The 144,179-nt window shown below is 37.8% G+C and overlaps 1 protein-coding gene, 1 long non-coding RNA gene and 1 other non-coding gene across 16 annotated transcripts, besides 6 other annotated features; 2 read left to right on the forward strand and 1 right to left on the reverse strand.

The window, feature by feature from the left end:
* Positions 1-16,105: 16,105 nt before the first annotated feature.
* Positions 16,106-19,567, reverse strand: ITGB8-AS1 (ITGB8 antisense RNA 1). 2 transcript variants are annotated; one of them, NR_110119.1, is made up of 4 exons: positions 19,455-19,567; positions 17,495-17,587; positions 17,172-17,318; positions 16,106-16,661 (listed from the first exon to the last, which is right to left on the reverse strand). It is a non-coding gene; the product is annotated as an ITGB8 antisense RNA 1 (long non-coding RNA). The 2 variants fall into 2 exon arrangements; NR_110120.1 differs by lacking the exon at positions 17,495-17,587.
* Positions 17,326-17,938: an enhancer, noted in NCBI's record as "OCT4-NANOG-H3K27ac hESC enhancer chr7:20369144-20369756 (GRCh37/hg19 assembly coordinates)". NCBI's record gives its function as "activates a minimal SCP1, AML or CMV promoter by ChIP-STARR-seq in primed H9 embryonic stem cells {active_cell/tissue: H9 hESC(primed)}" and the evidence as "EXISTENCE:reporter gene assay evidence [ECO:0000049][PMID:30033119]".
* ITGB8 (integrin subunit beta 8) lies at positions 17,571-103,559 on the forward strand. 13 transcript variants are annotated; one of them, XM_047420345.1, is made up of 16 exons: positions 17,571-18,174; positions 19,782-19,828; positions 43,779-43,827; positions 51,442-51,527; positions 54,817-54,991; positions 66,856-67,102; positions 68,471-68,636; positions 69,532-69,690; positions 79,208-79,303; positions 82,701-82,790; positions 86,665-86,799; positions 89,526-89,931; positions 92,433-92,658; positions 93,867-93,976; positions 97,420-97,583; positions 97,680-103,559. In XM_047420345.1, the coding sequence occupies exons 6-16, from the start codon at positions 66,873-66,875 to the stop codon at positions 97,800-97,802; spliced, it is 1,905 nt and encodes a 634-aa protein (XP_047276301.1). In that variant the 5' UTR covers positions 17,571-18,174; positions 19,782-19,828; positions 43,779-43,827; positions 51,442-51,527; positions 54,817-54,991; positions 66,856-66,872; the 3' UTR covers positions 97,803-103,559. The 13 variants fall into 13 exon arrangements, with proteins under 13 accessions (XP_047276301.1, XP_011513695.1, XP_016867668.1 ...); XM_047420342.1 differs by lacking the exons at positions 17,571-18,174; positions 43,779-43,827 and adding exons at positions 18,497-18,613; positions 28,078-28,273; XM_047420343.1 differs by lacking the exon at positions 17,571-18,174 and adding an exon at positions 18,497-18,613.
* Positions 18,026-18,095: an enhancer, noted in NCBI's record as "active region_25693". NCBI's record gives its function as "activates an Ori minimal core promoter by ATAC-STARR-seq in GM12878 lymphoblastoid cells {active_cell/tissue: GM12878}" and the evidence as "EXISTENCE:reporter gene assay evidence [ECO:0000049][PMID:35858748]".
* Positions 18,196-18,485: an enhancer, noted in NCBI's record as "active region_25694". NCBI's record gives its function as "activates an Ori minimal core promoter by ATAC-STARR-seq in GM12878 lymphoblastoid cells {active_cell/tissue: GM12878}" and the evidence as "EXISTENCE:reporter gene assay evidence [ECO:0000049][PMID:35858748]".
* Positions 18,566-18,955: a silencer, noted in NCBI's record as "silent region_17990". NCBI's record gives its function as "represses an Ori minimal core promoter by ATAC-STARR-seq in GM12878 lymphoblastoid cells {active_cell/tissue: GM12878}" and the evidence as "EXISTENCE:reporter gene assay evidence [ECO:0000049][PMID:35858748]".
* Positions 19,426-19,665: a silencer, noted in NCBI's record as "silent region_17991". NCBI's record gives its function as "represses an Ori minimal core promoter by ATAC-STARR-seq in GM12878 lymphoblastoid cells {active_cell/tissue: GM12878}" and the evidence as "EXISTENCE:reporter gene assay evidence [ECO:0000049][PMID:35858748]".
* Positions 65,136-65,206, forward strand: LOC124900239 (small nucleolar RNA SNORD56). The gene has a single exon (XR_007060654.1). It is a non-coding gene; the product is annotated as a small nucleolar RNA SNORD56 (small nucleolar RNA).
* Positions 82,782-83,981: an enhancer, noted in NCBI's record as "MED14-independent group 3 enhancer chr7:20434600-20435799 (GRCh37/hg19 assembly coordinates)". NCBI's record gives its function as "activates an origin of replication core promoter dependent on BRD2, BRD4, P300/CBP and CDK7 cofactors, and independent of MED14, by STARR-seq in HCT116 cells {active_cell/tissue: HCT116}" and the evidence as "EXISTENCE:reporter gene assay evidence [ECO:0000049][PMID:35650434]".
* Positions 103,560-144,179: the final 40,620 nt, after the last annotated feature.

Genomic DNA, 144,179 nt, shown 5'->3' on the forward strand with positions numbered 1-144,179 from the left:
CAACCTTGGAGAATGGATTTATGATATCATAGGGAAAATTAGTTATGAACTCTACAAACTTCTCATTTCAAAGCTCATATGGATAGAGCATCTATGAATCACTCAAATTCTTGTTAAACATATAGACAAGTTGCATTAGCACATGCACTTTCCAATATATAGTCCATGTACTTATCCTTGATTTATCTATAGAACGCCATTCATGATTTTATTAATTCAAAAAATATTTACTAGGCACCTACTATGTGCCAGGCACCCATCATTATCAGTGTTCAGTAAAGCAGACTGGTCTTTCCCTTCATCGATCTTGTGAAGGCAACAGAAAATGAACAAAAAAATAGGTAAAACATATAAAGATACTGGCTACAAAGGAACTGAATACCATACCATTATAGGGAATAATTCTGGGGAGACACAGACCAACAATAGGTAGGTAAGTCAAGAAAGGCCTCTCCTAGGAGACAGTTTTTAAACTGGGACCTGAAGAATAAACAGCCGGCTCTGCCAAGAATAGAGAGGAAGAGGTGGAGGAAATTGTGTACGCAAAGGACAAATACTAACAGAGGGCCAAGGGAACTAAAGCAGAGTGAGCCAAGGGGAGTGTCATGGATGGGATTAGAGAAGTAAGCAGAAACCAAATCATGCAAGGCCTTGAAAGCTATGGTAAGGATTTGGGGTTTTATTTGAAAGAGAATGGAAAGCCATGATAGCAGGTTAAAAAAGGAAGTAAATTGATCTGTTGGCTGCATGAAGAAGGAATTAGAGGCAGCCAAGAGAAAAGGGAGATAGAAGTCTATCACAGAAATACAGATGGGAGAGATGATGGTGATGGTGACATGGACAAGGTGGTAGCAGTGGAGGCAAAAACAAGTGATCACATTTGTGATGCATTTTGGAGTGAGGCCTTGGTGGATCAGATGACCCTGTGGTTCTGCTGTTCCTTCCCAGCTTGTTAGCATCTGCTGACATAACTTTGAAAAGCTGACATAGTTTTCCAAATAAGATTTTAAATCACACCCAAGCTTTTAATTCAGTTTTTTTAAGTTTTAAAGAAAATATCTTAATAGAATGACCAATTTGTACATCGAGAAACACTTATTATATAGTATCTTCTGCAAATGAAATAGTCCACAAAACTAATTTTATAAATAATGGAAGTGTATCTATTAAAAGCAAAAGAGCTTATTTTACTTTAACCACTTTGAAATAATTATTTTCTAAAATTGTTCAATATTTCCTTGATCTTTCAAACAGAATATATTCAAAATAGTTAAGCTTCTCAAAAACTCAAACATATTGTGAAGAAACGTATATGAAACATACCTCTGTAGTATGTAGTATGGCTAAAAATAGTGAGAGGCAAAAATGAGTTTCCCCTACTCTGAAAAACTGAAAACTACCTTGCTGTGAAATCATTACATTTTTATTTTGTTGCCTCAGTTTCCCATAGTCCTTATGGTGCCTGACTGTCGTTATCAACTTCTGACTCATTCTAACACACTGCTTTACCTTGGCTGTAAGCTGGGAACCCTGCTATCAGAAATTCATGTAAGTTTATAGAAAAAGACTCTAAGTAAAGGGTATGAATTTTTGCATTCTATTTGGATTGCACAGAGGCCTTTTTACACTCTGCTTTCTCAAGTATAGTTTAGGCCATTGAAGCTGCTTAATCAGCAACATGTAAGTCAAGGAAATCTCCCTACATTAGCATGTTATTTCCTACAGTTTCATAATGCCCCTTGAAAACTGAATCCACATTAATATATACATTATCATTTTTAAGTTTCTATAAAGAATCCTTCCTTGTGATACAACTTCAACTACATAATTATAAATGTTGACTTTTCATTTGATGCCTAAAGTATAGTTTTCAAATGTAACATAAAAGCATTTTATGGTAAAATTTGACCCAAAAAGTAGAATTTATGTGTCTCATAAAAGCATATAAAATTTGACCCAAGAAATAATTTCAAATTTCTTGACTCAGACTATAATATTATCTCTTTTCTTTTTTCATTTTGACATGGCATGGAAACAAAAACAGATCAAATGTCCACAGAAACCCAATCAGCAACACTACTTTCAAAGTGTCTTTTGACAAGTAATATGTGCATTTTACAAATCCAAAGGCAATATTTGAAGTAGCTCTTCAAAACAGCTGCATTACTCAAAGCTATCTCTGTATCATCGCCTTGTTTCCTGGAAGAAAATGTGGAAATGTGTACTGAAAATGTGTAAATGATTAAAGCATCAGTATAAAGAAAAAACATTCTGAAGATGAATAAAAATTATTTTGAGGGCTTGTTGAAAAACCAAACACCAGATGTCCACGGCTGACTTGCCAAATGAAAATCCTTGAAAGAAAGGTCCAGAAATTGGCATTTCAAATGAATATACCCCAGCTGATTGACACAGGTGTTCCTTTGAGCAATCCTGGATAGCACTGTTGTAGACCCTAGGTAAGCAATTGTGTGATCTGCTTTTTCAACTTTGTGGTAGATTGTATTTTCCAAAGATGACAGCACCAGTACATACCATCCTATATGCTCTTCCTATAAGGTGACATTGACATGTCTCCACCAAATGATGGGATTTACGTTACCTCTTCTTGGACCCGGGTGAACTTTTGACTACAGTAGAAGTGACACTATGTGACTTCTAAGGCCAATTCATAAAATGCAATACAGCTTCCTCCTGGCTCCCTTGGGATGCTGGCCCTAGGAAACCAGCCACTATGCTGTGAGAAAGCCAAGCAGCCACATGAAAAGGCCACATGTAGGTCTTTCAGTCATAGATCCAGTTGAAATCTCCATTGACAGCCAGCCTTTAACCACTATGTTAGTGAGACTTTAGATAATTCTAGCCCCCAGCTTTTGGGCCACCCCAGTAGACAAAAGACAAGCTCTTTCACCCAACCCTGGCCAAATTTCAGATTTGTGAATACAATTTATGTTGTCACTGTTCTAAGCCACTAAATTTTAAAGTGGTTCGTTACATAGCAATAAATAACAGAACAAATTCCAAATGCTTCCACATCTTCTTCAGATAAAATGTAAAGCCCCACGTAAACCTTCATGCATTCCAGTTTGCATTTAAGGATTTCATATTCTATCCAGCCAGATCCACCCCCAGCCCAGACTGACTTACTGGGTCCTGCTTTAGTTAATTGGCTAAGTCTGCAGTTCTCAATCAGGAGAGATTTTGCTTCCCACAGAACATTTGGCAATGTCTGGAGACATTTAATGGTTGTCACAACTGGGGGGAAGGGTACAACTGGTATCTAAATGGTTAGAAGCTAGAGGTGTGGCTAAACATCCCACCGTCCACAGCACGACCCCTCCCCTGCAACAAAGAACCATCAAAGCCTAAATGGGGGCCAAGGTTGAGAGACTCTGACCTAGCTCTGGTCCCCAGCAATGAGGTACTCGGTTTTCACGAATGTCTTCATCATCATGAAGGTTGAAGGTTCTCAACCAGGAATTAAAGAAATAGTGTGTGCTGGGGGAAGGGGAGGTTAGAATATCAGGATTTTCAACCTACACTACTGCTACAGCCTAGATGTTTGTGTCCCTCCAGAATTCATATGTTGAAATCTAATCCACAATGTGATGATATTAAGAGGTGGGGCCTTTAGGATGAGATTAGGTTATGAGGCCTCCCACGAATGGGATTAGTGCTCTTTTAAAAGAGGCTTGAAGGAAACTTTTTTTCCCCTTCCATCATGCAAGGACAGAGTGAAAGGGCACCATCTCTGAGAAGCAGGCTGTCATCAGACTTTGAATCAGCTGACATGTTCATCTTGCATTTTTCAGGCTTCAGAACTATGGGAAATAAATTCCCGTTGTTTATAAAGTATCCAGGCTAAGGATTTTTGTTATAGCAGACTAAATGGACTAAAACAAGTAAGCGTGTGGTGTTCAACCATGGCTACAAATTAGAATAAGTTGGCAAGGGTTTTTTTTGTTAGTTTGCTTGTTTTTTTTGTTTGTTTGTTTTTTTGTTTGTTTTTTTTTTTTTTTCAAATATCACTGCTCAACCCCCAACTCTGGAGATTCTGATTTTAGAGATACTGGATGCTAGTATTTTTTAAAAGCTTCTTAGTTTATTTTAATGAGTAGCTAAGCATGAGAACTGAGGCATTGGCCACTTCTCACCTGGAGACTGTGACTCCTAACCCGTTTCAGGTTAGGTCACAAAGGGGAGATTGGGGAAATCTAGAAAACAAAATTGAAAAATCCCAGTGGGTAATTCTGTTGGCTCCATTCCCCTACTGAAAACCTCTGCCTTACATAGTCCTCTGCTCTTAGTCTGCCATATTCTGGCAAGAAAAAGACCTGAGCTGGACTCTTCCTTCATTCTAGCACACTTATTTGGGATGGAAGCAAACCTTAAGAATTAATTGTTTCTTGTCAAGCCACTAAGTAGTACCATTTTTTAGTAAATGCTAAACAATTCTGTCATAATAAGCTCAGTCTGCCGTGCACCTCTTCACCAATAAAATAAGCTCTGTTTACTAGATTTTCCATTAATTACCTAAGATGGATATAAAAAACATTACTCAATATTCTTAGAATTTTACTACTGGAGTGTCAAGCTAAAGCAAATAATTTATATATTTACATAGTTCAAGATGATGACAATAGTTTACTGATAGTCGGTTATTCTGCTGAGGTTTATCTCCCTCTCTGCATAGGACTTAACCTCGCTCCCCAACCAAAAAAAAAAAACGGCAGTTAGGCAACTGTCCTGCCATCTGCCTCAGATGCTAAGCAGATAAAAGTCGGCTCATTAAAAACAAAATGACTTGGGTGGAGAGGAAAAAATGTGAAATAGCCTGTTATTATAATAATTACCTCAGTAAAATGTGTTATTTTATCATGACAATGAGATTTTCTGAACATGTTATTACATTTGTGGTAAAAAGAAAAAAATCAAAACTATGTTTTTGTTTTCAAAATCCAGTCATCGAAGGAAAACACCAATTTAATAAATTTCTCAATAATTATCAAATTGTAACTTTTTAACTCTTTCCCATTAAAGCCAAAGCCGGAAAGAATTCTTAATGTCATATTAATGCTCATTATCTACAACAGAGAAAGCTGAATATCTATAATAGTTTTGAGTGCTAAGTATACAGAGTAAGTGCCCATGTGTGCTGGAAAGCAGTCATAATTGTGAGCATAGGTTGTTGAATCGCATTGCCTGGCTTTAAATCCTAAGCCCACCATTTACAATGTGATCTTGTGCATATAATTTTACCCTTGTAACTCAGTTTCCTCCTCTAAAGAACAGTGATAATAATAGTACTGGGATCATAATTACCTTTGAGGACTAAAAGATACAATGAATAGAAAATGCTTTGCCTAGGCCTTGGCACATAAGATGTACTTAAAGCATGAGCATATTTTCACTCTCAAATCTATAATGACAGCTCATACTTCCCTTTTTAAGTTTCAGAACTATATTTCCAATTGCCTTCTGGATGTCTCCATCTGAATTTCCTCAGGCCACTTCTAAATTATCTTTTCCAGTATATAATAGTTTTTCTCCAATACTCCTTAACTTACCACTAAAACTATTTTACCAAGACAGAGTAAGGTGTTTGGAATGGTGTTTTGAGCTCTGGTATCCTTCCAAAGGATGGCTATATGGTAATTATGCTTCCAGTTGTTATTTATCTCCCTTTTCTAGAGATACATTGTTTGCTGTCAAACAGAATATCTAAAATAATTTTAACTGACCCCTTAAGCGCTTCAAAATATTGTTATCTTATAATCTTTCTAATATTCTAAACAGCACTTTTAATAGTTTCTTAAAGGTACTAAGCCTAATGTCTTACTGAACACTTTCTATAAACAACAGAACTTGATTTTGCCCAGTTGTAAATACATCATTTCTTGAGCACCTCTCTCATACTGCCCTCAGTGTCCATGATGAAAAGTCATATTCTTACTTAGTTTTGAGACCAAAAACCAACTGGGCAAGATCTAGGACTGTCGGACTTTTCTTGATAAAAGTTGAGGCAATAGGCCCAGCGCGGTGGCTCATGCCTGTAATCCCATCACTTTGGGAGGCCGAGGCAGGTGGATCACCTGAGGTCAGGAATTCTAGACCAGCCTGGCCAACATGGTGAAACCCCATCTCTGCTAAAAGTACAAAATTAGCCGGGTGTGGTGGTGCGTGCCTGTATTCCCAGCTACTCAGGAGGCTGAGGCAGGAGAATCGCTTGAACCCGGGAGGCAGAGGTTGCAGTGAGCCAAGATTGTGCCATTGCATTCCAGCCTGGGCAACAAGAGCAAAACTCCATCTCAAAAAAAAAAAAAAAAGAAAAAAAGAAAAAAAAAAGTTGAGGCAATAATGAGCATCAGGAAGATATTGCTAGGCTCGGCCCAAGTGGGTAAGTTAAAAACAGGTGTCATAACAGGATTCAGTGAAATTTATTAACTAGAAGAAATGCAAGTTTTTCTCTCAAGAGAACCAGTAATTCAATAAATAACACCTGAAAATCAGAAAATGTCAGTCTCATAGAGCTACAGCAGAGTATATTTGGAAGATTCAAAATCAATTGAACATCAAGAAAAAGAGAGTTCTCAAAAGATAGGAAAATTTCAGTTTTATAAAAGCCAATCTAATGTAACAGGAGAGAAGCTATTATAACTTGAAACTTCTTCCTGTAGGCTGAATAAAATACAGAGTTAAGAGGTACGATGGAAACTGATAAGAGCTAGAACACAGATCAGATAACAGGCAATCACTATTTGGCTAAAGGAAATACAGAGAGGTTGTTAGAAATTTTCGTTATGCCACATTTCATTGACAATAGTATAATTCCTGCTGAATCGATGCTAAATGTTGAGTTGATCTAAGGAAATAAAGAATCAGAGGCTGGGCACTGCTCCCTTTGTCCGTGAGCCACTAGTGCAGGGATCACAGACTTAAATGACTGTAGGACTTGGGCGTGTAACATACACCAGTGAACTCAGCCTGGGTACATGAAAAGCAGTAACATGATCACAAAAAAAATGGTTACTGACTCTTGAGAAGACAACAGAGAGTGGTGAGGGTTGTAGCAAACCGGAGAGCTCGGACCCCTTCTTAAGTGGGTGGAAGATAAACAGCTCCAGCTCATTGCCTTGAAGAAATGCAGGCCCAGTTGTGCTCAATATCCTGATTAAGAGATGCTGAAACTAGGACTTTATGAAACATCCTGATATTTAAGTTTTACACAAAATTTATCAATTTTTAAACCGCTCTGTGGAATGATGCTATGAGAGCCAAATAAAGATCTACTGGGCACATTTGGTCCGTGGACTGTCAGTTTGCTAGTCTCCACAACAGGGTTTTAGAACTACGCAATGGCCTTTGTTTCTCTTTCTTCACTTTCATTCTTTGTATTTGATTCTGGGACTTGCGTTTTCTAGTCAATCAAGAAGATCCAAAGAGTCCAGGTGAAAAATTAGGAGTATATTTGGGAGCAAACAGACCTTAGTTAGCAAAAAATACAAACACTTAATGATGAATTGAATATGTAAAATTTAGACTAGCAATTTTTGTATTTCTTTTGCTAACCTTGCCAAGATAGATTATGGGTACCTTAATAAAGCTAATTTCTTTTCCCTTGGCCATCTGATATCCTTTAAACCTAAATCTGTTGGATAGTTTCCATTTGCCCATCCAGTTTCCTTCTCTACCCACTCTGTGCCCCCAGGAAGCTGGCTGGTATAGAATGCGTTAAAGGACTACTTTACCTCTAGCTTCCATTGAGTTTGGCCCATCTGGGAGCACTGGCAGGAGTTTGGAGGGTGGAGAGAAATGCAAGTCAGGGCATTTATTTGCCCCACTTTCCCCCTGCTGGTCCATTGATTTAATCCCTTCTTCCTATTTGGAGTTCCTCCTTACACAGCCCCCCATCCCCCATGTGTGAGTGTATGTGTGTGTCCCTTGAAATATTGTCTTTTACTGTTCCTCCAAGCCAGGGATGTTAAGGTTCTCCACTATTACAAGTCCCAGAGGAATATACCACCGGTTGTTCCTTTTCTTAAAACCTTCCCTACAGTCCTCAACTACTCAGTTTGTCTGCTTTCTGTTTCCTGCTGGAAGGCTAACTTAAAAAGCCATTTCAAAGTACACAATCCATCCCCAGCATTGGGATCTTAACTGGACAAAGCGTCTCATCAAGTCCTTTAATTCTTATTTCTTTGGGTCTTTTGGCTGGCCCTATCTTCTTCTAACTCCAGACTAGCAACTGTCCTCCCAACCACACCCACCCTTTCTTTCTTACTCGTTGTCAGAAAGCTTTTCCTGAGGGTTACATTCCCCAGGGTTTAAAATATAATTAAAAAGTGCTTTCGTGGTTTTCTGGTTGGAGGATGAATTTGTACAATCTCTTGGAAAAGCAAAGCTATTTGGCAGTAAGTGTTAGGAGCCTTCAGAATGTATCTAACCTTTGACCCAGTAATTTTACCTTGGGAACTTTTCCTAAGAAAAGAATCCTAAATATTAAAAAATTTGGATAAAGATGCATGCAAATATGTTTATTAATAAAATGGCCAAAAACTATAAACAGAACACACTCCAACATTGAGGTATGTCAAGTGTCTTCTGTTTGCCCCACCAGCTTCTCTCTCCAATTGCCCTCCGCTATAAGAGACCAGCCTTCCTAAGACTCTGACTGTGGCTCCACTACCTTCTGGCTTTGGTATGAACTTTACTAATGGTACGTCTTGATAAAATTGAAGATGAGAAGAAGAATGAAGTAGGAGTAGTTATTTTCCCTGTCCCCTTTCCGCAGATAGCCTCAGGCTGGCCACCATTCTTGAACAAAGGTAAAACGGTAAAACAGCCTTTCACGTGGCCCTCTTCACATAACTCAATCTCCCTAAGGTTCAGTAATATATGCTTCTCTCGTCTTTTGAAGCCTAAGGATAGTGATGCATTCTGTTCTGCGCCCTGCCCCCATGCACACTGTTTCTAACTCAGGGATACTGTGCTATCACTAACACCCTATCCCACGGTTATCAGAAAATTCTCCTCAAATTGCCCAATTTGAGTACACTAAATATATTTCACTGCCAAGAATCTGGTGCAATCACACAGCATATTTAAGTATACTAGGCGCCACAGCCACTATGGAATAATATGTAACATAGAAAGATAATCACAAAAAGTACAACAAAAAAAGATAAATCTAGTATGAACACAGGTACATAAAAATAAAGCAAATAAGATTCATCACGAAAATGTAATGTTTTCTATAATAAAAACATATTACTTTTTTAATGAGAAAATGTTTAATGACTTAAAAGGAAAGACATTGTAAATCATGCCCAGAGGAATTTGAAAAGACCTTGCAGAAGTGGCAATAGAAATGATGCTTGACAATCAAGTAGGACAAATGAGGAAAAAAAAAAAGTGGAGGAAAAAACATGTCTGGCCAAGAATGAAGCCTATGAAAAGGTAAGTGAAAGTGCTTATAGAAAACCAGGATTCTCTTCTGAAGAGCCTAGGGTAAACACAGTTGAGAAAGGGCAGAGGATTTCATAGAAAAGGGTACTGGGAATGTGATTTGGGGCCAGAATGTCCAAGGTTTCATAGCTGATGCTAAAGGTCTCTTCATGGCCTAGGAGAAAGGTTGGAGAGTGGCATTAAACGAACCATAGAAGGGTTTAAGAAGAGGACAAAAAGCTTAGATTTCTGTCTCCAAAGGAAAACTCTCCTACTACTGTGGAGAAAGGAGGGCTAAGAGTTCCCGAAAAAAAAAAAAAAAAAAAAAAAAAAAAAAGCCTGAACTATGAAGTTTTACTAAGGAGTAAAGAGGGTAAAGGGAATAGAAAAGATTTCAGATGCTTCACTAAGACACGATTAATATAATTTGTAAACTAATGAAAGACAGGGGTTGTCTAGCATACATCTGTAAAAGGGAACAATGATACCTGTGGTACACTTAAAATCTTGATAGACTTCCCTGCTACTTTAGGTTGAAAAGGGTTCGAATGGCCAAAAATATTGTTTTCATTTTATGTTGCAATTGTATATCATGCTGAAAAGCAGATCTTTATAAATAAATTTCTTATATTTCTGAACCTTCAGAGGACTAAATTCCCAGATATGGGAATTGTATTTCAAATATTTTAAAGATTTTATTACATAATGCCAACTGATTACAAAAAAAGTTAGGGCCAATTTACAATTTCACTATAAATGAGTTCCTATTTTAACCTAGCTACCACTAAATACTGTCATTTTTTTAAGTCTTTTTTTTTTTTTTTTTTTTTTGAGACGGAGTCTCTCACTCTTGCCCAGGCTGGAGTGCAGTGGCGCCATCTCGGCTCGCTGCAAGCTCCGCCTCCCGGGTTCACTCCATTCTCCTACCTCAGCCTCCTGAGTAGCTGGGACTAGAGGCGCCCGCCACCACGCCCGGCTACTTTTTTGTATTTTTAGTAGAGACGGGGTTTCATCGTGTTAGCCAGGATGGTCTCAATCTCCTGACCTCGTGATCTGCCCACCTCGGCCTCCCAAAGTGCTGGGATTACAGGCGTGAGCCACCGTGCTTTTTAAAGTCTTTGAGTATTTGATGGGTACCAATAGTATCTCATTTCTTAAATTAGTATTTTTTTGGTAACTAGTAAAGCTGGGCTTTTTCCATTTCTTTAAGCATCTGTATTCCCTATCCTCTTTACACATTTATCTATTGTAATGTTTTCTTATACGTTTGTATGAGCATATTCTATGGTATGTGTTTTCACCCATTTCTGCAATAGTTATAAATACCTAAGGTTTAAAAAAAGTATCATCAAATGTGTCCATTTGTTTTCTTTAAATTGGATAAATTATTTTTACATGTAGAAAGAACTTTCATTGCCAACGCCAGAAAATACTGACCTATATTGTGTCCTAGTTTTACACTAAGTTCTTTAGTTTATCATGAATATATTTTGATATAAAGGAAGTTTCTAGATTAAGTTTTTGTCCAAGTAGCTAATAATTGTCCCAACACCATGTATTATTTATCCCGTCTTCATTGATTTTTGAAGCATGACTTACGTTATATTAAATTGCTATTAATATTGGGTTCTATTTCTGAGCTATCTTACTTTTAACAATTTACCAAATGAGTCATCTTTTTTATTATTATTACATATTGTTTCCAAATCAGATTATAGTATCTTTCAAAAAAGGGATTGGGTTCTATTGATGCTTGTGTTTTCCATAGGGCCCATCACTTTACACATAGTAAATGTTCAATAAATATTTACATATTTATTAAATGAATGTTTAAATTGAATATCCTGTGCCTAAAATGCAAAGAATTTCCTCACTATGTTAAAAGGTCACATTCTTCAAGGTGAAACATGAAGTAATTTTGAAATTGGAGAAGGGGGCTGAGAATGGCAGTATTCCAAGTATAAAAATTCCATGTGAATTTGATTAGAATAATTTAAATTTTGTAGTGACTTCACTCTCCAGAGGCTATGCGATCATGAGAAAATGCTGAAAGGGAGAATTTTAGTTGTGAGCTCCCTCTGAGTTATTGAAGTTCAGAAAGGCCTTTAGCTGTGTAATGATGTGCAAATCAGTCCACATTCCACGGTGGCTCAACAGATGAACTATGTCAATGGTGAAATGTTGTCTTTATAATGTCTGCTGATACCTCTATTTGAGAGAACCAGCTGTTGGTCCTTTATACTGCTGTCCATTTAGAAATCTGAGCAATAAAGCAATACTTAATACTTATTGCATATTCATTTACCCCCCTAGCTACATATTAGTGTAAACATGTTAAATTTTAAATAAAAGGCAGTATTAAGCGTATGTGTCTCTGGCACATACAAGTAAGTGAAGCTTTCATGCAGTTGTATATCAAACTGTACAGAGATGACTTCAGACTAAAAAGATTGTGGAACAATTTTGTTTGATTAAGGAGACATAAAACTAGATTGTCATAAAGAATGCTAGGATTACAGACTTCTATAAAAAGACATGCTCACTACATCTATTCATGTGAGTAAAGAATAGTATAGTTACCAGAAAAGGAAAAGTTATGTATTCAGCAAAACCAAAGATATTTGATGTTATTTTTATGACAATATGCAAGTCTTGAAATAAGTATTCATGTATTTTCAAGGTTGTTTATATTATGAAATTAAAATAGTCCTAATTACCATTGCAAAAATCCTTGGGATAATATATGATGAATTCTAACATGTTTCGCTCATGACCTCTTTTGATTTTTTACAATTATTTTACAGGGTAGTTTTGTGTGGTGTGTGTTTGTATTTTACAGACTTTAATTTTTAGAGCACTTTTAGGTTCACAGCAAAATTAAGGGGTAAGTACAGAGTTCCGATATACTCCCTGCCGCCACATGGGCTCAGCCACTATCAACATCACACATCTGTTACAATCGATCAATCAACATTGGCATATGATTATCACCCAGAGTCCATAGTTTACATTAGGGTTCACTCAGTATTGTGCATTACATGGGTTTTGACAAATGCATAATGCCATGATTCCACCACTGCAGTACCATACAGAGTAGTTTCATTGCCCTGCAAATCTTCTACGCTCCACCTATTCATCTCTCCTTCTCCAAGTCCCAGGTAAACACTATCTTTTTACTGTCTCCATCAGATTGCCTTTCCAAAATGTCTCAGGGTTGGAATCAAACAGCATTTAGACTTTTTGGTTGGTGTCCTTCACTTAGTAATATGCATTTAAGCTTCCTTCAAGTCATCCCATGGCTTGATAATTCATTTATTTTTAGTCCTGAGTAATATTCTATTGTCTGGATGTACCACAATTTATTTATCTACTCACTTACTGAGGACATCTTGGTTACTTCCAAGTTTGGGCAATTATGAATAAAATTGGTACAATATTCATGTGCAGGCTTTGGGGTAGACATAGCTTTCAACTCCTTTGGGTAAATACCAAGGAGCACAATTGCTGGATCATTTAGTTTTGTGAGAAACTGCCAAACCATCTTCCAAAGTGGCATTCCCACCAGCAGTGATGATGGTTCGGATTGCCCTATGTCCTTGTCAGCATTTGATATTACCAGTGTTTGGGATTTTGGCTGTTCTAATAGGAGTGTAGTGATACTTCATTTTAATTGGTAATTTTGATAGTTGTTTTAATATAGTCATTACATAAATGAGTTGAGGCTGCAGAAAATTAAATAAGTTACCTATGATTCTATAGCTAGTGGGTAGCAGATTCAAATTTACTTCATAAGACTCTAAAGCCCATGTGCTTTTTTGCACTGTGGTTGTCTTATAGCCAGACAAGAAAAGAATTTAAATTCATACAGGCAGGACACCAGCGGTTAGTTTCCAGTCACATTTATTGCTTGTCTTAATGTAGTTTTCTCCAGAAGAGGACCCTGACACCAGGAAATATTGGGGGTCACAGGGAAATGAAGGAAGGAAAGACAACCAACGAAGGATCTATTTGAATGCAATTATCACTGTGACCAAGTATAGCTTACTCCTACAGGGGAACTTTGGAAAATGGTGCTAAATATTACTCAAAATGTAACGTGTGGCAGTACCAGTCCTTCTACTGTTTGAGACTGGCCCAGGACAAAGAATGTATAAAAATTAAAAGTACTAAGAAACTTTTATAGCAATTTGACATTTTAGTGATACCCATTTTTCCAATAATTCATTTTTACTTTATGTTATTTAAGTATCAATCCATGATAGATTGAAAATTAAAAACTAGCTCAAAAATAGTGTAGAACACAAGGCCTAAAGTGACTTCATACAAGAAACAGGGGAGCTGGGGTATTTATACCTCACTTCCCATCTGGTTGGTGCACAGTTAAGACAGCACCCAGGAATGTTGTTCATTCCCTAGCACTTCTAGCACACAGACTTCCAGTTGTATGTGATGAAGTGGTGAGCCAGGGACATCATCTTTCTGACGATGAGTTAAAGACTAAACAAGTATTATTTTACTGCATGCTATAAAAGGATAACACTATGCACAGGGTCTGTGCACAGGATTAGACTATGCACGGATAAAATGTTTCATTCAAAAGTACCCATATTTTCTACCAAGAAAGCTGAAGATGAGAGCCCCTTCTCTCCTTTTCCCACACCCAGAAAGCCAGTGTACTAACATATGATGAAAATTCTGAAAACTAGATATTCCCAACAAGGATTTTGAATCTTGAGCAAGTGATCCAAAGCAAAGGGAGGATTCAAAGTTGTTCTTAAGAGTTAGACACTTCCTGCTACTGCTTATGCCTCCGTGTTTTCTGGCCTTGGTTAGTCGTAGTCTCCCAGCTTCCTGCTGATTCTGTGATTCTGTGGGCTCCCAATTTTCTTTCAAGAATTTCCTTTTTTTTTTTTTTTTTGAGACTGTGTGTCATTCTGTTACCCAGGCTGGAGTACAGTGATGTAATTTCAGCTCATCGCAACCTCCACCTCCAGGGTTTAAGCAATTCTCATGCCTCAGCCTCTCACATAGCTGGGGCTACATGTGTGTGCCACCATGCCAGGCTAATTTTACATTTTTAGTAGAGACGGGTTTTGCCATGTTGGCCAGGCTGGTCTCGAACTCCTGACCTCAGGTGATTCTCCTGCCTTGGCCTCCCAAAGTGCTGGGATTACAGGTGTGAGCCACCACACCCAGCCAATAGTTTCCTTTTTTACTTAGAACAGCCATAATCTGACTCTTTACTTGAAACTAGAAGTCATCACAATATGAGATAATTGAGGAGAATCAGAGCTCTGATTTCTGCCTGCTCATGAATTCCCTTGAAAAAGTGAGGTTGGTTTCTTTGCCAGTCTTTGTCTCAGTTTCCACATTTGTAAAATGGGGCTAGCTCTGTAGCATGCTTCGAGGAAAATTAATCTGTGAGATGTTCTCTCATACAGGTTTCTTCCTTTGGAGAATCTAATGGCATGCTGCTCTATTGAGTTTCCGGAAATTCCTCTAGTAAGGGATTTAATTTGACTTTAATTCAGCATTTCCCAAGCTTAATCATGGAAGTCTTGTTTCAGAAAACATTAATATCTCACAGATTGAGTCATCCATAAACTATCTTGGCAAGAGACACTGGCTCCAGCAGTTCATTTTTCTTTGAATTTGCACCTGACACTGATCTCTGTTATTAAACACTCATGAGGCCTTTAAGGAGTCTCTGTATTAACCCATTAAAGTAGGAAGTTCTTAAACTTCAGAGCATATAAAAACCATTTGAGGACCTTGGTATAATGCAGATTGCTGAGCACCATACAAGATCTACTAATTCAGAATCTCCTGGAATAGAGACAAGGAATTAGAACTCAGAATTACTCTATGGGGGATTGTGTTGTATGCAGTCTTCAGTCTACAGTATGAGAAACACTGTCTTATGTAACAATTCAGTGAAAAATACCTTCAAGCAATTTATGTACTTTATCATTAGAAGAAGCTAGAGGTCATAGTCACAATAATATATCTCACTGGTCTGACCATTAATCATCTTCTGAGATGTCTCAGGCAAGCTTATAGATAACTTGTGAATACCCACCCAAAACGTACTGAATGGCTCTGATCCCAACTTCAAAAAGATGTAACATTAAAATTCAAATGTGTCTGTAGGTGCCACTATGAGATCAATAATTTGGGCACATCTAGTTAAAGTGTGAATAGCCACAGCTGTATGTGGTGTCTTACACCTATAATCCCAGCTACACAGAAGGCTGAGGTGGGAGGATAGCTTGAGTTCAAACTTGAACCAGGAGTTCAAGGCCAGTTTGGGCAACATAGTGAGATAGCAAGATTCCATTTCTTAAAAAACAGTCTGAGTGTCTCCCTCACTCCTGCTACCTATCTATAGCTTATTCATTCTCACCATAAACTCACTTAGTGAGAAATCAAGGTTAAAGGAGTAGGGAAGAAATTTAAGTAATTTAATTTTATGACTTTTTAGTAACTCAGCTCAAAGACTCTAATGATAGGAAGCCTGGAATGAATAACTAAAATGTTATTTTTAGACTATCTGTGAATTTCATTTCCTCTCATTACCACAAATGATGAAAAATTAGCTGTCAGAAATTTCAAAGCAATATAGCAGAACATGATGGAAAAACAAATTAATCAAGTCACCATCTTCCGAAACATTTTTCCTTTATTAGAATTCTTCAGGTAATATGACGAAGATAACAATACTGCATTTCTTTAAAATATGCTGTACATTTCCTCATAGGAAAAAGGGTGAGTTATGGTGACCAGTGACATTAACTGGAAACAAGCAAACTTTTGGTTCCTGGGCCACTAGTTGTATTTACTTTAAGAAAACCCTAAAGATGATTTGCAGTCTTTCAGAGAGTTTACTTTTATGTTTACAGCCCAAAATGTGCAGATAACTTGTTTGTAAATAACTGGCAGGGGTCACAGTGTCACATCTAGGAGATTTCATTTTATTTTATTTCGACAACCAGAGTTACAGCCTCTTTACAACTGAGAAGTGGTAATAAATGGTATTGTGCTTATTCTTCAACAACTCCATAGCACTGGCACCTGACATATATTTGCATGAATTTCATGTAACAAAATGTAGAAATCTTTCTTTCTAAAGGGCTTCAAAATTTCCCGAAACAGACTTCTGAACTTCATTTTATTCCTCTTGCTACATGGTTGTTCTGGATTAGTATATATATCAACACCTAAAAACAGAGTTACAAAAATTAGTGCATACCTCATCAATTTCATAAAGTTACATCCTTTCTTGTTTGCATACATTTATATTTTATTTATTACTGTAACTGCCACTTACAACCCAGCAACAAAGAGTTGTATTTTAGAATATTATGGAATGGTGATATGATAGACACTTTAAAGTGTATTGACATGTCCTTATGGGAATTAGGGATTTAATTTTTTTTTTTTTTGATTGAAGCACTGCATGTCTCAAGGGTGGCTGCATTCAGTAGGTCTGTGACATAACCCCTGGAAAATACCCAGGCTGCCCAATGGAAGAGTCACTAATCAGATATTGAATATGATATTTTTGTGTTCAAATTTTCAAGTCCTCACACCCATCCTAACTAATTTTTAGGCCTTTCCTTTAAGACAACCAAAAAACAAAACTATAACTGTTCAAACTTGGAACTAAGGAAAGGAAATAAATATTAAAGCGGAGCTGGATTTATTTCTATTTATTTAGAGTACATCACCTCCAGTAGAATTATGTTGCTAAGGTTGGGATCACGGCTTTGGTCTCGCGAAGGGACCTGCTTTGCAGATCCAGGGCTCGTTTAATTTTCCAGCTGGGTTCCTGCTTTGCTTAACTAATCCTGTGCACCCCGTTGTGCGGTCCACACCTGAAAGGGGGAGTTTCGATGTTGTGGTTTATTAACCAGGTACTTTCCATTCACTCAGTCAACAGAAAGAAAGAGAGAGACCGCGCCTCCTACTTTTTTTTTTTTTTTTTTTTTAACTACAAATAAGGAGACGGAAACTATTAAATAAGAAGGGGGGAAACTCCCGCATATTTCACCTTGACCTGGCTGGACTGGTCTGCTGCCTCTAAGAGGCGGGTGTTGTATTAAAATGAGAGGTCAAACTCCTCGAATGGGAATCGCTCCTGCCCCTAGAGGGAAAAGAGAACCATCACCGTGTTAAACTGGAAACACTGCCTTGTTTCCAATGCGGGGGACTGAGTTCCCTCCCTCGACTTAGCGTGGTAATGACAGGACCCGAGGAGGCGCGCTGCTTCCGGGCAGTTGCCCAGCATAACACCCGCACCCTACTTGCACCTAAATTTCTGAGCTGCAAGCAGGCAGAAGTGCCTTCCACTTTCTCTCCTTAGCTCCCCTCTCCCCGCTTTGCTGCTGTCTGTAACTTTTTGTTCCGTTTACTGGGAAGGTGACGCTTAAGATCAAAAGACCCACTGTAACTTGCAAAAGCCCAGAGCCACCACCAGACGCTGGGGAAAAACAGGGCTGTCCAGTCCAGGGTTAAGGTTTTGAGCAGAGAAGGAGCAGCGAGAAATCTCGGCCAGTCGCTCCGGGAACAGCCCCTGCAGACTGGTCCAACTCTCCAAAGGCTAGGGACACCGGGGCAGCCTTGTGGTGGGGTAGAGGACGAGCTCCTAACTGCAAGCAAAGTGCTGAGTAGAGGGCGTTGGGGGCAGGGGAGGTCCCTTGACTCCACTTTGTATGCAGCAGCTGCGGGGCAGTGAGTATCTCCGAACAAAGCGGCGAGCAGCGCGGGGGTGAGAGATTGGGGTTTGCTCGCAGCTGCCGCTGGCGCTGAGCGAGTCTCCCACCACCCCCGCGAGCGTTGGGGTGCAAGGATTCGGGGGAGGAGGGAGAAGGGAACGAGGCGTGCCATTCCTGTTGCGCGGCTACGCTTCAGGAGTTCTTGTGAACGATGGGAATGGCAACTATCAGAGCCAAGGGGGAAAAGAAAGAGCTGGAGTGAGCAAAACAAAGAGCGAGTGTGGGCCGCGGTGACTTCATGCCTCACCAATGTCCCGCCCACGCTGCTCCGAGCTGTTACTGCTGCTCCTGCCCGGGCTGCAGCCGCGCCTGCGGGCAGCCGAGGCGAGGCGCTCCGGTAGCGTGGGGAGGTTTCCTAGCAACTCTCTGCCCTGAGTGCACCCGGCTACCCGCAGGTCTGGAGCCCCCCGGGGGGCCAGAGCAGGACCACCCCTCTCCCGCCCATCGCCGGCCTCGCCTCTCTCGCATCCTAGCCGTGTGCACCCCAGAGCGCGCCAGCAACTCGGGCTCTGGACTGCGGGACGCCTGAGCCGCGCACTGAGGCGAAAAGGACAAGGGCACGCAGCCCCCGCCCCGCGAAGCCGGGCTCCGGCACCTCGCGGAACCTCCCCTCCTGCGCTCGCAGCCGCAGGCCCCACTCCCCGCCAGGGAGGGAGCGGCGATGCCTCGCTCTGTGCCTGCGGGTGTCGGCGGGTGCTTCTAGGGCGCTCCCAGAGCCGCCTCCCCCTGTTGCTGGCATCCCGAGCTTCCTCCCTTGCCAGCCAGGACGCTGCCGACTTGTCTTTGCCCGCTGCTCCGCAGACGGGGCTGCAAAGCTGCAACTAATGGTGTTGGCCTCCCTGCCCACCTGTGGAAGCAACTGCGCTGATTGATGCGCCACAGACTTTTTTCCCCTCGACCTCGCCGGCGTCCCCTCCCACAGATCCAGCATCACCCAGTGAATGTACATTAGGGTGGTTTCCCCCCCAGCTTCGGGCTTTGTTTGGGTTTGATTGTGTTTGGCTCTTCGCTAAGCTGATTTATGCAGCAGAAGCCCCACCGGCTGGAGAGAAACAAAAGCTCTTTTCTTTGTCCCGGAGCAGGCTGCGGAGCCCTTGCAGAGCCCTCTCTCCAGTCGCCGCCGGGGCCCTTGGCCGTCGAAGGAGGTGCTTCTCGCGGAGACCGCGGGACCCGCCGTGCCGAGCCGGGAGGGCCGCAGGGGCCCTGAGATGCCGAGCGGTGCCCGGGCCCGCTTACCTGCACCGCTTGCTCCGAGCCGCGGGGTCCGCCTGCTAGGCCTGCGGAAAACGTCCTAGCGACACTCGGCCCGCGGGCCCCGAGGTGCGCCCGGGAGGCGCGAGCCCGCGTCCGGAAGGCAGTCAGGCGGCGGGCGCGGGGCGGGCTGTTTTGCATTATGTGCGGCTCGGCCCTGGCTTTTTTTACCGCTGCATTTGTCTGCCTGCAAAACGACCGGCGAGGTCCCGCCTCGTTCCTCTGGGCAGCCTGGGTGTTTTCACTTGTTCTTGGACTGGGCCAAGGTGGTAAGTTGTTTTGTTTTGTTTTGTTTTCTTCTCTTCCCCAAAGGTCTTGGGCTGGCACGAAGAGCTGCCCGGCCAGAGCATCCCGGCCAGGTAAGTTGCGGTCATCAGAGAACTTCAAGGGGGCGGGTGCGGGGCAGCGTCCTCCAGCACAGATGGCCTAGAGGCCAGGTGTCAAGCATTTCTGCCCTGGAGCGACAGCAAGGACTAATTATCAGAGGAGACACTCTGTGTTACTCCTAGGTGTTGAGGAAGCCCTAATAGAAAGGAATTTTGGAAAAGAGGGTGTCCTGTTTACAGAAGTCATTTAGGGGCCCTGGTCCATTCTTAAGGGCATCGTCTGTACACAATGTTCTCCCTATCTTTCTAACATTTGGGTCCACTAAGGACTAACTTGCCTTTAACTCGAGGCTGTAGATAAGTTGGTTATAATGGGAGTAGTCTTCAATTTTTGAGTCCAGAAAAAGACAGCATACAAGTTTCTGCTATCATTAGTGCTCAATCTGAATGAATTACCCACACTGGAGGGATATTAATGCTTTAAGTCATCATCCTTTCGGCTTAAAAAAAAAAAATACTATCTAATTGATCCCTCACTGAGATCAATCTCTGAGACAGAGAAGCAGAAAGAACTCTGAACCAGGATTAACAGCTTTCTGTCCAGGCAAACCATTTGTGTAAGAGCTACCTTAATGTGGAGAGGTTAACTCTTTACGAAATGCATTGTCCTCATCTGTAAAACGAGGTTTATTAATAATACCTGCCTTCTCTAAATCACAAAGGAAAGTTCAAGTCAAATAGCATATGAGAAGGTGTTTTAGGACTTTTGATTTATGAAACAAAATCAAATGTAAGGTGGTATACCAGATTGGATTGTTGGAAAATTACACAACTAAGTAATAGGACGAATCATGAGTTTAGGATGAGTTCTTAATGGTTTTCAATATAGGCCCAACATTTATTTTTGCTAATGCAGTGACTCTTGTCATACTTTCTTTTTTTTTTTTTTTAATTTCACTTTTTCTCTGTTTGGTCACCAAGTCCTTAAATTATATTAGAGCCTTTCTCTGACCTCTTGGGCTCAAGGAGAGTTTAATTAATAGTTGTAATTGTTTTGTAGGTTAAAATTTACTCCTATACTTTAAAGTGTCAAGGTTTTGCCTGAAGCTAATTAAAACAGTCAAATCATAACCTTATAAGTAGGTTTTATATATATAGATATAGAGATATATGGAAACATCCAGCTATCTTTAGGAAATTGTTGCATATACAGTTTTCTAATATTTGTTTCAGGGAGATTTGCTCAGTTATCTGAAATGGAGAAATTAGAGTAAATCTCTTTATCTTGTGGTTATTTTTTGGCTTGTTTGTTGATTTCAAAATAGTGAAAAGGCAAAGGAAAAAGTAACATTCATTATCAGTTATCTCTTAAATGGAAGAAACATGCATTTGTTGCAGCAAATTTTCCGCTAAGCATAATTTCATCCTGTTTCAATAAGTAATAAAGTGCTTTTCTAGATTTAGTAAACACACATACACACTAGTAAAATGACCAAAATTTGTGTTAACACAGTATATTTTGTTCCCAACGTACAGGCAAAGGAAAAAGTCCTACTTGCCTCTAAAATTTACTATTTAAAGTACATTTTTAAAAACCATTAACTGTGCTTATAAACATTAGTCAGGCTCTTGTGAAAAAGCATTGCATTTCTACCCAGTGTCTAAAACTGATTTGAAGGAAATATTATGAATGGGCCTACTTGCACCTGCAGACCTGAAAAGGGAATGCTTATCTGAAATCAGAACAAGGCATCCTTTTCCCAGTCTCTGTCAATATACAAAGGTTTCTGATGTATACTGATTTGCATGGCAGTTAAAAACATGCAAAAAATGTAAATTATAGCCAGTATAACTCAGAAAATTAGAGATCAGCATAAACTGCTGTACTTTTGTGATATAGCTACAAGTCTCAAATTATATGTCTTTACAGTGCAAATTAGATGCTTAAAGCAGAATAGAAATTTAGGTATCAGTTACAATGGAAATCTTGTTTCCTTGCTCAGTAGTTTACACCAGGAGAATGTTGAGGGCAATAAAGCCATACAAAAGAGACCAGAAGCTGCATAAGACCAGCATAACTTTGGGTTTAATTTTTAAAGCAGAATTTATAGGTCTCGAACATATAGTGGACTTTTAATAACAAATATATAGTGAGCAGTGGGGGATGTTATTAATCAAATCCAAAGATTTCTGATGTAGCAAAAATTATAGCAGTTTGTTTTTTAACTGTCTCTGGTGAAGATTACCCACAGCTAGAGAAATAATAGCACTGTAAAATGGTCAATAAATAACCAGAAAAACATAAAGTATATCTAGTGGTTAATATTTGAAGAGTTAATGTAGCAACATTGTTTCCACATTTACTTATTTTAAAAGATTAAGAACTTTCATTACCTAAATTTTTATATAGCAATATAAGTGTAACAAATTTCAGATATCACAGTTTCTTTTAAAAAAGCGGTAACTATTATTGCAATCAAATTTCACCTTCTGTGTATTGCAATGAAATTTCACCTTCTGTTTATTCAAGTATCAATTATTTATTATTTTCAACAACAATCAACTAGATTAACATTATTTTGTGACCATATCATTACTTCCCCTCAAAGCGTTGCATAGCATAAGTGTTCCCAGAATTATTTATGCTTACCTAAAGTGATCGGATATTTAAAAGAACCAAGGTATCATTAACAAAAAATTCAGCCTTCTAAATTATTTGCATAATAAGCTCCCAAATTAATTCTATCTTGAAGCAATGGAGACACTTTCTGATCAATTAAAAATCATACATGTTTGCCCTCTAAACTGACAGCAAAGTAGCTGATATGCTTTGGAAAATTCCTGTGCCCCAAAATAACTTCTTCTCTTGTTACCAAATTATCTGAAATCTCACTACTTAATGGATTCTTTTTGGTTAACCATGGTATTAACCCTATGATTTTTTAAAGTTTTTAACATGGTATAATGGAAATTTTCAAATGCATACAGAATTAGAGAGAATGGTATAAGGGACCACTATATACTCATCACCCAGCTTCATTAACCATCAACTCAAAGCCAACTTCTTTCATCTGTGCTCCTGCTGGTACCCAATTCACCCCCTTCTCCCAACTAAATATTTTGAAAGAAATTTTTCATATCATTTTATTTTAAAATATTTCAGTAAATAAAAATACTACTGGAGGAGGAACACACTGTAACTAATCTTAAAGCATGAATTTTTTTAAAAACTGAAACTTAGGGCAACAAGAATGTTCACAATTTTTAAGGGAAGCAATTGCAAAAGAGAAGGACACGAGGAATGGGAAAGACACAGTTTCAACCATTTACTTTTCAATAGTTCTATTATAGTTCCATTAAAAATATTTTTATTTTGAAAGTATGGATATGTAATAGCTTTTTGATACGCATGTATATGAACAGAGAAAAACAACATGAGTAAATCTGCTTCCCGTGACAAATGTTAATTGTTTTATTCCAATGGAATCACAGCAGGTATACCTTGTAAAGTTTCAGTTTCAAGGATCTGCCTGCCCTTGCATGATTAGTTTTTCTCCTATCTACTGTATCATTTAAAGCAATATCCATATATGTGGCAAAACCTTTTTATCTCCTATTTTTTCTCTCCTTTTGCTATAAGTCCTTGAAAGAGTTGTCCGTAACTCCTCTCTCCGATTCTTCTCCTCACCTTCTCTTTGAATCCATTGTGAGCAGGCTTTCTTTATCACCTCTGCAGTCCACTCTCTTAAGATCAGGGTAACCTCCACATTGCCAGATCTGATGGCTAATTCTTAATCTCCATCCTGCTTGATGTATCATCTGTTGGTGACTTGACACTGTTGACCTTGCCCTCCTTGGAAACAGTTTTGTTGGCTTCTTGGACCCACACTCTCTTGGTTTAAGCTCCTTCTCCATCTCTGATGTTGATTCTTCCTCATTTCTTAACCTCTAAATGTAGTAGTGGCTCAGGACCCACTCCTAAGGACTTCTCTGATCCAGTCTTGGTTTTCTTTTTTTTTTTTTTTTTTTTTTTGAGACGGAGTCTTGCTCTGTCGCCCAGGCTGGAGTGCAGTGGTGCGATCTCGGCCCACTGCAAGCTTCGCCTCCTGGGTTCACACCATTCTCCTGCCTCAGCCTACTGAGTAGCTGAGACTACAGGCACCCGCCACCACGCCCGGCTAATTTTTTGTATTTTTAGTAGAGAGGGCGTTTCACTGTGTTAGCCAGGATCGTCTTGATCTCCTGACCTCGTGATCTGCTCGCCTCGGCCTCCCAAAGTGCTGGGCTTACAGGCGTGAGCCACCACACCCGGCCCAGTCTTGTGTCTTAAATACCATTTCCACATTGACACCTCCAGAATATTTATCTCTAAACCTGACCTCCAGAAGGTGCAGCAAATTGTGTAAACCATGTCTCCACTACACGCCTAAAGGCAAAGACCCTAACGCATTCAAAACCAAACTCCATTTTCTTGTCCAGTCTTCATAATCACACTGTGAGAGAGGTCCCTGTTTTTGAAACAAATAAACAGGAGCAGAGGAGATAAGTAACTTGCCCAATGTCACCTATCTAGTAAGTAGGAGAGATGGGATTTGAACATCGTAGAGAAAGCTTGAATTATGCTTCATAATATGAACTTCCTAATCAGTCTTCATCATTTCAAACCTTTGTCCACATGTTCCTTTCTACTCAGAACTTTCCCCTAGCTCCCCATTGTCTTCAGGCTCCTCATACAACTTCCTCCCAGCTTTGCTATGGACACACCCACCTGTGACCTCCTTGAGGGAAGAAGCTGCCTGTATTTTTGTGTGTCCAATGCTTGGTACACAGTAGGTCTTCACAAAGTATCTGGAGTAAATGACCCCATAGATAACTTGAGGATAATAGTGAGCAATCTAAAATTGGGCAGCTAAGCAAATTCTCCCTAATCATTTCTAAGCCTCACTAGAATTTGAACTTAGAGAAATAAAATTTTCTTTTAAAAGTGGGTTACACCATAAAGGACACTTGTTTCTGTTTTCCCAGACCATACCAGAAAGCAGTCTCTTGACCTTCTGGACAAATCATTAGCAAAGATTAAAAGCTGAGACTTAGTACTCTTTAATCTTATTTTTCAAAGTCTGTCTTGTTTTCAAACTTTCTGTGACAATGATTTCTATTGTTGATAATAAAATATAAAAAGTAATCCTAATTCTTTACCCTTGGTATCAACTTTAAAATTGATTTTACAATTTTACAAAATTGTAATTAGATTACAAAAACTGGAATTTGTAGTCATTTTCAACTAAATACTTCAAAAATTACAAAAACTGGAATTTATAGTCATTTTCAACTAAATACTTAAAAAATTAATAAAAAATCCAAGCTATTCTAACTCCTTTAATGACTATTCATTCAGACTTTCTTAAAGCACATACAGCTTTATGACAGGCACTATACTGAGTTCTGGAGTTAAAAAATAACAACGATTAAGTTTTGTGTATTATTTACTGTAGGCCAGGCACCCTCCTGGACACATTATTTGAAAATATAATATATCCTTTAATGCTTACAACCCTGTTAGTTATATACTGTTATTCCCATTGTATAGGTAAGCAAACTAATTCAAGAGGCATTGTATAACTTCTTCCAGATCTCTTAACTAATAAATAATGGTCCCAGAATTCCGATCTGTGTGGTTTGAGTCAGCATTCTGAATCATAATTATAGACATATAGATTGCTTTTCAAAGGTGAGAGGAGTCCCTACCTTGAACCTTGGAAGGTTCAGCTCTAGCTGTCCTCAGGCCATTGACCTCAACCATGGGCAGGGAGTCCATGGGGCTTGCTCAAGTAAAGTCTGTCACCCCCTCTAGATCATCTCCAGAATTCTTAGCCTAAACAGCCTCAGACTACTTTTATGGCCTGCCTTCTGGGGGTAAACTGAGTCACCCCTGTGCCAAATCCTAGGTGAAGATGGCCAAGGACACTGATGCAGGAGAGGTAAACAGAGCTTGGACATGCAAGCTGAAGTGTCCATGCAGGTAAACAACAGGCTACCTGTGCTGCAGAATAAATTTAGAGGTGGGAGAGAAGAGGGGAAGATAATGGCTGGAGAGGCAACGCTTCACACACTGCCCAGTTCCTAACTAGAAATCTGGAGGTGAATATTCCAAATTCAGACCTAGCCTTCCAGGTCATTATGCATATATATTTATCAAGGAAGGAAGATAGAACTTATTTTACCTATGGGTTTCTTTGCCTGGTTTGTAGCTGTTAAATATGTAGTCTGTTATGCTCACTGCTATTTGTGTTCTTGCTGTTGGCCCTGAAACAGTTAGGGGCAGACTTGTCTACTAGTTTAAATATTACTGGGGGCCGGTTGCAGTGGCTAACAACTGTAATCCCATCACTTTGGGAGGCTGAGGTGGGAGGAACACTTGATGTCAGGAGTTCGAGACCAGCCTGGCCAACATGGAGTAAAGACCAGCCCGTCTTTACTAAAAATACAAAAATTAGCGGGGCATGGCAGTGCGCACCTGTAGTCCCAGCTACTTGACAGGCTGAGGCACAAGAATTGCTAGATCTCAGGAGGTTGCAGTGAGCCAAGATCATGCCACAGCACTCCAGGCCTGGGCAACAGAGCAAGATTGCATCTCAAAAATAGATAAATAAATAATAAACAAATAAATATTATTGAGCCGGGGAGACAAAGAAAGCACCAGAGACCATTGCATAAGGTAGTCTGGTAGTCTTGACTACCTCATGTCAAAGTGTTTTTATATTTTAATAACTAAATCCCTTTTGGTAATCTTTGAGATGTGTACAGATTATACAAAATTTTACTCTCTTGCAAATCATGTTACAATGAGAGTCAAATGTATGCATAGTCTTAATTTAGTTTTACTTATTTCCCTCTATTATTTTAAAAAATATCTTAGAAGGCTGGCCACAGTGGCTCACACCTGTAATCCCAGCACTTTTGGAGGCAGAGGTGGGTGGATCACGAGGTCAGGAGTTCGAGACCAGCCTGGTGAACAGGGTGAAACCCTGTCTCTACTAAAAATACAAAAATTAGCTGGATGTGGTTGCACACACCTACAGTCCCAGCTACTCAGGAGGCTGGGGCAAGAGAATCATTTGAACCCATGAGATGGAGGTTGCAGTGAGCCGAGATCGTGCCATTGCTCTCCAGCCTGGCGACAGAGCGAGACTCCATCTCGAAAAAAAAAAAAAAAAACAACTTAGGAAAGAACATTTTACTGACATGAATGACCTAATTTGGTCAAATTATTCAGTTGGCATATATTTGATATTTAATATCTATAAGTGAATGACTATATAGAAAAAGCAGTGCCATACTATATTCATGGAGTAAAAGGACTATTTTTCGACTTAAAGTGAATCTTAATGTGACCTTATTTCCTCTTTCGCAGTAAGTAAATTATTTGATTTACACACCAAAAAAGTGTATTGAAAGTCAGAATGATTTCCATTGGGATTTTATAATTTAATTAAAACAGACCCACCTTTTAACAAAAGTGCTAAGATCAATTCTTGCTAGGAAACTACTAATATTAAACAGATATATTTAAATTATCTTCCTGCAGTTATTGAAAAAAGTCCTTAACTAATATTAGTTTAGGAAACAAAAATAAGATTATTAACTTAAAATTGCATTGTTAAAGTGTTCTTATCAGATATATACTTTTAAGATGATTTTTAAAGATGCTTCTATTTTGAGTGCTATTATCCAAAGTACTAAAAGTTCATTTTAGGCCAGGCGCGGTGGCTCACATCTGTAATCTCAGCACTTTGGGAGGCCAAGGTGGGTGGATCACCTGAAGTCAGGAGTTCAAGACCAGCCTGGCCAATATGGTGAAACCCTGTCTCTACTAAAAATACAAAAATTAGCCGGGCATGGTGGCAGACACCTGTAATCCCAGCTACTTGGGAGGCTGAGGCAGGAGAATCGCCTGAACCCGGGAGGCGGAGGTTGCAGTGAGCCGAGATTGTGCCACTGCACTCCAGTCTGGGAGAGAAAAAGCGAGACTTTGTCTAAAATAAAATAAAATATAAAAGTTTGTTTTATAAACAGCATATAGGGTCTTATAAAGTGGCCTTTCATGCTGACCTCATCAATGAGCCAACCATCACTGCTATAATGGTTTTAGACGTGCGCTATCTCTGCCTGGTGTTTTATTGATGTTTTGCTTTGTTGTAATCAAATAATACTGTTACATTTGTTAAGGACAGAATCTGTTGCTATTCCAGATAAATATTGGTATCGTTTGTTTATTCTAGAGGATTGCCAAAAAATTCACAGTCTCGTGATAGTACAGGGTAAGAAAGCAGAGTAGCTGTCAAGGGCTAGTTCAAGTCAAAGCCTATGGAAGAGACCGAGTTTGGAAGTGGAGAGAAGGGCTGGTGATGAAGACAGGAGGATGAAAAACTAGAAATATTCCAGCTCTGAAGAACTGTACCAAATATGTCATATTAGGTATGTGAGATGTGTGGTGGATTTGGGCCAGGAATGTTTTGGTGTTTTCCATGGTTTTGGACTCAACTTCCTTTTAGGATAAAGCGGGTTGAAATTTCAAGATCTGCCGATAGTAAATGAAGCCACAGTTAAAAGTACTGCTGTTTCATGTGTACATGTGGTATCAGGGATCTTTCCTTGGAATTGAACCACAAACAGCTTCCCAGGTAAAGGCATTTTTTTTTCCTGATTTTAGTAAGGACCATATATTTAGGATTATTTCTTAGTAACTGTTACAGGTACTAGGTAGGGAAGGGGGCTGGGTGAAAAGCTTCATCCTTATGGAATGAGGGATTACCACTATGCTGTAAAGGATCATTAGAATATTATGAGGTCAAACAAAGAAAATAATTAAAAGGAAAATTCAAAATTCTACAAGGACTGGATTGACAGGATTTATATTAAGGAGTACCAAATAGGGAATGTCTTTTCTAATTGCCTGCTGGAGAGGTGCAAAGAGGCCAGGCTGGATAGGCTTAGTCATGCAAGGTATTCATTGACTGCAATAGAACAAAGGATGCAAAGAAGTTTTGGGGTGGCAAGGACTTGCTGTAGAACTGGCTGTTCTAGTTGGAAACAAAGACACTATTGTAGCAGAACTGCATTGTTGGCAGCAAAATGACTGGCTGGTCTCTTTCTTAGTACAAATCATACCTCCCAAGGTATTGCTCCATTGTGTTTTTGTGCATTTGGTTTGGATTTTTATGGGGAATTGAAGACAAGTGGATCATAAAGTGCAAAATAAAATGCTCTAGAAATGACAGATGGGGCACAATTTCCAAGAAAATTCATCTAGACAGTGGCAACACTGAGAAAAAAAAGAAACATTCAAGAAGGGAGTTACAGTTTCAGACATCCTCAGTTTTGGTTAAAAAGGTCCCTTTTGATGAGTGTGTCAGTCACTACCAGCTAGAACAAGGGCCCTAAAGTGAGGGCCAACGTATATAATCAGAGAGCCTGACGTCAGGTTGATACTGAAAATATGAGAACTAAATGGCATTACTACCAGTCTTTAGTTTAGAAGATATAGCATGTTTGATGCCTTGTAAAGAAGGTATCCAAGGCCACATGATACTTTGTAACATCTGATGGGACTGTGGTCACATGGGAGAAGGGAAGGGGGCTCTTGAGCACGTGCCTGTGGCCCACTGAAGACAGCATAGCCAGCTGGAGATTGGGCCCACCCACCCTTTTAGGGCTGTCCGGGGCTGACAGTTGGCTACTTGGGGGTCAGCATAGCACTGATGCCAGAACTCACTTGCCTGAGGTTGGATTATCTGGTTATAGACTTGTCTGGGCAGAGATTGACTTTTGGGCATTATGAAAAGTCAGACATCAGGGCTTTTTGGACAAATTCTGCCTCTTAGGTATATGTTTGAGTTAAAAAAAAAAAAAAAGATGTGTTACTTCTGACTGCTTTCTACTGGTGGGGTAGAAAAGTTGGGTCAGCCAGAACGATCATTGGATGTTACACTCCTCCTTCTCACAGGGCAAACTTCTCAGATACTGCCCAGGTGGTATGTGATATTTTCTCCTATACTGCGTAATTATCAATTCCTTTGGGATTAATCTTAATGAAAAAAAGCCCACATGCAGAACCAGAGTATTCTTGGCCCTTTGAACAAACTAGATGCTTCTAGCATGATATGAAAGAACATCAAGCTCCAGAGGACGTAAGAATTGGCCTCCAAGTTGTATAATATAAAGCTGCCCTAGTGACAGAGGACCCACTAACTGGTCAGTCCACTTGAGGATCTTTGTTAGGGCTCTGTATTGACAATCTAGGAACTAAATACCCTGAAAGTCCCAAGAAATATAGAATTACCTCAACGTTTTGGAGCTTACCTCTCCAGCCTAAGTGGCACTTTTACACATGAATTTCCTAAGGAGGAATTTGGATTCCCAAAAACATTATCCTTAAAAGTGCAAACTCACCTTTCTAGGCCTCTAAGGATGCTGTACAGTAAGTGGCCCAGGATGGTCTAAATGAGTTGGTTACACAAGACCAGGTTGTTGGATGTTGCCTAGATATACAGTAAACTCTTCCATCCAAAAGATCTCAAGAGGTGCCACATAAACACTGGGAGACTGGCTGGAAATTACAGAATCTGAGAGGGTTTTGCCAGTAACTTCTATACCCATGGCACATTTGGCAAAAGATTTTTCATTCATTTTTTTTTTTTTGGAATTATTGGTGTGCAAAAGTGAAAGGTGGTGGGAATCTGGGCACTTTAGGTTGTTCAAGACCAAAGGAATCAATGGTCACAGATATTCACACTGCATTTGAGAGCACAGAAACCTAGAAACACAAAGTTTGGAGTTTGGTTGTCATTTGTTCGCAAGTACGGCAGAGCCTTCCAGGCCAGAAGAAACAGATTAACTTAGCTGTCTCTGCATAATCAATGGATATGCAGTGTGGGTCTGACAAGGTGAAGAGACATCCTATTGCCTCAGTCATGGTGAGGGTGTAATTCCTGTTTTTCCCATTCAAATATAAATTGGTTGTATATTTTGAAAGGCAGCTTGCAGATCTTCAGTAGACACGGCAGAGTTGAACCTGAAAGGGGTTAAATGTTAGAAGACAAAAGAGATCTGAGGTCCCAGGAAAAGCTAAGTAGGAAACAGAGGGGCTCAGATTTCAAAGTTTAGAAATGGGATGTTGGATATTGGCAGACAATTTCATGTCTCTGAACAGCTTTGCTGCCGTTTGGCCAGTTTTTATTGATCCGGCTGCCTGGGCTGACTCTCAGTAGTAACCTAACAATACTGTGTGGTTTTTAACAGATAATGTATATTTGGGAACCAGACAGAATAAAGATGCAATCATGTAATAAAATGGCCCAGGAAATTCCTTAAGGAAGTTTTCTCTGGCCCTCCCACTCCCCCTTGAGGTGACATCGTCCTGTTATCTGCTGCCTGCTGTACCCTGCCTGTTCCATTTCATAGCACTCTTGTTAAGTTCTGTCTTATGTCAGGTTTTGCTGTTATTCTACAACAGGAATACAAGCAGGTGCCCTATCCCTAAAACCCTGCACAATGCCATGGCTTAATTGCAAGTATTAAGTAATTACAAAAAAAAATTCAGGATGGAGAAGCCATCAAAATTATTACAATCTCAAAATTCCTTAAGAAGCGGAGTTTTCTGCTCTCCACTCCCAGATGATAATGTCCTGTCTCTTTTGACTAAATATTCACCCATTCTCTTCCTCTAATCAAGTAGCTTTTGATAATACTAACAGAGCTACCTATGAGCAGGTAAAAAATAGTTATAGGAGAATCCTGGTCACCTAGAGTGCCTATGAAAAGTGATGTTTTAATTAATTAAATTCTATGGCCATTTATATTCTGACTCTTGCTTTTGAACATCTTTTTAATATGTGTGTGTACACTTTCCTTGCTTGGTGAGTACATCATTTAAACTTTCTTTGGTATTTGAAAAAGGCCTTGCAGTTATCCTTTGATCACATTTGCAAATTTTCACCATTACTATTTAATCAATAAATGAATTCATTGCTTGAGCACCTGCTCAGTGCATTTCACATTGGACTAGTTGCTATGGGGACAGAGAGGAAGTAAGGTATCAAGGAGATGGGGTGGCTGAGCCTGAGGAACTGTGTGGGCATACAATACGAGATAGTGCTGTGGGGCAGAGATGGGTGGTTTGGGCCATTAGTGCTGTAGAGCTTTAGGCTTCTGATTCAGACAGGAAATATGTCAAATGTGTTCTGATGCAAGACAGAACATTGCCGTCTTTTCTAAAGATTGATACTTAGTTTTAATTTTTCTCATTTTTTTAGGAGGGAATTAAAATTTAGAGCCCTGATTAACTGAAGGTTCCAGCTATTTAGATTTTCAATACATATGGTCCACCTTTTCTAGGCATAGTGTATTTTGCGAGATGGTCTTAAAATGCATCAGCATAAAGCAAAATCCAGGCTGTGTCTCCAATAGTACATATAATTAGTTGCATTGTTCTTAGCTATTAGAAGAAACTTTTAAATGTGTGCGTAAAGACTGGAAGAACAGAAGTGTCAGTATTAATTTACTAAATGAGTAGAGTGAGGACATCACAATGGTGAAATTCAGGGACAACCTGTAGGAAACAATAGTGCTTTGTGTGTGTGCAGGGAGCAGTGCAGAATGGCCAGAGGAGCAAGTGCAGTAGCAGGACAAAGCTTCCCCAGGGAGACGCACCCTGAGCTGAGTTCGAGAGTTGACCAAGAGAAGGGACAGCATTGGGAGAAAGTTACCTGAATGTCACAGAAGTAAACAGAAAGAGAGAGAGCACATACGATGTTTTGGGCAATGCAGGGGAGACACCCATTCATCCTCTCCTTCAGTGAATACATACTGAACTCTTACACTGTGCCTGGTATTGCTGTAAGCCTCGGGGATATGGCAGGGAACCAAACAAAAAGATCTGCTCTCATGGAGCTTTCGTTCTAATGGAGAGAGACAAGACATTTGACAAATTAAAGAAACAGAATGTATAGCACACCAGACAGCACTAAGTATCTAGCACCTTCTGTAGAGAGAAAGAAACCCAGATGGGTAGTCAAGAATACTGGAGAAGGAGGTATGATCTTAAGTAGGATAATTAGGAAGGTCTCACTGAGAAGGTGCTGAGCCAATTCCCAGGGCCTCAGGGAGGGAAATATGAACAATATATCATCTGCCTCAATGATATATAACTTTCTAGGAGGATATTGACATTGTAATCCAATAAATTCTATAATTTTAAAATCTAAGATGTGCTAATTATTTAATAAATATTTTTCAACAAGTGTGTGGAAAGTACCATTCAAAGTATGAAAACATTAGGAAACTAAAGGACAAAAGTTCTTGTCCTCATAAGTCTTATATTTTGGAGGAGGACAGACAAAATAAAAAAAAACATGGTTATACATAATTATCTAGTGTGTTCAAAGGTGGTAAGTGCTATGGGGAAAAGTGGAGCAGGGTTGGGGGAAGACAGAGTTGCCATTTCAAGTAGATTAGATGGGGTAAGCCTCATGAAAAAAGACCAGTGTTTGAGCCAAGCCCTCAAGACAGTAAGAGAGTTAGCCTTGTGGATAACTGGAGAAAGGGTAGAGAGATGAGAGGCTATGAAGCAATGTGAGAAATTTTTAATGCATAGCAGGATCGAAGGACTGGTAGTGGCAGATTGTTGGTATCTGGAGCCCAGGCAGAGTGAATCAGCTTGTAAGACAAGAGGTGGTGGTCAGACAGGGTGATATGTGAAACTGGAATTGTAGAGAAGTTGCAGTTACTGGTAATTACAAGGTCTAAATTTCTTAACATGGAAGCAAAGTAGCTAAATCAAGGTGGAGGACAAAATAATTAGAGGAGAAGAGAATAAGGAGCTGATGCATCTTGTATTGCAAAGATGATGTGTGTATATACAAAAATTGTCAGGAATTGACATAGGAGTATTGTTGGAGAAAATTATATCAAGCAAGGAGGCAACATTTTCTAAAAACGAGAAAGCATCTCCCTGTGGTTGGTAAATGTCAGTGAATGCCTGCAACAATTCAGGATGGTGGGTGACATAATGTAAGTTACAAGTGTCAAAGCTGGGGGTGGGATGATTAGGGGATGAGAGAGGGAGAAGTGCCTGTGAGTAGCAGTGAGGACTCAGGAAGACACTTATACATCTCCAAGCTCAAGGCTGTTAGGATTCTGGGAGAAACATCAGCGATTACTCATGAGGTCAGGGGAAGACAAGTTCTCAGGGGAGAGCCAGGTTTCTGTTCAAGCAAGACAAGAGAACATTCAGATAAGGGACTGGGATATGGGCAGTCCTTCTGGAAATGGACTATGAATTTCAGAGGGCACAGGGGATGGGTTTCTGGAGTTGTAAAGGAATAGGAGATAAGGAGAAAAGAGGGCTGTGCAGAGCCTTCTAGGGATTAGAATGTGTTGGGGGAATAAGGGTGCATCTGGGAGTCTTGGGCTTCTTGTAGAAACTGGTGCAATAAACAGGGATAAGTGAGATTAGTCTTTGGGATCTCAAGGTAGATAGTGGTGATGATACTGTCAGTGGCTGAGGGGCAAGGGGAGGTTCTGAGACTTGCTCTTAATTCTTAGGGAAGGAAGAGACAAGGTCTGAGGAAGCCTGACTTAGTTCTGAAGTGAGGCGTTGACTCTACCCCGTTTCCTGCCAAAAGCAACGTGGACTTTCTCTGGGTGTCTTAAGACACTCTTGACTCCAGATGATTAAAGTGATTGCCTGAGAAGTATATAACACCTGACGATTATACCTGAAGGGGGCTCCACAGGCAGAGAGGAGGCATGTACATTGACCATGACATAGGACTTTAGGAGAAAAGCAAAGGAGAGCACCTTGGAGTTAATGGCAGGTAGATTTGTTAGAACTTTATGCTATGGTCTAAATGTTTTTGCTTCTCCAAAATTCATGTGTTGAAATCTAATCATCAATGTAATGGCATTAAAGGTGGGGCCTTTGGAAAATGACTAGGTCATGAAGATAGGACCCTGGTGAATTGTATTAGTGCACTTATGAAAAAGGCCTGTGGGAACTCGTCTGTCCCTTCTGCCATATGAAGACACAGCAAGAAGGTGCCACCTATGAGGAAGGCTCCCTCGCCATACCACCACATCTGTTGCTGCCTTTGTCTTGGACTTGCCGGATTCCAAAACTGCGAGAAATAAATTCTGTTATTTGTAAATTACCCAATCTAAGGTATTTTGTTATGGCAGCCTGAATGGACTGAGATACTTTACTACTCAGGTGGTGGAAATAATTCCAGGCGTTTTGTTTTGTTTTGACTTGATTGTTTAGTAGGGTAGTAATGTGATCACTGTATCAGCAAAAGAAACTGGCAACAATGTATGTGGTGATTTTTAGTGGTAAATGGTGTTTGTAAGAGATTCTGAGAACGTTGTTACATTAAAGCAAATGATCGATAAGGAAGGCCTCAACTAGGATGGATCCATGGGAATGGAAATAGGGAGTGAGAAATACTAAAGACAGTAAATTAAAAGCAAAAAGTCTTGGTGACTGACAGGTTGTTGAGGCTGTGGTAGAGAGAGGAGTCAAGGTTGACCACAAAGATTTAAATCAGAATAGATGGGAAAATAATGTAATTAATGGAATACATCATTCAAGTCAGGAAGAGGAACATAATGTTTGAGACTCGAAGATTTTGAAGTTGTGGCAGGAATCTGAGTGGGTTGCCAAGCAGATTGTTGAAAGTTCAAGACAGAAGCTTGGGTGAGAGTTTGGAACTGAAGGTACCAATTTGGTGGTCATGTTCAAGGAAGTGAGGCTTGGAATCTTGTTAGTTCATAGTCATCAAGCTGTAGAGTTGAGAGAGCAATGTGAAAATAGCCAAAGACATAACAAGGGGAGTTGCTTGAGAATGAGAGAAGTGATAGAGTGCCCACTCAGTGTTGAAAGACAGGACATTTAAACATTGCTAAGTGCTAGTTGCTAAATGTAATTAAGAAATATTATTTGCCTTTGAGTGAGCAATTAACTAGAAAGCTAGAGGAAATTATCTTGATAATGAGGAGAGGCATTTTTCTAATAAGAGAACAAAGACAATTTTGACTTGAAAAGAAGGAATATTATTTAGATCTTCTCTATAATATAATGGTAAAGTTAGGGTCATATCTTAAGTGAGAGGACTTGGTATGAGTTCTTATGGATTTGATAAGAAAGAATTAAAACAGTGAAAGTGAAAACATATGATGGAAAGTCAACAAGAAATTAATGAAAGCAGGGTCTAGGAACTAGATGAGGTGAGAAAGAAATTTGGAGGGAACCCAATTCTTAATAGGTTTCTGGCAGTGCCCCATAAGGCAGCCTCAGATAATCAGATGTTGCTTAGGATGCATCACCCCATTTGTGCCTGACCTCCTGTTTACTTTCAACTCCATGTTTTAGAGTTCTTGAATCAGTAGCCTGCCTTCTGTCTCAGCCTCTGGCTCCTCTTGAATTTGTTATTTATTCTGCTTCTCTTTGGTTTTTCATATCTAAGAACTGTTTTATTGTTCCGTTATCCAGTGACTCCTCTATAGCTCATGAGAATTTCCTGCTGCAGCTCCTGGCCCCAGAGATTCCTAATGGCTCTGTCCATGGTGGAGGTAGTGAGGTGTTGGGGGTGACTTGGGTAAGGCAGAATAACCTTGAGCAAGGTGATGAATACATTGCAAATTTAGCCGTTTCTGGTGCTGATAACAAAGATGGGGGAGCATATAAATAAGAGCTGTGACCTTTGAAAGAATAGAGATTGATAAGTGTTGCAAGATGGAAGCTGGGGAGAATCTCATAAGTAGCCAGTGGGAACAAGGAGAATATGTTTGCAAAGCACTGTTGGAACATTTCCCCAAGGAATGATGAACTCTGCATAAAACTAACTTTTGATGAAGGAGAAACAGTAGCTGGACCATTTGGGGAAATATGGAGAAGATGGAATAAGAATTTTATAGGGCAATATGGACTATAGTTCATAACACAGTACCAATATAAAATTTTCTGAATTTACCACTTCTACTGTGATATATTTTTTCAAATTTCTACCGATGATATTAAACTGAACGAATGTTAATTGAAAATTATAAGATATTAAAGTATTACGGAAGATTATCTATCCTATAAGATACAGTTAACACATTTTATAATAATTCAGAGTTCCTTTTTGTCTGAGTCTCCAAATAAAGTGAATTTTAGAAAAGACAAATATTTAGTGTCATATTTGGCATTGAGGATAGAAGAGGATTTACTTTAGAGAACAGGATATAAAGTATAATATTGATGTATAGTTCAAGCTATATTAGTATTACTATTGATCATAATATTAGGTTGGTGCTGAAGTAATTGCGGTTTTTGACATTACTTTCAATGGCCAAAACCGCAATTACTTTAGCACCAACCTAATAGTACTAATTACTAAGATACTTAAACTTACATTGGTATCATTACCTACTCCATTCAATTTCTTAGGCTGCCGAGAGTTGGCAAGAAATTGCAAGCAGAATATAATAAATAAGTTTTGAATTTGAAAAGATTTTTTATTATCTCACAAACAAGTTCAATCCATACAAAAAAGTATTAAAATAAATTAATCTGAATATAAAAGGATATGTAAATCAAATGCCGTATATGCCGTATAGGGATAAACAACTTTAACCACTATCTAATCTGTATTAAACAACAACAACAACAACAAAATAAAAACATAAGATGTCACTGGATTTTCTTCTAAAAATCATAGTTTAATGTTTTGCTATACACTGGCGGGAAAGAAATATATTCCTTCATTGTGCACTGGTTGTCTTTTTCTAACAAATATTCCATCTCAGTTAATTTACAGTGCTAACTGGAAATAAACTTTATCGATATAATGTACATCAATAAACTGTATTTATTTAAAATGTCAGTGGATGAGTTTTGCCAGATGTATAGACCTCTGAAGCTACGTACCACTACAGTCAACGTACAGAACCCTTCCACCCACCAAAGATTTGCTCATGCCTCTTTGCTGACAGTGCCAAAACACAAAACAGGGAATAATCAGTCTGCATTATTGGTAACTGTTTTATTGAATGTATAGGGATTTTGGTGCCCCTTTTTTAAAAAACAAAAACAAAAACAATTCCCTGTATTGAAGTTGTTGTTGTTGTTGTTGTTTTGAGACGGAGTTTCACTCTTGTCGCCCAGGCTGGAGTGCAATGGCATGATCTCGGCTCACTGCAACCTCCACCTCTCAGGTTGAAGCGATTCTCCTGCCTCAGCCTCCTGAGTAGCTGAGATTACAGGTGCCCGCCACCATGTCCGGCTAATTTTTGTATTTTTAGTAGAGACGGGGTTTTGCCATGTTGGTCAGGCTGGTCTTGAACTCCTGACCTCAGGTGATCTGCCCGCCTCTGCCTCCCAAAGTGCTGGGATTACAGGCATGAGCCACTGTGCCCAGCCTTTGGTGGCCTTTTAAAATAAATCTTTCCTATTATAAACTGTATCTTAAAACAGTCCCATAAACTCACAGAACTGTACATGCTATAAAGCAAATGTTCTCCACCAATCATGTCATTGTAAGTTGCACTCTACTTTTCAAACTGTTTTCACAGCTCAGTGGAGGAACACAGCACACAATGAGGGGAACATTTTTCCTACATCATCAACGAGGAAGCAAAGCCTCAGCAGTTAGTTTATGAAGCCGAGGCCAGCGAATAGGCAGGGTTAGGACAAGAACAAGTTGCCTTCTCCCCTGTTCCAGATTTGGCTTTCAAGACAGAGCTAGAAATTCACAAATGGAAACAGCAACTCCGAACACCACTTCCTATGCTACTGCCTAATTAGCATGCAGCTCAGAGCTGTCCCCTGGCAAAAGCCTGGAGAAACATGGTTGTAAAAGGACAGCTCTCCCCTCTGCTGAACAAGTGCCAGCCAGTCTGCTTTATGCACTCAGTGAGGTTTTCAGGCTGGGGCTTTCACGCGAAAACTCAGTTTCCCTGTGCATAGAAAGGAAATGAATTCTGAAAAGGGTACCAAAGTATTTAGGAGAGTCTCTGACTCCAAGGATGGAAAATAATCTTACTAGGGAGAATCTAACATTCTTATCTTTAGAGTGGGAAAATAGGATTACCTTAGCACTGATGATAAGAAAAGTAATGACATACTACTTGTATTAAAGAATTTTCTGGAGGTACTAGGGATTATTGCTGAGTCATCATTTAAGAACTAATAATAGTACTAATTAGCCAGGAGTTTTCAGTCATACTTTGGAATAATTTTCTTTTTTATGTTATTCTCTATTCCACCTAAGACAGTGTTTACAAGAAAAGGTTCTGTCATCAGAACTGGGTTCAAACTTGGTCTCTGTATTTACCACCTCTGTGACTTTAGGTGAGACTTAGCCTCCCTAAGCTGTAGTTTTCCATCTGTAAAATGGGCATAGCAGAACTTTCCTCATGGGAGCTTTATGAAGCTTCAGGTAGATCATTTATATAAAGTGCTTGGCATAGGGCCAACACAGTGTGATCATGTAATAGATACTTGATTTTTTAAATTTTCTCTAATTTTATTGTCCTGTATGTATAGATTTAATTTTCAAGTGCAGAGTCAAAAGATATTAAATATATTTTTGAATTTTGAAATGTGATTAAAGGAAAACCAAATCCTAAGTGACCTAAAATTCATATTGGGTTTTAATTTACCGGTGTTTGTTTTTTACTTAGCACTAAATCTCTTACAATATAGAGTGTTGCTTTGCTACTGTAATCAAGTTCACACCTGCAACGTGACTTTAAGTTTAAAAGATACAATGTAGAAAATGCATTCTTACTATCCTAGGGCATTTTTTTTAACCTCCTTAACCATGGCATTTGAAGTTTGGACATGAATAACAGTGCTTTTTTTTTTAAGTTGGAGAAAGGAAACCTATACCTGCCAAGAGTTGGAAATGAAAATAGGAAGAGCCCCTGGAACTCTAGTGTGTTAGATTGAAAACATTATTTAGAGGAACAGACTGGGAAACCAGTGAATATTTTGGCTTTTATAGAAAGGGAGTGTGCCTCATAAACAGGACAGTTGGAATGTATGGAAAATTTCCAGTGAAAACAAGAAACAAAGCACATGACTAATACTGCTTTTCCAAGTTAGACAAATGCAGCTTTAACCAGAATTTGCCACTGAGGGGCCTTGGGGGCCCTCCTTGAATCTGGATACTTTGATCCCTTTTTCAAGTTCTAAGTCTAATGTAGGAAAAGCTGTACAGATAGATGATATGGTTTTGACCCCCATCTTTCTTCCTGTTTCTGCCGTTCTTGAAAATTCCCAGCAGGTGAGTGTCAGAAGACAAATTGAAGTATTCAGCTAAATAAGCAACTGCAAAACTGAATTTATTCCTCTTCAAGAACTACTCTTCTTGTATGTTGAGTGACCATTTGGCTGCCAAGAGAAACTGCTTTGCCTAGGAAATAATATGGACTGAAAAATCAGTTTCAAACACAAATGAAAAATATTCCTTATGTTTGGTCATCTTCTTTCCACATCAAATATACATGTAAAGATGTATATAAGATATAATCTGAAGATAATCAAACAGCTATTAACTGGATTTCTGCATTTCGCCTATCCTTCAAAACCAGCCTCAAGTCTACCTTTATGTTGAGAGAGTGTATCTTTAACTCATGGTGTTCTCTTTCTCCTTTCACATTTCCTGTAAACTCATCATGAATTGCCTTGTTTATTGTTTTGATTTCTCATTCAACAACACCAGAATACTCTGTGTTTAGGGTAACCTTAGACTTCAGTTTTCCTGAGGAGTTTCAGTTTACACGTCTTGCACCGGTACAATTAACAGTGCCCCTTTCAGGTTAAAAAGTGTCTCAGTGTAGTTCATAAATTATATAGTCACCCCATGTGTGCAGCAATCAGAGCTTTTTCAATGCAAAGTTGATTATGATGGGCATAAATGAATCATAATAAAAAGTTCTAGTATGATCCCATCTGACTGGGCTTCTTGTGATGGCCCATTTCAACACCATGGGTGTCATTAGTGGCTTCACAATGGTTCTTCTTGTAAATTCCCTCATGACCTAGAGTTTTGATTTATGCCATCCTAGCCCACTTTAAGCTCTGACTCATGCTGGGATTGCCCTAAACAGGGCAGGGCAGACTAATGGAATGCATTGCATTGTCCTAACATTTCTTAACCTGCCCAAGGTTGAACATGCTTGTTTGTTTTTCTTTTGCTCTCCAAAAATCTTTATGCTAGCGTAAAGGCCTGTTGTAATCACATAAATTACTCACTATGTAACAGGAGAAGTTGAAATTTGTCCCTGAAACATAAAGATTATATATAATAAAAGCCTTAAAAACCTACCTATTGAGAACCAAAGATATTTAGTGCTGTTTCCTAACTGGCATTACAAGAAAATTCTGCTCAGTCAGGGGATACTCACCTTTCAAGGGACAAGGAACATGTAATGAATTTAAATTTGGTTTAGATCTGTGTAATAAGGAAAAGTAAGTGAATTTGGTGATCTTGTACCTGAGGATGGCGGCATTAAAAAAAGACTATTTTAACTTAATATCATTTCATTAACTTCTTTAAAAATAAGCTAGTTCAGCTGAACTACACAATATCAGAAGACCAAGTGTAAGAAAACGGTAATCGGCCGGGCGCGGTGGCTCACGCCTGTAATCCCAGCACTTTGGGAGGCCGAGGCGGGCGGATCACGAGGTCAGGAGATCGAGACCATCCTGGCTAACACGGTGAAACCCCGTCTCTACTAAAAATACAAAAATTAGCCAGGCGTGGTGGCGCGCGCCTGTAGTCCCAGCTACACGGGAGGCTGAGGCAGGAGAATGGCGTGAACCCGGGAGGCGAAGCTTGCAGTGAGCCGAGATCGCGCCACTGCACTCCAGCCTGGGCGACAGAGCGAGACTCCGTCTCAAAAAAAAAAAAAAAAAAAAAAAAAGAAAACGGTAATCTGTGTTTGTGGAAACATAGAGATGAATTCATCTAGTTATGTATCATTATGTAAACATAGTTACATTGCCTTTTGTGATAAATAGGTTTTGGAAATGAAGATTACTTAAGAATATATGTAGTCAAGACTTATAAAAACTCAGGAATTAAATTGTCAAATTAACCTCTACTTGGAATATTATTTATTAATTACACATTTACTGAGTGTATTCTAGTATATTGAGTGTATGTACAAGGCTCATATACTGGGTATATAAAGAAAATGTATTTAAGCACCTTTCCTCCCAGGAACTGGTAGTCTAGTATTCTTACTTTTCCAAGGAAAAACAAACAAACAAACATGAAGAAATATATCTCTTTAGTATGGATGATCTACTTCACATAAAGTAATTTTATGCTGGACATTTCTTTTAAAACTTTACATTTATTCTGTTAGAGTCTCTTATTTATCTTTCAAAACTCAGATGAAAATTCATCAGTTAGGAATTGTGTTTATCTGCAAGTAAGAGGGTCTTTGAAAACAGGACGAAGTAAGATTCGAGTAAGCTTTCCTTTCACATCAGACCCAGTTCTGAGAGTAAACGAGCAGATACAGGGACTCCTTGGTATTCTGAGAGGCCTGGGCTCCTTTTCTCCGGTTGTGTTTAGCCTCGGCTTCTATGAGACAAGTTCCCTCAAGTCTGAATATGGCTGCTGCAGGTCTGGACATTACAGCCATGTTCCAGGCAGAAAGAGGCAGGATGGGCATAAGGGGAATAAAAAGGAAAACAAGAAAACTTTTTTGAAAACTTTCACAGAAGCCCCATTCAGAAACTTCTGCTTCCATTTAAATCATCATCGTTAGTTATGCAATCATCATCATTACAAGAGAAGGTGGGAATTGTGGCATTTCAGTTCCTCTCAATGCCACCTTCAACAAATTTAGGATTCCGTTAGTTAAGAACAGGCAGGCAAACAGCAATCTGTGTGACAATACACTCTAATCATTTATCACCCTCTGGGGGAGATTATTGTATAGACATTGCTAGTGCCCCACCCATGCTCTTTTTATAGGGCTGGTGCACCCATCCCCAGCTGCTCTGCATTCTGGCCGTTTATGGCTCACAGTTGTCACTTTCTCAAAGGAATTGCCCTCCACCAAAAGGAGCCACATTGCTTAGAGATGCCTGGAACATCAACCCGCTCCAACCCCACTCCTCCCCGTACCAGGCTGCCTGCAGCCAGTGACTGTCTGATATGGGGTAGAAAACAGGCCCCAGGCTCCCAGGTGGGACAACTTTGTGTTGTCGTTTGGGCTCAAAGCTATGGGAGGGGTCAGGTTGAGGCCACACTCCCATTGCACCAACGTATATGCTTGCTGCCATGCCTCACTGCCTGTCCCAGTAAATCACTTGCTAACAATCTCTACTCTAGGGTCTTTCTCAGGGGAATTAAAACAATTGTTTTTTCTTGTAATGTCCTCATTCCCCCAGCTTCCTCCTGAGCTACTATGTAAGAATTGAACATTATTGTACTACCTCCTTCTCTTCCAAATACACGTTCAGACTATCAAACCTAATCACTGGACCAGCAAACAGAGAAGGCAAGATAGAGAGGAATCCAAACTGGTTTTCACTAAACATAAATACTATTGTAGGTTTTTCTAAGTGAAAGTAGAGGCAAAATTATTTAGAGAAAATAGTTTGCCCCATAAAGATACTTATTTTCATTTCCATGGTCTGAATGCTTGTTTGCTACAAGTTTGAAACAAATTAAACACTGTGCTGTAGGCAAAGGAGAGGAATGTGCCAGCCTAGGCTGGGCGACACTGCAAGAGAGTAGTATTTCCTGAAAGCGTAATTCAGGAGCCAACTACAAATATTTTGAATTTCATGAATATTGTTCAATTAATTCTATATGAGCACAGTTTAAATAAGCATTGGTGGTACTTAGTAACTAAAGTTTTTCCACAGATGTGTTATCATTATTTGAATGACATCTGCTTCTTTGTCTATTTCAACAAATAGATCCTTGCTCCCCCTGTTTTGAGGGATCATCTCAGACACTAACTTCCCGGTAATGTATCTTCTCTACTACTTCAGAACCTCCCTACTCAGATCCACCTTTTTCAGAGAGCTTTCTATGTTTCCTCCTTTTCTCTCACGCCCATTTACTTAATCCCTCGTAACATTTAACTGACTTTTGTTTTGTTTCCTGTACCTTATTTTCAAAGAAGTAGGCCTAAGCACCTACTCCTTCCCTTTATTTTTGTAGGGGCCTTTAGGAAACCTCAAATCAAAACTTGGAATAACTAGGTCATGGCAAGTGATTAGAATGCCAATGTATTTATTTGTTTTAATTTTTATATTAAATAATAGCATATATTTCTCTGCAAAAGAGAGATTCAGTAATCAAGTAATGTATTTTAAGGTATATTTACATGACTATGATATGTATATCTAGAAGGAGGAAAACCCAGTTATACTCTAAACTTTACTCTTAAGCATGCTCAATTCGTCTGATTTTGACTGTTATCAAAGCAGAACATGTATTAATTACAACAGTGTTTACTTGTTTTATTTTTTAAGGAAGTAGCTTTATACGGTTATTCAAATTTAATTTAATTTGTATAGTAAATGCAATTGGGAAAGGGATATTGCCTGGAAAAAAATGCATTTCTCACAAATCATTTTGTTTAGGAGTAACAGAAGAATCCAGAATGATTGATTCTAAATATCAAGTACTACAGTCTTTGTCAGTTGTAATTGTTCTTTTTGCCAGATAACCATGAACATCCTTTAAATGTTGTTGAAATTTTATTGACTTTACTACAGAAAAAAACTAGAAATGTCTCTAAAAACTTGTACTTGATCCAATCACTTGATTTATGGAAAGATCCCATTCTAAACACTGAAACTTCTACTGTCCTTTTTAGTTTTGGGGAGTTTGCTGGTCCATTTTTTCCCCTGTCACTTCTATCAGCTAAATATTTTCAAAATAATATGAATGAATGGCATCATCAAAAACAAAGAATACCTAAGTGGGTGTCATGAATATGTTTTTTCCTGACTTTTGTGTACTCTATCCTGTTGATGATGGATATTTATTATACTTTATGACAGATAGCTATAGGGGTCATTTCACATATGTCATAACCATTTAATTCTGGGAAATAATTTAAAAATTGTTCAGCTTAAATCAATGTTCATGTTGCAAAATCTGAATAAAATGCAGGTGTTCTAAGAGATCTTCAGTAAGCCAGTTTGTAGTGATGCCAAAATTGTATTTGTAATAGATTGGATGGATGTGTATATATTCAACTTTATGGGCTTTTAAGAATCTTTTTTTTACTAAATAAATGCAGTACTTTTTACTTAATAGCCATTTTTATATATTAGCTGTATTTTTAAAACTTTATCACCCAAGGGACTTTCATTTTAAAGACAGCATGTTACATTTACGACAAGTTTGAGGACACATAACATCTTTCTTTGTTTTTTTGAACATAGAGATTAATATACACATGAACATACACGTATATATGTGTCTATATATATGTGTGTGTATGTGTATATAGATAATATACCCAACATAGATAATATTAATTATAATGACATTACAACAGTTTCTTTATCGAATGCCTACTATGCCGTGAGCACTCTGTTGGGATGCTTTACCTTACTTCATCCTCACATCAGCAATTTGATATGGTTATAGTTAGCCCTTTGTTACTGCGGAGGAGATGGAGACTTGGAGAGTTTAGGTAACTAGCTTAGTAAGTAGCTGTGCTATGGAACATTGGAAGTTTCCTCCCAGTAACTATTTAGCAATACTACCTCATCACACCTGTTGTCAACAGTTGTAAGACAATGAGAAAATATAAGACACACAGCACATGCTAACAAATCCAGAAATAGAATTACTTAGAATATACACACTTATTGACAATATGCAATTAAATCTTTTTCTGATTTCTGTCAAGGCAGGTTTTTTTTGTTATCGTTGTTGTTTTGTGTTTTGTTTTGTTTGTTTGTTTTGAGATGGAGTCTCGCTCTGTTGCTCAGGCTGGAGTGCAATGGCATGATCTTGGCTCACTGCAACCTCCGCCTCCCGAGTTCAAGCAATTCTCCTGCCTCAGCCTCCCGAGTAGCTGGGACTACAGGTGTGTGCCACCACACCCAGCTAATTTTTTGTATCTTTAGTAGAGACGGGGTTTCACTGTGATACCCACATGGCTCGATCTCCTGATCTCATGATCCGCCCACCTCAGCCTCTCAAAGTGCTGAGACTACAGGTGTGAGCCACCATTCCTGGCCTACCTGGTTACTTTCTCTAGATGGGAGATAGCAATGTGACATAAAACTGCCCCAGGGGCTCCAGAACTGCTGGTACAGTTATACTTCTAAAGCACTAGGCCCCAAACCAATTTTTCTCAGATTTCCAGATGATAAAAATATTAGCATCATTTTTTTCTTTTTTTTTTTGTGAGTCACAATGGATGTCAACTTTCTAACCCTTTTTATTTCTATTTTCTTCCTGCTCTTTCCTGAAAATTTTCACACAGCTATAGCAAGGCAAAGAAAGTAGCTGGGACTACAGGCATGTGCCACCACACCTGGGTAGTTTTTGTATTTTTAGTAGAGACAGGGTTTCACCATATTGGTCAGGCTGGTCTCGAACTCCTGAACTCAGGTGATCCACCCACCTCGGCCTCCCAAAGTGCTGGGATTACAGGCATGAGCCACTGCGCCCAGCCAGCAGTATTTTTTTTAAACTTTTATTTTAGATACAGAGTGTACATGTGCAGGTTTGTTACCTGGTATATTGCATGATGCTGAGGTTTAGGGTACTAATGATCCGATCTCCCAGATACTAAGCATAGTACCTGACAGTTTTTCAACCCTTGCTCCCCTCCCTACTTTCACCCTCTAGTAGTTGTCAGTGTCTACTATTCCCATGTTTATGTCCACATGTACCCAATGTTTAGCTCTCACTTATAAGTGGTAACATGTGTTGTTCGGTTTTCTGTTTCTGAGTTAATTTGGTTAGGATAATGACCTCCAGCTACATCCACTGTGCTGCAAAGGACATGATTTTGCTCTTTCTTATGGCTGTGTTGTGTTCCATGTTGTACATGTACCACATTTTCTTTATCCAGCCCACCATTGAAGGGCACCTAGGTTGATTCCATGTCTTTGCTATCGTGGATAGCACTAAGGCAGTACATTTTTTTTTTAATAACATGGGCTTTATGAGGCACTGAGAACTAAAACAAATGAGCACAAGAGGAGGATCTGAGGATCTGTGCTTTAGCACATTATAATACTTCTTCCATTGGCTTAAGAATTTCCATTGGGATCAATAAAAAATAATCCTTATTAAAATGCAGTGTTCGAATATAAAGAATAAGGTGCATATTGCAACATCACTAGGCAAATAGCTGAACAAGCAGCAACTGCAATCATAAAGTGGGAAAACCCACTCAGGCACAACCTCTAATGAGGTGTCAGTGCAGTGCTGAGGGCTGCTAGGGAACCATTGCTGGAAAGTAGTTTTCTTGTAATGTTGGATGGGAGGGCAAATGAACTAGGTAGACCCAGAAGCTGAAGACAGACTGTCCGTGTCTGTAAACAGCAGTCATGCTTTGTTGTATATGCAGTGTAGAGATTTTTACTTTCACAGAAGGGTGTGTTTGTATGTGTGTTGTGGGAGGGGAGGGAAGGAGAGAGAGTGTGTGTGTGTGTGGGAGAGAGAGAAGAAATTCCTAGCACACACTGACTAATAGCATTCAGTATACTTTGAACATTCAGTGAAAAGAATTCCTGTAATTGTTGATATTGGTATATTTGGTATTTTACTTACTTGCATATTTTTAAATTAGAAAGAAAATTCTTAAAATGCTGCATGCCAAAGTGTATCTGGCATGTCTTCTGTGAAGTATAACCATGACACTCTCCAGAAATAATGTTTGACACTCTTCCCATGCAGTTCAATTTATGACCTTCCTCTAGTCCTGCAGAACCATGTGGCCACCTCCTCCAGATCCATTTATGGGATCTTTTTTCCTGTAGCTATGTAGAACCTGAGAAATGTAAGCCCTGGAACCTGGGAAGTATTGACAGGACCAACATTTCTCTCTCTCTGGGTCATCATCGTTAGGTGTCTGAAATATGAGATTAGAGATGGGAACTAGAACTTTTTAAAGAAAAGAATCAGAATACAAAGAAAACAGATTTTCACTTGTGAATTTGTTTTTGCCATGTGTACTATGGAAGTAGGAGCCTTATCTGAGCTTGAAACTAGGTACTAGGTTAACTTAGAACAGAGTCAGACAATTGTTAGAAACAAAGACTGGAGTCCTAGATTCCACAGCTTCCCTTCCATGAGACTACAGTCCTTTAATTTTTTTTTTTTTACTTGAGTAGCGTTGGGGTACAAGTGGTTTTTGATTACGTGGATGAATTGTATGGTGATGAAGTCTGGGCTCTTATTGTTTCTATCAGCCAAATTGTGTACATTACACAATAGGTAATTTTTCATCCCTCAGCCCTCTCCCAAACCCTTCTTCTGAGTTTCCAATGTCCATTAAACCATTTTGTATGTCTTTGGGTACCTATAGCTTAGCTCTCACTTGTAAGTAACACGTACTGTTTGGTTTTTCATTCCTGGGCTACTTTGCCTAGGATAATGGCCTCCAATTCCATCCAAGTTGCTGCAAAGGACATTATTTTTTTACGGCTGAGTGGTATTCCATGGTGTGTGTATATATATATATACCAGATTTTCTTTGTGCACTCTTCCACTGATGGGCACTTAGATTGATTCCATATGTTTGCCATTGTGAATTGTACTGTGATAAACATGTAAACACAGGTGTCTTTTTGATATGATGACTTCTTTTCCTTTGAGTAGATACCCAATGGTAGGACTGCTGAATCAAATGGTAGATCTACTTTTGCAACTGCAGTCTTTTTTTTTTTTTTTTTTTTGGAGTTTTTTCAATTATATTATTATATATAATCACTTGGAAAAAACGTTCCTTTTTTTTTCACAACCTTGCCAGCATCTGTTGTTTCTTGACTTTTTAATAATTGCCATTCTGACTGCCATAAGATGGTATCTCCTTGTGGTTTTGATTTGCATTTCTCTAATGATCGGTGATGTTGAGCTTTTTTTCATATGTTTATTAGCCACATGAATGTCTTCTCTTGAGAAGTGTCTGTCCGTGTTCTTTATCCACTTTTTGAGATTGCAGTCTTAACTGCCAACACAAAAGTCTTACCTGTTGAGTGAAACTCTTGGTCAAGTCTGAACTGAAATAGACTTAATTTCATGTTTCAGTTGAGTCAAGGCTACAAGTTGGCGAAAGTCAAATTAGGTCTGTGTCTTAGTTCATCTGTACTGCTAAAACAAAATATCTGTGACTGGGTAATTTACAAACAATACAAATTTCCTTCTTACAGCTCTGGAGGCTGGGGAGTCCAGGATTAAGGTGCCAACATCCAGTGTCTTGTGAGGGACTTCTTGCTGTGTCCTTACATGATGGAAGCGCAGAAGCACAAAGAGAGCTAAAAGCTTTGGAGCCTTAATCCCATTCAGAAGGGTGGGGCCCTCATGATCTAATCACCTCCTAAAGGCCCCAGCTCTTAATACTATTGCATTAGAGGCTAAGGTTCAACATATGAATTTGGGGGGACACACTCAGACCACAGCAGTTTGCAAATGTGGTTAATGTCTACACCTAAATTGGTTTTCTTTCTGGAAACAAAACTAAAAAGGTCACTCACTTTTCTGAACATTTTAGTAGTAAGCAGATTTTACAGTTTGGCAGCCTACAACAGATGGAAAATTTTTAGGCTAAGGAATTTTCATACTCTGGGTAGCCAAGCTGGTGGTAAAGGAAGCACAAAATATTAGAGTTCACTTTAGTTCTTTGAGTTCCAGGCCAGGTCTAGAAAGATTTGTGAAGTGAAGAAGTTTTGGACAATGTATACACAAAGTTGATATAAAGTGAAGGACAAGGCATAGAAGGAGATACATAGAGGAGATAATAGAACATTAAAGGTATTAGGGAAAGATGTTTCCTGCTTACTCCATTGAGTGTCTGGGGAAATACAGGGAAGGGTGCTCCATACTACCCCAGTTAGCACTTCTAACTGCAAACACAGGAGTAAACACAGTTCCTCCCTCTCTACTCTTCTCCTACTACCTTCCCCTCTCATCCCCTTCCACCTCCAGGTCAGAACTGCTTTTATCTTGTATTTCCAGAATGTTGGGGAAAGTTGAGAGAGAAAGAAAAAAAGAGAAAACGGTTGGAATATGGCTAGCTAGAGATTCTGTGGTCTCTATTCCCTTTAAAATTACCATGTCCATGTCCATGTGTGATTGGGCACATACACACATGTGCATGAGTGTGCACATGCACACAGTTTTCTTTTATATGTAATACATTTTTTAAAGGGATGAACTTGGATTAGAAGAAAGAAAACGAGATGGCAAAGAGAGATACTAAATGTGACTGCCTCTGGGGAGCAATCCTTAAATATGCCCTCTTCCTCCACCCCTACTCATCCCTCTCTAAAGCAGAGTGAGAGGCACCTTTTCCCTGTTCTTCTAGCACTTTGGTGAAATCTCTCTGTGCATCTTATACTATGTGATACTGTTTGCTTATATATGTCTCTTCTCTTCTTGTCTGTGATCCACCTATATCCGGGATGTCCCTTTTGTTTACTTTGAGTGAGATGGACAGATCACACCGTGACTTCCAGTGTCCTTAGAACATCTTATGTTAAAGAATAGACTGTAGGAAGTCTGAGATTGTTCTACTAAAAACTCATGATAAAATGATGTATGACTCATTCTGTATCATAGTTTGTGTTTTAACCTATACTAATGAGCCTTATTTTAATTGTTTCAGCAGTTAGTGGATGGAGGGATAAAGGTAAATAATTTCTAGGCACTACTATGTTATTAAAATATTATGGACATGTGCAGGAATCTATGGAAATGTGAATTGGTCATGATCTTAGATCTTAAGTCCTCCAATCTAAGAAATTAAATTAACTAAAACAACTCATTCAGTTTAACCACTTTAATTCTAAAATACTAAATCATGCCAGTATGTCTGGTTCTGGTATTCCTCAAGCCAAAATCATCAATATTAACACAATTAGAATTCCCAAGTTAATTACTTTATATGCCCATCAAGATTGTTTCTCAGAAAATTCATTCACTGTGATTTAATGTGAATTTATATGTTGAGATTTATGTCTATAAACAATAATTTTTGTAGGAAAAACTCTAGAATGCAAAGCACCTATTTGTTTCAGAGAATAGGAAATACAGTGAAACTTACTAAACTTTCTAAAAAATGTGGAAGGTCCTTGTCCTCTACTATTGCAGCAGAATTGAAGCCAGACCCCCAAACCTGACCAAAATCAGATTTTTGTCACTCTTCTTTCTCCCAAATTCATAACTAAATCATAATTATCCAGGTATCTATTAATTACAATGAGCCGGTCGACTCTTTCCAATAAATTATATATCTTTGTTGTCAGATTTTTGTAATAAAAGGTCCTCTTGTTTCAGTTTTTCATTTGTTTCAATTGTTCATTTGTTTCATTTTAGTCTAGAATTATATACGCTTTCTATTTTGAGAGTAAATTATAACTGTTTTCTCCTTCATTGCAGAAGACAATAGATGTGCATCTTCAAATGCAGCATCCTGTGCCAGGTGCCTTGCGCTGGGTCCAGAATGTGGATGGTGTGTTCAAGAGGTGTGCCATTTTTTTTTTTCTTTTTCTCATGGTTGACTTGAGCTATAGCATGACTTCATTTTCCTAATATTCTGTGCCTTGAAGGTGCATCAGGAAAAATAAAGATACTGCTGAACATAAGGAAAATTTTATTTGGTTTTATGCTTGGAAACAGCATATCTGGCTGAATATAAAATAAATCATAACATTTTTATTAGGAAAATTATGGTAATTTTGAAATGAAGTGCAAACCATTTTATGTTTTCCATGTGTTCTATAGAGAGAATTGGCAACCACAGCTAGTAACTTTTGATAGTTAAGTAGGCTTTGGTGTGGAATTCTTGCTTCAGCTTGAGGCATTAGGTTATGTATCCTGTTGTTCAAAATAAGTGTTTTTCTGTTCTACCAAGAGAAACGAATCCTAATAACAAAATTCTTAGTAAAACAATTACAATGCATTCCATCTTTCTTGGCTCTAGGGTTGTTTTGTGTTTTCTTCTTTTGTCAGTAATCTGGAGTTAGAACTGCCTGTATCTAGTAAATTGCACTGAAGAAGCGATCTGCTAATCTGGGGTTTCTTCTTGTATGAGATTGCCTAAATAATTTTACATTTACTTATGTAGCTCCTGGGAATTGGAACAAACAAACAGGTCTTTAATGGCTTTTTGCTTGACATGGAGATAAGTCTCTAGCTTTTGTCTCCTCTGACTTAACAACTGTGCCTACTGTTATCCTTCCAACCTCCTTTATTACTTCTTGGAGAAAAAAGAAAGTTATAAGGTAGCAACAGATGGTGGATATCACTTTCTTCTAGGAAGCAAGTCAGAATAGAGGCAGGGGAGGGGTTCAAGAAACAGTAGGCATGTCTGAAAGTAAGTCTCCCTACTGATAGCCTAAAGGCTTCCCAGATGGACTCTGGGCTCCACCAGTGAGAAAACCAGATGTCATTCATGAACTAGAAAGTGGTTCATCAGAACCCGTGAAGCCAGGCATGTCATAGAGAGGACAACTTCAGAGTTTCTGGGTCCGATCCCATCACTGCCTGTGAGCCAAATGACCAAAAGAATTCACTTTATTCTAGCATCTCCCTTTCCTCGTCTCTATAACCTCAAATTTGGTGTCTGCTTCCAGGTTTTTCTCTGTCAAGAATGTTTCATGGCTTGTTATTTCCTGACCCCAAACCAGTACTTCATTTTAGATTTTTACTGCTTCACTAAGGAAAATCCTTAGAGCCCTGAAGTTTGTGCCAACTTGCTGTCAACTGCTGAATGCTTTAGTGAGGGTAGTTTGGAAGAGCCTTCAAAAGATAGTACAGAAGCCCAGTTGTCAGCCACATGTAACATGTTAGCCATAGAACATCAGGCTTCAGAGGGACCCCTTCTCCCTGTCACACCTTTGACTGGAAGAAAATAATCTGGAGAGTCACAGCTCTGGGAATAGCTGTCAGTCCTGCCATAGAAGGAGGGATTTTGAGTATTCGGAGGAATCAGTTGTCTGATAGAAAGAGCTAAGTCAAGGAGAAAGGAGGTGGCTGCTGGAGGGGAGAAGGAAAACCTGTCACTGTTGGCAACATTCTTCAGATGGGATCTTAGGGAAAACGGTCAGAAACTCACTTGGGTGCTCATGTTCCCAAATATTCTATATAGCGCAGTGCAGCCTAGTTTATGTATTGAAAGAGCAGGCTCTGAAGAAACACTGAGTTGGATTCAAATCCTAGTTCCACCAGTTTCTAATGTTATAAACTTGCACATATTACCTAATCACTTTGAACCTCAGATTTCCATACCTCTAAAATGGAAATACAAATTGAACCCGCCTCACAGTCTTGTGAGGATGAAATGAAGCAATGTGGGAAGCACTGGGCACAGAGGCATGGCTTAAGAAATGGGATTTAGGACTATATATAGAACTTTGACAAGGTTCTGGAACAACTCATTCACGGTTAGGAAACTAGGAGGATTGCCTGCATTAATAACATAACCTCAGGGGAAGCAGCCAGTTTTAGGACTCAGCCACTATCCATGCCATTAACAGGAGCTGTCCACTCCCTGCAGGCTGACCTGACGTCATTGAGAGGAAGAATGTATTATTTAATTTTGGAAGATCCCTCACCCTTTAGGTGCGGATGTGACTGATGCCAATGATTCCTCAACCAGCAAGGCTGGAAGGAGAGGCAAGGGAGAGGCAGGCTTTTTTTTTTTTTTTCTCCCCATGATTAGGTTAGATAAATGGTAACAACGTAAACCTGGCTTGAATAATTTTCAAGGCTAATCAAAAGTAAAACGTCTCTAGAAAATTTAGACAGGATGTATCCAGTTTGCTTGCACTATTATGTAGCATGTTAATCTGCCATTCCATATACTTTGCTTTCTCTTTCCTTCTACACTACATAAGTAATTGGAAAATAATTAGGATAGAAACAGCATCATCAATATTACCTAGTTTAATGCCCCATGTTCCTTTCTAACATCTATGGAAGACATGATATGTCTTGAAGAATTCCCTTCCTCTCCTACCTGTTGTGTCTGATGCAGAGTGTCATGCGTAGTGAGAGTTCAGAGCGTAGGCTCGGAGCATAGTTATACTTTCACAGCATATATGATAGGAAAAGTTTCACTGTCAAAGGGAATATGATAGAATTCTCTCACTTCTGTGCAAATTGCTATGTTTGGAAGTCAAAAAGACCCAGGCGTGGGTAGGAAAAAAAAAGTTTTCATATATATATATCCCCAGAATACTATATTAAATTGATGAAAATAACAACCAATAAAAAGCCAACCAGGTCAGGCGCAGTGGCTCACACCTGTAATTCTAGCACTTTGGGAGGCCGAGGCAGGCAGATCACCTAAGGTCAGGAGTTTGAGACCAGCCTGGCCAACATGGTAAAACCCCATCTCTACAAAAGATACAATAGTTAGCTGGGCGTGGTGGTGTGTGCCTGTAGTCCCAGCTACTCGGGAGGCTGAGGCAAGAGAATTTTTAGAACCTGGGAGATGGAGGTGGCAGTGAGCCGAGATCGTGCCACTGCACTCCAGCCTGGATCAGGAGGGAGACTCTGTCTCCGACACAGAAAAAAAAAGCCAACCAGAGAAACTTCAGTCTGAGCTTTTCCTTCTCAAATAGGTTTTAGATGCAGAAAGTTGGAGTAGGATTTTTGCTTGTGTTTTTCTTGTAGAAATAGTAAAAACATAAGGATTAGAAGAAATTAAAATGATATAAAATACCAAAAATGCAATATTTGCTATGTCATTTTCTTTGGATGTAATTGATATACACTAAAAACATCAGTGATTTTCTTTCTTTTAAACAGGATTTCATTTCAGGTGGATCAAGAAGTGAACGTTGTGATATTGTTTCCAATTTAATAAGCAAAGGCTGCTCAGTTGATTCAATAGAATACCCATCTGTGCATGTTATAATACCCACTGAAAATGAAATTAATACCCAGGTGACACCAGGAGAAGTGTCTATCCAGCTGCGTCCAGGTTTGGTCATTTTCAAATAAATCTATAATGATTCTTAACTTGAAATTGCAATTTACTTTAATTTGCTCATTTTTAATATTATGTGGCAGGCAGTATTGTTCTTGTAGAAACCACAGTGGACTCAGAATCAAGAAATTAGAATTCTAGTCTTTATAGTGCCTGCAGCCAGCTGTGTGTCTTCGGACACTGCAAACCTGACCACACTATATTCTAATTATGTGTTCTGTTCACATAATCTGATCAGGTTGTGATGTAATTGTGTTTTTCTACTCTACTGCGAGCCCTAGGAGCAAGGGGACATGTTTATTCCACTCTCTTTTTCCAATGCCTAGCAGAGCACTAGCATGTAGTAAGTACTCTGTAAGTATTTGTTAGCTTGATTGATCCTTTTTGGAAGGGATCTTCCAAAATTAAATCAATCAAGCAATCAATATTTTTGTGATTTAATCACAACCAACTTGTGATTAAAAGTTTATTACAAAGTTCTTAGAGACTTTGTAATAGACTTTTAATCACAAAGCTGCAATTCATGATTATCATAATTACTTTGGGCAGTTTTGTGATGGCCCCTGAGATTAGTATACACCTTTTCTCCTATACCTCTTTTGTACTTCCCCTTCCTTCACAGTGTATTTCACAGTTTGGCCTATGTTGTAGGCCACTGGACATTATTCGCTTTCACTTTCCTTCAGTGCTACAGAATCCTGGTGTAAAAACTACATGTAGTAAGATAAATCAAGGTACACAGATGCGCACCACTCAATTGGATGCATGTAGTTTAACGCAGTTCACAATTGTATCCAATCCTTCATCATTTCATTGTGGGTGGTCCTGTCCTGTCATTAATTTTTAAATAACCATTCTTGACACACTCCCTTCCCCATTCCAGAACTGTGCTATTTCTTCCAGACTCTGATTATCAGAAAAACAAAATCCATTACTTTCTTGGCCCTGGGCATATTCCCAGTTTCCAATTAAAACTGTGCTCTTTCCCATATTAAATAATGACACAGCCCAGTATGGACATTGTGAGCAACAGTTGGAAAGGAATATACAAAAATGAAAGTAATTAGATTGGTAAGATTATAGCTCTTCCCACCTTCCATTGCAAAAAATTATTTAGTGTCGTAAATAAATTCTTTTTTAGAAAAAGAGAGACAGGGTGAAACAAAAATTGTACGTTCTCGTACACCTAATTCCAGTTGAATACATCCACTAAACTCTGCCCTTAGATATTCCTATAATTACACATGCCTCTCTCTTGCCTGTGTTTTCTTTTGCCTTTATCTTAGTACTAGAAAGTTTGAACATTTTCCGTAAGCTGTTAACCATCTTTATCTCTCTTTTTTGTGTAATTTGTGTCTCCATACAAATATGCCTATTTTTCTAATTGAATGCCAATTTTCAGCAGCTTATATATAAAGCTTAACCTATATCATTTGCCTCTAATAAATATGACTACATTCTTAAAAATGTCTTACTCTTTTTTAAATTCTTGAGATTTGAAAATTATAAGCTGCATTTTATTTATTTATTTTTGTTATGCTCCTTCGTGCACACTGAATATAAGCTGTATTTTAACGTTATAGTTGCCCAACCATCTTTAATGATTTTTTTTAATTTTACTGTTATCCTACTAGGTTTGTAATCCCAGTTTTTCTGATCTATATGAGCCTGAGATTATGCCTAACATCCCCCATTTCTTATGCATTTCCATATCCCTAGCAAAACTATAATCTAGGGCCTTTCCCATTGTTAATCTACCTGATTCTTCAGGATCTTAATCCAGGCCATCGCCCCTTTCAGCACACATGTAATTCAATTATATTTCAGCTTTCTGACTCAAATGAGTCTGAAAATACTTCCCAGTTCACACCTGAATTTAAGAGTAAGTTGTTAATATCATCTTTCCTGCAAATCTTTCAGAATTCTCAATTCCTGCCTCTTCACTCTTCATTTTCCTTCAACAGGATTTTCAAAACAGCAGAACTGAAAAACCCACACCTTAATATTTGCACATGAAGTAAATAGGAATTATATAATAGAATAGAAAAATAATAAACAGTCTCTTAGTCTGTTTGGCTGCTATAACAAAGTACGTTGATTGGGTGGCATACACAACAGAAATTTATTTTCTCATGGTTCTAGGGGATGGAAAGTCCAAGATCAAGAGGCTAGTAGATATGGTTCCTGGTGAGAGGTCTCATCCTGGCTTGCTACGTCCACACAGGGCAGAGAGAAAGTGATCAAGAGAGAGAACACACATGCAAAAGAGTGAGAGAGTGAAAGCTCTCCAGTATCTCTTCTTAGAAGTGCACTAATCCCATCATGTCGGCTCCATCCTCATGACCTCATCTAAACCTAATCATATCTCTCAGAGACCCCCTATTCAAATACTGTCACATTGGAGGTTAGGGCTCCAACATATGAATTTTTCGGAACACAATTCAGTCGATAGCATTTGATACATAAATAATATTTTCAAAAGCCCATGGAATATTTTTAGAAATGAATTACACTTTAGGCAGGAAAACACAATTCTAAAAATAAAACTGTTCTTATATGCCAATATCTACAAGCATGGTGTAATAAAATTTTAAGTCAATACAAAATAATAAATAAATATTAAATAACAGCAAGTTTCAGAGAAGCCTCTCCTAAATAATTCTATCTCCAAGAATAAATTGAAACTCTAGTCCTATAAGCCAATAATAGCAGTAACAAACACTTCAAAATATACAGGTTGTTATTGATGATGTTGTTACAAAAATTCACAACTTTAAGTGCTTTTATTATTAAAGAAAAATGAATCCAGATGAACTAAGCATCCAAAGATATAAGAAGAAGATAAACAAAAAAAACATAAGAAAAACAGAGAAAAGAGTTCCTAAATTTAAAAACAAAGCAAAATTAATGAAATGCAAAATAGGAAAAAAAGAATAAAATGGATGTATAAATCCAGAGAACCAGAGAGCTGGTTCTCTGTAAAGTCTAATAAAATAGATAAATTGTTGGCAAATCTAATTAAGAAAAGAGGGCAAAAAATCAAATAACCTAATTATGTAAACCATAATTATAGAAAAAAATTCAGAAAGAAGCCTTTAAGAAATATTAAGCACAAAAATCTATAATAAACTGTTTAAGTCTTGAGATAATTTTCTAGGAAAATATGTCTAAAATTGACTCAAGATAGAGAACCCTAAGAAACCTAATATACAAGAAGTTTAAAAAGTTATAAATGTTTATAATTATAAAAATTATAATTACCTCCCTTAATAAGAAATACTCCCTAAAAACATTAGGTCTAAATGCTTTCATGAGCAGAAATGTTTCATGTTCATTCAAATATTGAAGGAATACATCATCTCTGTGGTATATAAACTTTTACACTACTTTATTTATTTATTTACTTATTTATTATTATTATTATTATTATTATTTTGAGACGGAGTCTCCCTCTGTCACCCAGGCTGGAATACAGTGGTGCGATCTCAGCTCGCTGCAACCTCTGCCTCCTGGGTTCAAGTAATTCTCCTGCCTCAGCCCCCTGAATAGCTGAGATTACAGGAGCCTGCCACCATGCCTGGCAAATTTGTTTTGTATTTTTAGTAGAGACAGGGTTTCACCATGTTGGCCAGACTGGTCTCGAACTCCTCGACTCAGGTGATCCACCAGCCTCGGCTTCCCAAAGTGCTGGGATTTCAGGAGTGAGCCATCGAGCCCGGCCTAAACTCTTACATCACTTTAGGGGATGCCTAGAAGCTACTTAATTATTACAAGGTTAGTATAACCCTATTATCAAATTCTTAATAAAATTTTAGCAAATCAAATTAACTGTATGTGATAAGAAGAACAATATCACCAAACAAATAGGCTTAAGCTAGAAAACCAAAGATAGTTGATTTTTGGAATTGATGTATTTTTATGATGTTAGTTTGCCAAAAAGAGATAAAACATATTGTTATCTCAATAGATAATAAAAAATAATTCAATAAAATTTAGTGCCCATTTCCGGCAAAACCAAAATCGAAGAATACTCCCTTAGGATATGTTAAAATCCTTCTCAAAAGTATACATAAATATGATTACATTTTTAAAAATGAAATAAGAGTTATAAACATTTTGAAAAGATAAAGCAAAATTATCATGCTATGGAAAATCCAAGCAAATCAAATGAAACTAACTATTGAATACTTTTAAATTTTACTCTGGCAGGTTGTTTTTTAAAATATTCAAAAATCAGTGAATTTCCTTTGTAATATTAAATATAATGAAGAAAAATGATCAATTGTGTGATTATCTCATAAAAGCAACCTAGAATGTAAACTGTTTAGGAATAAACTTTTAAAAAAGTATAAGATCCATTGTGCTACCTAATAGAAAATACGAATAAATGGAGAAGAATTTTATGCTCCTGAATATAATATCATAACAATGACAGTTCTCTATATAGTCTATAAGTATAACAAAGTCCAAGTGAATCAATAAATGTAAGACAATCAATCCCAGTCAAATTTGAATGCAGTTTTTTAAAACACATCTTCACTGAAACTTATTATGCATGTATCTTTGTATATAACCGCATATTTATTTAGCATGCATTCCTGGCAGTAGATCTGCTAGGTCAAATGTATGACAATGTATTTACTTTTTAATGTAGATTGTTACATTATTCACACAAAAAATTCGATGTTCAGTTTAGCCTTTCATTAGTCAACCATGCCTGCTTTCATTCTTTTTAATGTCTGCTATTTGTTTAGTCCATTAGCTGTTTTCTTTTGCCTTTTTCCTAGAACTAGAAAGTTTGAACATTTTTCCTAAGGTATTAATCATCTTCATCTCTCTTTTTTTGTGTGTGATTTCTGTCTCCATACAAATATGCCTATTTTTCTAATTGAATGCTAATTTTCAGAGGTTTATTATATATTATTTGCCTCTAATAACTATAACTATATTCTTTTAAATGTCTTGCTCTTTTTTAAATATATAAGTTTGAAAATTATAAGTTGCATTTTTTCTACTGGTATGTTACAAATAATTTATACACTTCAATGAGTTTAGCTTGTTCTTTTTTATAGATATAATGATGATTTGGTCCTTCTGAGACTATAAATGAACAGTTCAAAAGTTGGAAAATTGTTTCAGTGCTGTAGACAAGCAATGATAGTGGTAATGACACAGGAGAAAACTAGGTAAACTTGAGAGAGAATGGAGAGGTGGAATCCACAGGAGTTGGTGATTGATAGGCCATGTGGGACTCCCAGGATCTGGCAAGCAACTTAGTGTGGTAGGGAAATCTGTATGAATGAAGTGGTGTTGATTTAAACTGGGATGTCTTGAGTTGAGAGAGAGAGACTTAAGCTATATGAGGCTGAAGCTCAGGGGAGAGATAGGGGTTGGAGATAGAAGAGAAACAGGAGACATCAACAGGAGATGGTAAGTGAACGCAGTGGGGAAGAGATCATGGGGAGTAGGAGAGTGAAAAAAGAGAAATAATTTTATGTCAGTCATTGTGGAGCTTGATTTTATTAAATTTCCCATTACTATTTGAATTTCTATGTGCAAATTAGCATAATTGTCTAACGTGTGTAAGTCATCTTTCCAACATAGTTGTGAGCTCCATGAGGCAGAACTAGTTTATAACCCCCATATATAGCAAATATTTATTAAATTAAACTGAAAATATGTTCTTAAAAAATGAATTTGACATCAAAGACATATCCGTCTTAGGGCATAATATATAAAGCTAAATGTTGGCAACCCCAGATATATAGAAACATACTCCATGATGTGAAAGTCCTTTTCACCATGAGATGAATCAGAATCAAGGGCTTGATATAATGCATACCTAAGTGGAAAATGCATTGAGCTCTTAATATTAATTTTGATTTATCACTTTATTCTTCTCTGATAAAAATTTATGACTTCCAATGTAGCATCTGTTAAGAATTTTTCATGAATATATTTATTACATCATGTACTGACTAGGGTTTCTTAAAAAATGTTAGTAGGACTATATTTTAATTGGATGTTTTAAATGACATTTAAAAATGACATTTTCTTTACTTTTCACTTCTTATAATATACTTTTTCTTATTTTCACTTATGAATCTTATGGAAAATGATAACAGAAATAGACTATTGATCCTAGTTGATGTTCTCTAAGGAAACTGGATATTAACTCTTTAGGAAAATAGGACAGAGAAGGGAATTCTCTAATTCTAATTCAGAAATAATACAATGTATATGATAAGGATTAGTTTAACCTATATTTCATTAACTTAAGAAAATGTTTCAAACTTGGTTCGTTTTAATAATGTGCAAAAAGAATCTTCTAATTTAGTGTAGATTTAGTAAGATTTTCCAGATATGCTTCACCTGTTTCTTAATTTCAAAATTTAGAAAACAAAACAGAACTTGCACATTTTCTCTCCACCCCCTGGCACACATTCCTCACTTTATTTCCCACAGAAATTAGGAAATGTACTGGAGTCTGTACCTTGCCATTATAAACTGGTCCCATTTGGGGGCCCTTCTCCTTCCCCTGCTGAAGTATAATGAATAGAAATTGGCTTATCATTCTTCCACTTACAGCTTTCCACATTTTCTCTTGGTTTTAAAATTTCATCTTAAGCAGATCATTTTTTTACTTATCTTTTCCTAGTGTGCAGTCATGTTCGTTGTGCCCAGTACATCAGAGATGCTCACACCATTCTTTGAGTAGTTTAAAAACTCATTTTAACCACTTTTTATTCTTTGTATTCAAACCAATCACTGGCAATAGCTCTAAGTAGGTCATCAACTCTCCTCCATGTCTTCTTTCTAATTCTGCCACAGACTCACTTCTTCCCGTTAAAATTAATGGAAGGAAATGAGTGTCTGAGTTCTTAGAATCTCAAAAGGCATGAGGATAAAGCTTTCCTGGAGATAATATAAGTGGTGGCAGGAAGATTTGGGAGCCAGATGATACTCTTTTCCTCTTAGAGAAACTCTGTGGAAGCTCTGCCTATACTGTGGGAAATAAATTCTAGACGCTGGCTTCTTTCTGTAGTAAACATGTGGGCCCTTTAAAATGTTGAACCAAAATGTGCTTCAAATATAGTTTAGTTATAAAACATTTATGGGGGACTATGTATGTGCCAACTACAGAGGCTTCAGAGATGAAGAAACAGTTCTTACCCTAGTGTTGCTTAGAATCTAGTAGTAGTAAGTAATAATTACTAACATATGCATTTACTATATAGGCAATACTAGGGTAAATATTTTACATAGATTACCTTATTTAGTAGCTCTTAGCTGCTAAAAAAAAAAAAAAAGATAAAGATGTCCAGTCTAGAGTCTCATAATTGTATGGTAAACACTAAAATGGTGGTATGATCCAGTTGCCATGGAAACACAGGGGCGGGGCCCTCAGCTCAGTTTAGGAAGGAGCAGATTACTGAGTGGTGTCTTTAACTGGTAATTACATGAAGAAGAAGAGGTTGGGCCACCACAGGCAGAGGAAGGACCACAGGCAGGGCACAGGAGTATGCATTTGTAGGCTGTATATGGGGAAGTAAAGCAGATTTGTCTTGCTAGAGCTAAAGATGTAGACAAGAGTAAGTATTATGTAGGAACTTCGATCTGACATGTTTAGCCATTGGGCATTGGCCATCTGGTGGAGAGCTGTTGACAAAAAATAAGTAATTTGGATTTTAAAAGGATCGACTCGGTGGTATAGATAATGATGGCTGGAAAATGAGACGATAGAGGTAGACATATGAAGAGGTTATGGAAATAATCCAGGCAAAAAGACAATGAAGGGCAAGGATGGATAGGAGTATATCCCAGTATTCTGGCATGCTAGAGTTCAATTGAAATGTTTAACTTGATGAATAATAGGTAAGGAAAGTGAGTGAAAACTAAACTACTAGATTCTTAACTCTTAAACCCTTCACTGGGTCAAAAGTAATGAGTTTGAACATAGTGTCGAAATTAACCTGATTTTACCTTGTGTTTGAAATTCTACATTCATAAAGGAAAAAAAAAAGGAAATGTTATGGTCGGTCCCAAATTATAGTCAATTATAACTATTTTCCTCAAAGTTGGTCTTACCTATGTTTAGTGGTAAGAATTGATTGTTTAATATAGGAAAAAAGACCTAAAATTGGTGAGATAATGTGATTCAAATTCCAAAAAAAAAAGGAAAATTAGATAGCTCTGCATTCAGAAGAATTGAATGATATTTTAAAGACATTCACATAAACACACACCCAAATAGATTCTTCACATTTACTTGTATTCCAAAAACAGAAAACTATTGAAAAGAATGAAGGATGGTAACAAAGTACATGAACAAAAAAACAACTGAAGCATCACCAGAATTTTGTTTTCTGTTGTAGAAACTTACTTAGGTTACTTTCTGAGACTGGCAAAGAAAGATACCAGAAATTTAAAGTAATCATTACCCTTTATCTTCAACACCCAAACCCCCTAAAATGACAAGAACAGCTATAATTAATTTAATGTGAAATTAAAAAGGGAACACTGACATATCATCTATTAATATTCAATACAAATATTAACCCATGGTGCCTTGCAACTAAAAATATCTGGAGAGCACATGCCAGGTTAAGTTTAATCTTTATATAACAAATTCAGTTACATATAACTGTTTATAATACCTGATAGTTGGAATAGCCCAGATAGTGGTAAAGTATTAATAGAAATATATTCAACATGGCTTGTGCAAAATTAATAAAATTCTTTAGGTAAAATGGCTTTGAAAATCATATATTATGCTTGAGGAGGAGTGAATGTGGGAGGGGGTTATTGTCATGGGGCTTGTCCTACTTGGGAGGAAGGAGGAAAAGTGAGGAGCAATCATTCCCCTTCCCTTCCTTCCCCTCCCTAACATTTCCAGGCTCTGTTTAAAACCAATGGATATTGCCATTAAGCACGTGATGAAACTGAGGGTGCTGTCCCTGTCAGGGCAGGGATCCATGGTCTATCAGGACATTTCTGCTGTCCTTTTCATGTAGCCACGTCCCCATGCCAACTAGAGTTCCTTTGGTACTAACTCTGAAACCACTGATGGGAAGTGGAGATTTTCCTGGAAACCCTGAAATGGGTCATAGTACTTCATTAATTAAATCATTTCCAGGGTCACTCTAAGCCCATGTTTTGTACCCTATTCCATTTCTCCTCCAAAATTATGCCCAGGCATCTTGTCCAAAATAGTTTATAAGTGGCTCTATGATGAGATCACGTACAAAGGTTAAGTGGGGGTGTTAACTAGGGACACAATATCCACAGTGCTGCAAAAAGGTATTTCTATGTCCTCTTACTGTGGAATACTGATGCCTAGGACACCTGCCCCCAAGAGTCTTCTCCTTTATTTATAATTATATGATCCAAAGCCAACTTGAGAGCATATTATGAGGACTATCTCAAACTAATGGGCATGACATGGTAATCCAAGCTTGACCCCTTTGGTTTCCTCCTTATCAAGCAGAGCACGATTTGGGGTCAGCCTAGCTAGGTCTATTTACCTTGAATTGACTACTTAAAGCTAGACCCTCACAGCAAGCTCAAGGGTCTTGCAGTGTAAAAATATCAATTATTATTCTTGCTAGCGATTACTAAAAGGCCTGTGTATGGAAATACTCTTTTCCTCTTTATTAGAAACTTCTCTACCAAGGCCTCAGCTGACTCCGGTATACGTGCTAAGGCCAGAATTTATAGAATCCAAAATCGAGCCACAGCAGCCCACACTCTCACACCCCAACCATTTGGCAGTGCTTTCTCACAGCCTCTCTTCTTTGCTGAGGCCAGCGAGACCGGAATTTGCTTGCTAGGCTATGAGCAGCTGGTTTCTGCTGAGGGCCCTTGTGTGGCTAGCATTTGGTTGGAGGGCCCTGAATAGCTTACCTCCAAGGACTGGGCTTTTGCTGATGCTGTACAGGCCCTGGTTGTTTGCTGAGGTCACCAACCTATACCTTTGCTGGGTCCCTGGCACAATATGCTGACCATCTATTACATCTAGCAGTACCTCTGAAAACAGCCATTTATCTTTAGACAGAGCCACCATAAACTGCAACGATTCACCAAGATAAAAATACCATGATACCATGTGGCCGGTTTACAAAAACAATCTTTTTTAAATCTACAAAGATAGCAACACTTTTCATCAACAGCAGTTCACCTAGAGAGAGTCGACACTTTTTGTCTGAGTGAAAAACAAAACCAAAAAAACGCTGATCCACACATCAAGGTTCAAGTCCCTGAACATGAACCGCTCTCCCAGTAGTGTTGAATTTCTACTTCTCATCGATCTGGCCCAGTGTACCAGTGTCTAACATTCCCCTGAATTTAATTTCTCCACTCAAATTGCAGAACACTGCCACAGGAACAGTTCTTTCTGTCAACAGAAGCCCAAAAGCAGAGCAGAATATAGGATATGCTCTCAGGAGGCAGCCTAGCTTCTGAAGGCAAGGGATGAGAGAATGGACTGGGCTGGGCCATGTGTGCCCTATTTCTCCTTTCAAATATGGGCCAAAACCTAGGAGCATTACACTAAAGGGGTTGCCTGCACAGAAAAAGCAAATTAGGAATGAGTAGTCCCTTTCTCCATAATTATTATTATATACCAGCAAAACCTTATTATTTTGAATACAGTAGGTAATTTGGCTGAAAAACATCTGATTTGTGAAATAATCGAAAAGAAAATATTGCTATTTTATGCTAACACCAAAAATATAATTTGATAAATTAGAAGGTTCTTTAAATAGGTAAATTATGTATACAAATGAATGTTTATTTTAAAAATGTTTTCCATTCGGAATATTCTTATGGAAAAATAATGACTTACAAAGCATTTACTTAATAGTTTAAAAAAGTAAAATTTACAAATTACAAATTGCTTACATTTAAATAGATGCCTTTTCACCATATACTTGAAATTAAAAGTAGAGGTACCAACTCTATAGAGGGTTAGGGGGGACAACCCAAGTCCTTGTATCAAATAGTAATATGACAGAGAACTAAATAAAATTGTAGTTCCCTGCGGGGACTACCGACATTTGTCCTTGTGGCAGCCCCCTCTCCTCATCCAGTTGTTTTGCCCAAGGTGGGTGCCTCGCTCATGGGCCCCCTCCTCAGCATGTGTTCATTGAACACCTACCGTGTGTTGGACAAATGCTGACCCCTACCTTCCCCAGGTCCTCCATGTGGCACTGCAGGGCACCATTCTTTAGCCCACTGTCTCATTCCTTCACTTGGCTAACTGATGGGAAGAATCTTACCAACTAACTAGTGATGAGGTACTAATTATTTTGAATAGCTTGCTGTACTACACAGTACCAGAGTTTTCTCATCTCCTGTGTAAATACACTTTAACCCAAAGGAATAAATTTATGCCTTTATCCAATAGGAGATCACCTTTTTTTAAAGATACCTTCCCAGTTTTCCTCAAGTCATTCCACACGTACATCCCCCTCACTGTCTTGAGATCGAATGCCGCTTGCTGGTTTGCACTGTGTTTTTCTAGCTACTAAGGCAATGGAGGTTCATATAATGATACAATACCCTGTTACATTTATATGGAGCTGGCCCATTTGTTATTATCCCTATTCAGCCTATAGAATTGTGGGAAATGAACTGTAGGATTTGGAGACCAATAAATTGGTATGGTTTTCAAATTGCCTTATAATTATACTAGAATAATAATTATACTATAATTATTATAATTACACTAGCATATTCCAAATTTTATGTGCAAATTTGTGATGATTGTGCTAGGTGCTAGAATGTGACTAATTTATTAAGAGCTTATCCTGAAAAGTTTAAAATGAAGACTACATGATGTTTTTCTTCTATTGAACTAGGAGCCGAAGCTAATTTTATGCTGAAAGTTCATCCTCTGAAGAAATATCCTGTGGATCTTTATTATCTTGTTGATGTCTCAGCATCAATGCACAATAATATAGAAAAATTAAATTCCGTTGGAAACGATTTATCTAGAAAAATGGCATTTTTCTCCCGTGACTTTCGTCTTGGATTTGGCTCATACGTTGATAAAACAGTTTCACCATACATTAGCATCCACCCCGAAAGGATTCATAATCAATGCAGGTATCTAGGGTTTGATGTGGATATGCTAAATTAATTTTTTGCTTATAAAATCTCACTTTGTTTTTAATGTAAAGAACTTACCAAATTTTATATTTTTATCTTATAAAATAAGAATAAAAATATTTGGTGAGGTGGGGAGGTTTCTTCATATCTGAAAACTTCTGAGATGAACTGTAGATTGGGCTTTTTATTTTATATTTCTTTAAATATTTAGTCAGTTTTTATCACCAAAAAAAACAAAAAAACAAACAAAAAACCCTACCTAATGTTAGTAACTTTGAATGAAGCTTCAATAGTTAGGCTGCCATGTATATAAATACCTCTTTGGAAATTCTGTATTTTTATTTTTTGATTGCTCCAAAATTGCTGAATTATGATTTGACACATTTTAAAGAGTTTGTGCCAACACGTCATCTATCTCTCCATTACTGTACTGTGACTGGGGATAATGATGTTGTCTCCGATGTGACTACAAAGAAATCTCAGTTATCACAAAGAAAGTGGGTCAAAAGATGAGAATTTGATTGCTTAGAAAGAGCCTTTTTTCTTATCATTTTAGATTTCTGATTCTAAATAACATATGTCCCACTATGAAAGAAGAATTAGCCTTAAAAATACAAGTGTCTCACACAATATTGCCATTAGCCTGTGGAATTTTCAGAAAAATAAATCTGTATGGATCTTTTTTCACAAAAGACTTTATCTTTCTTGCTTCTACAAATTGCTTAGATTACTTTACAATACACATTCCAATTTACCGAAACAGCTCTGTCATCTGTTGTACCGGAACAGGATTGATGCATCCATCAATGGAGTTTCATAAGCCTTCTTGAGGTGAATGTACAGGAGGAATCATTCTTACTTTCTGGGTATCATAGATTCTCAAAATAATTTTAATGAATATTGATTGTTCATCAATAATTCCACCAAGCATCACTTTAAAAATTAGTGCAGTATTAAAAAAAACTAATATCATATTTCAACTAAATTCCTCAAAAGCATTTTCCAGAAGTGTTTCTCAGCTGTTCAATGATAAGAAATCACTGCACATTCTTATATTCACCTTAAAAATTCACAGCGCAGATTAAATATTGAAAGCCTTTAACTGTCCTATATTAAAAAACATGTTTAATCATCTTTATTTTTTTGAATACCAAATGCTTATAGTCTTATTTCCTATTTGCAAAGAAATTGTCATCAGCATTGAGCTTATCTCTAATTTTATAAGCATAGATTTTCGTCGTATAAAGTTTCCCTGGCACAAAAGAAGTACTCCCTTTTCACACAACTGTACAATTTTACTGTTAAGTATTCCAGAATGCTTAAGAAGAGCAAAATAAACTTTACACTTCTTCTTTTCCCACACAGTGACTACAATTTAGACTGCATGCCTCCCCATGGATACATCCATGTGCTGTCTTTGACAGAGAACATCACTGAGTTTGAGAAAGCAGTTCATAGACAGAAGATCTCTGGAAACATAGATACACCAGAAGGAGGTTTTGACGCCATGCTTCAGGCAGCTGTCTGTGAAGTAAGACGTTTCACATGATCGAGTGTTTGCTAAGATGCCAAACTTTCAAAGAATTTAGACGTTTTATTTTCTCTTTGATTTGTGGAGTGAAAACGTAGTGTAGAAGAAAACATATCTTACTATCTCTTACTCCTCACCAAGGTGATTCATTTCGGTATGTGTTTGGGACAGAGGGGCTAAATTCAGGGAGGGATTTAAATAGGAAAAGACAAAAGGGAAAGAATAGGTTATGAACGCGAAAATTCTTTCCAAAAGGGCTGCTTTTCTCATGCGCCACACTCCAAGGAGGAACTAGAAGTAGACTGTTGCCCTCCTCACTTCAGCTTGTTCTCCTACTTTTTTTTTTTTTGAGACGGAGTCTCGCTCTGTCGCCCAGGCTGGAGTGCAGTGGCGCCATCTCGGCTCACTGCAAGCTCCGCCTCCCGGGTTCACGCCATTCTCCTGCCTCAGCCTCCCGAGCAGCTGGGACTACAGGCGCCCGCCACCACACCCGGCTAGTTTTTTGTATTTTTAGTAGAGACGGGGTTTCACCGTGTTAGCCAGGATGGTCTCGATTTCCTGACCTCGTGATCCGCCCGCCTCGGCCTCCCAAGGTGCTGGGATTACAGGCATGAGCCACCGTGCCTGGCCTCTCCTACTTTTTAATCTATATTGTTCTTCCTCCAGTGGAACACTAGAAATCTCTAGCCAGGAACTAGTGTGGTCACATGGCTGTGGGAAAATAGAGGATGTACAAATAAAAGTTAAAGCTATTTACGCAGCAGCGTTGTACCCACGCACATCGTTCTAGCCTGACTTACTGTTCGTCAACTCAAACGTAATGTTTACTTGAGGTAAAAACCACAGTACACATCTGTGTTATTGTACAAAGTCTAATTACATGTTTATTTTTAAGAGTCATATCGGATGGCGAAAAGAGGCTAAAAGATTGCTGCTGGTGATGACAGATCAGACGTCTCATCTCGCTCTTGATAGCAAATTGGCAGGCATAGTGGTGCCCAATGACGGAAACTGTCATCTGAAAAACAACGTCTATGTCAAATCGACAACCATGGTAATGCAGCAGTAACCGCTTAGTAGATATGACTCTTTTGGTTAAAGTACAATTTTAAATTGGCAACTCAACTATTTTTGTACCAGGAAATTACCTACAAAAGAAAGATACAGAACAAGGATAAGCCATGAGAGAGAATTTATGGAACAGTGCAATCTATAAATACTGATCAATAAAATATATGAATAAAACAGTTTGACAGTTTCTAGTAGCTGACTCTTTGATGAATGACAAAGCACTGTATAATTTTTGAAAATAAAAATGATACAAGATTTTACTTTTTATGTAATTCTAAGACAGGGGAAAAAAGTATACCTTTGCTTTATACAAATAGACCAGGTCTACGGGGTCGATATCTACAAACATTTTAAGGAGGAAACCTCACAGTACAATAGGTAGAAACTAAATAGAAACCAGGGAAAAAAGACAAGAGAGAAAGAGAGTCAAACAAAGCAGGCTTTCTCTGTTTTGTACTTTACCTCTCTGCATCTTATCTATTTAAGGTCTCTTTTTAAATCAGTGACTATCTGGCTTGCTTCCTGAGGGTTAGTATAAGCTCTGAATCATATATTTAATATAATCACCTAGAACCATATCTTCCCTGGCATTATCTAATTCTAGTTGTGAAGAATCAACAGTCCAAAGCATCATTTACTTCTGATGTTGACACTTATTTATATATTCTTGCATATGTTAAAACAGAACCTCTCCAACTTTCTCAGTTCATGAGACCCTAGTCTCTCAGTGATTTTATTCCATGACACCCGTGGGTCAAAAGAAATACCTAATAGTTCTGTTTTTTTAAGTGGTTAAGTCCAAATAACTCAACTATTTATGTCTTAACAACTTAGTATCTCCTTAAAAATAATACAAATGTATCAAGTGTAGAGATACATGTTTCAGTTTTAGTAAGTAACTTCAGAAATTTTCAAATCCTGAAATCAGATTGGTCATCACTACCCTGATTTCTTCTTCCGTGTTGATTTTCAAGTTGACCAGCTTGGTAAAGATTAATGTCATTTAAAAGAATAGAACGAAATGTAATCTTAAAACTATGAACTCCCTCCAACTAGTTCTTCATTGGTACCTGATACATGCTGAATGTCACTGTATTTCTCTTGAAGATTTAAATTATTTCCTGCCACCCTTGGGAGTGTGCTGCAGTGCACCAAGACACCTCACACACAGTTTGGGAATCACAGTATCAGAAGCATGAAAATTATGCTGAAATTTGTGTGGTTCCCATGGGTAAATTTTAAGTAGATCACCAGTTCATCTGCAATACCCTACCAGATCTGTTGAAATTCTAGAGTGGCAATTGTATTACCATATGAAACAGGTTCAACACTTGGTCATTTTAGTTTCTTGAAAGTAGTATCAAAATATAAAGATTTTAAAAGGTAACTAGAGATTGAATTCAAAAATTCAAGAATTGGAGTTATTCCAATAGTGTCTTTCCATAATTCTCTTCTACTCAGCCTTATTTCACTTTGACAGACCCACCTACTTCTACTTAGTCATTTCTTATCTATCTTTCCTTCTATTTAACCTCTTTTGATTGATGGTAGAGTTCTAATTTATTTATTGGGGAGTAGGAGAGGGTACAGGAAGAATTATTCTATTGTGAGACAAAGAGAAGGTTTTTATTTTTTTAAGAAGAAAATAACAATGACATTATTCTCAAATTGTATTATTCTTTTGAAGTTTTGCCAAGTCACTGAAGTCATCTCTCCATAATTGTATTTAAAAGGATACTATTGCTCATCTAGGGAGGATTTCCTAGGCAAAGAAATGCTGTCATAATTTTAGGCATATACCATGTTATAGAACCTTATGGAAATAAGTTATAAGTCCAGTGGAATTTTAGATAGGGCTTGGATTCTTATGACATCAGGAAATTGGATGATTACATCAAGACCTTTTACCTTCTTGGTCATTGTTCCCAGTATTTAAAGGAGTGACCCTTCCACATGTCACTGCTGTAGTATATTGAGTAATCCAAGGAATAATGTGTTTGTTAACACCTTAGAAGGATACTTTTATTTTATTTACCCCAGGTCTTTGTTTTAAAGGATTATCTTCCTAAAAATTCTCATTCCCTTCATTTGTAGGGTCACTGCCTACATATTAGGTAAAAGAAGCTGAAGCATTTTGATTGATCCCTTGGCCATGAATTTATACATTCAAGATGTGCTCCTGCTTTGGAATGTTCTATATTGAAAGCTACCTTGACTTTGACTCTAGGCATATTTATTTGTGCATTTCAAAATGACCTCTATCCTCCCCTATTTGGCCATTATGGAGGAATTTTAAATTTTGTTTAAGACAAGTAATCAAACACTTTGCTTCTTGGCTTTATCTCCAGCAGCCAATGCCAATAATGTTGAATGGTATCTGAGTTTCTTGATTCAAGAGTCTTGGGGTTTGTATTTATAAAAGGAAACAACTGATTAAAAAACCCTTTATATGTCTAAATTACATGGGACAGAGTTCTGTTGCTTATACATATAGCTATTTCCTGAAGGTCAATGTGAACCCTAGACTAATAACAACTGCCATTTTATTGAGTATGTATTCAACTGAAAGCACTGTAGCAATCACTCTGCATACAGCATCAAATTTATCTTTACAACAACTCTATAAGGTAGTCATAATTAGCCTCCTTTTACAAACAGCAGGACTGAGGGTCAGAAAAGCTAAGTAAGTTGCCTGAGAATAAACAGCTAAAACATTAATAAATTGCAGAGTTGGCCCTAGTCTGTCTCAATCTTATATTAAAATCTGCATTCTTTACTTTGCCACAGTCTGTCGACTGAAATGCAGAAGAAAAAGAAAAATAATGTTCTTGTTGTCATTTCTTGTCTTTCTGGTTGCAGTCTTATGAAAGTATAACCAGATGATTTGACTTGCATAAGTTGTAAAACAACATATAAAATAATTTATATTTACACATTGTGATATTTGTATATGGTTGCTGGCAAATGATGTTACACTATTGAATAAATTACATTTTCCACTGCTTTTTCATCAAGATCAAGTGCCAGAATAAAAAACTGTAGCAATAGTATAGTTTTATGATTTATCCAGTGATAATGACAATTTGAAATGTGACATTCTTTCTAAAATGGCAGATGTTAATACAAAAATTATTAATGATGTAGTAGACTATTAATACTGAGGGTTTGGAATTTCACCCTGTCTCCCCACCCAGCTTCTCCAGGGTTATTTCTACCCTTAGTCAGAGCCCTCCCAGAAACTGTTCACCCACCCCTTGGTGGAGGCCAAGAATAGCATGAAGGTCTTCAGTAACAATGAAAGAAGACCAAGGAACAAGTATGTGGAGGTCATCCAATGAACCTTATCAATGGGATTTTCAGATGTTGATGTGACTCACAGTTTTAAATAGCGAGATTCAAATTGGCAAGATCCTACCACATTCCTATTGTATGTACTAGTGCATACCATATATTCACTAGTATTTACTGGTTTAGGCTTGGTGTTTTTCCATGCAGCCTTTTATATGCCTCATCACATTATGGCCAGTGATTCTTTATCCCTCCTATCATATACCTCCTCAGAATCCCCTTACTGCTGGCTTCATAGTTCATTCCTTTTCCTGCAGGCTCATTTGGATAGGCTAGCTGCTGAGTCGATCAGCATCTTATAGCATGGAGGCAGAATTGCAGAAGGCCTATCAGGCATTAAACAGTTTTGCTTTCTCACTGGCAAAAATAGTCAACACTGTGCCTCTCCTCATGCAACTTTAACATGTACTTGACTTTTAAGTATGCCATTTAGGAAGCTTTCTTTTTACTATGAATCTTATCTACTTGGAATTATACTTAATTTTTCCAGGACTGCAGATGAATAAAGAGAGCTTAAGAAGCTACTTTGCTAATGTAATCCATAACTTTGCTACCTGAGTTAACAAACGTTCATAACACTATTACATTTATTCTTTCTGAAAGGGATATTTCTGACATTTTCAAAGTCTGGAAAACATTTATAACTAATGTTGAGATCAGACAGAATTCCATGTGAGGAGATAATTGTGATCTTTTAATAAAGAGATCTGTTAATTTTGTTTGCTGTTTCCCGACAGAGACGTGGCCTTTTCTACTTCAGAAAATGTTAAATCTTTTTCTGCTTCTCAGGTTTGTCTCAGATGCATACTAATAAAAATGCAAATTCATGGAACACTTATTTTGTGCCAGGTATGGAATACAACTAGAAAGTTTTAAGTCCATGTGCAGCTTTTAAAAACGATTGTTCCATCTTTTGGGGCATCGAAAGACTACAAAGTACCTGATTTCAGCTTGCTGAATGATCTGCTTCAAATTGTAAACACTATGAGAACATTTTTTTTTTTTTGAGACGGAATCTCACTGTGTCGCCCAGGCTGGAGTACAGTGGCACCATCTTGGCTCACTGTAACCTCCGCCTCCCAGGTTCAAGCGATTCTCCTGCCTCAGCCTCCCGAGTAGCTGGGACTACAGGCGCGTGCCACCACACCTGGCTAATTTTTTTTTTTTTTTTTTTTTTTTTGGATTTTTTAGTAGAGACGGGGTTTCACTGTGTTAGCCAGGCTGGTCTAAATCTCCTGACCTCATGATCCACCTGCCTTGGCCTCCCAAAGTGCTGGGATTACAGGCGTGAGCCACTGCGCCTGGCCTGAGAACATTTTAATAGTAATTTTATAGGAGAACTAATTTGAATGCTTCTCATATTCTCAAAAAGAGTGGCCTGGAAAGGATTTCTGCAAACAATATTTAGTAGGAATTGTTTTAATTGAAAGCAAAATTGCATGTAGAAATCACCTGTGCCAGACTCAAAGTAGCCTGGCTCTGCTTGTGTAATGCCTTTCAAATGGGGTAAAATTATGGTTTGCAAAAGTGACACAATAAAATTCAACTTTGATAAAAATTTTTATAGAATGGAATATTCTCATTAAATTAGATGTTGTAGGTAAGTCATACTTAAGCAGAAAGCTTTTTGTTGCCATTATTATTGAAAAACTTACAAAAATCAATGCATACCCTTCTTCAGTAAATAGGGTATCGTGATTACAACTGATGTCATATTTGCCAGGAGCCACAAACTCAAACATCTGCAGGGCCAGGTAAGAAAGATAAGCAAGTGACATAGGTCAAGGAAAGCACATCCAAGAGCATATCTTGCCTTTAGGAAAGGCCTCCAAATCTCTCTTATTAAGCAGTCATTTGTTAAAAACTGTCTTTTCTTGAGCAGACCTATGGTGTTTGTCTCTTTATGTTCAGTTAACAGCATTCAACATTCCAGTGAAATGTAGATATTGCTTTACTTCTACTTTATAAATGAGGAGGGAAAAAGGTGCTAAAGAGATCAGCATCTTGTCTGGAATCACACACCCTTATATAGCAGTGTCCATAGTAGACTTTAAGCTGTTTGACATGAACCGCTACTCATCATTGGTCTTAATAATTACAGAACAGTAAGTGAAGGCTTTACGAAGTTAACCTATTTAATCTCCACCATCTGAGTGGTAGATACTAGTGTTTATACCTGCTTTACACCTATGGAAACTGAATCCCAGCAAGGTTCAGACAGCTGCCCAGTGTCACATAGCTAGTAGTCGCAGAGCCAGAAGTTGAAGCCCAGATGATCTGTTTTCAGAGCCCCTGCTGGTGGTGTGGTTCTCAACTGGAGTGATTTTACCCTCCAGAGGACAATTTCATCAAGTTATGACATTTTGACTGTCATAACTGTGGAAAGAGGGTGCTACTGGCACCTGTTGTGTTGAGACCAGGGTGCTGTTAAACATCCTACAATGCACAGGACAGCCCCTTTGTCAAATAAAAAATATATCCAGCCCAAACTGTCAATAGCACTACTCTTGAGAAACCCTGGTCTATGCAGTTATCACAGTGCAACTATGTAGATACAAAATTAACTATCAGGACAGATGTTGACTGACACATCATTGAAAGTTTCATCTCTAAATAAATGTCTGCTATCTGATTACTTCTATGCTATTTGCCTCTTTCCTCTAAAAAATCACGCAGATAAAAGGTTTTTATTTAAGTTGTTTGGTTTTTATATCTTATTACAATATTCCATACTATAAATTCTATATTCTATTATAAAAATTTATATTATGGATCTCACTTGTATAAAGAGAATCTTAAATGCTTTTTTATCCACGTAGATATACACATTATTAAAATTCTCCCATACATCTGTACACAGTTATCTCTTTACCCAAAATTGCCCCCAATGAATCTTTCTTACCTCTTCTTTCCTTCTGACATTTATAAGTTACTTCCCACAGCCTTAATTACTTAGCAGCTGTCTTGGCACATTGCTTTCCTTCTCCCTTTTGCCCCTGAAGTGCTTGTTATCTCTATTAATTATTTTCAGAGTTTACAGAAACAATATGTAATGGGTTAGACAGAGAGGGAGTTGGAGTTCAGGAGCAGTGATGTCACCAGAACAGGAGAGTTGGCTGAGAGGGAGCGTGTCTCCTGCTAGTGAAATAAAAGATAAAATACTTTTTTGAAGATAGGCTGCTTCATGAAGGAAAGGGGAAGGGGCTTAGGCAATGGTCATTAATCCACAGGTCTTCTGTCAACAGTGGTTTATTTAAACATCTGTTATACATTTGTAATTTTTAAATATCTGCCTTGAGGTACTTGGAATTTTCTTTTAAAAGAGATTTCTCTCTAGGGCTCAAAAAATCTGTTTTTGTAGGCTTGAAAATTCGACTAATCTTTTTTTTTCTTTTTTTTATTATACTTTAAGTTCTGGGATACATATGCAGAATGTGCAGGTTTGTTACCTATGTATACACGTGCCATGGTGGTTTGCTGTAACCATCAACCCATCATCTACATTAGGTATTTCTCCTAATGTTATCCCTCCTCTAGCCCCCCAACCCCTGACAGGCCCTGGTGTATGATGTTCCCCTCCCTGTGTCCATGTGTTCTCATTGTTCATCTCCCACTTATGAGTGAGAACATGCGGTGTTTGTTTTTCTGTTTTCCTTTGTTAGTTTGCTGAGAATGATGGTTTCCAGCTTTATCCATGTCCCTGCAAAGGACATGAACTCACCCTTTTTTATGGCTTCATAGTATTCCGTGGTGTATATGTGCCACATTTTCTTTATCCAGTCTATCATTGATGGGCATTTGGGTTGGTTCCAAGTCTTTGCTATTGTGAACAGTATTGAAATGCATGTGTCTTTATAGTAGAATGATATATAATCCTTTGGGTATATACCCAGTAATGGGATTGCTGGGTCCAATGATATTTCTGGTTCTAGATCCTTGAGGAATCACCACACTGTCTTCCACAATGGTTGGACTAATTTACACTCCCACCAACAGTGTAAAAGCATTCCTATTTTTCCAAATCCTCTCCAGTATCTGTTGTTTCCTGACTTTTTAATGATCGCCATTCTAACTGGCCTGAGATGGTATCTCATTGTGGTTTTGATTTGCATTTCTCTAATGACCACGACTGATCTTCTTAATAAGCTTCTGACCAAACTAGAACTTTCTAGATTTAAGTTTTATGTACATTTGGTCAAAGTGACTTCCTGTTTTTGGAAAGGGGAAGAGATTAAGAAGTCTTCAAAAGCTGCTTACATTTTAGAGTGCCACTTAAATATTGATTTTATGTCAGTTAAGTAAAAGCTGGTTGAAAACATGTATTAAATTGTCCTTAAAATACAAATGTTTCCAAAAATTAAGAAGGGTGAATGCTTAGCAAGCTGTGACTATCTTGTCAAAGCAAAAATACTTGAAAAGCAGTTGTTGTCATTAAAAAATATTTCCAATACAGACAGATTTACCTTGCCTCTGCTTGTTCTCTTTATTCACTAGCATTATGCAAACTGTCATCAATCTATTTTAAGATTATGCCTTTCATTAGGAACAAGTAATAAGAATTTAGCTGGCAGAATTTGTGTTTTTGGAGTTTTTTTTTTTCCATTGCTTTACAATTATATTCTTAAGAATTGCTCTGAGAAAAACTTTTCCTATGCAGACCTACGTGTTAATACTTTTTAAGCTTCTTCATTAGTTGGTTTCATATCATGTGTAAAGGCAACTCATGAAAATTTGATTTGTTTCTATCACAACAATTATAGATGACAGAGAAATAAAGTGTTATTTGTTACTTAGAACTTACGTTATAAGTGAAACTAGTTAGTCTAGCCCTTTTACCAAGTTCACATAGTTGTCACAATACAGAAATGTTTACCAAGTTGGTTTAACAGGATTTTTCCTTAAAGAAAATACAGTTAACATTGGAGAGTGCAGTGGGAAGCAAAAACTATGGAGTAATTTGAACTTAAATGTTATGATACTAATTGGGCTCAGTTACATACTAATCTTTGGCTTATGCCATTAGGCACCAGTGAATGAGGAGAGACTACTGCCAGTGAACTTTAACATCATCTCTCTGATAAGTATCTAGCTATGAACTTGTTATTCGAGACAATCATTTTAATTTCTAGAAGAGTATTTATAGAAAAAATATTACCAATAATATACCTAACTATATAACTCTAGATAGTCATTTATGTAATCATCAGATTTCTCATGTTCTCTAAACTAAATTTTATTTCAATTTTCCTACTCTTCTCTAACTTTCTCATTACCACAAAGAGTGCCACAGTTGGCACAACATAAATTTTATTTATCAAAGTAAAGCAGGTATAAAATATATCATACAACAAAAATATTGAGCATAATGATAAGTTGAGAAATCTGTAATCTATACCTTGTATAAGCAGTTGAAATAAGAATCAGAATTGCTATTAGTTTTGATCACTTACTGCATGCAAGAAAATGCACTAAATAGTTCACATACTATTATTATCTTTTTAATCTTGCCAGCAATCATGGAAGGCAGGTATCATTCACATATTACAGAAGATGGAATTGAGAACTTTTGTTGTAAGGTGACAAACCTAGGACTTGAGTAGAGCATTTCCTGCTTCTAAAGAGCGTTACTATATCATGTTATATATATATGTTATATAACTATATCATGTTATATATCAAATGTGTATATATAGTATATGTGGATGTTTGAATGTGTATGTGTATATATATGTTTATAGGCATATACATATACATGCATACATATTTGCAGTTCAATACTTGTTACTGAATTTCACCTTAGAATGTGATTGCCACTAACGTGTCTCTATTTCTGAATATTAAATTATCTGTCAGTTACACCATTTGGAGTCCAGTGTTAATCTAAAGAGGTGCTGTTCACTCTTTGTTAGTTAGTTGAATTCAGCTCTCTTCATCTTTTTAAGTTACAGGTTTTTATGGGACTTTTGTCTATAAAATATTTTAATACATGGATATTGATGTTATGTTTTCAAAAATTTAAATGTCTTCAGTAAAACCATAGTCCTTCCCAGGTACATTTTTATGTAAGTCATACAGTTTTCTTCATATTAGATGTTTGAATAGGATGGAGCTATGAAATTTCATTCCCTTATTTATTTTATTATTCATTACAGGAACACCCCTCACTAGGCCAACTTTCAGAGAAATTAATAGACAACAACATTAATGTCATCTTTGCAGTTCAAGGAAAACAATTTCATTGGTATAAGGTATGTTAACTCTGAAAATGTTAAAATTAAATTTTTTTCATTGGTAATTGAAATTAAGACATTTCTTTAGAACCACAGATAAGGATTCTGGAATTATTATACTTTGTACAATCTAAATTCTATATTGTATTACTAAAGTATCCTTTACAATGTCTTAACTTAGCATTTAAGCATAAATTCTATTTAGGTTTGTAACATCTAGAACCAAATCTGAGAACTGAGAATTGTATTGGATACACTTGAGTCCAGCCTGATGCTTAGGGTGGTCTCAAATGTGACAATGGTGGAGAAGACTTATCAGGCAAAAAGTAGTTCACAATCCGTCTTTGCATCTTGCATGTCTAGAGTGCTTCTTCTTATTCTGGTACATGAGCATATCCTCATAATAGGTTAAAATTAGAGAATATCAGCTTAATTCTAAATAGCACTGACACACCTAGCTTTGGTCTAGGTCATTCAATAACGGACCAAAAGGGGCCATCGAAGTGTCTGAGCCAGTCAAAGCCTTCACACATAAGAATAATCTTGGTGGTGTCTGGAGTCTTTTGGGCCAGGTGAGACCCTCAAGCAAAATAGACAGCAACTGTGTCACACTGGAGGTGCCATGGACCCCCCAGCATAGAACTGTTCCTCTGCAACCCTGTTATAGCTTTCTTTTCACAATCTTTAAGGCTCTTTCTTCCTAGAAACTCTCTTGTTCTCATTTTCATGAAGCTATGACACCCTAATTTTCATTGTGCATCTCTGTTTACTTGGTCTCCCTCATCTCCTTTGCTATCTTTGTTTCTCCCATCTGCTCCCTAATTATACATTTCCCCTCAGTGGCCAGTCCCCAGTGCCCTCTACTTATTTTTAAAAACTGCAGAGAAATTACATTTTCTTGGCTTCAATAAATACTTGAACCCATTTCCATTTGCCACAAGCTGGTGTTCCCCCTACCAGTTTCCCTATTACCTACCTACCTTATCTGAAAGCACTACTTTAATCGTAACACTTCTTCCTTTAGAAATCTATGGTGAAGCTTTATTTATTTATTTAGGGTAAATGTATGGAGTACAAGTGCAAGTTTGTTACATGTGTAGATTGTGTAGTGGTGAAGTCAGGGCTTTCAGGGTGTCTGTCACTCGAATAGCACACATTGTACCCATTAAGTGATTTCTCATCATCCACCCCACTCCCAGGCCCTCACCCTTCCAAGTCTCCATTATCTATCATTCTACATCATGTATACACATTATTTAGCTCCCACTTATGGGTGAGAACATGTGCTATTTTTCTTTCTGTGTCTGACTTAGTGAAACTTTATTTAATTCCTTGTTTACCCAAATGTATATACCATGGAACCACTTTTTAAGGTAACAACAAACTAACATCTGCAGAAGTAGGACTCTGGCCAAAATTAAATGGCCCAAACCACTTTATTAGCAATCGTAACAGCTTCCACTTATTGTACACTTAACTATTGTCAGGCATTGAGTTTGTAAATACTTATTAATCTAATCCTCTTAGCAACTCATAAAAATGAGGACAGTCATCTTAATATGCCCATTTTAAAGATGAGGAATCATATTTTGGGAGGCTAAATATTTGCCCAAGGGTTTCTAACAACCCAAATCCTCTGCTCTTAACCTCTAAGCTTAATAGTTTACTTTGAAATACCATGCAGCTTTTTATAGCTTTTGCTTCCTCTTTGCTGTTTCTCTAACATTATTTCTTGGCAGCATTATTGGCTCTAGCAGTTTCTTCCTATTCCTTTAAAAATTTGCCATTAACTGATAAACCATAAAACCAGGTTTATTATTAACTAAATTATGCACAAAGTCAGAATCAACTGGCTCCAAAGCCTGGGAAGCTCCGGTGTGAGCCCCATGCATGCCCCTGTAGTCACCTCCTTTGACTGCCTAGAGATCTTTTTTATCAATCACCTTTCACCTGGGTTCTAACAACCTCATGGCTGATAATCCATCCTCCATCTGGCTGCCAGAGTGATCTATTGAAATCACAAGTGTGACCACAGTACTCCCTTGAGTAAAAGTTTCAGCGGTGCCCTCTGAATTAGAGGACCAAATCTCTAAGGTGGCACATGAGGCCATGTCTCTGCTTGCCTTTCTGGCCTCATTGCCCCACTGTTCCTTGCCTTGCAGGGATGCTTCTCATCCCTCCAGCCATGCTTCTAATCCTCCTGTGCACAAACACTCAGCCAGGCTGATTCTCTCCTCTGTGCCTTTGTTCTTGCTGCCCACCCTCGCTTCTCATGTCTGGAAGCCCTTCTCCCTCATTACTTTATTAACTCTTACTCATACTTTAAGGCATGGCTTATAAGTCATCTCCTCCAGAAAACAGTCCTTGGCAACCTTCCCCAGCTCTCAAATGCTGGCCAGGTATCCCTTTCATTAGGGTCTGTGCACATCTCTATTGTTTCACGTGTTCACATGTACAGTGTTTAGTGAAGAAATTGTCATTTATATGCTTGTGAGATCCTTAAGGGTGGAAACTATGTGACCTAGTGATTTGGCATCTCCAAAGTGTATAAAGTAGGAGCTCAATAAAAGTCTAATAAATGAATTTTTAAAATCTATAAATGATACATTTTTCCTTATGACTTGAGATGCCAAGTTGTTAGTGTCTAAGTAATGGCTGGCATCCAGCAGGAACTTAAGGATATTTGTGAATAGGATAAAATGCAAGAATAAATGGATTTCAAAACTTTTTACCATCTGATTTCCTATAAGTACGTGCCCTTTAGTCAGATTGGCTTTTTTCTATTTTTGCTTCATCTTCGATTCATGCAGACCTTTAAAGCCTTTGCTCATTCTCCCTAAAAATACCTACGGTCTTCTCCATAATAAGCAGCATGCATCAAGAACACATACCCCATGAAGTTTCCACTTGTGACTATGATTTTTCCTAACTAAAGAAGTTTTGGGAAATGCTGCATTAAATAATGTTAAATCATTTCTAGATTGCAGGCCTACTCTGAAACTTTTAATTTGCAAATGTGCATTTTATGTTTCTAAGTGGAAGAAACCATATGCAGAACTTCCCAAGCTCATTTGCCCTCAAAACTTTTGTATGTTTAAAATCTCTTGGGCTTTACATTCCATGGAAGAAATTTGGGAGATGCTCATCTGCATTTCGATTGGATTTTTAGGTCATCAGGTACAGTGATTCCGGATGCACACACAGTCATGCACATGTACAGACACACACAACCACTACATGGGTATATGTTCTGGCTGCTCTACTAGGTTGCTTATATTTTTCTTGTGTCTTATAGGTTTTCATTCATTTAATGGTTCACCTTCAACTGATAACTACAAAAATATTTACTATTTGTTGGTTGCTAACCCATTACATACTATTGTCATTGTTTAAATGCTACTGATATGTTTTATAGGATCTTCTACCCCTCTTGCCAGGCACCATTGCTGGTGAAATAGAATCAAAGGCTGCAAACCTCAATAATTTGGTAGTGGAAGCCTATCAGGTATGTATATATTAGATACAATTTTTTAAATAAAATTTTTACCTCAATTTCTGTGACAAGGTACAAAGTAGTGCCATGTCATCTCGAGAGGAGGAGTAGAAAGCATATTAGATTAGGAATTAGGAATCTGAAGTTCATCCCTGGCCCTACCACTAACTAGCTTTTTGCTTTGGGAAAGTTATTTCTGCTTTCTGTGCCTCACTTTTCTCATTGACAGTCAACAGAGATTGGGCTAGAGGCTATCTAAATTTCCTTCTACATCCAGTGCTCAGTGAATCATCAAGTCATAGCTATAGAATGTACATTATTACCATGAAATTGCGTCATTTCCTATGCCGTAATGATAAAGTAGAAGTCCACAGTTACGTAAGGCAATAATCTGCCAGGGCAGTTAAACTATCTGGGATATAGCAATTATTAAGAGGAGTCGGTTGGGATCTCTATGATCAACCACTTGATTGTTCAACAATTATTTTAGCATTTTTATCAAAAGAGTTTGATTAAAAGAATCACCTTAGTAGATACTCTGTTTTCTTGAGTTGATGGTTGTATGCTGTCATCAGTCCTATGAAGAGTGAATGCCTCAATGCAAAGAATTTAAAGAAACATCTGTTCTTTCAACCTGCGTCATTCCTGAATAGAACCACCTCTGTTAAGATGTTGTGAAAATAGTGACTGCTACTTTTTTACCACTAAGATCCAGTCACTTTACATACATGACCTCATTCAGTCCTCACACCTGACCTATAAAGCAGGTGGTTAGTACCCACATTGTATATTAGTAGAAACCAAGACTCAGGAAAGTGAAACAAACTTATCAAAGGTTGTTCAACTAATAAGCAGAAGAAAGTGGGATCAGAATCCAGGTGTTCCTTTACTTCAAGCCTCAGGTGCTTCCTCCTCTGCGATACCACCTGTTTTTCATTGTTTTACAGTGTGTCAAAAGATATGCTTTATGCTACCTTGAATTTATGGGCCAACTATAGAGTCTCTTTCCCAAATTCTCTGACTCCCTTCCTAACACGCAGAGTTTAATAGTTAAATTATAGCCAAAGCATTGTGGAAAAACCTCTCGTTTCTCTTCTCGTTTTCTCCAGACAGCACCTTCCTTTAGCTTGGGCACAAAAGAGAAAGGCAGGAAGTAGACACAATATATGAAATGAAGAACTTAGGCCGGGCGCGGTGGTTCATGCCTGTAATCCCAGCACTTTGGGAGGCCGAGGCAGGTGGATCACGAGGTCAGGAGATTGACACCATCCTGGCTAACACGGTGAAACCCTGTCTCTACTAAAAAAAAATTAGCAGGGCATGGTGGCGGGTGCCTGTAGTCCCAGCTACTCGGGAGGCTGAGGCAGGAGAATGGCTTGAACCCAGGAGGCGGAGCTTGCAATGAGCCGAGATTGCGCCACTGCACTCCAGCCTGGGCGACAGAGCAAGACTCCATCTCAAAAAAAAAAAAAAATTAAGAACTTGTTTAAACTTTCATCTTCTAAAAGGAAAATAAATCTTGCTTGATTTGTTTTCACTGAGGATAGTTTTCTATGTCTGAAAAGTACGTTGAGTAAAATAAGGAAGAGCGTCTTAAATTACATCTTTCTCACTGTTACAAAAAAGAACAGTGAGACTGAAGAGGGACTTATCACAGAAAATCAAATGTGTCTACAATTCATTCCCATCAGTAGTCTGTTCCCAAGAATAATCAAAATAAGACAAGAGCTTATGCTGTAAGAAACCACTCTAAATTCTTTAGTATGAACCCATTTATTACTCCAAAAAAAGTATATAAATTTACAGATTTTTACCTGTGTGTCAGACTGCCCCAGTGGCAAAGGAGACAGCAACATTTGGTTATTTTGCCTAGCATAGGTATGCAATGCCTTAGTCCAGTGTAGTTCTCATCAACCGTAAACAGTGGAAAAATAATATTAAATCCAACAAAAACTTACTGGGGCTAACTACTCTCCTTAAGTTGGAATTCTGTTATTATTTTATATATGTTTATATTATCAAAAATCTTCTAAACTTTCATTTTGTCTTCACAGTCCAACAGAATCAATTCACAATCCATTGAAGAATTATATAGAATCTGCCTCTGTACCTATTAGATACTAAAAGGGAAGCTCAAGATTATGTCTGGGGTTGGATTTCTGAATCCCCAAACTGGGCAAAATTTTAAGGATTTGTCTTCACATCAGGCTTGAAAAACATTGGCCTAACTAGCTAAGATCTTTTCCTTTTCTTTCTTTTTTTTTTTTTTTAGATGGAATTTTACTCTGTCTTGCCCAGGCTGGAGTGCAGTGGCGAGATCTTGACTCACTGCAACCTCCACCTCCCAGGTTCAAGTGATTGTCCTGCCTCAAGCTCCAGAGTAGCTGGGATTACAGGCGTATCACGCACACCCGGCTAATTTTTGTATTTTTAGTAGATGCAGGGTTTCACCATGTTAGCCACGCTGGTCTGGAACTGCTGATCTCAAGTGAGCCACCTGCCTCAGCCTCCCAAAGAGCTGGGATTACAGGCGTGAGCCACCACACCAGGCCAACTAAGATCTTAAGAGAAGCAGAATTTTAGAAGGGTAAACTGAGGATGCTCATTGCGTTAGGCATTTCCTTCTGATCTGCTGGTTTTCCACATATGAACATCTTTGTATACCACTGGAAGTTTATATTGATTTACCAAGATTATACAATTAATTGTTGCAGTGTGTATGAGCTCTCTGGAAGACATAGTCTTACCTACTGTAAATAATATTTACTTTGAGAAATTAGAGGAAAGTCTCTTGTTCTAAAGATACGCTACCAGAATTCCATGATCAATTATTTGTCAGTAAGCACGTGTTTCTTTGTTGATTATACCATTGAAGAAGAGAAATCACTCAAGTAAAGAATTAGAAGCCACTGGAAATTATTTTTCTTTTCATAACCCGCTGCTCACTCTCTTTCTTTAGGCACATACTTCGTTTTTCCTTTTTTTTGTTTGTTTTTTTTTTGGCAAGTGAAGGATTTTTGCATGTGGTAGACTCTTAGTTGTATGGAATAAAATGCACACAGATCTGAAGTATACATTAAAGGTAGCTGGATCCTTTGGAATTTGAAGATTGTAATGAAAGAAATTAGTGTGTGCCTGCCACACAATAGGCATTAAATAGATATTTATTGAATGAGTGTATACATGGGTGAATAAATGAATGAATGGTTTTCTGCCCAGTAAGAGGACCTATTTTGGTATTAAGGATTGCAGCAAGCTTGACTGACACAAACAAGTCCCAAGGACTTGGGAAAAATTCTAAGCCATTCTTGGAGAGCCTTATAGAACTATATCTGTCCAGTAATTCTTGCTCCTTCAGTGTAGAAATGGCCTCCCTAAAATGTACTTGTCAATTCTGTGTCAATAAGTCGTTTTAGCTATCATGATAGTCTCAATTGTTTGAAACAAAAATATTTCTTTAGCAGCTTTATATGGCAGAAGCATTTTCCACATTTTAAGGTGTCAAGATTTACCCTTTGTGATGATATATGTGTTCTCAAGGTTTAATTACACTTTATCATAAAATATAGTTATTACTGGATTAAAAATGACTGTTTTGTTAACAGACTGATAAATATCTTTGAAGGGCTCAAAATGCAGTCATGGAAATATGTAAAAAAAATAGAACAATTTGAATGCAGATAATCTAATCCTTCAGTATTTCTTATGTATTTCAAATATAATTGGGTCATTATGTGGAAACACTGTTTTTATTCATCCTTTTATAGAAACAGACTCTTTGATCTAGTTAAAATTAAATCTATAATGATTTAATAAGCTTGACTCTGCTTTGTTGCTGACATTTGAAACTACTCTCGTATGTAATTTAAAAATAATGTCTCTGCAGAAGCTCATTTCAGAAGTGAAAGTTCAGGTGGAAAACCAGGTACAAGGCATCTATTTTAACATTACCGCCATCTGTCCAGATGGGTCCAGAAAGCCAGGCATGGAAGGATGCAGAAACGTGACGAGCAATGATGAAGTATGTGGGTGTGCATTTTTCCCTTTTAAAATAAACTAAGTTGTTTGGCGTACTTTCTTACAGAAAAAGCAAACCATTCTGAAAAATTTTACTTACTACTGACTCTAAGAATCTTATTTATACTTCAAGGAAACTTTCATTGTCTCTCCTCAAAGTTCCTACTTGTTTTAGCTCAGCTGATTGTTCTCTCCAACTCTCAGGTTTTAATATGTATATGTGTGTGCGTGTGTGTGTAATATGAAACAATCATGTATCAATAGTAACTTTAAACTTAGGCGTCATGACCGGTATAAATTAGGAAATCACATATTCTCAAATAAGTAGTGTCTGTACTTATAATAATGATAATGCCTTTTTGATTTCATATTCACAAACTCTCAAAGTAAATGTAAAATTGAAAGTCACATATCACAGAAAAGAATGGGAATGATAGAACAGTTGATAAAGGCTAAGAATTTCAAAATCTTTCACTTTGTGATTGCCCCAGTACACTCATAATTATCTAAATTATCTAGAAGGAGGTAGGGAAATTTATTAAGAACAATACAAAATGGGAAGAGTCATCATTTACCAAAAAAAAAAAAATGGGATGTAAAGGAGAGAGATCCAGATTGTAACAGTATCAGGAAACAGCACCAGAGGAGATAGAGATTCTCCAAGGATTGGCACAACGGAGAGAGTAACACAAAGAAACATACTCTTTAAGGGAGTCTTTGCTGGGTGAAGTGATTTTGATTGAGTCATTTACGTCATGAGGCATTGTCTCATGTTTAAATGAATGACTTGGACTAGTAGATTTCCAACCCCTTTTAATCTAAAGTGCAATGATGATTAATTATGTAATGTCATGCTATAGAAAAAAAGAAAAAGTTATTGAAAGTGATAGAAGATTCTAAAAATGAATAAAAGAGACTCTTCTCTTTAGTTAGAATATGTTTTTCTATCTTAGGAATTTTAGAGCTGTGTATTTTAAATTAATTATTGCAAGTTTCTAATTCTGTGGTTTCTTCTATGATCACTCCGTGGATTTTGTTCAAAGGACATCATATACCAGTTTGCAAAATGCACTTTGGCTTTTCATTAAAACTACAGAGAAAACTTTTTACTAGCAAATATAGCACTAAGTTACTTTATGAAAAAACGCTTACTGTCTTAGAAATAGTTATTTCCTTCAAAATGTCATTTTGGAAGAATGGTTTTTCTTAGCTTTTACATTGTTTTTTTTCTTTTCATTTGCTTACATGCCATCTTTCCTTCATTTTCAATTGAGTAGTATAAATAGTTTAACTCTCAGGAATAGTCATATGACCTCTTAATTATAGAAACCCCAGAGTATGATCTACTGTTAGAGATGGCAGTGGCCACATTAACTTATGTATCTGTTAAGCTTCAGCATTCTCAAAGACAAAAGCATTTTAAGCATAACACCAACTGTATTGATTTTAATATTATGGAACAAATTCTAATGTTTCATGTATATATAAGCCAAATTTAGATACTTTATATTATTATATCGTAGATATATATTCCAACCAAAAAGCTCAGCGCAAATTAATTTTAAATTGTAATGGATCTCAATCCAACGTGAAAGAAATATACCTTCTTATTTACCAAAGTACCTAAAGATGGTAAGGTGAGCCAACAAATATAAATAGACATATTAAATCAATTGTGTTGTGCAAAAAGAAGAAATAGAGAAAAAGAAAACATTTGACCAATTCCTGCCAGCACAGCTCCTTAGTTCTGGGCTATCTTCTTCCATGGAGACAAATAGATAACCTGTGTTGAGGTCTTAAGATTTGCAAATGAGAGTCCTAAACATTTTTCTTTCGAGTAACATCAGAGAAGGCCACAGGTTTTCCTCCACTGAAACCCTGTATAAACTAAAATTTAACTCCGAAACTTTACTTGGGCTCCTAGAAAATAGGAACAAAATTAAAACTGTTCATTTGAACATCTTATCTCAGGGTTTTGATTTTTATTTATTTATTTATTTTTGAGATAGAGTCTCGCTGTGTCACTCAAGCTGTAGTGCAGTGGTGCAATCTCGGCTCACTGCAACCTCTGTCTTCCGGGTTCAAGCAATTCTCCTGCCTCAGCCTCCCTCCCAAGTAGCTGAGACTACAGGTGCGCGCCACCATGCTCAGCTAATTTTTGAATTTTTAGTAGAGATAGGGTTTCACCATGTTGGCTAGGCTGATCTCGAACTCCTGACCTCAAGTGATCCAACCGCCTAAGCCTCCCAAAGTGCTGGGATTACAGGTGTGAGCCACCACGCCAGGCCTCATCTCAGGGTTTTAAACCAGTAGAGCAGAAGCCCTTTACTTTGGTTTATGTGATCTATCTCTAGTGTCAAATATTCAATACCCCACATTTTAATGGCTGAGTTTAGAAAATGGCCTATTCTTTCTCATGTTTGCTAAGAAATTAATCATCAGTGATGGGGTAGATGCTTCAGATAGGCTTGCACTCAAGTCTATTTAATGGTGCAATATAGGGATTAGTAGTTATTATATTCTTTAACCCTCAAGTTCATTCATTGGAAAATAAATGACTTTAAAAAGAGATGTTGCATATATATGAAAGAGATTACATGTGTTTCTTTTACAAATATCGTTAATTTCTCTAAGATGGTTTCTTATCAATTCAGTTATTAACAGATATAATATTGGTAATAAAAATAATTAAGGTATATAAATATATTTCCTTTTTCCTCCTAAATTTAGGTTCTTTTCAATGTAACAGTTACAATGAAAAAATGTGATGTCACAGGAGGAAAAAACTATGCAATAATCAAACCTATTGGTTTTAATGAAACCGCTAAAATTCATATACACAGAAACTGCAGCTGTCAGTGTGAGGACAACAGAGGACCTAAAGGAAAGTGTGTAGATGAAACTTTTCTAGATTCCAAGTGTTTCCAGTGTGATGAGAATAAATGTCATTTTGATGAAGATCAGTTTTCTTCTGAGAGTTGCAAGTCACACAAGGATCAGCCTGTTTGCAGTGGTCGAGGAGTTTGTGTTTGTGGGAAATGTTCATGTCACAAAATTAAGCTTGGAAAAGTGTATGGAAAATACTGTGAAAAGGATGACTTTTCTTGTCCATATCACCATGGAAATCTGTGTGCTGGTGAGTATAAATATATACAGGCAGCTTTTACTTGTCACTATTACACCAGCATAGATGTTAAAGTGTCTTTAAATCACATGTTTATAAATTAGCAAAACTGAATCTGAATTTGTTATTCAAAGTTTCAAAGTCCATGAAATTAGGGCATGGCAACAGATTTATAGTACGTGATTTTGATATTTATATCTTAACCTATTTTATACAGGAAATGCTTCAAAATAAAAACCTAAAATTAATTGTTATTCTCATGCTTTCCTTGATCTTGGAAAGAAATATACCAGAAAAGGAAATGCTGATGATATCTGACACATTTTCCAGAAGAATCAGAGTATTCTTCTAGAAGGATCTGATTCATTCTGGTAAATGGTCACTCCCTCCAACTTGCTCAGAGGATTTTATTTCTGTCAGGATGATGGGGAGTGAGCTATAAGAGTATACTTTTCATTCATATGAAAATCCTTAATGCATTATTATAAATGGTATTCTAAGCTGGCAGTAATTTAAGCCTCTCCAGTTTATTTTGGGCCACCACCAGCAACAAAACTGCCAAAGGACAGCATTCTTCAAGAAAATACTGCCTTACTAAGTAATCTAAAAGATTCGTCCTTGAGGCCACACACAGACCAAATTTTAAACATGAAATAAATTAAAATAAAAATACGAAGATCACTCTTGGGCCATTCAATTTACTGCCACCTACAGGTTAGATTCCAGAAAATCTAATCAACATTAGCAAACTAAAACAAAATACTGTTTTTAAATGAATTAAATAAACTACCTGTCATCTGAGTTCTGTGATAATTTTCCTGTGACAATGTGCTAAATTTACTCATTGAGAAAAACATCTTTTTAGTATTTGCATTTTAGTAAATAAATATTTGTTAAATTATTGACGAATGGAAACGTCATCATAAGCATATGGGACGTAACAAACCTATAAAAAATAAATGCTATAATGTAGTCTCAGCTGAAAATTTGGCCTGTATCACCTAAATGTGCAATGGAAAATTGTCTTTTTATTCTGTAACATACATAGAATATCTTAATATACAAACATTTATTCAACTGTAACTGACATCATGGGTAGGATGGATTATAGATGACTTTAGAATGAAGCAGCAGTTGTCTACTGTATTTTATAGGGAGGAAAAATATTATTTTACAGTGAAGAGAAAGAATTTTCTGAAGTCACGTCCCACAGCTGTCAATCTCTCAAGAGGGTTTCAAATACATTTGAGTATTTGTCCCAGTCTCTGTTTGCAGTGAAATATCGAATGTACTAGCTTTTCTATATGAGTATGATACTACTGACCCACAAGCAGTTGAGAATCTGCTTTGAATTGTTTCTGTGTAAGTGCAGACTGTAACTGACATGTACTTTCTCCACTAGTCTCCTTTGGGAATAAAAACACATGTTCACAGGCCTGCTGGCGGGGAGTCAGCATAAGCCTGCACAGCACAGAGGGCTTGGCCGACATTTGTCTGGCCTGGACCTCATTAGTTTTACACTTAGCAAATTGAGCTGGTCCTACAGTAGAATCTGTGGAACAATTACCCTGTGAGGTGCTCAGCAATAAAAGAAGAGAGAGAGGGAGCTAAGAAAGGAAAGGAAGGGAGAGAGATAGAAGGAAGGAAGGGAGGGAAGGAAGGAGGAAGGAAGGGAGAGGGAGAAAAGAGGAAGGTTGGTTTGTGGCTAGATAAGCTTCAGAATTCCTATATCATCATGTGAAATGTACCCCCTTTTGACGATTTCTAGTGCACATTGGCATATTAAGTTTTGGACACTTTTACTGTCTAAAATCCATTTAACTATGTGTAACTATGTTTTCTTCACCCCACATGCATAATGTTCCCCCACCACACACACCATCTTTCTTTCTTTTTTTCATTTACCATCTAAGAACTGCTCACAGTATAGAGGAGGATCTGCTCTGCTAACTTACTAAATAGTGCACTGAGGATGTGAATGCAATTGTTCAACTTCTCAAGAGACCTGATCTTTAAACATGGCACTAGCAGTACTGAAGCACTAGAAAAGTTTGCCTCACAGTCCTGCAAAGTTATCCTAGGCCTTCAGCAACATCAGAAGACTGAGAGAATAGGTGATGGAAGCCATATCAAATACCTGTATCTTTTCTAATTTCAAGTCAGGCAGTTAACATTACTTTGGCCTTTGCAGTTTCTTGATATGTGTGTTTTTAATGTAAAACGGAATATGCAATGACATTCAAGTAGTCTGGCAGCCACTGAAGCAGGGGTGCCCTTCGTGCTTGTTAGCGGAGTGCATTAGCATGGGGAGATTATCTACAGTAGAACAGCTTTGAAAACAGACCCTCCTAAATCCAGCACTGTTTGTGTCAGACCAATGAAAAAGTGATGCTGTTCCCATTCATTGGACTGTCAGTGCGTTTCCATGGAGATGATACAGGAATCCATGGTTGAAAACTCTTTACAAAGTCAGTGATCCAGATAACATAGGTCCTGCGGTGTCTTCCTCACAGGGCATGGAGAGTGTGAAGCAGGCAGATGCCAATGCTTCAGTGGCTGGGAAGGTGATCGATGCCAGTGCCCTTCAGCAGCAGCCCAGCACTGTGTCAATTCAAAGGGCCAAGTGTGCAGTGGAAGAGGCACGTGTGTGTGTGGAAGGTGTGAGTGCACCGATCCCAGGAGCATCGGCCGCTTCTGTGAACACTGCCCCACCTGTTATACAGCCTGCAAGGAAAACTGGTATGATTTCTTTGACTCCAAACATACACAAAGAATAGCTACTTTTGTCCTTTTTCGTTCTGACTTCCTTAATCTTAAACGTTGCCAGATACATTGTGACCACCATGCTAAAAAAGAATTAAATGAGAAATGCTATGAATTAGAAGACTTGAATTCAAATCTTTGACCCCTGGATAGCTGTGGAAGCATCAGAGTATATCTGGACACTCACTACCTTAGCTTTTTTTGAAATTAGAGGTTGCCTGCTACCCAGCTTACTATTTAGTAAGCGTGTGATCTCGGACAAGTTGTTATAATTTTCTGTGCCTCAGTTTCCTGATATCAAAAGTGAGGATAGTAATAATACCTTGCTGTATATCTGTGAAAGTATCAAATGATTCATATAAAAAAACTCACCTTTGTACTTGATGCATGGCAATCATAGAATAAATGTTAGCTGTTACTGCTATGTTTTATATTTAATATATATATATATTTTTTTTTTGTGACAGAGTCTCGCTCTGTCACCCGGCTGGAGTGCAGTGACATGTCACTGCAAGCTCCGCCTCCCGGGTTCACGCCATTCTCTTGCCTCAGCCTCCCGAGTAGCTGGGACTACAGGTGCCCGCCACCACGCCGGGCTAATTTTTTTTTTTTTTGTATTTTTAGTAGAGACGGGGTTTCACCGTGTTAGCCAGGATGGTCTCAATCTCCTGACCTCGTGATCCACCCACCTCGGCCTCCCAAAGTGCTGGGATTACAGGCGTGAGCCACTGCGCCCGGCCTTATTTTTAATATTTTAATGATAAAGAACAATGGTGTCTGTGACACACCCTAGAAATAAGTGATATATAAATGAAAGGTTATATATTAAATGAAGGTGACATTACTGTTTTGTGCCAATAAATTTTTCAGTAACAATTTGAGATCTGCACAAAGACTTCTAATCTAAACACTGTAACTTCCAGTTTGTTTTATTCAACATTTTAAACCATTGACTTTCTCAGATTAGTAGCTCAAGTAAGTTTTTTAGAATTATGCATGGTAATTTATTTAAATCATTTGGAAATGCAATCCTTCGATGTAATGATGGAGTTAGTTCTAATGAACATAATCAAAATTTGAATTGTTTCTGCATTGTTATTTTGTCTTTTTTTTTCTTGCAGAAAATATTATAGTCCACCACCTTTTTAAAGAATAAATATTTTCACTTCTGTTTCCCCTTGCAGGAATTGTATGCAATGCCTTCACCCTCACAATTTGTCTCAGGCTATACTTGATCAGTGCAAAACCTCATGTGCTCTCATGGAACAACAGCATTATGTCGACCAAACTTCAGGTAGGCCAAAGCTTAATAATCAAAGCACAGAAGAGTGTCTGTAGAGGATGATGTTCCCCCAAAAGACCCATAATTAACCATGCTAAAGAAAGGACTGGGCCGGGTGTGGTGGCTCACACCTGTAATCCCAGCATTTTGGGAGGCCAAGGCGGGTGGATCACCTGAGGTCAGGAGTTCCAGATCAGCCTGGCCAACGTGGTGAAACCCCGTCTCTACTAAAAATACAAAATTGGCCAGGCGCAGTGGCGGGCACCTGTAGTCCCACCTACTCAGGAGGCATAGGCAGGAGAATCCCTTGAATCCGGGAGGCGGAGGTTGCAATGAGCTGAGATCATGCCATTGCATTGCAGCCTGGGCAACAAGAGAGGAACCCCATTTAAAAAAAAAAAAAAGAGGACTGAGGGCTTTATTTTTAAATTATGAAACATTGCTTTATTCTTTATAACAATAATAAATGTGTGTTTTTGTGTCATCTTCTACCTTAGATACTTCCTTCATGTTCACTGGCTCACTTAATGTCATACAACTCTTTGAGATTGGTATAATCTCCATGTTATAGATGGGGAAACTGAGGCTCAGGGAAATTTTGTATGAGGGCTGCTGTCTCTTAACTAGTAATGTTAAGATACATGTCTTAGATCAAGATCTTCAAACTAAAAGTTCCATACACTTTTCATTATGTCACATTTATAATCATTCATCCTTAAGCTATATTTTTATCAAAATGAAAAGTACTAGGAAGGAATGGCCCTTTTGAAGTTACATATTTTGTAAAAGCAGATCATCATTACTTAGGATTTTTTTGGCTTCACCTGAAACATGAAAGCAAATATTGATTAGACATGAGGAAGTTCAGAACTAGAAGCAAGTTTGGATTATGAAGGAAAATTATGGCTCCACAGATTTTATCTGTTACTGAAATGAGTTTACATGGGGAACTCATATTTCTGGTTCACTGAGGCCTTGACAGCCAATTTATTTGGATGCCTTTCCATGGAAGTACGTTGCATGGGAATTCAGCTGTGTAGATGAGAGGGGAAAACTAACCACTCAGCCACACCATAGCAAGCATACTCATCTCTGGGAGATTTAAAAAACTGAATCGCAAACTCATTATATTGTATACATTAATATGTGCAGTTTTTGTATATCAATGATACTTAATAAAGCTGTTTAAAAAAAAAAAACAACAAAAGCAAAACAAAACAAAAGTTATTTAGAACCCAGAACCTTACTTTGCACAGGGGTAAGGTGTGGAACTCCACGGGCATTAGAAACTAACCTTGAAATTATATCTTTATTAAACATTCCCATTGCAACTATTATTTCAAGTCTCTCCCACCTGTAAGAAAAATCCCAGCTCTTAGAGAGACTGCACAAAAGAGTAAACTTTCTCCAGAGTTTTGTTTCCTTTTTCCCTCACATCCACACTGATCTTACCCCATAATGAACTTGGCTCTGAAAAAAGCCCCATGTGCTGCCAGCTGGAGCTGCGGCAATCACTCCAGAAAGCCAAGTGCCTTTCTAATAAATAGGGCCTTACTATCAACATGTCATTTATTATGTTAAGTAAACACTACTTTGACTTAAGTGTTGTTACAAAAAGTATTCTCTTAAAGCTCCTTAGGAAAAGCCCCGGCCTGACCTAAACTAAGGAAAGCATGGGCTAGGCATGAATGTTTGACCACTCATAGCATTTAAATATGCATGCAGATTTGAGCTCTGAAAATGCCCTCTGTTCTAACCTATTAGAAATATTTCTAAAATGTGTCAGTAGCTAGGGGCTGCCCCTCCCTTCACAACTATTGTGCAAGGAGAGGGAAAGGGCATTTGTTAGGCACCTCTATTATCTATCCACTCAGTTGCACTTAAAGGCTGTTCTTTCAGTCTCTCTGGCTGAGCTCCCACCAGGCGAGAAGCCAGTAAGTGGGATCAAGCCACGTGCCCCCTCTGATGATCTGCCTTAGCTGATTGAGTAGTCCTAAATCAACCAGAGGAAATGACAGTCTGTCAGAACAAAAGGCATGTATGTTATGAGCCCGAAGTCACTGTGGAGGCCTCAAAAGACACCAATTTTGAGCAGAATATTTTGGATTCTCTCTCTGTGAGACCTGTAGCAACAGAGACCTGCACTGGCATTTGGTGTTTCCATTCCAGTTGTAGCACTGGGATAGCCTTTGACCTTTCTTTCAAAGTACCTTATCACAAAAAAAAAAAAAAAAAAATAGGCTTAATTAAGTCTTCCCACTTGAGAGGAACCCTTTCCCTTATCACTGAGCTTGGCCTTATTCAAAAACATACTTAGTCCTCACTGGAAATTCTGACCCAAATCACCCAGGATTGGTTGGGCGGTCCACTATGCTAAGCCTTGGCAGGTCACCTCCGTAGTGGCCCTCTCAGGGACACCTTGGAACTTTGGATGAGGTTCCCAAACTCTGGAGAGTAGGGAGGGGAACACATGCCACTTTAGCCACAAAGTAATTTTATGAATCTGGGGCAGCTGGTGAGTTCCATGGACTACTTGCCTATTGTGCAACCATCTTCCTGTTAGATTAGGGTAATGCCTCTGGCAACAACAGAGCCTGTAGACTTTCAAGCACCAGATCTTTGGCTGTGAGGGTGTGCCAAAGATCTGGTGCTAAAATGAGATCCAGCATGCCCCTCCTCTTAACACAACATTTCTTTTTCCAGCTAGTAATTATTTGTCCTAAGCATTATTTATTCTTAAAATACACAGTGCATGTTTAGAGGCAAATGGAATAGGTGTAGTTAACAGACTAGTAAAAAGTAAATTAATGAAAATGAAGAATGATATTTTCATGTTGTCCCAAATTGGACACTCCTATTTCCTGGAGAAGCCGTGTATAATAAGAATGAAAATTTACACTTCAATTTCTGAAGAAATATTTATTCACCTATTGGAGTAGTTTTGATTTTAGCTTCTGCAGATGTTTACTTTATTTTCCATTACTGGCATGGAACAAATGAAGACCAAGCATAACAAGAGAAACATATCCTAAGGCCCAGAACTGCTCAATAATTTTTTAAAATCCTCTTTTCCATTTAGTGATCAACAGTACGTACCACAAAAACTAGTCCTCTTTCTGTCTTGGATCAAATTATGCTTGGTTATGGGACATGGACATATTCCAGTTAATACAATTAAAGAATCAAGCTGCAATGGAATAATGTGATTGAATACCTTAATCATGGCTATTTCCCAAAGGAGGGTTTTCTATTGAAAATATTTTCATAGTAAACGCGCAAGAAAAATTAGAGAGCTTTTTGTTTTGAATCAAAGGTAATTTCAATCCCGATTTGAAAATGGAGATTTGCAAATATCTTTGGCACTATTAATTGAAGTGTGAACATTATTTACTTGATAGACTCTTTGATTTACTTATTCCAATTTTTAATCCATTTATTTGTTTGCTTCATTACAGAATGTTTCTCCAGCCCAAGCTACTTGAGAATATTTTTCATCATTTTCATAGTTACATTCTTGATTGGGTTGCTTAAAGTCCTGATCATTAGACAGGTGATACTACAATGGAATAGTAATAAAATTAAGTCCTCATCAGATTACAGAGTGTCAGCCTCAAAAAAGGTCAGTGAATTCTAAAAAAGAACTGCTAACAGTATGTTATTGCCTAGTTACAATATTTAGGCCCTTAGTTAATAATAATATTTCTTCTCTATTAAGGATAAGTTGATTCTGCAAAGTGTTTGCACAAGAGCAGTCACCTACCGACGTGAGAAGCCTGAAGAAATAAAAATGGATATCAGCAAATTAAATGCTCATGAAACTTTCAGGTGCAACTTCTAAAAAAAGATTTTTAAACACTTAATGGGAAACTGGAATTGTTAATAATTGCTCCTAAAGATTATAATTTTAAAAGTCACAGGAGGAGACAAATTGCTCACGGTCATGCCAGTTGCTGGTTGTACACTCGAACGAAGACTGACAAGTATCCTCATCATGATGTGACTCACATAGCTGCTGACTTTTTCAGAGAAAAATGTGTCTTACTACTGTTTGAGACTAGTGTCGTTGTAGCACTTTACTGTAATATATAACTTATTTAGATCAGCATAGAATGTAGATCCTCTGAAGAGCACTGATTACACTTTACAGGTACCTGTTATCCCTACGCTTCCCAGAGAGAACAATGCTGTGAGAGAGTTTAGCATTGTGTCACTACAAGGGTACAGTAATCCCTGCACTGGACATGTGAGGAAAAAAATAATCTGGCAAGTATATTCTAAGGTTGCCAAACACTTCAACAGTTGGTGGTTGAATAGACAAGAACAGCTAGATGAATAAATGATTCGTGTTTCACTCTTTCAAGAGGTGAACAGATACAACCTTAATCTTAAAAGATTATTGCTTTTTAAAGTGTGTAGTTTTATGCATGTGTGTTTATGGTTTGCTTATTTTTGCAAGATGGATACTAATTCCAGCATTCTCTCCTCTTTGCCTTTATGTTTTGTTTTCTTTTTTACAGGATAAGTTTATGTATGTCACAGATGACTGGATTAATTAAGTGCTAAGTTACTACTGCCATAAAAAACTAATAATACAATGTCACTTTATCAGAATACTAGTTTTAAAAGCTGAATGTTAATAGGGGACACTGTAAAGTATCATCAAAACCTGAATAGCTTCATTGTGCACAAGTGTGGAGTTTTGTATCCTCTTACCTGGTAAACTGAAGGGATTGTTTGGCCATTTCATTTATCTTATCATTAATTCACAAGATAGTTAGAAATTCTGCCTCAAGCAAAGTACCACATTTTGAATGTTTTCTTAGATTTTGATTGCAAGTAGATATCAGCATTTTTTAAATGAAAAGCTATATTATCTTCTCCCTTCAAGGCAGCCTAAGGATGTTCTTTCCCAGAATCACTCCAACCCTTCTTGCCAGAATTCATAAAAGTACAAAATTGGAGAATAGATGATATCTTAGAAATAAGCTTTTTTTTTTTTTTTTTTTTTTTTTGAGACGGAGTTTCACTCTTGTCACCCAGGCTGAAGTGCAATGGCGCAATTAGGGTTCACTGCAACCTCTGCCTCCCGGGTTCAAGCAGTTCTCCTGCCTCAGCCTCCTGAGTAGCTGGGATTACAGGCATCCACCACCGTGCCCAGCTAATTTTTGTATTTTTAGTAGAGACGGGGTTTTGCCATGTTGGACAGGTTGATCTCAAACTCCTGACCTCAGGTGATCTACCCTCCTCGGCCTCCCAGAGTGTTGGGATTACAGGCATGAGCCACCATGCCAGGCTGCTAATTCTCCTTTTTAGTGAGTTAGGGAACTGAGCCTCAGAAAACTTAAACGATTTCTCAGAAAACACTCAAGTGATAAAGTGGCCACATTGGAAAGGAGTTTTTATCTTCTCATTGTCAGGCCAGTGTTCATTGCACAATATCATGCTACCTCTTGAATCTTTAAAATATTCAATTGGCAAATGTTTTTCAATGTGATTTACTCATGTCTTAAGTGTATGAGGAAAGTTCAAAGCAAAATAGAAAGGAATAATTCAAACTGAATTGTCCATAATCAGCTTCCAGTCTTTCATGCTAATCAGCTTCTTAAGAGACTGAAGTATGGCATACCTACAGGGGAATTCCTTCGCACCATAGCCTGTATGAACAGTGTTCCCTGGAGTTCTCCAGTGCTCAGCTTGAGACCTTGATACACGGGCCATGAGCCCTGTCTTCCCCAATGGAAATTTATTTACACTTACCTTATCCCTATGGACTTAGTCTGATTTTATTGGCTAGGAGTCTAACAGTCCTGTGTGGATATACAGTTTTGCCCATGACAACAAAGGAATCTATCCGAAATATCTTTTTTTTTATAATAAACTTCCAAGATTTGCTGTCTTCCAGCACTTGAGTTAAAGTACTAGATACTGCATTTTGATGAAGACTAACCCCATCTCATATTCTACCCTAAAGAGAACTGAAAAACCTATAATAAGTTGTTCTGGAGCCAATAAACACAGCAGCTCTGTTAGATGTCCTCTACAGCCAAGCACTTTCAATGCTAACTTGAACTGCATTTCCTTCCTCAAATGAGAGATTGACATAATTCAGTACTGTGAGTCACTTGTATAAGAAACCTTTGATCACTAAAAATAATGTAAAAATTGGGTTTAGTAGCCTAATACACATAACGTTCTTCTTAAAAAGGAAAATGGATGGATGCCTGACAACCCTCCAAAAGAAAAAAGTGTAAGATAGCCATTAAGATGATGACAATTTTTGAAATGAACATTATGATATTTATGAACAATAAACAAATTTCCGTATGGAATGAATTATCCAAAAAGAGTATAACAAAATGAAATCCTTAAAAATCCAGAGTTTATATTTTTTTTATACCCTCACTTGTTTGCACTAACTTTATAGTGGACCAAGGCTGTTACCATAGGAAGGGACAAACTTCCTTGTAGGCAACTCAGTGTTAGACGATGATTGTGGTTATGCTTGCAAAGTCTTGTGCTTATCTTTTTTGTTTTTACTTAAAAAGCTAATTTTTAAAGATTGTAGGGCTTGTATTTTACTTGAATAATTGATATCTTCCTGTGTAATGATTTGTGAGATGAGAATTAATATTTGACTAGTTAGAATTAATTAAATGGTAAGGGAACACAGGGTACTCTTAGGTTAAATAATGTATGCAAATAGAGTCTATTTTCAACTAATATGGCCACAGGAGCCTTTTGAGATTCATTGATATTAAACACAATTAATGAAATTTTAAATTGTTAACAGAATTGAGAACTTGAACAACACTTTTAGTACTGCAGCATTTTTGTGCCCTAAAGTATGTAATGATTTATAAATGTGCCATACATACACTACAACATAACATTTGCTTTGTTATGCATTTTATTTCTCTGGGGACACCATTGCACTGCAGTGCACACGTATTTATAAACATTTGTTATATTTTTGGAAACTTGCTAATATTTATTAAGTCATAGACTTTTCTGGAGGACTTAAAAATTCACTAAAAATCTGATTATGTCTTAAATGTTCAGTTTATCTTTGGTTTATTAAAATAAAAAAAAAATCTAAGATTAAACACAGTAGATATCTCTGGAGGCAATTTTCCAAAACTCAACATTAAAATTTGTGGATGCATGAGATGCAATCCTTCAAAGAATGAATCTGAAATATATTTTTAATATTTACTTAATATCCACTGAAGATATCTTTATGCAAGACAAGAGTCAGCCATCAGACACTGAAATATATTATGATAGATTATGAAGAATTTTCTCTGTAGAATTATATTCTTCCTGGAACCTGGTAGAGTAGATTAGACTCAAAGGCTTTTTCTTCCTTTTCTTACTCCTGTTTTTTCCACTCACTCTTCCCAAGAGATTTCCTAAAGCTTCAAGCTTAATAAGCCTAATAGTGAAAAATAACTGAATTTAATGGTATAATGAAGTTCTTCATTTCCAGACATCTTTAATTGATCTTAAAGCTCATTTGAGTCTTTGCCCCTGAACAAAGACAGACCCATTAAAATCTAAGAATTCTAAATTTTCACAACTGTTTGAGCTTCTTTTCATTTTGAAGGATTTGGAATATATATGTTTTCATAAAAGTATCAAGTGAAATATAGTTACATGGGAGCTCAATCATGTGCAGATTGCATTCTGTTATGTTGACTCAATATTTAATTTACAACTATCCTTATTTATATTGACCTCAAGAACTCCATTTTATGCAATGCAGACCACTGAGATATAGCTAACATTCTTTCAAATAATTTTCCTTTTCTTTTATAATTCCTCTATAGCAAATTTTTATGTATAACTGATTATACATATCCATATTTATATTTCATTGATTCCAAGACATCACTTTTTCAATTTAACATCTCTGAAATTGTGACATTTCTTGCAACTGTTGGCACTTCAGATGCAGTGTTTAAAATTATGCTTGAATAAATATTACACTAATCCAACTTTACCTAAATGTTTATGCATCTAGGCAAATTTTGTTTTCTTATAAAGATTTGAGAGCCCATTTATGACAAAATATGAAGGCGAAATTTAAGGACAACTGAGTCACGCACAACTCAACATGGAGCCTAACTGATTATCAGCTCAGATCCCGCATATCTTGAGTTTACAAAAGCTCTTTCAGGTCCCCATTTATACTTTACGTGAGTGCGAATGATTTCAGCAAACCCTAACTTAACTAACAAGAATGGGTAGGTATGTCTACGTTTCATTAACAAATTTTTATTATTTTTATTCTATTATATGAGATCCTTTTATATTATCATCTCACTTTTAAACAAAATTAACTGGAAAAATATTACATGGAACTGTCATAGTTAGGTTTTGCAGCATCTTACATGTCTTGTATCAATGGCAGGAGAAAAATATGATAAAAACAATCAGTGCTGTGAAAAACAACTTTCTTCTAGAGTCCTCTTACTTTTTATTCTTCTTTATCATTTGTGGGTTTTTCCCCCTTGGCTCTGATCACTTTAACTTCAAGCTTATGTAACGACTGTTATAAAACTGCATATTTAAATTATTTGAATTATATGAAATAATTGTTCAGCTATCTGGGCAGCTGTTAATGTAAACCTGAGAGTAATAACACTACTCTTTTATCTACCTGGAATACTTTTCTGCATAAAATTTATCTTTGTAAGCTAACTCTATTAATCAGGTTTCTTCTAGCCTCTGCAACCTACTTCAGTTAGAATTGTCTAATACTGCTCTATTAATCAGGTTTCTAGCCTCTACAACCTACTTCAGTTAAAATTGTCTAATACAGCAATATTTAAAAAAAAAACACTGCAATTGTCAAGGATGGAAAATGTGTGATTTGTGTAAACAATTTTTACCAACTTTACATTTTCCTACAGATAAATGTGAAATTTTGATAAGAAGTCTACGCAATGACAAGTATGGTACATAAATTTTATTAAGAATATTGAGTATAAAGTACTTTAATTCTAAATTATAAGAAAATATACATTTGCACATATTAATATAGAAATTCATTTTGTGTATATTTAACATAGCTTTTAAACTATTTTACATTAGCTACTTCATTATGGTTTCTTGAACTTCTGAAAAAAATTAGAAATGTATTAAACTTATCAGTAACATAAAAACTTATTTTGTTTCACCTAACGAATACTGCGTTTGTAAAAATAAATTTAATATAGAATATATTTTTAAATTAAATATTTGAATATAAAATAGCTCTAAGAAAGAAGCAAATTATCACTGAACATATTTCTTATTATTTCTGGCTTTGAATTATACGTAACTTAAATTGTCTTAAATGATACAGAATATTGGAGAATATGATACTTTCACATAATATACTATGAACCTGTTCATATAACTCTGATTGACTACTAACTTCTGTTTTATGTATTTATTAAAGAGCTGACACTGTAGTTTGTGGTGAGATGTTTATTTTTCTAACAGAGCTTATAACAGTTAGGACAAGGCATTTAATTAATGCATCATTCTGTTTAGTAGTAGGTGTTAATCAATATGAAATTCTCTGTTTTAAAATAAAAATGTAAAAATCTAAGAATATGCAAAACGCTTCCTTATTTACTTTGTGTTACATTAATCTCAAAGCTTCCAGACAACAGTACTTTGTCCCCCAAGGAAATGTAATAGCATCTATACACTGTCATTAGCAGAGGACATTACATAATTCCAAAAAGATATTACTCCTAGAAAATTGTAGGGCCAATGATAAACAGGGGAGGCCATCCTAGTTGTTCTTTTCCTTTTTGATAGTTATTTGCAGTAGAAACAGAAGAAATATTCTAATGACAAAAACCTGAAAAAAATAGCTAAAAGTTAAAACAGGCATTTTCCATGTGCCAGAGACTTCTACCACCACCTTAGGTGTGACACATTCATAACCTTCAATTGCACATTCTCAAGAGTCAGGCTTAAATTAATTGAATTTTATTGAATACCCATGTATTGTGATTTTTCTTACCCTAGAGAAGAGAATAAAGCAGAATGTGGTAGATACTGAGATCAGCTCAGTCGTGGAGACCCTAACCCAGCGGCGCCAGAGGAATTAAAGACACTCACACAGAAATACAGAGTGTGGAGTGGGAAATCGGGTCTCACAGCCTTCAGAGCTGAGAGCCCCAAACAGAGATTTACCCACATATTTATTGACAGCAAGCCAGTCATAAGATTTACTAAAAGCATTCCTTACGGGAAATAAAGGGATGGGCAGAAATAAAGGGATGGGTCTGGCTAGTTATCTGTAGCATGAACATGTCCTTAAGGCACAGATCGCTCATGCTATTGTTTGCAGTTTAAGAACGCGTTTAAGCAGTTTTCCACCCTGGGTGGGCCAGGTGTTCCTTGCCCTCATTCTGGTAAACTGACAACCTTCCAGCATGGGCATCAAGGCCATCAAGAGCATGTCACAGTGCTGCAGAAATTTTGTTTATGGCCAGTTTTGGGGCCAGTTTATGGCCAGATTTTGGGGCCTGCTCCCAACAGATAGATATATTAAAAATGAAATAAGACATTTAGACAGATTAGCTGTTCTTAAGGAGCTTTTAATAGTTTGAAGGAAAAGATAAAGTGTAATGCACCTGGTATGGTTTGGCTGTGTCTCCACCCAAATCTCATCTTGAATTCCCATATGTTGTGGGAGGGACCCGTGGAAGGTAATTGAATCATGGGGGCAGATCTTTCCAGTGCTATTCTTGTGATAGTGAATAAGTCTCATGAAATTTGAAGGTTTGAAAAAGAGGAGTTTCCCTGCACAAACTCTTTTCTTGTCTGCCACCACGTGAAGTGTGTCTTTCACCTTCTGCTATGATTGTGAGGTCTCCCCAGTTATGTGGAACTTGTAAATCCAATAAACCTCTTTATTTTTGTAAATTGCCCAGTCTTGGATATGGGTGTATCAGCAGTGTGAAAACTAATACAGTACTTTTCGATAGAAGGTCTGTGCTAAAGAGACCAGATGGACACTTACTGGCAGGTTTCACAAGGCCTTTAGTTTTGAGAACTCATCTCAATTGTGTTTGACTGCAGTCTTTCAAGTTTAGAATCCTGATTTTTTTATTGAGTGTTATTTGACCCATTTCTTCCTTTCTTCTTTAGTAATAGAACCTAACTCCTGAGTTGCAGCAGAGCACACAGTTGAGACCCCCAGACTCCTTTGTAGCTGAATGCAGCTACAGAACTTAATGTTGGCCAGTGGGATGGAGGAGGAAGTGATATGTGCAGCCCTGGGGCTCACTTCCTCTTCCTTTCTGTTGTCTGGAACAACTGGAGCTGCAGTCCTGGCAAAGGAAGCCTTGTGCTAAAATTCTTAGAGCTTCCCCTTTACCCATTGACTGTTCACCGCAAGACATCTCTGGTAGGAAAACAATCTTACCTAAACCATTGCATTTGATATTATAGCAGATAATCTCTACTGTAACCAATGAAGTTGTCTTTATATAATTGTCTCACTGAATCCTCAGGAGCAAAAAGTACCATTTTCCTTAATTTTTCAAATAGGGAAAATAAGTCACAGAAAGGTTAAGGATCTTGTATGAAAGCATGCAGCCAGTAAGTGGCTGCACTTACTGCAGGATTCATACCCAGATCTGCTTTACTTTCCATAAGTAACTTATCTATTGTGAGCACAGATTTTACTAGCTCAACAATCAGAAGTTAACCTTTGTCCCCACACCCCATAAAACATATGCAACAAATAAAGCTGAGGAGCTGATATATGTGTACAAATACTACACAGGGAAACAACATCCTTTAAGATGACAAAATTAAAAAAACCTTTAAGATGGTGAGAGGTACTCGGATTCCAGAGTTAGGAGAGCCAGGAGAATAAGAGAAAGCCCATGGAAGACAGCATTTGGCCTCGCCTTGCAAGAAAGGTGAGTATGCACATGAAGAAAGGGGAGGTAACCTGGGAGATTTTACAAATGATAAAGTATAACCAAACGCAGGAAAGAGTGTGGACTCCATCCAAGAACATTGAAATTGTATTGAGATACAGCATTAGATAACAAAAGGCAGTAACCTACAGGTCCTAAGTTATGGAGAGCTTGATTCCCAGGCTAAGAATTTTGAGCTTTGGTTACTGGGGAAGAGCAAACTGTAAAGGTTTTGCACAGAAAAGTGGTATTATTGGAGTTCAACTTGGTTGACATATAATTACATAAACTAAATATAATTTGAAGCATTAATTTTTATACTCAAATACTAAATCCAAATAGTAGTTAACACTATTAAGTATTCAATGCTATTAAATGTTATCTAATACTAAATTTAAATACAATTTAATACTAGTGTAAAATAATTTGAAGTAAAGTATTCGAAAGAAAAAATATTGAAATCCAACCTCCTAGTGGCAATCACTTTTACATGTAGGCATATTTCCATTTTATTTTTCTATGCACTTTATAACTGCTATTATACGGATAATGCATATTTACTGTACAATGTATTTATATGCATTATACAGATATGCATATTTACCATAATATCTAGGTTAAAAATACCTAGAAATTAAAATTTAAAAAATATTACTCTAATCCCACCACCCAGAGTTGGTCATTGCCATATATTTTTCAGGAAAAAAGTACATATATAATATATGTAACAATATATGTAATTACATATATATTAAATACATATAAAACATATATATAACAAATGTATATATTAATATATTGGTGACTAAGAAATATACTATCTATAGTCCGGTATAAAGAGGTTTTTTTTCCAAAAACATATCAAACATTTATCTATGTTAAGATTTATAGCTGTTTTAATAGGTGAATATTGTCCCATAAATGTGCCACGATCATATTCACTGAGAGCCCTTATATTCGCTGAGAAAAGAATGAGCGGATATGATACAAAATATCAAACAATATTCAACAAGGAGGGACTAGTTAAATTATTTTTGACTGGGGGAGACTTGTACATTTGTAATGGAGAGGAGAAGGAGCCAGGTTAGAAAGAAATGTTTATGTTGTTATGTTGGGAAGGTTTGGATGCATCTGATGTACGGTAGGAAGACATTTCAAATTGTGACAAAGAAAAGTCAGCGACGCCAGGCACAGTGGCTCACTCCTGTAATCCCAGCACTTTGTGGGTGGATCATCACTTGAGCTCAGTAGTTCGAGACCAGTCTGGGCAAAATGGCAAAACCCTGTCTCTACTAACAATACAAAAACTAGCTGGGCCTGGTGGTGTACACCTGTAGTCCCAGCTACTTGGGAGGCTGAGGCAGGAGAATCACTTGAACCCAGGAGGTGGAGGTTGCAGTGAGCCGAAATAGCACCACTGCACTCCAGCCTGGCGACACAGTGAGACGCCGTCTCCAAATAAATAAATAAATAAATAAATAAATAAATAAATAAATAAAATTTAAAAATAAAGAAAATAAAGAAAGAAAAAGAAAAAAGTTAGTGAAATGAGCATAAAGGCTTTTCATGAAGAAGTAAAGTAGAAAGGCAGGAAATATGAGCTACTGCTAAAAGGAAGATTTGAAAGAACTTGGGGACTGGCTAGATGTAGGTGATAAAGAAAGGAGTTAGTTGAAGCACCAACTCCAAAAGACACTACAGGCTTCTATCCAAACTGGATAAAACTCCCAATCTGGTCTCACAAATCACATTGGTCTTGCCAATCCATGTCTTTTAGACTAAATTCTAACTTTATCAAAATATTGGACCAGACAAAGCTGGGAAATTTTAAACCATGTCAATGATCATGCTTTCAAATATTATCAAAATAAACCTAATTGAAAGATAATATCACTTTCGATGTAATTATTTATATATGAACTTTTTCATCATAATTAGAAGCAGTTGTGGTCTGTACAAGAAAAACAAGTGATATCTTGTCTTTCAACGTGGTAATCCTTTAGCACTGATGTGGGCTGGTGCATTATTTCATACTCAGGGCCTAGTCACTCAGACTAGACTGGTGAGAGGGAAACTCCTGCTTTATTGGGCTTTGGCATGCTCTTGCTGTTTTACTTTGTCATGATTACGAAATTCATTCTACCATCATTAAAGTCAAGAGAGATAATTATTCACTTAAAAAATCTTAATTTACCATTAACATTTTTCCCATTAAATACAAGATAATCTATAAATTCACAGTTTCAAAGGGTAGTTCCCAGTCCAAGAGCATCACCATCACCTAGAAGTTTGTAGAAACGCAGATTTTTTGGTCTCCATCAAGACCTTCTGAATCAGAAACTCTGGGACTGTGGCCCAGCGATGTTCTTCCCCCCTCCCAACCCGGAAGCTTATTAGAAACCAGCAGTGTGTTTTAACATGCTCTTTAAGTGACCCTAATGCCCACTGATGCCTGAGAACCACTTGCAAAGAGTGAAAACTAACATCAGATGACCAAAAAGGTACAGATTATGCTGACCCCAGACAAAACTTTATCTGATCTTGAGGGGAAGAAAATGTTCTAGGAAACATAGCAAGACTGTCTCTTACAAAAAAAAAAAAAAAAATTCTTTTAATTAGCCAGGCCTAGTGTCAAATGCCTGTAATCCCAGCCACTTGGTAGGCTAAGGCAGGAGGATCACTTGAGCCTAGGGGATCAAAGCTTCGGTGGGCTATGATCACTCTGCTGTACTTCAGCCTGACTGACACAGTGAGATTCTGTCTCAGGAAAAAAAAAAAAAAAAAATATATATATATATATATATATATATATAAATATATACATTTATACACACATATATATATATTTCTACAAGCACGCATCCAAATTGTCTCTATTTCACTAATTTTGCTCTTATTCTGGTAGTAAGTCTGCTTTAATGAGGGCTTGGAAAAGGGAAAATGACCCTCTGAGTGCCAATGACTAGCAAAAGGGAAACAAAACATAGAGACATACGTGTAAGGGTCAGTCGGACCCAAAGAATAAGTGAAACATCAGGGGAAAAAAATATATGTGTCTCATTATTGGAAAAATAAAGCCAGGACAAAAGATGAGAGATCATCAGTCAATAATTGTGGGGAGGAGTCAGAGGGGACTTGGATTAATGGAAAGTCTAAATCTAGAAAGTTTAATTTTGTCTAACATAATTTTCCATGATACTCCAACTAGACGATAAGTATCTAGGCACCTATTACGTTAGGCTTCTGTGAGCTATGATGTCTGTATCTGTTCCATTTTTCTAGTAACATACTAAATGGAAATAGGCCAAAGCATAATTTAGGATATAAATTGTTTTGATGAAGGGTTCCATCTTCTCTTACAAATGTTTACTATTTTACCTACAGAGAGTAACTAGCTCTCATTTCAGACAGCAGTCCAGGTGGGCCTACTAGTAAGAGGGTGCTATAAAGTTAGCTCCAGGACCTCACCTCAAAGAATGTGACTGAGAAAAGATTTACAGACTATGATCACAGTGCTCTTCTAAGAACTGTTCATTAAATAAGCCACAGATATTAAGCAGTAGGTGTTTTCTGTTCTTCCTGAAGATTATTAGGTTTTACCAGGGATAATAGAATAATACTCGCTGGAAATTAAAATTCCTCCTTTGTTTATTTATTTCAATACCATATTCATTTGTTAACTTGCTTGGTCTCTGTTTAGAATATTAGTTAGCAAGGAATAAATATTTTGTTTACAGTTTCCCAAAACGTTTTCTTTTTTCAAGAAAACACAATTTCTTATGTATTTTTGGTGGGGCATTTAACAGGCCTGAGAAAGCTTACCAGGGTAGAAATTTGTCATGAAAATTTACTTTTAATCCCTGCCAGATCCAGTGATCAGGTGGGCACCAAGGGCATGGGATGCTAGAATGGGCCTCCACCTACATCACTTTCAACTGGGGCACCTACTAATTGTTATGCTAAGATATCAAGGTGAGGTGTGCCCTCCCTCCCACAGTTTCAGATTTTCAAAGGAAATGGTACTGAGAACCTGCTATAGAATTCTGGACCCCTCAAGCCATGGAGGATATAAAGAGGGAAGAGATAGGAGGAGAGGAAGATCGTTTAAACATTTTTTGAGACCTCTCTGCTGTGAGCCTCCACTCCACTTCTCTTTGGGGACAGTCTGAAGATGTTCCACCTAACCTTCTGCTTGGTGGGGCTTCAAGGGAACCATGAGGAGCTTTGAAACGTGTTCCTTACTTTTAAGAGACAGAGAAGTCTGATGCTTGGCTTGTGCCAGAAAGTCTTCATCGTAGATTATTGCTAATAACACATAAGACTGTGGCCTGGGTCCTATCTCCTCCCAGGAAAACTAAAGGGAATAAATGTCTAGTACTAGTTTTGGTATGTCCATTCTAACTCTAATTAAGTGTCTATTCTCACTCCACAGGTTAGAGTTTAATTTGAAACAGAATATATAAGTACCATTTTCTTTCCTTTCAAATAGCAAATCAATAATATCAGACTCTTTTCAGGAATGATTTTGGATATAACTAACAACTCCCTCTCCCCCGACCAAAGAATCTGAAAAGAACCAAAAATGTCTATAAAATATTTTCAATTAAGCTGTTTAACATGTTTTCTTAAAGTAAGAATTTATATTTTGATACATTTGAAATTTATGAGATTACTTTGCATAAAGTAGATTACCTTTTTTTTTTTTTTTTAGAAAAAAGTAGATTACTGGCTGGGCACAATAGCTCATGCCTGTAATCCCAGCACTTTGGGAGACCGAGGCAGGTGGATCACCTGAGGTCAGGAGTTCGAGACCAGCCTGGCTGACATAGTGAAACCCCGTCTCTACTAAAAATACAAAAAATTAGCCGGGCGTGGTGGCAGGAGCCTGTAATCTCAGCTACTCAGGAGGCTGAGGTAGGAGAATCGCTTGAACCCAGGAGGCGGAGATTGCAGTGAGCTGAGATCGCGCCATTGCACTCCAGCCTAGGTGACAAGAGCAAGACTCCATCTCAAAAAAAAAAAAAAAAAATCAGTGGATTACCTTAATCTACAGATTAAATTTTCAAATACAATTTTCTCTTGGTATCTGTGGGAGATTGGTACCAGGACCCCTGAGGAAACCAAAATACAAGGATGCTAAGGCCCCTTATATAAAATGGTGTAGTATTTGCATATAACCTATGCACATCCTCCTGTATACTGTAAATCATCTCTAGATTATTTATAATGCCTTAGACACTGTAATGCTATGTACATATTTATTATACTGTATTGCTTTTTATTTGTGCTTTTTTGTTGTATTGTTATTTTTAATTGTTTGTAAAAAATATTTTCAATCTGCCATTGGTTGGAGCTGCTGATGTGGAACAGCAGGATCTGGAAGGCCAACTGTATTGTTTACTTCTCACTTAGCAATTTCCTAGGATTCCTTTTGTTTGATTAAGAACTTCTATTTTTAAAAAAATAGAAATACAGAATGTTTTCCAGTGTTTAAAACAATCACCATGTTTTCCTTTTGACCTTAATAAATTGTAAAAAAGATCAATTGCTAAGTTTTGAAGTTTCATTTCCTTGTCCTTTGATGACATTAACTCTATTTGGGAACAAGGATTATGTAAAACTCATTGAGTCAAAATTGAATGACTAGAATACCAGCTATATATGCCATCTTTTCAATTTTTCTTATTAATAATGGAAGAATATGCAATTTAAGGTTCTTCCTAGATTCTCAGTCATTTAGTAAGAATAAGCATACATATTATATCTATTCTGGTAATGGGGAGATAATGGTCTAATTAGTCAGCAATCACTTGAAAAAAAAAGGGCAGAATAAAAGAAGAAATGCACACACTTCCAAAGAATTGAAGAGACAGTAAATGCGGTCTTAAATATGTTGATGGGTGAATGTGTCAATGAGTTTCACAATCGGTGTGGGTGGTTCAAGAATAAGGAAGAGGCAAATGGAGAAAAATGTTACAGGAGGGAAACTCTCCATCACTTATCTTCCATCCTTAACACACACACACACACACACACACACACACACACACACACATACAAACACATTGTATGAGATATCATATCAGTGATGACATAGCTGCCCAGGACCACTTTTGAAATTTTTTTCATTATATTGAATTCACATACCATATAACACACCAATCTTAAGTTTACAGCTTGAGGAGTTTTGACAAATGTATACATCCACATAACCCCACCACTATATCTTAACATATCTGTCAATATAGAAGGCTGTTTATGCCCCTTCCAGTCAACCAATTCCATCCTGTGATGCTTAATTTTATGTGTCAACTTGACTGGGCCACAGCACCCAGATATGTGTGTGGTCAAGCATTATTTTGGATGTTTTAGTGAGGGTGTTTTTTGGATGAGATTTACGTTTGAATTGTGGACTTTGAGTAAATCAGAGTGCCCTCCATGCTGTGAGTAGGCCTCATCTAATAAGTTGAAGGCCTGAGGAGAACAAAAAGCTGAGCTTGCAGAGCAACAGGGAATTTTCCAGCGACTACCTTTGGACTTCATTTGCCTCGGCTGTTCTTATTTCGCCAGCAGACTGCCTTTGGACTCAAACTGCAACTCTCCTGGGTTTCCGCCTGTCAGCTGCCTCCATCAAAATTTGGACTTGCCAAGACTCGAGAATCACATAGCTAATTCCCTAAAATAGATCTCTTTCTCTGGAAATACACATCTTGTTTGTTCTGTTTCTCTGAAAATACACATTTGTTTGTTCTGTTTCTCTGAAGAACCGTAACATACCTCCCTTTCCATGATATCACTGATTTCTCTTAAACAGCCAACAGCTTTCTTACTTTAATTCCCCTTAGAAAAAAATAGCCTTTTTCTTAATATTGACCCAAACCTAATCTTTTCATAGAAACATTAAAATATGGAAGCTAGCATAATATTTAAATTACATTTCCTGGCCGGGCACAGTGGCTCACACCTGTAATCCCAGCACTTTGGGAGGCCAAGGCGGGTGGATCACCTGAGGTCGGGAGTTTGAGACCAGCCTGACCAACATGGAGAAACCCCATCTCTACTAAAAATAGAAAATTAGCCAGGCATGGTGGCGCATGCCTGTAATCCCAGCTACTTGGGAAGCTGAGGCAGGAAGATCGCTTGAACCTGGGAGGCAGATGTTGCGGTGAGCCGAGATTGTGCCACTGCACTGCAGCCTGGGCAACAAGAGTGGAAACTCCATCTCAAATAAATAAATAAATTACATTTCCTTTTTTGAAGTCAGATTTACTGTAGTATAATTTACTCTATAGAAAAATTCACTTTTTAGGAGTATATTTAGATAGATATTGACAAATGTGCCTATATAGTTGTGAAACCACTACCACAATCAAGATACAGAATATTTCCATCAATATTCCAATACCCCTTTGTAATCAATCCTCTTTCCCTACTCTCAGCTCCTGGCAACCCTTGATCTGATTTCTCTCCCTATAGTTTCTCTATTCCAGAATGTCACATAAATGGAATTATCTCATATGTATTCTTTTGTGTATGGCTTCTTTCATTTTTCATAATGCTATTGACTCAACCATGTTTGCATGTACAAGTAGTTATTTTTGTTGCTGAGTTGTAAGATTCCACTGTATCAATGTGCTGCAATTTGATTATCCACTCACTGGTTGGTGACTATTTGCAGTTTTCCAATATTTGGTGATGATGAGTAAAGGCTCCGTAAGCATTCTCAGATAGCTCTTTGTACAGACATGTGTTTATATTTCTGTCATTTAAATACCTAGGAGTAGGATTATTAGGTTGAATGGTAAGTGTATGGTAACTTTATCAGAAACCACCAAATTGTTCCGTAAAGTGCCTGTGCCATTTCATGTTCCCAGCTGTAATGTATGAGTGTTCTAGTTGCTCAGCATCCTTGATAGGCATTTGTAGAGTCAGGTTTTAAACAGCCATCTGATATGGTTTGATTGTGTCCCCACCCAAATCTTATCTTGAATTGTAATTCCCATAATCTCCATGTGTCATAGGAAGGACCACATGGGGGGTAATTGAATCATAGGGGTGCTTACCCCCATGCTGCTGTTCTCCTGATAGTAAGTTCTCATGAGACCTGATGGTTTTATAAGGGGATTTTCCCCGTTTTGCTCGGCACTTCTCCTTCCTGCCATCATGTGAAGAAGGATGTGTTTGCTTCCCCTTCTTCCATGACTATAAGTTTCCTGAGGCCTCCCCAGCCATGCAGAACTGCGAGTCAATCAAACCTCTTTCCTTTATATATTACCCAGTCTTGGGCAGTCCTTTACAGCAGCATGAGAATGGACTAGTACACCATCCTAGTAGGTGCGTACTACTGAATCTTTGTGGTTTTAATTTGTGCTTCCCTAATGACTAAAGGTGCTGAGCTTCTTTTACGTGCTTTTTTGTTATCTGCAGCAGCCAGCCTCCAAAATGAACCCTCAAATGATCCCTAGATACTGATATTCACAGTCCTATGTAGTTTTTTCCTAAATTTAGTAGGCTGTGTAACAAACAGAATATGCAGGAATGATGGTGTGTCACTTCTGAGGTCAGTCATAAAAGCCATTGGTGCTTCCTCCTTGATCTCTCTTGGCTCACCCACCTTGTTGGAAGCCAGCTGCCATGTTTTGAGGATGTTCAAAAACTCTATAGAGAGATCCATGTGACAAAGCACACAGGCCACCTGACAATAGCCAGCACCCAGCTGCAAGTGAGCCATTTTGAAAGCAGATCCTCAAGCCCCAGTTAAGGTACAAATGACTTCCTGCCCTGGCCAACATGTTGACTACAACGTCAATGAAAATCAGAACAACCAGCAAAGCTGCTCCTCTTTTACTGAGCTGCAAAAACTGTGAGATAAAAAATGTTTATCATAATTTTATGACACCAAGCCTTGCAGTAAATTGTTATATAATAATAGATAACACAGCATTCATATCTTCTCTTTGGAAAAATATCTGTTCAAACCTTTAGTCTGAATTTTAAATTTGGTTATTTGTTTTTTGTTACTTCAGATAAAAGAGTCATTTGTGTATTTTGGATTTAAGTCCTTCATAAGATAAGTTTTTATAAATATTTTCTCCCGGTTTTTGACATTTTAAAAAATTTTCTTAATCACATCTTTCTAGAGAAGTATCATATTTTGATGAAATCCAATTTGTCTATTTTTTCTTCCCTTGGCTCATGCTTTTGGTGTCATATTTAAGAAATCTTTGCAGAGTAAAAGGTCATCAGCTATTTTCCTACATTTTTCTCCAGAAGTTTTATAAATTTAGGTTTTACATTGAGACATGTGATCCATTTTGAGTTGTTTTTTAATATGGTTTGAGTTCCTTTTTCAAATGTGTAATTGTTCCAGCATCATTTCTTAGGAACAGTATTCTTTCTTCGTGAAATAACTTTGATGCCTTTGCCAAAAATCAATTAACTACATGTGCATGTTTTTATATCTAGTCTCTCTTCTATTCCATTGTTCTATATGTCTACCCTTCTACAAAAATTCATTGGCTTTATTACTCCAGTTTTATGGTAAATCTTGAAATCAGGTAATATGAATCATCTAACTTTGTTTTGCTTTTTCAAAATTTCTTTTGCTATTCTAGGTAATATGCTTTTCCATATACATTTTTAAATACTTTTTTTCAGTTTCTATTTTAAAAGCCTGCTGAGCCACACATCTACAACCATCTGATCTTTGACAAGGTTGACAATAACAAGCAATGGGGAAAGGACTCCCTATTCAATAAATGATGCTGGAATAACTGGCTAGTCATATGCAGAAGATTGAAACTGGACCTCTCCCTGACACAAAAATCAACTCAAGATAGATTAGACTTCAATGTATAAACTAAAACTATAAAAACTCTAGAAGGAAACCTAGGAAAAAGCAATTGCAACAAAAACTGACAAATAGGACCTAGTTAAACTGAAGAACTTCTGAACAGAAACAAATACACCCTCAAACTATCACCAGAGTAAATAGACAACCTACAGAATGCGAGAAAATATTTGTAAACTATGCACCTGACAAAGGTCTAATATCCAAAATCTATAAGGAACTTAAATCAATAAGCAGAAAACAAACAACCCCATTAAAATATGGGCAAAGGACATGAACAGACACTTCTTAAAAGAACGCATACACGTGGCCAACAAGCACATGAAAAAAATGCTCAACATCACAAATCATTAGAGAAATGCAAATCAAAACCACAATGAAATACAGTGTCACACCAGTCAGGATGGCTTATAGATGACTAAATGTTTTTACTAAATGTCAAAAAATAATAGATGCTAGTGAGATTGTGGAGAAAAAGGAACCATTATACACTGCTGGTGGGACCGTAAATTAGTTCAGCCATTGTGGAAAACAGTTTGGAGATTTCTCAAAGAACTGAAAAAACTACTATTTTGATCCTCACCCTCCTCACAGCAATCCTATTCCTGGGTATATATACCCAAAGGAATATAAATCATTCTACCATAATAACACAGGCACATATATGTTCATCGCAGCACTACTCACAATAACAAAGACATGGAATCAGCCTAGATGCCCATCAACAGTGGACTGGATAAAGAGAATGTGGTACATATACACCATGAAATACTATGCAGCCATAAAAAGAGAATGAAGTCCTGTCCTTTGCAGCAACATGGGTGCAGCTGAAGACCATTATCCTAAGTAAATTAACACAGGAACAGAAAACCAAGTACCACGTGTTCTCACTTATATAAGTGGGAGCTAAACACTGAGTATATATGGATACAAAAAGAGGAACAATAGACACCAGGGCCTACTTGAGAGTGGAGGGTGGGAGGAGGATGGGGATTTTAAAAACTACCTATTAGGTACTATGCTCATTACCTGAGTGACAAAATTATTTGTATACCAAATTCCAGCAACACATAATTTGTCCACGTAACAAACCTGCACATGTACTCCCTGAACCTATTATTACTAATTTTACATAGCTTTCAACATACATATCTTACACATACTTTGTTAGAATTATCCCTAAGTATTTGATATTTTAGTGCTATTTTAATGGTACTGTTTTATTAATTTTATTTTTTATTGTCACTATAGTGAATTATGATTTTCATGCATGGACCTTTCATCCTGTGACCTTACTAAACTCATTGATTAATTTTAGTAGCTTTTTTGTAGAGTTTTGGATGATTGTATAAATCATCTATCCTAGCCATCATCTGGGGCTAGGACCTCCAGTACAATGTTGAATAGGAATGATGAAAGCAGACATCTTTCATCTTTGCATTGTCTTCAATTGTGAGATGAAAGTATTCAGACTTTCACTATTAAGTTACCAGCTCCAGGCTTTTTATATATTCCCTTTATTATCAAGTTGGGGAAATTATCTTCTGTTTTTAATTTGCTGAGAGTTGTTTCATAATGGATGCTAAACTTTGTCAAATGCCTTTACTGCCTCTATTGACATGATCATATGGCTTGTGTCCTTCTTTTAGCTTGTTGATATGGTGCTTTATATTTATTGATTATTTTGAATTCTGATCCAACCCAACTCCTTTAAAAACCCTCCATGGTATAACCTCACTCTACCTATGCATCCATATTTTGCAGGAGGTGCAATCACAACCCCTAAGCTGTGGTTTCTCACTATGCTGCTTAACCTTTGACATGCAATGCTCTTTTTCCTTCACCTATCAAATCCCCATCTCTTTAATTCCACCTCCTCCATGAAGCTATCTCTAATTACTTAAACTCTGTCTCTACGGGCCAATCATTCGGACATGAACACTCTTCCAATCCATTTTTCATTCGCCATGTCAAGAAGTGGGAGAAATTGCTAGGGTAAGGGAGGCCTGGAGTGAGGACAAGAGTCAGTGGGGGCGAGTACTTAGGAGGCAGGGTAGAATGATATTTGAGGATCACAGTTGGTATTTTTCTCCCAGGACAACAACACAGGGAATTGCTTTAGTTCTGGGGAGATTCCAGTAATGTATAATCACAGATAATCCTCCTCCCTCCATTAATGTTCTTGGAACAATTCTGGAAGACTGTGGTCCTTTTTTCCCTTGTGTGTTACTGCAGAGAAAAAGAGAACCTCTTGTTTCACCCAAAATTCTTTGCAAAAACATGGATAAAATAATAAGGTAAAATGTTACATTTATTCATTCAACAAATGCACAGTAGCACCTTGTATGAGCCACTTTGCTAAGCTTTTTTACTATATGGGATACAAAAATAAAACCTATTTGACATTTCTGAATTTAACTATATATATTATCTTGTATATACTTATTCTTTGCATTGAAATCTTCACTGCTCTGTAATTTCCCACCCCAGAAACACTCAGCTTCCTTTCACTCAAGGAAAAGTGCTATTCGGTACACAAATTCTAAAATACATGCTCACAAAAACACATTAACATCAATTTAGCACTATTTTGCATCACTTTACACAACCAGTTTCATTATCAAATATTCATAAAAATAAACTTTAATTTTTAAAACCTTTGAATATTTCCTCATAATCTTCCTCGTAATTTCTCCAAATAGAAAAATTTATCGAAGATATAGAAAACTGGTTCCCATTAAAAATTAAGAATAAAATACACCTTGGTTAAAACCAACTTTTGGGATTAAAACAGTATGTAACTCGGAACAGTGCAGCTTTTGGCAGTCAGGTTTCCTATGATGAAACTGGCATCTGTTTTCATGGAAGTATTTTGTTACTTATGCGTCTGGACATCTTCAGCTTTTGACCTTAATAACAGTCTTCAGATGATTATTAAGTTACCTTGATAAGAAAATTCAAATTGCAAAATATTTATTTTTAAAATGTATTTGTCTTAGTGTGGCAGACATACTACAGAGGAACTGCCTGGTAAAATAGAAATTACCAAATATATTGGATTAGCACTTACCCACCCCCTCGGATCAGAATCTTAAGACACAACAGTAAAACTTTGGTGATTTCCATGATCCAAGATGAAAAACAAAGAAGAAAGTCTTATACTGTAAGTAATAGTGGGGATTTTTCTCTCTTATATTAGAACTTAGCTAAAGTTCAGCTGGAATTTACAGGGCTGAATGGTCAGAATCAAATGTATGGCTTGAACAGAAAACACAAATGAGTTGTCATAGGAATGACAGGCTAGGACACTTGATGAATTCCAGTTTTATGTCTTACTCACAATCAAAATACTGTGTCCAAATTGTACCTTGAACAATTTCGGAGTCATCTGCCTGGGAAAGTCTGTATTCCCCTTTCTTCAATACTTGGACACTCTGATTTTTGGTACGTTTTTCTAGTTAAGCCTTGTGGATGCAAAGTAAATAATTTATTAGTTCTAGGGAAATATGTAATGGTACAGGAATGAACAGCATAACACAGCTTATGAAAGGACTGTTTTTAAAGTATACAGCTATGTAGAGAGTATTCTTCAGTGCCTGGCTATAAATCATCCATGAAAACCAATAGAGACCCAGTCCAGAATGTTAGAACTGAGAGGGAATATAGGAAGGACCCAGAGGGAAGAGGAATACCTTGCCCATTCCCTGTCAGCTCCCAGAGGGCAATCCACATTGTGGAACTAATTTCCACAAACACACAGAAGTCCACCCTCTGCACATCCCCAAGCTCTTCTTCTCTGTTCATACCCTCCTCCTTGTAAGGGGTGTCTGCTGTGTTATTTAACAATATTCAATTCTTTTGTAAAAGACAAGAAAAGCAAATAGAGTTGATACAACTCTTAAGAAATACTCAATATAAATGTAAGTATAAAAGGAGCTTGTGAGACACAGAAGCTTATAGTAGGTATTAAGCATAGATAGCAAGTTAATGACCTGTGAACTATGTCAGACATAGGGAAAGAAAGAAGCACATCAGTGTGTTAAACAAAGGTGAGGATGGAAAGCCCAAAGGCAGCAAAAATTCATGGTCTGTTAAATGTTGATGAGTTAAGAGAGAGGCCAAATATAATATTCATGGGACACTGAATAGGCACGAGAGTTTAAATTGCCTCAACTCACTGGTGACACCCATTCTGGCCAGGTATCCTCTGCCTGAGATGTGCAGATAGAATCCACAGCTGCTCAGTAAGTTAATGTGGAAGCTACTGCTGAGACCAAGCCGATTTGCCCCTGTGTGTCTTCTACAGTGCAAGTGTTGACTCCAGGCACTGTCCATCTGCTGAGTCCCTTGCTCACAATCAAACCTGGTCCTTGTAATCATGCAGACAATGGAGAGAGCTGATAAGGTGGAAAGAGAGATAGGACCTAGAAACATTGCGTGATGCAGAATTCACATAGCATGGTTCTTTTAACCCTCTACCCTCTCCGGTGTCTTCACCTACACCATATCTTTTTTCTTGCATCTCACTCTGTTTTACGTTGATTCAATTAACCACAAGCTTTTACAGTTTCAGTTTAGTCTCTGAATCTTTCTATTCTGTGACCTCTGGGATAGTTTTCCTGGTTGTACACTGGAAGATTACCATTGCATCAAGGTCATTCCCTTAAAACATCCTGCTTCTCCATCTCCACTGTGGACTCTCAGCCTTGCTGTTCTGCCTGGAGAAGAACCGCCACACGTAAGTAAGGATCCCAGCAGGCTCCAGATACTACTGTTGAGCTCCTCACACTTAGAACCTCTTAGTGTCATCTAAGTCTAAACTACGAAGTGCCTCCCCATACCTGAGACTTTTTAACTGAGTAGGCTAATTTTCTTTTCTTTTCTTTTTTTGAGATGAAGTCTCACTCTGTTGCACAGGCTGGAGTGCAGTGGCACAATCTTGGCTCACTGCAACCTCTGCCTCCCATGTTCAAGTGATCCTCCTGCCTCAGCCTCCCAAGTAGCTAGAACTACTGGTGCCCACCACCACACCAGGCTAATTTTTGTATTTTTACTAGTGGCAGGGTTTCACCATGTTGGCCAGGCTGGTCTCGAACTCTTGACCTCAAGTGATCCACCAGCCTCGGCCTCCCAAAGTGCTGGGATTACAGGTGTCAGCCACAGTGCCCAGCACGAGTAGGTGAATTTTCTACATATAATTTCCTATTCTTTTACTGTCTTTAGGTTGCTGGTTTTCCATTTTATTATTTTGTTTTAGTTTTCTTATTTACTTATTTTTTGCTTATCATTACCAAACCCTAACTATTAATGGAATTCAATTGGTTATTAGCTCTCTAATAAAGGAATATGACAAAGAGAACAAAATTTTTTGCATTATAATTTAATCAGTGTCACTTGACTGTGAACATGTAGTTTATCAGAAGGAAACACGTACCCAACAAGGGGAAGCTGTGAAAGGCAAAGGATTCTTACATATTTAATATCTTTAAGTGTTTTCTTCTGTTGGGAAAAAAGAATGGCATATTACCTGTAGCTGGTTTTATAATATTTTATGTCATAGATTATTTAGTCATGAAAATTAAGAGTGGGATAAAAGTCATATCAATGGAATGTCCTCCCAATCTAAATAGTGGAACTGAACTTTACAGAGGGATTTTCTTCTCTTTTGTATAAATTAAAAGTTGATTGTAATTTATGAAATAAACTCATAATCCTGATTCCAAAGCTTGTTCATTTAATATTATTTTTATCACTAGTAATTTTGGTATTTTAGACCATTATTGAAAAGATTTCAGTTTCTGAAAGTGTTCCTCCTAATCCTATCTCCCGTCACCCAGTTCCCTTCTCCACAAGCACCAAATGTTTGTAGTTTCTTTAGTAGAAGAAATTAGATAAAATAGAATGACTCAAGTCACTCAAAAAAATTTAGTTTTTACACTTTTCTTAAGTTTGGTGAGCATGAGAGGAAATAATTTAATCAATTTCCATCAAAATACATTTTAATATTTTATTATTAATAATAAAGTAATTACTAAAATAGGTTAAAAGGTTTTTTGAAATGCAAGTGAATTTTCAAATTATATTTTTATATTTACTGAAACAGCTTGAGAAATAAATATTATGCTACTAACTGTGTGATTATGCACAAGTGTCTTAGCCTCTCTGTGCATCCATTTCCTCATCTCATAAAAATGAAAATAAGAATAGTGCCTACCTTATAGAGTTATCGTAAGGATTAAAACAATGAATGCATGTTAGGTGCTTAGAATAAATGCCTGACAATCATTTGAATTTCTTCTTTTGTGAATTGTTCATGCCCTTTCTTGATTTCTGTATGACATGTTTATCCCTTTAAAAAAATGGTAATACTATGCATTCAATATTTATAACAGTTATAAACCAGTTGTAAATACAACAATACTTTAAATTAAATGACATTGAATTCTTACCATGTTCCAAGCATTCTGTAAAGCATTTTTGCCTACCTAATCTCATTTAATACTTCAAATAACCTTAGGAGTAGATATGATTATTATCTTCCTTTGATAGATGAGGAAAAGATTAGAATTATTATTTTTTTATTTTCTACCTATGTGAACTTGGGGAAATTAATTTAGAGGGATAAACACATCATAGGGAAATCAAGAAAGGACATGAACAATTCACAAAAGGAGAAATACAAATGATTAAGTGCCAGGCATTATTCTAAGCACCTTACATGCATTCACTATTTTAATCACCCCCCAAAAAATGTCCTATTGGTAGTTATGTTAGGATTTTAAAAATTAATTTAGCAAGAATTGGCTTCTTTAAAAACAAAAGTAGTTTTCCTGTACAAGTTTATCTTATATAACTCTGCATATTTAACTCTTCTTTTATACCTCTCAATATATTACTGCAGCTTTATTCGTAGGCCATGTACATGCTTTGGAAGATTATTCCTGGATGTGTTATAAACTTTCCTTTTTTCTATTCAATAAAAAAAAATCCCCACCCTCTCTCATCATTATTTATTTTAACTAGATATAAATTATATCTAAGGAAGTTATTGATTGTTATAAATCTGTTATCATATCTCATCTGTTTCTTTTAGTTCTAATCTTTTTCTGTTATTTTCTCTTGCTGGCCAGGTTATAATCAAATCATCTACAAAATGGCCATCATCTCTTTTGCCTTTTAAAAATTTTATTATTAAACCTTTATTCCTCTGAACCAAAGTGTCATCTCTGAGGGGTAATATCCTTTGGGAGGATAAGGAGATAGTTGGCTTTTCTCAGTCACTTTAACTTACTAGTGTAAATTCACTAATCACATTCTTTCTAGGAGGATATTTAATTAAGATGATGTCTTAACTGAGAAAGCAGAGAATGTAGTCGGAGAAAGAAAAAGCTGAGAATTGTTTCTAGGCCTGTGGAGGTCAGATATGAGCAAAGTTGCTAATATCTGGAGAAATACCAGAGTGTCCTTTCTTTTGCAATGATTATTAGGGAAGGCCCTGATCTCAAGTGACCTTTCCACTCATCACCCTGGCCCTTTCCCAGGTCTTGATCTGGCTACTGCTTCCACTTCACTTGATGACAAGAACCAAATGAGAAATGCTTTTACAAGGAGCTTGGCTCAATACCCGCACATTTCCTGAATTGCGCAGGGCTGCATGCTTGGAATATGAATGGTAGAATATTCTGGATTTCATTATTACCCAACCAAATAATGAAGCATTTTCCTGCTTCTGGAACTTAACACAAACAAAAATAAAAAGCTTTATTACTCTTCACTCTAGTGATCTAAGATTTTTGAATGTTTTTTTTTTTCAAAAGGTGCTAAAACTTAACAGAACAGGGAGATGACTTTAGTTAGACGAATAACAACATTTTAAATATCTATAAATAACAAGTAGGAGAAATGTCTACTATTTGCAAACTTAAAACTTCTCTCCTGCTAAGCATCATATGGTTGAAAATAAGCAAAAGAGGAAAGGAGGAGGACAGGAAAAGAGAGGAAGGGAGGAAGGAAAGAAAAGAAGTGGAAGAAACCCTTACATGCTTTTCGTTTAAGTGACTTTTCCAGCCACAATTAATTCTCATGTCAGTACTTTTTTTCTTTAATCAATATGCCCTTCTGCAAACCACCTTCCTGAATATTTTTGAGGAAAAATTATTTTGGGGATTTTCCAAATGGAAGTACCTTTCTGAAATCTAAAAATGCCTGAGAAAATGATTACCTTTAGACTTAGGTACTGTTTAAGACTAAAGCTTAAAAGCTTGCTTTAGGGCTCAAAGAGCTAAGACTTTACAAAGTAATTCAGGAATACCTTTTGTGATTATCTTTTTGGAAAATGAAATAAGATTAACACCACCTAATGTTTTGGAAATGTTTAAGTAGAAAATGAAAAATCCTAAAATATAAAGGTAGAAGTACTTATTTCATAATTGGATCCACGTGAACAATATCTGTGATTCACTTATTCAGCAGCCAGGCCTTAAAATTCCATATATTGTAAAGTAGCTTGTTAGAAAAAAAGAAATAAAATTAGCATTATACAAATATTTAATTGTAAACATTTAAATATAAAACTCAGTGAATTAATATCACTGTCTTAATCATAGATTGGAACATATTAGTTTTTAAGTATCCTTCAGTGGACCATATTTCTTGTGCAAGATGGTGATTAACACAAAATAAGTCAAAATAAATGTTGATTTACTTTCAAAAAATTAGATTAATTTATACAGTGAGGTATATTTTGAATCAAAATAAAACTTTTTTTTTTTTACATTTTACCAAAAAAATTGTCATATTCTCTATCGCATAAAGCCATCTAACACCTTCCATAATTTTCTGCTGTCCTGGTAATTCAAGCCACTCTTTGTTTAATGAAAATGGATGTTGGATACTTGAAACTCTCAGAAATAAAAATGCTCTTCAAAATGCAATTTGCTACTATTTGGGGCAATGAATGCTATACTTTCACCTTGAAGTTTGCTCATTAAGCACAGACAGAATTTGTGCCCCAGAATTATTCAGGTATTCATAATTACACAAATACTCTAAAAACTTAAATGTTATGTCAAACTTCTATGTCCTTTTATTTATGAGGCAACTCTCCTACAGTTTGGTTTCCTTTTGTCAAATGAAGAATTTGGCTCGCTTTTCTCTGTGGTTACTGGAAGTTATCTTCTAAACCCTTAAAACTGCCAGAGTGTTAGGAGTGTCTCTGATATTCACGGTGGGCCTCTGGGACCACACCTGTGCTTATACTAATGAGGTAACTCCTGGTAGGTTCTTTAATAGTTTATGCTAATTCAGTGATTCACAGTGATGGTCAAGCCAGATGTAAAGAAAGACCAACTACATGAATAGAGACTTGAGGTTTTAAGCTAGGTGATACCAGTCCATCCTCTGGGAAGGAGAGCGGGGTTAGAGATTGAGTTCAACCACATGGCCAATGATTCAATCAATCAAGCGTGCATAATGAAATCCCAGGGGAAACTCTGGACACCAAAATTTGGATGAACTTTCCTGGTTGGTGATAAGTATTGTTACACATTGATGTGCTGGAAGGTAACACGAGCTGACTCCTTCTGTACAGGACAACTGAGGCTTTGTGTTTAGGACTATCTCAGACCTTGCCCTATGCATCTTTCCTATTGGCTGCTTCTGATTGGTATGTCTTTTGCTATAATAGAACTATAATCATAAGCATAATACTTTCCTAAGTTCTGTGAGTCATTCTAGCAAATTATCACACTGGAAGGGGTAATGAGAACCCCTGAATTTGGAGCCAGATGGTCAGAAGCGAGGATGACCTAGGGTCCCCTGAACTTTCAGCTGGTGTCTGTGATGTGGGCAGTCGTAGGGGACTATGCCCTTAACCTGTGATGTTTGACCACGTTACTGTCAGAACCCACTGCAGTCCTAATGCAATGCAGGCAATGATACCATGTCCTAATAACATTCTTCTAAGTTTTTTTAATCTTTTATTTTTTGCTTTCCATTCTCTACTTAGTGATTTTATAGGCAAACTGGGAGAATGAGATAGGGCTTTTAAAAAATATAATTGGGTCAACACTTTTATTACCACTTCCTCCTGTTACCTTCCTAGGGGCTGGGGTGACGTTCTTGCATCAGGATTCATTTCTGCAAGCTACATTCCAGAACAACATCTTAACTTTGCTAAGTAATTATCTTAATCTCCCAAGTTTGTTTGTTTGTTTTTAAATACTTTACTTCTAAAAGCAGCCACATTTCTTAGGATCATTATCAGAGTAAACTGATTTAAAAAGCAAATTTTTTCTTATGATTTAGCTCTTTGCTAACTTAAATTATTAGATCAGTTCTATTTTATGGAGAAACAATCTATAGAATCACTCCAACTCTTTTCTCTGCTAGGATACTCAGACATTACCCAGGTAAGTGTGCTGGTTATCATGGTCTCTGAGGTCTACATTGAATACCATATGAGGACTTCTGGCAGCAAACAGTTTGCTGTTAATGAGTAGTGCACCAGATTAAATGTGCCTTAGGCTATGTAAACTGTTCTCTTATCAAAGGATTTAGTGTTCTCAAGGAAGACCTGCATTGTAAGGGGGGAAAAAAGATCTCAGAATTTCCCTCACCATTATCAAGAAAGTTCATGTTTCTGATTTTACTTTATGAAATTAAATTTCAAATGAGGAAACAAGATCAAAGAATACAAATGTCTTTGATAGGGGATTAAGAAGCAGTCTATTGGATACATAAGCACACCCAATACTTCCCCTACTCCAGCCACAACACAGTACCGAAATCTTTGTTTTCTCCTTGTTAAAAAGGGTGAACCTATGAGATTTATGTAAATGAACTGAACAGTATCAAGAAATATTTCTATCTAATCCTCACGCTATTTTTGTGCCTGGTAATTTTGGTTACAAGGGTTTGAAAAATGAGGAACTGACACAGTCATACCCACTTTATAAAAGCAACACAGCATTCTGCTTCATTTCTCACGAGATACACGGCTTGAATTGGTGCAGAATCGAAATCACGACGAGGGTTATTTACAGGCAACTGTCTAAGAGGGAGAAGATGTGGAAGATTGACTCAGCCATGGACCATCTGCCTCTTGAGTTTCCCATTTTACAGCTAGCATTTTTTTTCCTCCCAATTTGTTAGGCAAGAGGCAAATTTAAAGAAAAAGACAAATGCACTCACACCCTTTTTCTGTCTGGGTTTTACTTCAAGCAGTCATAAGCATACCCCAATGGCAGGCCACTGGAGAAAGAACAACCAGGATGTCCAGTATCAGGGCACATCTACCTCCCTTTAGTGCAAGGAATTTCTACATGCCCAAAGTAAACCCAACTCTCTGGGGCTTAGTGGGGTGTTTTTTTTTTTTTGGTGTTCTGAAAAGATTATACTCCTATTTATTTGGTTTGTTTGCCTTCATTGAAATCCTGCCTTCTCCCTCAGACTTGAGGTACCAATAAAATAATGGTACAATATACATAAAAAGAGCATCTGGACAAACAGGTATGCCAATAGACAGCCTAGGCCGCATGTGTGAATAAGTAGATCATATGAGCCATCTGAGCTTCTTTAGCTGGGTTTCTTATCTTCCAGGAAAAATAAAAGGGGGCTAGTGATACAGAAGGGCTGGGCTTCCAGCCAAACCTCACCCTTAAGCCTGGAACTGCAGCCCTAAGTGAAAACGGCTAATCCCGTTTTTCCGCCCAAATATTGCCTTTTTGGCCCAACCTGCCGCTATCCTGTGCTCATTAAAGACTTCAGCTAGCAGAGTAATACAAGTGGCTGAGCGACAAGCAGAGAAGCAACTGAGTGTTGGAGACTACAGATAGGCATGGCTAACCTCAGATAGTGTGTCTTCGCAGAGGAGCCTGGCCAGAGACAGCCAGGCTTCAGGGAAAGATTACCTTCCCATCCCTTTTCCAGCCTCTCTTTCCACTGAGAGCCAGCCACTGCTCAATGATGTCTTCCACATTCATCACCTTTCAACAGTGAGTGTGACTGATTCTTCCTGGATGCTGGACAAGAGCCCAGGTGTCTAGAGGGCAGGGGCTGCCCCCTTGACCCTCTACTGAGCTGATTGGCACTTAGCTGTCCCTGGATGGCAGAGCTGAAAGAGCATTGGTTGTAAGACGCTTGGATGCTGCTGCTGCAGTGCCCGCATAGAGCCTGCTCCCTCCAGAGAGGAGTGACCAGCCAGTTCCAGCATTTGTTCGCTCTGGTTCCTACAGTTGCTCACTCACACACTCCCTCCCGCAAGGAGTGGCCAGCGACAGGCTGAGTGGAATAAGCCACTCCAGGTGCTGCCCACAAAGGGGTCAAGGGAACTAACCCGTCTCATCTGCTGGCTCACCCAGGTTATGTCAGACAAGTGAGCTCATATGGAAATGTCTCTCTTTTGGGTGAAAGGAACGTTGGTTTTGTGGCTCTGTTTCCCTTCACAGAGGTCTAGCTGTTGACTAGGACCAGAATATGGTGCTGAGGAACCGAAGGAATCTGGCTGAGGCTACTCCTCAGTGTTGTTGGAAGGTCCCAAGACTGAACTCTGTCCCCGACCACCCTAACAGGCATCGGCCAAGACCCTCAGACTTTGCTGTGGTATCTTTGTATCTTTTCTTCTTTCACGGCTTCAAACTGCTCCTATCTCTTCTTTAACAATGTTAAACTGCAGATATGTTAGCACACCAGCGCCTGCGAAGCCTTTCCTCCCATGACTGAGGGGTCCTTATCAGGTGAGGGATACACTGATTAAAGGAACCCATTTCCATAGAGCAAGAAGGTCTTTCCCCCGGTCTCCTTCCTTATGCACTTTAAGCTGTTTTTTTTTTCTTTTCTTTTCTTTTCTTTTCTTTTCTTTTCTTTTCTTTTCTTTTCTTTTCTTTTCTTTTCTTTTCTTTTCCAAGTGAGAGGATCCCCTTCCCACCTCAGCACTCTGCTTATGATTGGGAGGCAACAGAGGAGCGACCCCTGCTGGCTGAGAACTGCAAATTTGGCAAGACCCATCTAGGACTTAATCTAAATGAATCCGCGCAGCTCCTGAAATAACTTTTTGTCTCAAACTAGATTCCAACCTTCAGATTGAAGCCCTAGAAAGGAAAACCAGATCTGAGGGCTCCAAAGCCAGGCAAAAGACACAGTGTAAGTGGGTGGGACTAATTCCTGCCGATTAAACCACTGCTTCATGGAAGGAGGTCAGGCTCCAAGGCATAAATGAGGCCCAGGGACTCGAAGGTTGTCAATAGTAGGGGAGGTAGAGGCATAGGTGAGTGTGGATAATTCCTATTCTCTAGGCCCTCCCTGATTCATGGGTGCAAGCCACATTGGCACGCACGGGTGGCACCCGCCAAGGTTGCTGGGACTTGGGGATACAAAGACAGAAGAGAAAGGAGATGCCTGCTTTCTCTCTCCCTCATACCCTGGGTTATTGCTGAAAGAAGGAAGGGAATTGAAGGACCCCCCATTCCCTGTCTTTCAGAATGGGCGGCAAGCTATCTTCACCACCCTTTCAAAGCTAGGTTTGAGTCCCTTTGAGATGATGTATGGACAGCTGTTTCTCACCAATGATCTCTTGCTAGACCAAGAGAACTCCGACTTAATTAAACATTATAACCTCTTTGGCTCACTTCCAACAGGAATTGAAACAACTGTTGGAGGCCCAGTCGCATGAACTAGGGCCACCTCTGTTCAACCCAGGGGACCTGGTACTGATGAAAACACTTTTTCCTTTTCTCCCTCTCTGGCGTAGACTGGGAGGGACCTTACACTGCACTTTCTACTCCTATGGCAGTAAAGTTCACTAAAGTAGATTCTTGGATTCACTATACCCAAATAAAGGCCTGAGAAGCTGACGGGATTACCCGTCAACCCAGAAGAGCACCCAAAGTACCAATGTGAAGAGATCGGAGACCTCAAGCTAAAAATCTCAAAAGATAAGTGTTAATAATAAACCTTCCATGGATATCCTCTTTATAGTCTTGCCTACACTTGCTGTTCCTACCTTTGTTCTGTTCTATACCGCGAGGCACAATATTGTTTTCAGAATGATTAGTATGTTTTGCTTCTTATTTCTGTAATCTTTGGCACTCAATTCTTCCCCTGCATAATACACATATTTGACCCACGCACACGTCACCTTGTAAAACTTGTTTATTTCTCTTGCCTGGAGGCCATCAAACTCCAAAGAGGCAGGCAGCTGGAGCCTCAGATGATGGCTTTCTTTTGCTGGGGATCCTTGGGTAGACCTCTGGGAGGAATGTGGCTGTCATTTTCCCCAAACAACACCCCCTTTCAGCAGGAAGTAGCTAAGACTTGTCATTGTCCATATTCTAAGGGCAGTTAGATGTGCCTCTTCAGAGAAGGGAAATGATACAGAACGTCTGGGCTCCTAGCTAAACCCCACTCTTAAGCCTGGAACCACAGCCCTAAATGAAAACAGCTGACCCTGTTTTTCTGCCCAAATATTGCCTTTTTGGCCTGCCCCACCCCTATCCTGTGTCCATAAAAGACTTCAGCAGGCAGAGCAACTCAAGTGACTGAGTGTCGAGGATACAAGTGGCTGAGCAGTGAGCAGAGAAGCAATTAAGCATCAGAGACTATGGATAGACGTGGCTAACTTCAGATGGTGCAGCATCAGAGAGGGGCCAGGCTTCAGGGAAAGATCACCTTCCCATTCCCTTTCCCACCTTACTTTCTGCCAAGAGCCACCCAATAAAGTGCCACTCAATAAAGTGTTCCACATTCATCAACTTTGTTTTTTTTTTGTTTTGTTTTGTTTTGTTTTTTTTTTTGAGACGGAGTCTTACTCTGTCCCCCAGGCTGGAGTGCAGAGGCTCGATCTTGGCTCATTGCAACTTCCGCCCCCCAGGTTCAAGTGATTCTCCTGCCTCAGCCTCCTGAGTAGCTAGGATTACAGGCATCTGCCACTGCGCCCAGCTAATTTTTGTATCTTGGCCAGGCTGGTCTTGAACTCCCGACCTTGTGATCCACCCATCTTGGCCTCCCAAAGTGCTGAAATTACAGGCATGAGCCACCGTGCCTGGCCACATTCATCAGCTTTCAAACAGTTCATGTGACCTGATTCTTCCTGGACACCAGACAAGAACTCGGGTGCCAAGAGGGCAGGGGCTGCCTTCCTGACCCTCCACTGAGCTGGTTGGCACTTGGCCATCCCCAGACGGCAGAGATGAAAGAGCATTGGTTGTAAAACACTTGGACGCTGCGGCAGGGCCCACACAGAGCCTGCTCCCTCCATAGAAGAGTGACCAGCCAGTTTCAGTGTTCATTCACTCCGGTTCCCACACTCACTCATCCACACACTCCCTCCCACGAGGAGTGGCCAGCGATTGGGCTGAGTGAAATGAACCACTCCATTTCCCACCCATGAAGGGGGTCAAGGGAACTATCTGAGCTTCTTTAGCTGGGTTTCTTATATTCCAGGAAAAATAAAAGGAGGATATAATCACTCAATTATCATTTTGGAGAAAGAGAAGGTTATAAGTGTGTTCTCTAGGAAAGAGATTTTTAGAGAGAGATTTGTATTGATGGGGTTTCCTGGTGAGTGCTCTGGGAAACAGCACCTATAGGAGAGTGAGGAAAACCAGAGGGGTCGAGAGGGGAGTTGGACTGTGAAGCCAGCAAATAAAGGCTCCCTGGTGGGTAGCACTAAAGTAAGGATGGCTCTGCAGAGTTGTTCCCGTTGGAATAACAAAAACCTTTATGTCCCTCACCCCACTGCCCAGATTGTGCCATCATTGGTCGCAAGCTGTTCCTGGAGTGCAGTGAGTCACATTGACCCAAGTGGCTCTCTTTATGAGAGGGCCATGGAGGCATGGATGGGAGGAGGCCTTAGCTACAAGTCATCAGCTCTCAATTCCTCCAGCAGCTGGGTTATGTGTACTTTGGTTCTGAAAGTTATGGATTTGCACTGCTATCCTAATTGTCCACTACAAAAGAAAGAAAACAGATTACTCTCTCTGGGAAAGCAAAGTTATTTCAAAACAGAAAACTGAGGAACATGATGGAAAAATTCTCACCAAAAATCCCACAGGAAACACAGTTAACAGATTTCGTAGAGCTATTTTCTAGCGTATCCTTTGATCAGAGAATAACATTAAAATTCCTCTCTCCCTGAGGGTGATTCTGTAAGGGATTAAACCAAAACAACTCTGGGATTCAATCTTCTGGAGATCCAGCTACATTCATTCATTCCGTTATTCAACAAATATTTACTGAATGTCTGCTGCATGCCAGGAATCATGCTAAGCATGAGACCACCTTCACAAAAGTGAGAGAAGTCTAGCTTGGCTGACTCCTTCTTGCTTCTAGTCTCACAGGCAAGCTCCCCTCCCTAATTCCTGAGCACAGGCCAAGCTAACCACGGGAGGAATTTAGTTTATAGTTTAATTTTGAAGCAAGGATGATAACAGTCCCTCCCTAAAACTAACCCCCTCCTTTCCTCCTTTGTAAAACTAATTAATGAAAGCCCATGAGATTAGGATTATGAGAGAGGCCTGAATTCTGCTAAAATGTAGGCATAGTTAAACAACAACCAGTCATTGTCCCCCAGCTTCCTTTTCTATAATTCCTTGCTGTTTGGGAGTCATGTAGCCAGAGGTCACAAGATTGGTGACTTCCCCAATTGCTCCTATAGATAACCTCACAAAAATTGGTCTTTTGAGGTGTTTTTCAGACTTTTGCATTCTGGCCACTGACTGACTCCACCCAGACCCATGACTCAAGACAACTGGTCCTGTGACCACCACCCAGAGGCAGACTCAGTGCATGAGGACTGTTTTCCACACACCTATAATTTCATCCCCAACCAATCAGTAGCACCCATTTCCTAATTCCTTGCCCTCCAAATTATAACCATAAAAACCCTAGCCTCTAATTTTTAGGGAAGGCTGATTTGAGTAATAAACTCTTGTCCTCCCCCTTGGCTAGCTCTATGTTTATTAAACTCTTTCTCTACTGCCATATCACTGTCTCAGTGAATTGGTTTTATCTGTGCAGCAAGCAAGAAGAACCCACTGGGCAATTACATAAAGGTTGCAGATTTTAATCAAACAACCACATGAACAAATGTGAAATCACACCTTTGATAATTGTTTACAAGAGAGGCTCATTATCCAGTGTTATCACAGGTTTGAATCAGAAACTGTTTGTTATAAAGGTCAGAGATGCCTCCTTGAAAAAGTCATTTTTCACCTGAGGGTTGCAAGAAGAGCAGGAGCTAACCAATTGAAAAGAAAAGGGGCAACAGACCCTGTGTTAGAAGGAACCATAGGACATTATGAAGGCTGGTGTGGCTGGAGTGTAGACAAGCATTGAAGGTGAGCTTGGAAGATGTGACTGTAGAGCTGTGGAAGGGCAGTCCAGGCACAGCCTTGTAGATAGATCCTATCAAGCAATATGGTCTTCACTTTAAAAGGAACAGCAAAATCATTCAAGTGTTTTACAGGGAAGTTCTGGATGGGAAAGTATTGCTGATGAGATTCATTTGGAGGATACATTACTGTTCTATGGCTGCTGTAACAAATTAACACAAACTTAGTGGCTTAAATCACATAAATTAATTTATTATCTTAAAGCTCTAGTGTTCAGAAGTTCATAACAGATCTCACTGAGCTAGAAACAAGTTGCTGACAGAGGTGCATTCCTTTCCGGAGGCTCTAGCATACAATTTATTTCTGATCTTTTCCAGCTTCCACAGGCTACCCACATTCCTTAGCTCATCGTCCCCTTCCATCTTCAAAGCCAACAATGGCCAATCAAGTCTTTCTTGTATCATATCACTCTAACACTAACTCTTCTACTTCCCTCTTTTACATCAGACACTTGAAATTACAGTGGACCCACCCAGAAAATCCAGAATAATCTCCCCTATCTCAAGGTCACTTGATTAGCAACCTTAATCCCATCTGCAACTTTAATTACCCTTTGCCATATAATCTAACACATTCACAGCTTCTGGAGATTAGGACATAGGCATCTTTGAGGTCTGCCTACCATAGAGAGGACTAGAGTGGAGGCAAGGAGACCAAGTACAGAGGCTACTGCAACTGGTAGTGGTGAATATGCAGAGCTGTGGATAGATCTGGGAGTCACTTAGGAACTAAAACCAAGAGGACTGGGTCATGGTTCTCCTGAGAGTGAGATCTATGCAAGGAGCAATATAGGGTATCTGAATGTATTCATTTATTCAACATTTCTTTGTGTTCAGACACTTTGTGAACAGATACTGTTCTAGTTTCTTGCGATAAAGCACCAGGCATGTTATAAAAGCCCCTGTTCTCATGGAGCTTACCCTCAAGGCAAGTTATTTTAATCCTTATGTCAAGAATGATTGTCCATAAACACTCTTTTTCTCTGGCAGATGTCAGATGCATGCTCCATAGAGAGACACCCCTTTCTGATGAGGACACATCTGAAGCTTTGTTCTGTGTCCCAGGTTGCTGACACAGGCAACATGAATTTTAATTTCAGTTTTGATATAAACTTATACTTCCATGTTGAAACAGGAAAATATGAAGCTGAAACAAATATTGTCCTTAATTTGCCACAGTTGAATTCTTCATTTATCCAAGAGATTTGGAAATTTACCATAAACTTGCTTCTTAATTCTAAATATCACATGGTGTATGAAGGTTTTAGAAGAAAAGAGATTGTCTTTTGATATTTAGACTAAGGGGCTTTACATTAGACCAGATTTATCAGATTTTTTAACTTAGAGAAAATAGTTCATACTTTGTAGGACTAATCTACTTTTATACTTAATCTGATGTTTACAAGAAACACACAAATTCTCCTTATAGGTTTTGAGAGTAAGATCAAATGAAAATTATCTATGGCTAAAAAGTAGTAACCTAGTTGGAAAGGTGAAATAGCACTATACAGAAGGCTTTCTGCAATGTTGAATGTCTTTTAGGTTATCTAAGGCTTGTATTTTATGTTGCATGATTTAGTCCTGAACTTTTGAAGCAGATGTGGGATTAGTTTTCTACATATCACTAATCCTTTCCCTTTTAATCAAATCATCCTGTTACAAAATAAAAACACTTAACATGCTTATAACAGAAGGTTGCATGCTGGCATTGTAGATATTTTATAAACCAAAAATATCTAACCTCTAATTCAAGTAATATTGTTTTGGCTTCTCTCTTTTTGTAAAACTTAATCATGGGGCAATGTCAAAACTGAAATCAGCAGCTGAAAACAGGAAAGACAACTACATTTTAAGAATTTACCCGTTTGCAGTTTCAGATGGCTGCCAAAACTTTCAACTAGACTCATTTGGAGTAAGACTATGCAAAACCATTCATTCTCATGCAGTTGGTTATGCCTTTTTCAGCATGGCGTTTGTGATTCTCTGGCAATATACTTCTAGAAATCACTTTGTTAGCTATAAATGTTATAAATAAATCATGATTTTTTTCTTCAGAAATTTAGTTATGGCAATTAATGTGAAAAAAACATAATTTTTAAAGCATTTTAAACACACACACACAATTTCACACATCAGATGTTCTGCTTTAAATGTAACATGGAGAAGTATTTGTGACAGATGGTCCTAAACATTTGTCTTCCTTAGATCATCTGGTTTAACTACTCACTTCATAATTTTCAATTGCTCATTTCTTTTTTTCTGAAGAAAATTAGTGTATAACACTGAACTAGAAAAAAAATGGACACTAGTTTTTATGTAGTTTTGGTAGTATTATTTTCTAGTATCTTACAACTAGTTGGCCATCCATAGAACAAATGTGAATGCATATGTCAAATGTAAAACAAATGGTGCTCATATCCCATACATGCCTCACCTTAAAAGCATGCCATGGAGTGCAGAGTGTGATGGGTGGAGTGAGATGGTGGCATGAGAAAAGCCAGCATTCTCACAAAAGCAAGAGAAGTTAATTCCTTGGAGGAGACAGAAGAAGGAGGAGGAATTAAAGAAGAATTCATGAACACCTATTTCACAGCAAAACTATTCAACTAGCCAAGAAGTGGAAACAACCCAAGCATCCATCAACAGCTGAATGGATGAACAAAGGGTGGAAAACACACACAATGGAATATTATTCTACTGTAAAAAGGAAGGACATTCTGCCACATGCTACAACATGGATGCACCTGGAAAACATATGCTAAGTGAAATAAACCATCATAAGACCCCAAACCCTGTGTGATTCCACTTATATATCTAGAGTAGATAAATTCATAAAAATAGAAAGTGGAATGATGATTGGCAGGGAATGTTGGGAGGGGTAATTGGAGATCTGTTTAATGAGTTTCCATTTTGAAAGACAAAAATGTTTTGGAGATTAGTTGCACAGTAGTGTGAATATACTTAGCACTACTGAACTATATACACTTCAAAATGCTTAAGATGGCAAATTTTTATGTTATGCGGGCTTTTTGCCACAATCTATTAAAAAGAGGTCTTTGGAGAGAAAGATCATTTGAACAAAACAATAATATGAATGATTACAAAAAATTGGCAGGGGTTGGCAGGGGTGGAGGGACAAGCCTTAAACCAAAAGAATACATTGGGCAGGGATAGAATTGGGAAGATGTAAAATAGTCACAGATCAGCAACTCTCTCAGGGCAGGTCATCACTTCATCAAGTAATAGGCCAAACGATGAGGCTGGAAATGTAGATTTGAGCCTATGTTGGACATATGTTTGTCTGCACAATACCACCTCCCCAGCTTTGAATGACCTGTCCCCCTCCCTTTCCATTCAATCTTCCTCAATCCATATGATTTGGATAGAATTAATCCCAGGCTTAAATAATCAAAGTACTCCCTTCTGCAAACATATACACACATAGGAAGAGGTCATGTAGGTTCTGCTCCAGAATTTTGTTGGCACTGTCAGAAAAGAGACTCTCTTTTCCCTTGAGATTTAAGATTCAAGTACCATGTAGACCTGGAGATGCCCCTGGACATTTTTTCCTATATAGAGAAAGCCTACTGAAAATACAGAGGAAATCAAAGGTGAAAAACAAGAAAAAATAGATAAAAGGGAAGAAAAGAAAGAAAGAAAGAGGGAAAGAAAGGAGAGAAAAGCAAAGGAAAAGGAAAAGAAACAGAGAGAAAGCAAGCAAAGAGAGAGGAAGAAAGAGATCGAGAGAAAGGGAGAGAGAAAAGGGGAAGAAATGGGAAAGGTAGGAGAGGCAAGGAGGAAGAAAAGAAGGAAACAGTACTGATTAATATTGTTTGAACATCTGAATCCAACTATGCCTAGAATCAGATCAACCCTATACTGTTCTGTTTTGCTAACCACCCTCCCCCTCCAAAAAAAAATTCCCTAGTTTGGCTTAAGCTGGCATAAGACGAGTTTTTGTCATTTGAAATCACACGAGTTCTGACTAATACAGGGCTAGATTGTGGGGATCCTAGAGAAAGGAAACAGGAAAATATGATATCAGTACTCACTTTGTCAGACACTGCACTAAGTCCCTCGGATATCACAATGAACAAAACAACTTTTTTCCCTGCCTTCATGAAACTAACAGTTTCTTAAGCCCCAGTCACATGAGTTTCATCCCTAGTTATAAGCATCTCTTTGTGGTTTTTGTTTGTTTAATGTTGAAGTCCTACTGCCAATAGTAAATCAGAGCTAGATTTGGTCTATAACAGCATATCCAAAATTTCCTGATGAAAAGAATCACCTGGGTTACTTGCTTTAAAAAGCTCAGGCCATCCCCAGCCCACATAATTAGGAGCTTTAGGGATGTGAGCTGAGAGTTTTGTTTTGTTTTGTTTTGTTTTTTTGAGATGGAGTCTCGCTCTGTCACCTAGGCTGGAGTGCAGTGGCGCGATCTCCGCTCACTGCAAGCTCCACCTCCCGGGTTCACGCCATTCTCCTGCCTCAGCCTCCTGAGTAGCTGGACTGCAGGCGCCCGCCACCTTACCCGGCTAATTATTTGTATTTTTAGTAGAGATGTGGTTTCACCGTGTTAGCCAGGATGGTCTCAATCTCCTGACCTCGTGATCCGCCCGCCTCGGCCTCCCAAAGTGCTGGGATTACAGGTACGAGCCACCGTGCCCGGTGGGAGCTGAGAGTATTTTTAAAAGTTTGAGGCCCAGGTGATTCTTATCATCAGAGAAGTATGTGAAATGCTAATCTTGTTATTCAATATACTTTCCATGGAAGAGTGGCAATGGATTTGTTAATAATGTGGCATTTCAGATCCCTCTCCAGACCTGCTGAATCAGGATAAACCTGTAATATTTTGATACAGATAGCTTGTGTTGTCTGAGATTTTTTTCCAAAAATCAGGGGCAGGGAGAAAGAAATCTGACACAGAACCTCATTCAGAAGTGCTTTCCAACAAAATCCATTTATTTCAAACTCAAGATGGCATTAACTAAAAATTAGATATCACCTGCACTGCTTTAAGCCCATTGCCAGTGATGTCACTCTCTGTGAACTGTATCTAAGGTCTAAATAGCGCATCATACAACTCTAGGAGAGAACATTGATGCTGTGTGCATGTGGATGGCACCCTCAGGAGTTGGATACTATAGCAGTCCTGAATCCAGGCCCAACTAGAGATTCATTTGGAGTCAAGCTCTGAAGACTCAACCTGGTGGCTGCTTTGAAGTCATAAGGAGACCCACCTCCATAGCCAAGATGATTGCCATCCCAACACAGCTTGTGGACAAGTCAGGACTTCCAAACACAATGTGTTCTTTTTCTTTAAGGAGGAAACGGAGATATTACAAAATAGCAAGCATGCAATAGCATGATGCAAAGCCTAATGATAAGAGAATAGTTCTGCTTTTCTTCACCCCCTTTTTTTTTTTACATTTAGTTCATCTTCTCGGAATAGAGGGACTTGTTTTCCCAGGCTCTCACAGTGACAATTTGCCATACTCATGTGTTTGCAGATGGCAGAAGCACCATCATATGGCAACTCCTAGAAGCCCTCAGCCCTATTTTGCAGAGTTGTTGAGCACATGATGCAGCTGGTAGTCCTTTGACCTCACAAGGTACCTAGTTTTAGCAGCTACAAGTGGCAGAACTACTTAAGGTACTCAGAGTAATAAGAGCCTGGACACCAGAGCCTGCCTGCCAGGTTCACAACAGACGCCACCACTCACTAGCTATGTAACTTCAAGTAAGTTACTTAACATCTCTGTGTCTCTCTTTCCTTATCCATAGAATATGAAATGGAATTTTGTCAAAAACTGTGAGGGTCTTAAGTTTTACCCCACTTGAAAACTAACAAATTAACTTGCCACGGTTTCATTAATACTGATGAAAGACATATGACTCCAGGATCAGAGACAAAATATTACTCATACCAAACACAGTAGGCAGAGTATCAGCTTGGCCGAGTCAGTTCTCTGAATCCTGGTAGTACCACAGGTCTGCTTATATGGATGCTGGCACCCAGTGTGTTGTGTTACAGCAGAGGAATACAGGTCCAGGGGAAATTGTTGCTTTATAGCAGCCTGTAAGCAAGCCTACTCTTTGTCCCAGAGGGAGACATTAGCTCATCTCCTAAGATTATCACTGCAAATATAAGCCTGAAAAGTGTCCTGGGTAAAGAGTGCTCAAAGCTTTGTATTCGTGGCATACTCAGCAAGATGAGTAAGAGTGCAGGGGGCCCATGGAAGACTGTCTCCATCAGGTTGTTGAGTGAGTTGAGTGTGTTAACATGTGCAAAGTACTAAGAAGAGTAATAATTCTTTATAAGTGGTAATAGTAGGAGTAGTATTAGTAGTAGTATGTGAATAATAGCTGTCTATTTTTTTAAGTAACCCCATGATAATAGATGTATATATCTCATACATTATATATATATTAGATTCATATACAATATTAGTAGATATAAATGTATCAGATATAATAGATATATATTAGAGAATTTTGGAAATGCAAATGAAAACAAAGAACCCACTAAAATTTCCAGTCATACCACTATCAAGTATTGTCTACTATTTTGTTTTGTTTTTTTGTTCTCCTTTGCATATATCTGTTATTTTCCTAAATTGATATACAAGTTCTTATACAATATTTATCCTACTTTCTTTTTTATTTCATTATGAGCATTTTACATTTAGTAAATATTCATTTAATACTGATTTTAATGGCTACATAATATCCCATCATATGTATGTATCATAAATTATTTACTCATTCCTTACTGCTGGATATTTTGACCGTTTCTCATTTTCTGCTAAATACCTTCTACCCCATACAGTGTTAAATTAAATGGAATTTCAATTAAAAACAACCTAAAACATAAAATTATGTAAATCTAATTCCTGAACTATAAGTCTCTCATTAGTTGGCAATGAGTTTGTCCTTTTTCTTTAAACCACATGAAACAACATCTAATTTATCCCAAGCCTGCTTAATCTGACCTAGACACTTTTCTCATTAATAGTGGATCACTATAGCAATGAGTTTTGCAAGGGTGGACTACTAACTAGTATTGTCATAGAGGCCTATATAATTTAGGAAAACAAACTCTGGAAAATTTATGCTTCTCTGTGGAAATATGTCCCCTGTCCTTCACCCATCTTCTAACTAAATAAGTAAGCAAGAGGAAAAAAAAGCAGCACGAAAACAGGTACCAAAAACACCCACACATAAAATGATAAAATGTATATATTTTCCTGTACAAGGTCACTCAAGATTAACCTAATAACTTTTACTCTAGATCTATTAATAATTATAAACAACTTTCTCGGCAGTTAACATTTATTGAATCCTTTCAACATACCAGGCTCATGTAAAAATGAGACATATTATATGTCTGATTTTAGTCTCTGCAAATTGTGAAACATTTATAAATATTGGACAAGGATTTTAAAGGTGGGCAGCATGTATATAGTCAGGCTTACAAGCAGAAAGCTGAGAAAATACAGAAGATCTATGAAAAGTATATCTGAGTTCTAAAACCATAACCATCTTAGTGTATTTAGTATATGGGCATCCACACAGGAACATCCGAAGAGAAACTTTAACTGATAAATATTCCTTCAAGTTATCAAGAAAACACTTCATTGAAGTTTACTTTGTGAAAAACATGCATTTACTCAAGATATATTTAACAAGTATTTTCACTAATGTGCATAAAGCAGTTATCTTCATTTTTTTAAAAATGCATGTATGTGGAACCAATTTTTGTATGTGTTAAGTATGTGGAACTTTTAGTCATTGCTTTGTTGAATGGGCCACCTATGTCATTCTTTCTTTCTATTTTGTTTTCATTTCATCAAATAATTAGTTCCCTTCTCTGAAATTTTTACAGTAATGGAAGACATAGCATTGGCTAATCAAATGAAATGTAAAGAACAACAATGAAGAATAAAAACCTACAACAAGATGATACTCTAATCAGAGGACATGGAAATGGAAGAAAGTGTGTGCTATGAGATGTTAGCATATATTTCCTTTGTTTATAAGCCAAATAGGATTAGGCTTCCAGAATTTTTGGAAAGAAAATTAAATCAACGGAATTCTATTTAACTGATTGGTGTATTGTTTATTGACACTGTCTCTTCTGTTCCCTGCCTTATCTCAGTTTGCTTTAATGCTTCAGTGCCTCAACAGTTCAGTTGGAGTAAGTGCCCAGCAAATGTATAAAGCCAATTAATGCAACCCAGTTACCATTCAAATTTGCCAAGACAAAAGAAGTGTAACCTTCTTTAAGTTCTTTGGCTTCATTAAACTTCTATTTATTTAATACTTCCATTAACAGGCAATTAATTCAAATCAAACGAGTTTGGAATGAGGATAAAAGCAGAACAGCAGCAGTGAAAGGTGAGACACAAGGGCCAAACTGTGGTGCAGAAGCTGAGGAAACTCAGGTGAGGTTAGGAGAGTCTAAATTCCTCCAAAGAGGAATACACTTTCTTTCCTAAAGTGTTTTTCTTGTTTGTTTGTTTGTTTTTTTTTGAGACGTAGTCTTGCTCTGTCGCCCAGGCTGGAGTGCAGTGGTGCCATCTCGGCTCACTGCAAGCTCTGCCTCCCGGGTTCACACCATTCTCCTGCCTCAGCCTCCCAAGTACCTGGGACTACAGGCGCCCACCACCACATCCAGCTAATTTTTTTGTATTTTTAGTAGAGACGGAGTTTCACCAGGTTAGCCAGGATGGTCTCGATCTCCTGACTTCGTGATCCACCTGCCTTGGCTTCCCAAAGTGCTGGGATTACAGGCGTGAGACACCGCACCCGGCCTCTTTCCTAAAGTCTTAAGACCATCACTAGTTGAGGAAGAGGACTGACAGCGAGTGTGATGAGTTGAGAAAGCAGTCTCTATGGGCCCCGCAGTTAGGAGAGTGAAGGCAAGAAAAGGATGTTCCTGGCAACGAATCAGTCACGTCTCTTTGTGAAGCAGGCCCTAGGGATCACCCTCCCCGGAGTAGGTCCTGACAAACTATGGAGATGGGCCAAGGAACAGGAGCAGCAATAGGCTTAGAAATGGTCTCTGGAGACCACTTAAAGTCTAAAATTTTGATGGATTGAAATGCTATCATTCTGGTAGTTAAAAGAAAATTGTCATCATAAACACTAATTTGCAAATAGCAGGCACACATACCAAGACATGTACTCATTTTTGTTCCAATATAAATGAAGAACTCTTTACTGGGCAATTATATATGAGGGAAAAGTCTTTAGCCTTGAGAAGTAACAGCTCACTCAACAGTAAGATCAAAGAGTGGCATGATGTCTTCAGCACACTATTTTAATGTTTAGCCAGGAAAAAACAAATATTCTACTAATCCTTGGTTTAGTTTCAATGTGTGACTTTCAATCTGGCTTTTGAATATAATCACTCAGTTCTATCATTATAGATATAATTAAAATGATGGAGAAATTATAGATTATGATACAAAACAGAATATGACTTTGCCCTTATGTCTCAGGCACTTTATATAGGGTATCTCATTTGACTTTCACAACAAATCAGAAAAATTGAGTAAATTACTCATTGTCCAAGTTGATACAGCTTACTGGAAAAGAAGCAAAGATTTGATTTTAAGATAGTCTGGCTTCATGTTCTATCCATTCAACCATACTGCCTTCCTTCATTTCTTGACGTAAGAAGGTGAAGGATTGACACTTCAACTGGAAGAGACACAAACCATGGATTATCTTTCCAACTGAGGCATAAATGCATTTTCATAATACAAAGACATTAGGAAAATCTTTAAAGGAAGTGAGAAAAGGCCCTATCCACTGGAAAACTTTCTTGATCTTCCAAATATTTCCAAAATACTGGGGATTCCACATCCAGTCAGTAGGAACCAAATACCAAAGAACTGATTTTCCACATGGCAGGGGATTCCTCAGTCACCACCTTTATTTTCCCCTTCTCAGCACCAAGAAATATTACACCACAGAAATGTATATATGGAATATTTAAGATATAAAATGTGTATTAAAAAACAACAAATAGTCAGGGACTCACCTCCCAACTTAAGAAATACCACCTTGCAAAAATTTTGGAAGTCTCTGAGAACTGATCTTTGATCACAGCCCACTCACTCTCTCACAGAATAACTATTACTATAAATTTCATGCCTATTTCCATATATTTTTATACTTTTACTCCATCTGTATACATTCTTAAACAACATATACCATAGTTTTTTCATGTTTCCAAAACTAAATGTAAATGGGTTCATATAGTATAAATTCTTATGCAACCTATTTTTTTTTAATTAAGTTCTGGGATATATGTGCAGAACGTGCAGGTTTGTTACATAGGTATGCACGTGCCATGGTGGTTTGCTGCACTAATCAACCCGTCATCTACATTAGGTATTCCTACTAATGCTATCCCTCCCCTAGTCCCCACCCCACGACAGGCCCCGGTGTGTGACATTCCCCTCTGTGTCCCTGTGTTCTCATTGTTCAACTTCCACTTATGAGTGAGAACATGCAGTGTGTGGTTTTCTGTTCCTGTGTTAGTTTGCTGAGAATGATGGTTTCCAGCTTCATCCATGTCCCTGCAAAGGACAAGAACTCATTCTTTTTTATGGCTGCATAGTATTCCATGGTGTATATGTGCCACATTTTCATTATCCAGTCTATCATTGATGAGCATTTGAGTTGGTTCCAAGTCTTTGCTATTGTGAATAGTGCTGCAATAAACATACATGTGCATGTGTCTCTAAAGTAGAATGATTTCTAATCCTTTGAGTATATACCCAGTAATAGGATTGCTGGGTCAAATGGTATTTCTGACAACCTATTTTTTGCTTTTCCTTTTTTCTTTTTTTTTTTTTGAGACAGAGCCTCGCTCTGTTGCCCAGGCTGGAGTGCAATGTTGTGATCTTGGCTCACTGCAACCTCTGCCTCCCACGTTCAAGTGATTCTCCTCCTGCCTAAGCCTCCTGAATAGCTGGGATTACAGACATGTGCCAACATGCCCAGCTAATTTTTCGTATTTTTAGTAGAGACGGAGTT

Source organism: Homo sapiens, chromosome 7 (assembly GCF_000001405.40).
Source record: "Homo sapiens chromosome 7, GRCh38.p14 Primary Assembly".
Lineage (NCBI taxonomy): Eukaryota > Metazoa > Chordata > Mammalia > Primates > Hominidae > Homo > Homo sapiens.

Excerpts from the sequence above, each read along its gene's own strand:
- ITGB8 (XM_017012179.2), top strand. The coding sequence starts at position 19,612 with ATGTGCGGCTCGGCCCTGGCTTTTTTTACCGCTGCATTTGTCTGCCTG. Across the intron at positions 54,992-66,855 it reads GTCTATCCAGCTGCGTCCAG|GAGCCGAAGCTAATTTTATG; the intron begins GTTTGGTCATTT and ends CTATTGAACTAG. Across the intron at positions 92,659-93,866 it reads ACAGCCTGCAAGGAAAACTG|GAATTGTATGCAATGCCTTC; the intron begins GTATGATTTCTT and ends TTCCCCTTGCAG.